The following is a 144,179-nucleotide window of genomic DNA, read 5'->3' as shown; positions in this document are numbered from 1 at the left end:
AAGCAGAAAACAAACACCTCCATAACATGGGTATAAAAAAGAACTCGAGAGGTTTTATTTCACCAAAAAAAAAAACTCACAGCCTTCCAGCTAACAAAAAGCCAATGTAAAATATCCTACAGCTCTACACAAGAATGAGTCTGTCGTACAAAGCAGATTACTGTGCAATACTTAAATACTCAAAGTCGACAAGATGTAATATTCTGGTACTCCCATTTTCTGCTGGAATGTTTCACGCTGTATGCAATAATCATAACGAAACAAGTATATGGAATCTGAGATCCCTCACTAAGCCATATACAATGAAAATATCCCAGGATCATAATCCCAATTACTGCACCAACAAATCATTTGGGCGCCATCTTATCTTTCCGTGACTTCTCAAGCAAATATATGTTGAAAGAATAATACATGTATTATTATTTATCCATAGACCATATCAATTTGAATTTCAAAACTACAGGGTGCTTACAAAAGTACAGGACTCGAAAGTGAGAAACAAGCTCAACTGAACACCAGTACCAAAATATCAATTACTAAATTAAAGAACTAAATACTAGGGGCTAAAATTCACATCTCAATCTCCCTCTCTCAAATAAAATCCAATTCATCAGTTTACATAACATCTTCGTGATTACAGAGTCTAGCTTCCATTCCAGTACATACATAAATTAAAAAAATAACAACTTAAAGGCCTGCAAGTTACTTATGTTCCCACAACGATGGCAACAATTGGACTGCTTTAGAAGATTGTAAATAAATGATAATGCAAATAGATTGGTAATTCAATCTTCTGTTACATCAAAGAAGAACTTCAAGACCAGATAACTGAACAATATAATATAAGTGGGAAGCACAATTATAAAGGGAACAACTAAAAAAAGATGTGGGATAAAGGTACCTCATTAATGTTGGTCTGCCACTTGAGTTGCAAAGCACGCCACCTTTCCTGTTGCCAATGATGCCCAATAATTACAATGCCCATAACAGCTGCTGCAACAAAAATGGACCAAAATGTATTTGTCTCCTTGGCATGACTATACAACGAAGCTGCCCTTCTCTTCCACCAAGCTTCACATGGAAGGTCGGACTCATCATTGTCAGCAGCCTTTGGGGTTTGAGATATCTCTGTAGAGAACTCTGATCCCTGTTCTGACGGTTCAATCACATCAGGAATACCCAGGTTGTCCCCATATGTGTCTGAGCCACCAAGCGCAGTTTCACTGTGGAGAGAATCAAAAGGATCTGCACTATACATACTCTGGCCCTTTTCATTTAGAACTAAATCTTGCAAAGTTGTGCTTTCCTCAAACTTCGATCCAGAGATGGCCTTTCCATCAGGAAACTGTAACCCAGGAATCTCTTCAGATTCATCCAACCCCTTAAGAGGCCAGTTCTCTTCATCCTTTCTGCCAGATTTATCACTTTCTTCAAGACCAAGTTCAGCGACAGCATTCTTGCCAACTTGTTCATCAAGAGCCTTAGAGTTATCCGTCTCCAAAGGTAAGTTCTCATGCTGGTTTGGAGGAAAGATAAAGCTTGATGGAAAATTGAAGTGTCCGTGCACAAGTAAAGGGCGAGAAGATTCTGCTTCACCCTCTCCATATGCACTACCCCTGTTTTCATCCTGCAGTTCAACTTCTTTAGGACCAGGAGCAGCAGCATAAGTTGATGCTGTCAGTGAGACAACTTCCCATTCATTTCCACGAGAATTGTTTTCTTCTCCTTCCTCATGAATAGTATTGTCTTCTCCTCCTTCCTCGCGAGTAGTATTGTCTTCTCCTCCTTCCTGACGAGTAGTATTGTCTTCTCCTCCTTCCTCACGAGTAGTATTGTCTACTTCTCCTTCCCCTTTATCTGCCATCAGGTCCTACGACTTGCTAAGTTAACATTTAGTCTCATCAGTAAGCAAACTCAGAGTAAGTATGAATAAAATAAAGCCATCATTAATATATTCTAACATATTTCAAACTGCTTCTCAACTACGAAAAACAAGATAACAAACAAAATTTACACCTATAAAAAAAATTACAAATCTACTCTCTCAAGTCTCAAGTCTCATTCAAAACTTCCTTAACTATAAACACACAGAAAATACAAATAGAGACATACAACTAAAATCACACATGTTTTTTCTGTTCATTTCTTTGAAACGAATATTAATAATCAAGAAAATAAAATAAATAGCAGTGATTTTGAAAATTAAGATCTTCTAGTTATCATTCTACAAATAACTGTCAAGTAAACATAGATAATCATGTTCACCACACAATTTAATAGCCTTAAGACATAAAACCCTAATCAAACTATCAAGTTGAAAAAAACGATAAATAATCAAATTCAACTAATATTAAACATCTACAGAATCAAAAAACTAAACATATTATTATGATCCAAACCAAGATCAAAGGAAAATAACAAGGGAGATCTTTCAAAAAGAATATAAAACATAAATAATAAAAATAATACTGACAGAATTACAATCCAGAGAGATCTAGGTATGAAGTGAAGATGATGACGACGACGAGAACAACCACGATGAGATTAATTAAGAATGAAACCGTCTTGAGAAGCGTATAGAGCAGTTTTTATACTTTATACCGGGAATTCTTTCTTGAGTGACCTGTTTAACCGGTTACTTTACTTGATTGATTGAATGGATAACGATAAGACCGGCTATTGCGGGTAATACGCGTCGTTTTATGACTTGTGAGATATTAATACTCTATTGCATATTAATGGGACGAAGTGGCCATCGTGGTTACCGGTTATATTGGTTAAGAAGTAAGGTGCAATTGCGTGTGGGAGAAATTCTTAGGTAGACTCAGTCCACTACGTCACTCGTAGACTAAACCTATCACATTATGACACGTTATTAAAATAATGGCACTATCGTAATATTACTATCCAAAAGTGTAAATAAGTAATAAACAAAATTACGATAGTGCCACTATTTTAATGATGTGTCATAAAATGATAGGTTAGTCTACGGATGACGTGGTAGACTGAGTCTACCTAAGAATCTCTCTTGCGTGTGGTAGTTTTTGCGGTTGGTAAATGTTAGTATTATATTGCTCTGGAAAAAAAAATGTTAGTACTCCCTCCATTCTGAAATAGTTGTCGCTTTAGCCATTTTCACACAAATTAAGAAATCAATAAATATGTCTAAAATTATAAGTATTTTTACTAAATTAACCCTTTTTGAAACTTGTTAACATTAATTTTTTTTTTTTTTGAGAGAAAAAAGTAATCAGTTATTATTCAAATCAGACTGAATTACATCAACAAGAAACAAGGGAGAACAGTTCCACTCCCTACACACAGACATAGAATTGACCGCTTTAGCCAAACAATGAGCGGCCATATTCGCTGAGCGTTTTACAAAAGCAACGGATATAGAATCCATAGAGCTTAACAAACTTAAACAATCAAACACTATATCAGAGAAATAAGATAAATCTCTAACTGGGTTCTGAAGAGCCAAAATCAACTCTTGACAGTCGCTTTCCATCCGAACATTACATAAACCATTCTGTTTCAGCCAACTCAGGGCTTCTCTGAAGCCAATTGCCTCAGCAATTCTCGGGTCCAGGCTCCCCATAAGACCGGCATGCTTGGCAGCCAAGCAGAGACCAGCATGGTCACGAATCAAGAAACCAAAGCTGCTATAATTACAACTCCGGGGGATTGCTGCATCAACATTACAGGTAAAACCTCCAGGACCCGGTTAACCCAGTTTACACTAGCAGCACGGTTACTAGACAGATTAGGACTATTCTTCAAAAGTCTAGCCGATAACCATTGCGACAAGGACAAGCTCGCCTCTTGAACCACAGCACTGACCGAGGAAATTTTTTTATTCCAAAGAACATCATTTCTATGTTTCCACAAACACCAAAAAAGAACACAAAGCTTTGCAAATCTATCCGGAGGCATACCAAGCAGCAAATGGTTGAACCAAACAGGGAAAGAGTTAGTAGAACCTGGATAGTGAAGATTGAAGAACAAACTAAGGCAATCTTGAGCGAAAGGGCAGTCCCGAAACACATGCTCCTCAGATTCCCCTTCTAAATTGCAGATGGGGCAATAATTCATCACAGCTGCATGCCGATTAAGAAGATTATTTACCGTAGGGAGGTTGCCCGACAAAGCTCTCCATAAGCAATTTTTGACTTTAGGAGGAACAGAGAGTTTCCAAAATCTGGGCCAGTTCATGAGCTGATTCCCTGAAGTATTGAGATGCCTGGTCTTGAAAGCATTATGGTAAGCACTTTTCACAGAGAAAATGCCTCGCTTGTCCTTGTTCCAAAACCAACTATCTGCTTCCGATATGAGATTTAAGGGAATTGAAAAAATGAGGCTTCTATCCCTTTCATTAAAGATTTCAGAGATAAGAGGAATATCCCATCTTCTATCTGCAGTTATAATTTCAGAGACCAGCGCCTGCTCCATCCCTTCTTTGACATCAGAAGTAATACGGGGATTATCACTAGAAGGCAGCCACGGATCTAACCAAATTCTAGTACCAGTTCCATCCCCTATTTTCCGACTAAGACCTTGCAAAGCTATCTCACGTCCGGCAAGGATACTTCTCCACACATAAGAAGGGTTACTGCCAATTCCAGCATGAAAGAAATCGTCATTTGTATAATACTTAGCTTTAAGAATCACAGAGGTAAGCGAATTCGGATTCTGGATAATACGCCAACTCTGCTTTGCTAAAAGAGCCAAATTAAACTCATGAAAGCTACGAAATCCCATTCCCCCTTGATTCTTTGGAATACACAATCTTTCCCATCTTTGCCAAATAAGCCCCGTGTCCTTTGAGCTCGAACTCCTCCACCAAAACCGGGAGATGATCTTCTGGATTTCTTCACACAACTGATTCGGAAGCAAAAAAATACCCATCGCATAAGTAGGAACAGCCTGAAGAACGGATTTAATTAGGATCTCTTTGCCTGCTTTGGACAATAACTTCTCTTTCCAATCCTGGAGTCTATTCTGAATACGGTCTTTTATGTACCCAAAAGTATGAGACTTACTTCTACCAACCGTTATAGGCAGCCCCAAGTAGAGACCCATATCAGCTGTCTCTTTTACTAGTAAAGAGTCACAGATGAATCTTCTATTCTCTGATTTTGTATTCCTGCTAAAGGTTATAGAAGATTTCTGAAAGTTGACTTTTTGGCCTGAGGCTGATTCATAGGCAGCCAGAATCTCTCTAACACAGATAGCATCTTCCCTAGTAGCCTCAAGGAAAAGATAACTGTCATCGGCAAACAACAAATGCGTGACAGTAGGAGCTGAGATGGCAATTCTGAAGCCATGAAGAGCTCCCTGGCTGGCTTTAAACTGGAGAAGCTTCGACAATCCTTCGGAACAAATTATGAACAGATAGGGGGATAAAGGGTCCCCCTGTCTGAGGCCACGACTCGGAATGACAGGACCCAACTCATGACCATCATGAAGAATAGTGTATTTTACCGACTCCACACAAAGCATAATCCAATCCACCCAAGAAGAGGCAAATCCCAGAGCCAAAAGCATAGCACGGATGAACCCCCACTCAACGCGCTCATAGGCCTTGCTCATATCCAGCTTGAGAGCGGCAAGACCTTTTTTTCCTTGTCTCTTGCATTTCAGATGGTGAAGGATTTCATAGGCCACTATAACATTGTCTGAAATCAGTCTACCTGGTAAGAAAGCACTTTGGGACGGAGAAATAACATTAGGCAGCACAAGTTTAAGCCTATTCGCTAGCATTTTCGAAACTATCTTATAAATCACGTTACAAAGAGCTATAGGTCTCATATCAGTAATAACATCAACATTAGTTTTCTTTGGGATAAGAATAATAAGAGTATCATTCATACCACTAGGAAAGCGACAAAGATTAAGAAAACTAATGCAGGACTTTGTTACCTCCGTGCCTACAATATGCCAAAATCTTTGATAGAACGCTGGATTAAGACCATCCGGGCCAGGGCTCTTGTCAGGATGCATTGAGAATAAAGCAGATTTAACTTCATCTCCTGTAAACTGCTTTGTGAGGGCTGCATTGAGTTCTTCCGAAATAGAGGAATGGATGTGAGGAAGAATCCCATCCATACTGCCAGGGATGGAAGTATAGATAGACTCAAAATAATCAACAATGATTTTATCCAAACCAGACTCCCAAGAATGCCAAGCACCAGAGTCATCCTTCATTTTGCTGACTGCATTTTTCTTCTTACGCGCTGAAGCAAAAGAGTGAAAATATTTTGAATTGCAATCGCCTTCTTGGAACCAGAACAGCTTGGCTCGTTGACGCCAATAATCCTCCTGCTGAAAAAGAACTGACTCATATTCTTTAGAGGCTTCCTTAAAAAGGGCAATCGAAGTATCATCCGTAAAACCTCTGTATCTACTTATCATATCCCTGCAAATATCCAAACGCTTCTTAAAGTCTTTCCCCATTCTATTACCCCATTGATGAAGGCCAAACTACAGTTTTAAATACGGACTGAGATGCTGCCGGTGGTAACTTCATGCCAGGACTTATTGACAACTTCAGAGCAATCATTCTCTCTTAACCACGAGTTCTCAAACCGAAAACGTCTGGGGTGTTGGGTCTTTTGCCAAATTTTGAGCTTCAAAATTAACGCAGAGTGGTCTGAAACAGTAGTAGCTACATTCTTCAGGTGAGACTGACTAAAAGCAAGTTGCCATTGAGGATTAACCAGAAACCTGTCTAGCCGTTCCTTAATCCAATGATTTGTTCCTCGACCTCTTTCCCAGGTGAAAAGGTGACCCTCCATGTCAATATCTGTCAAGTTGCAGTCTGAAACCGCTGAATTGAACCCATCAAGAAGCCAACTTGGTTGAAAGGCACCTCCTTTCTTCTCATTAGACCGAAGAATGTCGTTGAAGTCTCCTCCACAACACCATGGAATTGTCATCGGTCTGTGAAGCGAGCGAAGGAGGTCCCAAGACGCTTGACGGCGGTTGCGTTCCGGGAAGCCATAGAACCCGGTGAATCTCCAAGGAGGTAAGAGAGGGATTTCAATGCTAGCATCGATGAAATTCCTATTTGAATCAAGAATAGTGACCCAATTTTTGTGTTTCCAGAAAAGAGCTAACCCGCCTCCATGACCCGACCCACTCACTATACACGAACCCTCAAACCCTATCTTTTGACAAACTTTGTAAACTTTAGCTTCGTTGATCATAGTTTCCATCAGGAAAACTAAAACGGGCTTATGGACTTGAACCAAATCCATGAGAACCCTAACTGTGCGTGGGTTGCCCAGCCCACGACAGTTCCAGCTGAGTATACTCATTTCTGCAGGTGGGCCTGCGTCCCAGGGCCCACCAATGGCAAGTTTTTTGACCCAAAAGAAATAGGATGGCTTCCCAAATTTTCAGATCCAAAAAGATTCTCCCCTTGTCCAGGAAAATCTTCGATAACGCGTTGCCTTTTAGGATCGAGGATCAGTCCTTCTGATTCTTCAGCTCTTTCCTTATCATTTCTTCCGCCTGTGTTACCACAAATGCCTGATCTTTCCTTTTGTAAATTAAGCTGATTTCCGGGTCTTGAGCTCCCAGAATCTTGCTTTCCTACCTTATTTTGTCCCCCTGATTTCTCTATTTCCATATAGGCTTCATCTCTCTCAACGGTCACCGGTGCCGGATCTCTCAACCAAGGATTGTCTTCAATGATGTTCTGTTTACCAGGAAGAGCTCTGATGGTACTATCATACTTCTTTTCTTCCTCCGCCGAAGGATAATCATACAGCTCCTCACAGAACTTATCCTGATGCCCAATTATACCACAGTTAAAACAGAAAGATGGAAGTCTCTCATATTTGAAAGATATCAACAGCCACTCTCCACCACTACGTTTAAGTTGCATATCTTTCTTTAACGGTACATTAACTTCCATAGAGACCCGTATTCGCATGAATGTCCTCCAACCTCCCTCGAAATTCCTATGATCAGTTTCGACATGTCTCCCAACATAATTACCTATGGCCTTACAGGTTGCTTCAGTTCTGAAACCTATTGGAAGGTCATAAACTTGTAGCCACATTTCAATGCAGTTTAAGGCAATCATTGACGCTTGTTCATATTCTCCAAGACGTCTTAAAAGCAAAACGTTTTGATTGAACGTCCATGGGCCATCGTTCAAAACACGTTGGACATCTCTTTCATGGTAGAACTGGAACGTATAGTACCCTACTTTTTCTGTTTGTTTTATACACACTCCTTTTACTGGTTTCCACAACATAGAGAGAGTATTACGCATAGAATCAAAGTGAATCTGCTTTCTGTGCAGGAAACGTCCCACAACAAAGAACTGATTCGTGCTTTGTTCAACGTTCAGAAAGTCATCATCAAGAATCAGCCCCTCCTCATGAGAATCATTAAGAGACAATTTAGAACACATATCCGTCACTTCCTTTCCTCTGGTTATGGCAGACATGGTGGCCGGATTTGAGATCCCTTGTTAAAAAACAAGACAGTAACACTCCAGAAGGAGAGACAAAAAAGCACTCCAGAGGGAGAGAGAAAAAATAAAATATGGATAACTTGTTAACATTAATTAATATGACTCTTTATTTGTATTTTTGTTTCTTTCAATGAATTAATGAGGGATATATGTGGAAAAATAGCAATAAATGCTTTCTTGGTATTCTAAAGTGACAAGTATTATGGAACAAAAAAATCTTCCAAAAGCGACAACTAATTCAGAATGGAGGGAGTATTAGTTACCGTGTTACTGTGTTCCTGATACGGTGCCGTAGTTGGTTGCCATTATAATCAAAAATAATGAAAAATGAAAAGCAAACACGACGTCGTAGCAAGAGCCGAAACAGGAGTAATGAGTGGCGGGTACTGGAGAGCATTTTTTTTTTTCAGAGCTCCTCCAATAACTTAACAGATAGCTAGAAAGAGCAAAAAAAAATCAGAAAAATGGGGGATCTGTACGCTTTGGACTTCGACGGAGTTCTATGTGATAGCTGTGGAGAAAGCTCTTTGTCTGCTGTTAAGGTAAATGTTCCTTAATGTTTTTGAAATTATAATGATGATGATGATGCTGATTGTTCTATGTTAGTATATAATTAGTTTTTGTTGCTTTAATTTGATGCATTTATGAGTTAAATGATAATTATAGGCTGCCAAAGTGAGATGGCCCAGTTTGTTCAACGGTGTGGATTCTGCTTTGGAGAAGTGGATTGTTGACCAAATGTTCATTGTAATCCCTTGTTCTTTGTATTCCCTGAATTTTAGCTCTTCATTAGAATTATTTGTTTGAAGGAAATTAAATATTAATAGTCTCACAATTGTTGCAGGTTCGGCCTGTTGTCGAAACTGGATATGAAAATTTGTTGCTTGTAAGGTTGCTTCTGGAGATGAGAATGCCTTCCATTCGAAAGTCCTCGGTGTGTAATTATTTAAAATTATATGTTTGATATGGAATACTGAGATGATTTTTGATTATTTTTTTGCTTATCATTTGTTCTTGATATGGATAGATAGCACAATTCAAGACCTTAATCTTGTGGTTCAATTTTCAAGGTTGCAGAAGGATTAACTGTAGATGGGATACTCGAAAACTGGTCAAAGATAAAACCTGTCATTATGGAAGCATGGGGAGAGGATAGGGATGCTCTAGTTGACCTCTTTGGCAAGGTTAGGGATGAATGGATGGGTAACGACTTGACAACATGGATCGGAGCCAACAGGTATTTCATTTTGATTCTTTGAGAAATTAAACCAGGCATGTGATGATTTGAACTTAATTAGGGATCAGAAAGATTTGGATTTACTGTTACTGTTCTTGCACATATGGAGTTCCACAACTTTGCGATTAGGAGATTTTGGATATTAATGTTTTGTGGGATATATTTTAGTAGCGGGCATAATGTCCATTAATTAACCATTGCCTTTAATTGTTCAAAACAAGCATTCCTTAAGAATTGTGCTCGATTTTTCCTGTTTTGGCAACATTTATTAATTGGAAACCAACTGTTGATGTTCTTAGAGCTCAGTGAGTGGCATATTCCATTTAGGGTAGTACTCAATTTTTCCCACTTTGGCAACAAGTTTAACATAAAAATCAACTGCTGGTGTTTTTAGAGCTCAGTGAGCTCTTAAAATTGGCATATTCTTTTAAGGTTTGTCCTCAATTCCATTTTGGGAACATTTTAAACTTGGAAATAAACTGCTGATATTTTAGAGCTCGGTAAGCTCTTAAAACTGGTATATTCAAAACTGTTATGTGATATTACATTTTGTTTACTGAACTGGCCTGTGGACTTAATAATCAGCCTCAAACATCTGACCAGAGGGTTCTTGGTGCTTCCCCTGCAGATTCTACCCAGATGTTCCTGATGCTTTAAAATTTGCCAGCTCAAGCATATATATTGTCACCACAAAACAGGTGTGGCTGATTATATCTTGTGAATTTTTAGTTCCCCCTAATAAAAGTTTGAATTGGCTATGATGTCAGGAGTAACATGTTCTAACTCAACAGTTTTGAAATTGAAGGAAGATTACTGTTTGAGCAAATAAAAATGTATATTATTTTGCCAGTTCTTTATGGTCTATGTCATTCCCCCTTTTGTCTTTTCCCTTGTTTCAGAGCCGGTTCGCCGATGCTTTATTGCGAGAGCTTGGTGGAGTGACAATTCCACCAGAAAGAATATATGGTCTGGGAACTGGGTTAGTATATGCTCTGATCAATTTGTATTGAAAATGTTAAAATGATTTGCTATGTTTTTTAAGGTTATTTTGTCCAATATTTCGTTCTAACAGAATGTATTTTCCACTTATCTTATGCAATCCTCGACTTGATTACTGTTTTCAGACCCAAGGTGAAAGTGCTGAAACAACTTCAAGAGAAACCAGAAAACCAGGGGCTGACTCTGCAGTAAGAGACATTGATACTTGCTTACAGAAATTTTTAACAAATTTGTAATCTCTGCCAGTCTTCTGCCTTGTCATTTACCTTATTTATCTGGCAAAAGCAAACTGAAATTGATTCTGTTATCTTTTCAGTTTTGTTGAAGATCGACTTGCAACTCTAAAGAATGTCATTAAAGAACCTGAATTGGATGGATGGAACTTGTACTTGGGTATTATCTTCTCTCTTTGAGCTTTACGTTTTTCTTTTTTAGTTATGAGGGAAGAAATGCATGTAGGGCTGTGCCAAAAACCAAACCGACAAATTTGGTTCCGTTCAATTTGATATTATATTTAAATTGGTTTGCGGTTCTGTTTAGACAAAAGAATCAGTTAAGTTTTAGTACAAATCAAACGGAATGGAATAGAAAAAATCGACCAAACCGAATGCACACCCTAAATGCGTGTATTCAATCTGTTTGCTAAGCGAGATTTGTTGGAACAGGGGATTGGGGTTACAACACTCAGAAAGAGAGAGAAGAAGCTGCTAGCATTCCCAGGATTCGCATTCTTCAGCTCTCTGACTTTAGCAAGAAGCTAAAATAGAGAGTTCATTCGCTTTATATGTAAGAGTAGCCAATTCATTAATACATACAAGTGGCTCTTTTTTCATATGTACATCTACTGAAAGTTGGGTAACACATATTTAACCCATAAATTTCTTTTAAAATAGAATGCATCTCAGTTATACTGTAAGTGGCATGATGCAAATGGTTAGCATTTTAAGTTGAACAACAAAAGTAACAAAATAAGAGGTCAATTAAGTTCAAAGTCTACAAAGTTAAATGAGTGATTGAAGCACTACGAAGTTACGACTTCGAAGTTTATTGTACAGTCAAGTAATGTTATGATTTTATGTAGCATGGACACTTCATTCAACCAACGTTTTCGTGTTCAAGGGCCCCATTTTCCGTATCCTACAATTCTTCTTTCGGATGCTCCTCACCCTTCGAGGAAGGAGTCGTTGCATCAGCTTCTCTCTCCTTACTCCGAAGCTTCTCGATAACTTCTTCCAAGGGAGGATCTCCAGGCCGACGGTAAATTTGATCCCCTATCTTGATCTCATAAGCCTCTGGCTGATTTAAAATGAACTCCTTCAACTAGATAAGAAAAGATTGGGAAAGTTCAAAAATTAGCCGCTCGGTTCCAATAATACACTAAACAGAAAAATCATGAAAATTTTATTTTTTCTTGCAAAGCTTCATGAAAATGAGAGTTAACCAGCATGGCCTCACCTCCATTGCTTGGCGACCCTTTTCCATGGTGAACATGATAGTACTGGTATCAACACCATTGAATTTAACCTCGAGTGCCCCAGTTCGTAGAACCTTTGTCCATTTTAAAGCAATCCCAGTCACCATATCCTGAACATTACATAAAATCAGGAAAAAATCTCAACTACAAAACTAATGAATATCATTTTCACATTTTAGCCAAAGTTATTTGCATTTGCATTGACATTAATTCAACAGAAAATTGCAATACCGGAGTCCTGCGCACACCCAAACGAAGCTTAACAAATCCAAACACCGGGCCGGAGTGATGTTGCTTGGTCATCAGCTCCTGGATCTGAGCAATGTCCATATTGGATAAATCAGAAGGCGGTGGATCATCATTATCAGAAGAAGCCGTTGATTTTTTTCCCCACTCCTTCCATGCCTCGTCCTCCTCATCGTCGATAACATCATCCACATCGTCAGTGATGTGGATTCTTCGCTTGCCTCCCTCGGCGAGTCGGAAAAAATGTCCGTCATAAGAGACAAATATTAAGTGAAGAAGAAGAAGAAGGGAAATGAGAATGTTATGGTTTGCCATTGTTAATGTGTCAAATTTTTGCTGACTGATTTTTCAGGTCTGTGTGTGTATGTGCAGTTTTGCTTAGCTTAATTAGAGATAGCGTTGAGCGTTCATTTTTGCTTCAAGTGAGTTGGGCCTTGAGCATTATAATGGGCTTCTTTGTGTTAGATGCATGCAGGTGTTAGTTTCTCGCACATTTAGGGGATAATGGATTGAGCTACTTGAATTTTCTCGAAGATCAATTTGAGTTTGAAATCGATTCAAAAAAATCTAATCGAGCTTCAGTGTCGATTGAAAGGCTCGTGAAAGGCTAAATGAGTCTCTTATATTTTTAAAATAACAATTTATTTTATAATATATTGATTTATCATTTTAATTTATTAAATTTTATATTTTATAGGTAACAACATTCTAATGTATAAAATATAATTAATTTTCAGTTGTAATTTCTATTTTTTTGTTGAATTTAAGCTGAGTTCAATTTAGTAGCTTGGATGTCGTTTAAACTCGAATTTGACTTGAAAGTGTAAGCTCATTCGAGCACAAGTTTGATCTTGAACTTGTATACCACACCCAAATTTGAATTTGCCATAATTTAGGCTCGATTAGACCTATCTACACCATTACTCACACTTTCATTTTTTTGTTTCCTTGCGCATGCACAATTTACTTTATTTTAAGAAAAAATAATATATTTCAGTTTTTTCTTTTTTTTCAAAATTCAGTTAGAAAAACATTAATTAATAGCACCCTGATTTTATAGTTTTGTCCATTTTATCCTTTTTCGTATTTTTGATTTTCAATAGCACCCTAAATTGGAAAGAATAGATAATTTTATTACAATAAGGATGAAAATATTTAAAGCAACTAAATTTAAGGGGCGTATCATACTTTTCTCTATTTGGACAAATTCAAACAAGTCCTTTAACCTAAAAAAATTCAAATAAATCCTAAAAATTAATAAAATAGATATATAATTATTTTTAAAATTATATTAAAATTAGATAAAATAAAAACCGAAATTTTAATGATTCTGACTCCGCCGCCCTCCGACCTGCCACCGCCTTCGGAACCATTAAACTGAGCTTGCGTCTTTCAGCCATTGAAGACGAGATCCAGCTCGTCTCCCATGGCTGGAAAACGAGCCTTCATCTTCCACCATGGAAGACGAGTTAGATCTGGTTCGTCTTCCTCACGACGAGCTCAAATCGGGTTCGTATTGAGGAAGATAAATTGTTGGCCGAAGTCAGAATAGGCCGACAGAGTTGGAGGCGTGAAAATGTCGGAAGCGTTAAAATATCGAGTTGAATATAAAAATTAATTTTATTAATTTTTATTTAAAAAAATAGTATTATCCATTGTTGTTTTAAAAAAAAATGAGAATATGGTTTATTTGTAGTATTTATAACATTAAATGCTATTTAAAATATATGTTAAATATAAATAATTTATTTTGAATGTTATTCAAATAAAAAGGAGTTTAACTTGATGTTTTATGGTGCTATTGAAGGTCAAAAGTACGAAAAAGAGTAAAATTGACAAAATTATAAGATGAGAATGCTATTAGAAAAATCAAAGGTAGGTAGTTTTTTTAAACTATTGATCTTTTTTAATTTTATCATTTTTTTGAATTGCTATTTTATTAATTATTGATGAATTTTGATTTTGTGAATTTATATTAATATTTTAAATTACTAAATTGATAATTTTATTAAAGCGAATCTATTAATTTTTGTGTGTGAATCTATTAAGTTAATTGCAAATTTAATACTACTTGATGGATTTAATTTAAGTGAATTGACTAGTTTTCGTTTTATGGTCTTTCTTATGAATTTTTTATATAAACAAATAACATTTTGTTGGGTATTTTTTTCAAAATATGCCTGAAAATTTTCATTCTATTATTTCATCATCTTGGCAAGCAACTTATATATTTCACAAAAGCATATTGATATGGAGGACGGCTGCAGTTTTAAAGGATTACTCATTTTTCTCCGTTAAGCTAGAGTTTTAAAGAAAACGTTAAAGATTCTACTAAAAGTTTGATTTTGAACAATAAAAGATTCCATGAAAAACAACAAGTAAATAAAGATTCCATTAATGCCGGCAAAATTGATTGCATCTTTTTTAACTGAATCATACTTTTCTCAAATCAATAAGAGTATAAAATTATTAAGAGAATGGACCCATTTGCATGGCTAATGGTCCAACCGCCGGTTCTTCCAATCCAATATGGTTGGACTGAATTTTAGATTAGTTCGATCAGATAACAGGTCGGTTTAGTTGAACTGGTTGAACCAATTGATTAATTCGGTCTGATTTTTTAATCATTACATTTAAGATGTCGTGGAAATAAGAACTAAATTATTCTAATTTTACAAAAATCGAATAAGACTACAAAAAAATTAGTTCTATACAAACACACGCAAAAAAATTGGAGTTAACTCAACACTTTGCCAATGTGGACCTAATTTAAATGGATAAAACAACTCTAAATGTATTGAGAGGTTGTGGGTTCAAATCACGCCTCCATCGATAACCATCTTTTACAAAAAAAAACTCACCACCTCATAAATTACATTACTTCCGCTAGACAAGGATCAAACACACCTTCAAACACCCCACGCACAATACAATAGATCATCTAATAATTAATATTTAATAAACTAATAATTCTAATAATTAATAATATTTTAGGAAACCGACCTCAATATTATGTCTTATGTAATATTCAATAAATTAATAATTCTAATAATTAATAAAATTTTAATCCACCATGTATATTAATTATTAGAGAGTTAATTGTAGTCATTGTGCTTCTCCTTTATGAAGTTATAAGAAAATTAAACTTGTTTTAATTTTGTATTATTTTAATGGGTTTATAGCATAAAATCTCAACTTTTCGCCTTTATAAAGATTTAAATACGACGTTTAAAACTTGAGATAAAAAGCACAGATTTTTATTTTTTGGTCTTACAGTCCAAATTCATTTGTCAATGTTGTCTTAGTCATCAAAAAATGTCAAAACGAGTCGTTCGCAAGAAAAAGAAACATTTATACTAGAAAATGCTAAAAAATAAAAAGTTGAAATCTTTTTTCTTCCAATTTTTAAAAATTGTTTAAATCGTTACAAGCATGAAATGTTATGATTTTATGTACAAACAATTCAATTCTATAAGTTTGATTTAATTTTTAAATATACATAAACTACTGATGCTTCACCTAATTACGAGCCAGGCTAAAACTTATGAGGTGAAGGATTAGCAAAACAGACAGAAAAATGTGACCCACCTTTTGATGAGTGTGATTTGAATTGTATCTGATGATGCCTCCGATGAGAGGACCAATCAGGGATTAACCCTCCCAAACAGAACCCGACGGACATATATATTCATATGGTCCCATTACAAAGATTTGGACCGAATATAAAATTAACTTTTTAAAAAATATCACTGTCAGTTTTTTTTAATAATCGGGAAGAAAAATATTTATAGGAAGAACTAAATTCATAATTTAGCAGATTTTTACCTAGCGCTTATGTTACTGTCATTTTTAAAACACCAATTTTAATTAGATCCCCATATATTTAGCAAATATTTTTTTTAATTTTTTATGTTGTTACTTTTTATTTAAAATTAATGAATGCTTTGTCTCTGGGTCACAGTCAGTGATGATTCCATTAGTGACCATGGAATATAATTTGGACGAATGATTAACAACAGTGCGATTCCAATAGTGATGGAATATAGCAGTTGTAATATTTTATCCCTTAATTATTTGAATAAACACATTATTTTTCTATGCAATTGAAGACTTGGTGACGAGAAAAGCACATAATATGAAAATTATAATTTTTTTTATTGCCTGAAAAGGAACTCGACGAGAAATTCTATTTCTTTTTAAAACAAAAAACTCGACAAGGAGTTGGGACATGTGTATGTTATTTTTTCTTTTCTCTAAATAGGTGTTTGATTCTGTTTACACCATAGTTTTGATAAATATATCAATGAATTACAGTTTGAATGATATGTGCACTTAGCCACTTAGGGCTGTACATGGGTCTTGGCAATCTCTAAGCTGGGATTGAAAACCGAATTAAAAGTATCAAGAGCTGAAAAATATCTGTTGATTATTGATTTTTTTCGAATGGAGCCGAAAATTTAATTGTATGGTTTTGAATCTCAAGTAAATCTCCAAATCAACAACCGTACCGAATTGTACCACACCGAAAAACCAAAACTAGACTAACATTATTTTGGTAACTTTTAATTTTTTTTTCTTTAAAATATAATTAAATAAAATATTTAATCAATTTTCATTCATATTACATTAATTATATTAGTATAAATTAATTTATAATTATAAAAAGTATTTACCAACAATTCTCATGATTTTATATTTATTGAATATTAGTGTCGTTTTACGTATTTCATATGTGACTCGTCAAATAATTATATATATTACAGATTAAAAAATTATATTTATATTTAATTAATAAATATTTCTATTCATAAAAAATTATATAATTATGGATTGTATTTAAATATACAATATCAAATAATTAAGGCCTATGCTTAGGGCCACAAATAAGACGGCCCCATATTTATATGGGATCCATTAAAAATGAATATTATATTAAGTGTTTTAAAATATTTTTTAAAATAGTTCACAATCAATATAATAAGAGTTTACAAAGAATCTATTTTCATTTTACTAAAAATTTAGTTTCAAATTATTTTTAATAAGCGTTCGTTAGTCGATTTCAAAATTTTTGTTCAGTTTATTTTCAATAAAATATTAGTTATTTTACTTTCAAATTATTATTAGTTTATATTTACTTTATAATCTTTTAATTTTATAAAAATAATAATTGATATACTAAAAGTTTACTTTATGTTTATTTTTAGTGCTAATTTCCCTAAATACATGTTTCGCCAAAATAATTACAATTTTACATTGCAAGTTTTGAGTTTTATTTTTTGACTTTTTGCCCTAATTTTATTTACCTGTTTTGTTTTTTTATTGACCAAAATACCTTTTTCGATTTTTCAATTTCGGTTTTTTCGGTTCGGTCAACCAAACTGATCGAACCGACTGGCAGTTTTTTTATATAGTGTAAGATTAATGTATATATAGTGTTAATTTTTATTTTTTATAGATTTTTTTCCTGAAATTTTTTATTTTATTTTTTATAGTGTAACAGTAGTGTATATATAGTGTTTTTATGGTGTTTATATAGTGTAAGATTAGTGTATAAGTAGTGTATAAGTAGTGTATTTATGGCATTTTGTAGTGTTTTTCGTGGTTTAACCATGAAACACTGCAAATACACCATAAACACTGCATATACACCATAAACACTGTAAATGCACCATAAATATACTAAAAAACGGTAGACATACACCATTAATACACCAAAAATACACTAAAACGTAAAGATATTATAAAATTATTACAAATACACCATAAATCAATATTTTCTTTACAAAATCAGTAGCAATAAACAAATCTATGAATAAGAGAAGACAAAATAAATAATTTTATGAATAATAAAATAATTTTATAAATAAAAAATTATAGATCTACAATAATTTATTTACAAAATTTTCAAATCATTAAAAAAACATAAAAAATTACACAAATCTAAAAACGAGTCGAGAAATCCATAGCGTGGACGGAAAAGACGAACGGACTAGCGCGAACGGAAAAGACGAACGGAAAATGACCGGAAACGGCGAGAAATCTATCGGAAGTAGACGAACGGAAGCGCGACCGGAAAGACGAACGGAAAAGACGAACGAAAAAGTAATCGGTGGAGATAAACTGAAAATCGAATGAAAAAGAAGAAGAAAAGAAGAGAGAAGAAGAGAGAGAAGAGAAAAAAAAAGGTGGCTATGTAAAATTTTAACCTAAAATGAGATAACGCTTCTTTATATAGTGAGTATTTTTTGTAAATAAGTTAGCTTATTAGGTAATGTAGGATAAGAGAAAAACATGTGCCAAAATGGTGTAAATACTTTACCCAAAACATGTATTTGGAAAATAATCCTTATTTTTACTAATACAATCCTCTAATAAATTACTTTTCTTAAATTAAATTTACTTTGCATTTATCATTATTTTACTTTATACTTTATAAATTTTTCATTTTTTTAAAATAATTTATAATAAATTTATAAAAGGTTTATTTTAAATTTATTTTTGATATTATAAATCTTTACTAAATTAAATCTATTTTTAATTTATTAAAAATTTATCTTTCTGAGTACTTTCGGGTCAATTTAATCCCTTTAGATCATTTAAAATTAAAAGAGAAAATTACACAAATGGGCTAAACAAGGGCCTTTCTTACAAAAATGCTAAGAATTCTTAAATCTTACCCCTATGCTAACTTTTTCTTTACTTTTTTAAGCTAATAAAGGGAAAAAGTTACACTCTATACATAAATGATTTCAGCCTTCCATTTGTTATATTTGCTTTATTTTTTCATAGATCTAACGACATATTGTTTTTCTTCTTCTTTTTTTCTTTCTATTTTCTTATTTCCTCCATTAATGGTCATTGTTAACCTTTTCTTCTCCCTTCTTCTTCTCACCCATTTAAAATTATAAACCTAACACATATTGCCCTTTTTCTTTTTTCTTTTTTTTATTTTTTCCATTAATGGTCATGGTTAACCTTTTTTTCTCTTTTCTTCCTCTCATCCATTTAAAATTATATTGTCTTTCTCATTTTCTCTATATACCACATCTCTGCTCCTATACCTTTAATTACCATATAATCCTCCCGATAGCTGAGACTTATTCAACGAACTAAATTTATATATGAATTTGAGTTTTGGACTTATACTACATTTTTGCTTCATTTTAGATGCTGCCACCCAATTAGGTTATGCTTTTTATTGTACCTAACAAAACGCAGTACAACATTGGATGCTTTCTAGTTCAGATGGGTCCCAATTTTTTTTATTTTTTTCAAAATTAACCCTTAATGTAATAAAAGTTAAGAGTTTGATCCAATTTGACTGATATTTGACGTAATTAGGCCTAAAAAACAAGGTGTGTCCTATATTTGATTGATACTTAAATTAAATGATTACTGCTATCACATTGTACTGTACAACATGTTAGGTGTCATGTCGTTGTTATACCCTAAATGGCTTTGGTAATAATCATATTATTTTTTGCTAAATCTAGTCTATAAAAAATCTAAAGACACTAATTTCCAAGAACAATTTTACACAAGTATGCAAATAATAAAATAGATTGAACAAATAAAATTAATTTATATTAAAAAAATTAAAAAAATTATAATATGGTGAATTTAATTTATGTACAAAAAATAAAAAAATAATCAAACATACATAAAGTCACTTGAAAGATAAATTTAAATAAAATATTGTTAAATTTTATATAACGAATACATCGTTGATACATTTTCAATTCATCTCTAATACATTTTCCACGCATCTAAGATATATATGATAATTATATATTTATTATTTAAGAAAAATAGTTAATCAACGCATAGATGAGCTAATTTTTTTTAATCTTGGGTCGAAAAGTGAACTAGATGTATTAAATTGAAGTTTAATTTGTGAACTAGATCGAAAAGTGAACTAAATGTATTTAATTGAATTAATTAAACTTTTAATTTGTTATTTTTTATTTTTATCGATTTAATTAAATCAACCGATGAATATTAGATACATACAAAAGATATTTGAAAAAAATATTTGATGCATCTACGATACATATATGATACACCTCGAATACATATCCAATACATTCGCAATATATATTTGATACATATTCGTTGTTCGGAACCTTTTCCGTATTGTCCTTTTTTTAGTTTTATTGCTAATATTTTTATACATCTCAAAACTTATCAAAATTTTTATCACATATATTACATATATATTTTGTATACATATTTGATATATCTCTGATAAATAATTTATATATATGATAAATATATTTTTAAAATGTATTAAATAGATACATCGTTGATATATAATTTATACATGCCATATACATCCTTATATATTTTTTAGATGTATTTGTTAGATACATCTCTCATATACAATTAAAACATGATAAATATATCCTTAATGTGTATCATTGATAAATATTTTATACAATTTACAGAGCATGTGGAATATTTTTATTTTAATATATATTATAGATACATTTCAACTACCCATAAATTATATATTAAATGCGTTAAATATACAACTTAAATACAAACACTATACATATACGATACATCTCTTATATATATCAGAAATACTTTAGACGCATAATGAGAAATTGTTGTAAATAATAAAGAAAAAAATATTTTTTAATGCTAATAAAGTGGATAATATTGTTATTAGTTTGGTGTGTGTGTGTATATATATCATGTATACTAAATATATTTATATCGAGTAACATATAAAGATGTTATTGATGCGTGAATTTTAATTAAAGTATGTGATACATGTATCTTTAATTTAAAATATATTATATATACACCTCAAAGACAATAATATATCAAATAATATTAAATATTATTGATATTATTTGATGCGTGAATTTTAATTAAAGTATGTGATACATGTATCTTTAATTTCGTAACTTATTATTTTTATGCTTCAATTTATAGTGAATAATAACATATCAAATATTATTGATATTATTTGATGCGTGAATTTTAATTAAAGCACGTGATACATATATCTTTTAATTTAAAATATATTATACATACATCTTAGAGACACATAAATAATACTAATAAAGTGGATAATATTGTTATTAGTTTTGTGTGTGTGTATATATATCATGTATACTAAATATATTTATATCGAGTAACATATAAAGATGTTATTGATGCGTGAATTTTAATTAAAGTATGTGATACATGTATCTTTAATTTCGTAACTTATTATTTTTATGCTTCAATTTATAGTGAAGAAAAAAATATTTTAATGCTAATAAAGTGGATAATATTTTTATGCTTCAATTTATAATAAAGAAAAAAATATTTTTTAATGCTAATAAAGTGGATAATATTGTTATTAGTTTTGTGTGCGTGTGTATATATATCATGTATACTAAATATATTTATATCGAGTAACATATAAAGATGTTATTGATGCGTGAATTTTAATTAAAGTATGTGATACATGTATCTTTAATTTCGTAACTTATTATTTTTATGCTTCAATTTATAGTGAATAATAACATATCAAATATTATTGATATTATTTGATGCGTGAATTTTAATTAAAGCACGTGATACATATATCTTTTAATTTAAAATATATTATACATACATCTTAGAGACACATAAATAATACATATTAATAACACACACACACACACACACATATATATATATATATATATATATATATATTTATATATATATATTTATTTATTTTTGTTTTAGAAATATGAAAAAATGATAATCAGATATGTCCTTGATACATATCCGATACATAACAGATACATAAATGATACATGTGTGAATAGTTTGGCAAATTGACGCGTGACTGACGCGCGTGTCAAACGCAAGTCAGACGCGTTTCTGACGCGTTTTTGAACTATTCTGACGCGTTTTTGACTTTTTTTTATTTGTCTTGTGTGTGCCATGTGTTGCATTTTTATTGGGAGGGTATTCAATGTAAAGTTTTATTTTTTTGAGGTGCTCATATAATATTTCAGCAAATTTAGCATTGTTGTTATTTTCTTCCTTATTTTGTATAAATTTGTTATTTTCTCAAATTAAAAATCAGTTGTAAATCTATTAAGATCAATTCTCTGGCATTGCCAACAACACTTATACAACACAATAGAGATGTGGTATTAGACAAAACTCCAGCTCTCTTCAGCGCCGCACAAGCTATTTGGGAGGTGATTTTGGCCAAACCACCCTTCAAATACTTTCAAAATTTTCATTTAATGCTAAATAAACAATTTATATTATATGATTTTTATCATATATCATTAGTTTTTTTATTCTCTGTTTTTCAATTTCTTTTATCCTATGTGAGTTGGGTCTTCTTCAATTATAGAGTTTTTATAAGATATCTTTCGGAAGTCGTCTATTGCCGTGTCTTCAGAGTTTTCAGCGTCTTTACTGGTAATTTTTCTGACGTTTCCAGCGACTTTTCCAATAACTTCGGTTTCCTCCTCGACTTCTCCGCCATTCCGGCGTGTTGGAAGATTATTTCTATGGATTTAAATATTTACAATTAATTATAGATTTTAGATTTTATAGATCTATATTTTTTATGTTGGAAGTTTTTAGATTTATAATTTTTATACTATTTGTAATTGTATTTACGTAACCAGCTTTCATGGTTAGTATAGCCCTATTCGATGGCGGTTTTTACCCCTCTCATCATCTCTTTTAAAATAGTTTACTTAATGTGTCGAGAAACCTTTCATATTTATAATTTTCATTGTTATTAATAAAAAAGTTAGCCTTGAGAAAAAATAATAATGAAAGTCTTATTAACTTCCGAATGATCCCTAACAGAAAGCACCAATGGCTAGAATATGAGATATTTTAAGAAGGCAAAAAGGTGTAAGATTGAAGAATTGGCCGAAGCCACAGAAATGAAAAATGTCTCTTTTTACTAAGGGCCACCACCGTCCTCCCATTGGCAAATGAGTTACCTTATCAACTTCCTTTTGAGCCATTGCCATAAATGTGTGGTTTACCTTATCGCAATGTTTATGCGTCACAGCAAGTTTTATTGTGTTGATGCAGATGTACTACTTGACGAAGACAGATCATGATCATATCATTCCCAATATTAAAAAAAAGTTTCGATTGGAGAAATGTCTCTTAATTTCTATGAAAAGCCAGTGTTAGAATTTAACGGAGAATCTAATGTAATTAGCTAGTAGCTACAAAATCAAGCGATTTGTTAGGCTTCTTAATGGAAAAGTTTATCGCATGCGCATGCGCATGTGCTCGATTTATTCACTGAATTATACTATTTTTGTTTATGAGATCGTTACAGACATTTATAATACCAGAATTAGAGAGACCGTAAAAATCAAAAGTGAATAATATTATCAGCTAAAATATATAATATCTAGATGAGTTTGGGTAATCATTATAAAATCAAAAGGATGCAATAAATTATATTCCATTCAAATACTTTTCTTTTTGTATTCAATAATCACATTAATTTCACCAATTTGTAATTAAAATAAAATAGTGTTATTTAATGTTATATACTATAGTTGAACTGTTGAAGTACTATATACAGGAGGCAGAAAAATGTTGAATTTAGACCCTATTGGATCTTGATATATAATTATACCCTTGGAGGAGTAAATTTTGAAACACATGGAATGCAAATAAAAACGTGCAATTCTCTTTAATCATTATCAACTTTGATCTTTTGCTTATTATATTTTGATATTAGAACGGCCACAATACTTTGTAAAAAATACATAAGAAGTGCACATGCGTTGAGCGTATCCCTCCATTGTTGCTTTAATCATTGCTTTTCTTTTCTAGATTTATTAATAAATAATACTACTACATTATTGCAAAAAGAAAGATTCTTTTCTAACCTTATGAAATGACTAATTAAGGTAATAATACAAATAATAATACTAATTGTTTTATTTATGGAAAGCATACCACAATTTTTTTTCCTTACTTTTTAAATTTTTAAATTATTGATTTGATTGTATCATTATAAATTAGAGAAAAGAAAAATAAATAAGCTAAATTTAAGATTAAAAAGATAAAAATTACTAAATCGACAGAAAAAATAAAGTAAAATTTAAAAAATCAAATTAAATTAAATCAAACAAAAAATGAGTATTGATGGATACCGAATCCTATCGTAAATATAATGGAGCCGAGACACAGGAGATCCACTCTCAGGTGATACCGGACTCCCCCTGAAGATCCGAAGATATGAAGGAGACGCCGAATCCCTTAAGATTCGGTGATATGCTAATAAAGACCGAATCCTTAGAGATTCGGAGATATGCCAACAAAGACCGAATCCCACATGATCCGCCCAAAGCGCGTCAGGTCCGGGATTCGGGTAATCGACTAAGAATGGAAGTATTGTCCTATTCGGACACAAGCACTATATATGGAAGGATAAGCTCTACTTTAGGAAGATAAGACTATTTAGGAAGACGTTCCTAAATAGGACTCTTATCATATTAAGGTAGATCACGACAAATCAGGAGAATCCCTACGATATTGCCGAATCCCTACAAAGTAGGATTCACCTGCCTAATACAACTCTACTAGGTATATTCGACTACTATAAAAGGAGCACGAGGTATGCCTAGAGTCACAATTACATTCATATACACAAAACGCTGCTCAAAGCTCTAAACTGACTTTAGCATCGGAGAGTTAATCGGACAACCACCGTCCGGTTAGCTTCTACCTTGTTTTGCAGGTCTTACTCACCGGTTCAGAAGGCAGACTCCATCAATTGGCGCCGTCTGTGGGAAAAGCTTAACTAAACTTCAAAAAGAAGGAGCTTTTCTGAACTCAAAAACAAATCTCATTGAAGAAGATGACTTCTGAAAGAGTAAACCTGAAGAATCAAACGTCACAGAGAAAACGAAAAGCAACAGAACTCTCAACTCCTCCTCCAGTAACTTTTGACGGGGAAGGCTTCGGGAGAATAGCTGAAGAGCATAACGAAGCTCTGGTGGTAGCCATGATCATCGAACACTGGAACGTTGAGAGAATCCTGATCGATGAAGGAAGCGCAATAAACCTAATAACAAGAAAGGCTTACGAAAGCCTAGGAAGAGAACTAGCAGAACTAAAAAGAAATGTCACACCTGTGGTAGGATTTGGGGGCTTGCCAATTAAGCCCAACGGAACAATTACACTCGATGTCAAGCTAGGAAGGACAAGGAAAAGCGAGGAATTACCTACACGGTTTAGTGTCGTAGAAATCGACTTGCCATACAACGCGATACTGGGGAGACCTTTCCTCCACGACTCAACCGCCGTGACGAGCATAAAGGCACTGACCATGAAGATACCAACGAAACAAGGAATTATCACGATACAAGGAAACCGAGCCGAGGCGAAAAAGTGCTACGAACGAGCAATAAAAGAATCAGGCAAAACAATGGCAATAGAAGAAATCCTTAATCACGACATCGAAGAAAAAGAAACAGCACCCGAAGGTGAAACAAAGAAACTCCAACTCGACAAGGAGAAAAGAGTAAATCTCGGCGCAAACATGAACCCAAAGATCGAAAACGAAATCACGGCCATGCTGAAAAACAACGTCAAAACCTTTGCTGCTAACGCGTCAGAAATAGTCGGGATAGACCCCCAAGTCATTACTCATGATCTAAATGTAGCAGAAGCGGCGAACCCTGTGAAGCAAAAGAAAAGGAAGTTCTCGGAAGAAAAACAGAAAATAATCGCTGAAGAAGTAGAAAAATTGGAGAAAGCGGGATTCATACGAGAAATCCACTACCCCGAGTGGGTAGCTAACGTAGTTATCGTAAAGAAAGCCAACGGAAAAAATAGAATGTGTGTAGATTACACCGATCTAAACAAAGCGTGTCCTAAAGATAGCTACCCTCTCCCAGACATCGATCAACTCGTGGACTCTACGGCTGGACACGCGATGTATAGCCTAGCCGACGCAGCTCAAGGCTACCACCAAATTCAGATGAAGGAGTAAGACCAGGAAAAAACTTCATTCATCACGGAGGGAGGAACTTACTGCTACACGGCGATGCCTTTCGGTTTGAAAAACGCCGGAGAGACATACCAAAGGCTTATGAATTTCATGTTCAAAGACGAGATAGGAAAACGAGTCCAGGTGTATGTAGACGACCTAATCATCAAGAGCGAGAATGAGGAAACCCATGCAAAAGATCTTAAAGAAACATTCAACATACTGAATAAGTTCGGAATGAAGCTGAACCCTGACAAATGCACGTTCGGTGTACAAGGCGGGAAATTCCTGGGATTTATGATATCTCAAAGAGGAATAGAGGCGAACCCCGAGAAGATCAAAGCAATTGTGGACATGAAGGCACCAAGAAACATAAACGAAGTTCAAAAACTCAACGGGCGAATCACAACACTCGGTAGATTCATGTCTTGCTCAGCAAAAAGATGTGTGCCTTTCTTCAAAGCCCTCAAAGGAACACAAAAATTTGAATGGAATGAAGACTGTGAGAACGCTTTTGAAGAAATAAAGAAGTTCCTCGTCACCCCTCCATTGCTCAGCAGACCACTGAAAGGGGAGACGCTATATCTATACATCAGCACCACATACGAGACTATCGGAACAGTACTGGTGAGGGAAGAAGACAACGAGATGAAGCCAATCTACTACATTAGTCGAGTCCTGAAAGGCGCGGAGACACGATACCCCGAGATCGAAAAAATGGCACTGACCGTATTGACCACAGCTAAAAAGCTGAGATACTACTTCCAAAGTCACAACGTTGTGGTGAGAACAAATCAACCATTGCGAAAGGCGATCTAACGACCAGAAACGTCCGGAAGATTAGTCCACTGGTCCATCCAACTCAGCGAACACGACATAAGATACGAACCTCGCCCGACTCTAAAAGCACAAGCTTTGGCAGACTTTGTAGTAGAAATAACTCCAACCGAGACTGGCCAACCCAAACCAGCCTTGGTATGGGAACTTCACGTAGATGGAGCGTCTAATGAAAAAGGAGCTGGAGCAGGAGCCATCCTCAAAGGACCCGAAAAAATCAGAATCGAATATGGAGTAAACATCCAATTCACCGCCAGCAACAATGTAGCTGAGTACGAAGCCCTAATCGCAGGCCTCGGCCTCGCATTAGAAATAAGAACGGAAATCCTAAAGATCTATAGCGACTCCCAGCTGGTGGTAAATCAGGTCAAGGGAGAGTATCAAGCCAAAGAAACAGGGATGATCGAATATCTGGGACAAGTCAGGACACAGCTCCAACAGCTGGAAGCACAAGGAGGACAATGGGAAATCATTCAAATCCCGAGAGAGGAAAACACCGAAGCCGACGCCATCGCCAAATCAGCATCAGAACTCGGAGATCTATTCACTAAAATGCAGTTAAAGGAAATTCTCGAATCACCAAGCACCAGAAAAACAGAAGTCATGGAAATCGAGGAGGCCGACTCCTGGATGACCCCATTGATCAAATATCTAGACCACGTCGAGTTACCAACAGACAAAGTCGAAGCCATCCGCACCATCAGAAAATCTGCCAACTACTCATTTCACAACGGAGTTCTTTACCGAACCTCCTTGACTCATCCATGGTCTAGGTGCGTCTCGCCCCAGACAGGAGAATTCATCTTAAAAGAAATCCACGAAGGAATATGCGGAGCACACGAAGGAGCAGTCACCATAGCAATAAAAACAATACTCCAAGGATACTACTGGCCGACCATCAAAGAAGACGCGAAAACATTAGTCAAGAAATGTGATAAGTGCCAAAGACACGACAACATCAGTCGTGTACCAGCAGTACCTCAAGGATCAATGGAGAGCCCTTGGCCGTTCTCCACATGGGGGATTGACATAGTTGGACCGTTTGAAACGGGAAAACATCAATTGAAATTCCTAATCGTCGCAATAGAGCACTTCACAAAATGGGTAGAGGTAGCGCCAGTCGCAACCATCACTGCAACCAAAGTAGAGGAATTCTTCAAGAACGAAGTAATGTGCCGATTTGGCATACCCCACACTGTAATAGCAGACAACGGCAAACAATTCAATTGCAAGCGGTTCAAGGCATTTTGCAAAGGACTGATGATCAATTTGAAATTTACTTCGGTGGCGCACCCCCAAACAAACGGAATGACAGAAGTCACCAACCGAACCATAGCACAAGGAATAAAAAAGAGACTTTCTCAGTATAAGGAGAACTGGGCAGAAGAATTATACAGCGTTTTGTGGGCATACAGAACAACTTCTAGAAAAGGAACTGGCGAAACACCCTTCAGGCTCGCCTACGGTACTGAAGCTGTAATTCCGGTAGAAATTGGCATACCCAGTATCAGAGTGAACTATCTAGAAGAAGAAACTAACGAGGCTAGAACAAGGCTATGTCTAGACCTACTAGAGGAAAGGAGGGATGAAGCGGCAGTCCGAGCCGCCACATACAAGAAGCAAGCTGCAAGATACCATAACAAGAGAATGAATTCAAGAGAATTTCAAAAAGGCGATATGGTCTTACGAAACGCGGAAGTTGGCAGAGGAAACATAGGAGTAAAGAAAATGCAGGCTAATTGGGAAGGCCCCTACATTGTAGAAGAAGCTACTGGTAAGGGCGCATATAAACTAAAGACAATAACTGGGTCCATGGTACCCAGATATTGGAATATAGAGCACCTGAGAAAGTATTATCAATAGATTAATTCTTGGCATGTACTTATTTCCATTTTTAAAATAAAAGGGCGATTTGGCGATAAGAAGCAAATTTTATAGGCTCGCTCGAGACCTAATATATACAATTTAACAAGAATCGTTCGAATCTTAGTTAAAAACAATTTAGACTCGTCCGAGTCAAATAAATAAAAGGATCCATTCGGACCTACAAATAAATCACACCAACAGAAGTTTAGATTAACTTCTCAAAATAACAAACGAGTTTCAATTAACTCTGCAACTAAAGAAAAGCAATGGTCAAAAGATCATTATATTCACAAAGGAAAATTACAAAGGATCCGCCTACGATCCAATACAAAAGCAAAAAATAATACAAAAAGAAGAAAATAAAAACTAAGCCTTCTTCAAGGCATCTTGCTTCTGCTTATCAAGCTTCGCCTTCACCTCCTTCGCCAAAGAAGCAGGATCCAACTAATTGACTCCAGAAAGATCGACGCCAGGATTCTGCTCCCGCAGCTTTGCCCCGATCGCCAACCGGTATTGAGTCATGACTTGGGAATAAAAGCTCCCAGAGTCACCCAAGCGCCGGCGGAGACGACCCTCTTCTTTCTTCAGATCATCCTTTTCCTTAGAGAGAGCATCTGAAGAAGACTTTAGAGACTCGACCTCATCGGATAAAGTTCGAACCCGAGCCTCTAAGGCGGAAATCTCCCGAGTCTTGGCAGATACGGAGGACCTCAGCTGTTGGATCAGACCAGTCGCCTCGCCAGCTTCCTCCTCCATCTTTTGCTTTTCGGAGAGCCAGGATTCAGAATCCTTCTGAAGCTTTTTTAGTTGATCCACCGCATCCCTTCGGCGGCGCTCCAAAACAGCGATGGACTGAACCACCTGCGAAAGAAAGCAACAAATAAGAAAAATATAGAAGCAAATCATAATATAAAATAAAAGAAGAAAAACATACCGAAAAACCGCCGAGACAGGCGAACTCAGCCAAACTATCGCCATGTTCGCGATCAATGGACTCGATGTCCTCTTTTATCATAATATTCTCCATGCAAGCATGAAGAATGGCGACGTTTGAAAGTCGAGGCGGATTTTGTGCGTCCGCCCAAGCTGCAAACCGAGGTGCCTCATCGACAGACACCCCAGAAGATTTTTTCTTCTTGGGACGCTTGGAAGAAGCTCCAGCTTGGTCCTCAGCGGGACGTTTCTTGCCGGCGGTAGGCAACTCCTTCAGAGAAGGAACTGAATCCTTCGAAGGATGCAGAGGCGACTCAGGAGTCGCTGCAGGAACCTGATCGCCAGAAGCAGGATCAAGACCCACCGAATCAGGCGACGGATTCGGCACGGCAATCGTAGAAGGGTTAGGAACGCCGCTAGTGACCTCGCCCATATCTACAGTCATATCGACATGAAAATTATCAAGCAAATGTTCAAGAGAAGTCGACATCCTACAAAACAAAAACATAACAGCAAAAGTTAGAAAAATACCTTCTAAGGGAAGACCCGCCAAAAGTATTTCACGGCAACTTAAATATCGTTCTAAAAGAACGCTGTACTTGGGCTTATCAAAGCGACAATCGGACAACAAGGACACGGCGAAGTCCCTTTCCCCATCAGTCAGATCAGGTACATCAGTAAGCGAAACCTTACTAGAAGTAAAACTCCGCGAAAAAGAAGAAAAAGAGGAATGTTGAACCAAGAAAAACTTAGGGGTCCAACCCTTCAAAGAAGACGGAAGACTAAAAAGAGACCGATTCGGTCGACCACCCGCAAAAATAAATTCCTCACCCTTTCGGCGGAAGAAAACATAAAAATAATTAAAAAGAGCAAGCGAAGGCTCCTGCATCCGAACCCTACACGATTCCATAAAAGAACAAAGAAGGCGAATCGCGTTCGGATGAAGTTGACCCAAAGGAATACCTAAATTATGACAGACCTCTACGATTAAAGATTCTAAGGGAAACCTAAGACCCGCTAAAAGCTGCTCATGGAAAATTACTATCTTGGAAGACGAATCGGTGCTATGATTCGCCCGATACAGTTTTCCAGGCCTTAGAATAACATATGACCCAGGAAAACTAAATTCCTCGGCATAGCCAAGTATCTGTTCTCTTGACAAGGAGCTCCAGGTATATTCCAGCTCGTCACGAGCACCCTTCGCCCCCTCGGTTACTTCTGACATTTTAAAAAAAAAATTAAAATGGGGGGGAAACACGGAACGATAGTGAAATTAAAATTCTAAAAGATCAAAAGAGAGAAAAAGACGAAGAACAAGAAGAACAAAATCAAAACTGCAAAGAACTACCAAGAAATCAAATTAGCGAAAAGGTAAAATACCTTGCAAGTAAATACGCAGGATCGAAAGAAAGATAAGGAGCAATTTGAAAACGAGGAATCTTGAAAGCAGAAGAAGAAAACCCACAGAAAGCTTGAAGAAATTTGCTTTACCAGTTGCAGAAAGAGCAAAGAATGGAAGAAGAAGGAAAATGAGCAATTATATAACCTAAAAACCGAAGAAACTGAATAGACGAGATCCCATAATTACAAATAAGGACCAACTAATAGCGCACGAAGACACTTGTCCTTCATCCAGTCACAACCCTCTACTGATAGACGACGCGTGGCAAACGCGGAATCTTACTAAAGAAGAAACGTCGCCCACAGACATATGAAACGACTCGCCCGGAATACAAAACGACTCGCCCGTATAAGGGGACTCGGCTCCAAAAGAGCTAAAATCCACTAAGGTATAAATGCCAAACTACTTCAGCTCACTTGCGGGGGGGCTAATGATGGATACCGAATCCTATCGTAAATATAATGGAGCCGAGTCACAGGAGATCCACTCTCAGGTGATACCGGACTCCCCCTGAAGATCCGAAGATATGAAGGAGACGCCGAATCCCTTAAGATTCGGTGATATGCTAATAAAGACCGAATCCTTAGAGATTCGGAGATATGCCAACAAAGACCGAATCCCACAAGATCCGCCCAAAGCGCGTCAGGTCCGGGATTCGGGTAATCGACTAAGAATGGAAGTATTGTCCTATTCGGACACAATCACTATATATGGAAGGATAAACTCTACTTTAGGAAGATAAGACTATTTAGGAAGACGTTCCTAAATAGGACTCTTATCAGATTAAGGTAGATCACGACAAATCAGAAGAATCCCTACGATATTGCCGAATCCCTAAAAAGTAGGATTCACCTGCCTAATACAACTCTACTAGGTATATTCGACTACTATAAAAGGAGCACGAGGTATGCCTAGAGTCACAATTACATTCATATACACAAAACGCTGCTCAAAGCTCTAACTGACTTTAGCATCGGAGAGTTAATCGGACAACCACCGTCCGGTTAGCTTCTACCTTGTTTTGCAGGTCTTACTCACCGGTTCAGAAAGCAGACTCCATCAAGTATCATTTTTCATTTTTTTCAATTGTGGGTATGCAATAAAAGCTACGTGGCAATTTTTTTAATCCACTTATGGTGTGCCATTTACTTTATTTTCTTTAAGTAACAAAGTATTTTTAGTATGAAATGTTAGATCCCCTATTAATTAGACATTCCCACGAGCAATGGCGAATTCATAAACTAATCTAAAAGGGAATAAGTTTTATAATTTAATATCAAATAAAAAAAATAAACTAATCAATATACTATGTACAATTTAGACTAATTAAAAAAATAATATTAATATAATATTTTTAAAAACATGGTCAACTAGTCATCTTTTGTTATGATGTGGTTAGTATAAATTCCGATATTAGAAAAGAATTATAAAGTGCTAGATTATTATAAACTGGGCTAATGATCAACCGTGTAACTTCATTTTAGAGACCTCTATTACAATCCCTCACGGAAAGTTCTTATCTAGACCCAGTTTATAAAAAATTTATGGACCCATCTAATAAGGTGTTAGAAAAATGAGAAAAAAGAGAAAATAATGAAAAGACAGAAAAAATTGTGTTTGATTTTCTAACACATTAGTGGATAAGTGCATGGAAAATTCATGGATCAGATTTAGGTTAGAATTTTCCATCCCTCATAAGAATAAAAATGTTACTAAATCTCTAAATTTTACTTAATGCGCCAGTAAATCTCTTTTGTCCTAAAATCGCCCTAAAAACCGCTCTAAACCCAAAAATGACCAAAATACACTTTAAAATAATAAAAAATAAACCAATTCAATCTAATCAAACTTAAAGTCATCCATATAACCAAATTAAATCTATTTAATCCAAATTAAACCTAAACCACCAATTCATCCAACTAAATCAAACCACTCAATCGAAAACCTTCACCTACCGCCACCACCTTTTTTCGGCCACCGCTACCATTTATCGCTGGCACAAAAATTTCGACCAAAAGTTAAATAAATAATTAAAATTAACTTTTTTTAATCTTTGTTGTGCTTTGCAGGGAATCAATAATTAACCTAAACTTTTGATATTATACTTAAGATTTAGGTCTCACTTGATTCACAAATATATATTTTTCAGGAAGTTAATTGTTGAGGAAGTTAGTGTGAATGAAATGAATACTGCTTTTGTTTGGTTTACTTGCTAACTTCCCGGGAAGTTGTATTTTAATTTTAGTTAATTAAAATTGAATGACGATATTAACCTCAATAACTAACTAGACTAATAAAAATATAAGGAGATAATTGTATATTCCATTAAATTAACTAGGAAAGTTCTATTTACCTAAATTTAATTAGGGAAGTCACTTCCCTAATTAAAAGGAAGTCAAATTGTTAACTTTTCGGGAAGTGAACATAAAAATTGTCCGTTAAAAAAACACATAAATTGAACTAGATAAGAATATTTTGTTACTTTCCGAGAAGTAAATTTTTTTTTGTTTACTTACCCCGACTAAGCGAGACGTTAGACTAATCGCAAAGATCCAGAGTATCTTTTATTTTAACAATAGATCGATAATGACTCTGGCGTTTGTGCACTTCAATGAAAACTTTATCCGGAGTGGAATCTTTCTAAATCCATTGTTTATATAACTACGCAATTTCACAATAATGCAAAATATAGGTATCTGCAGTTCATAAATCTTAGCTGCAAATAAAAAAATCTTACCTAATAAACGTGATTATTAGTCTAAATACTTACTAATTTATTTATTAATAAGGGTGGAACAACCTTTAGGCTAGGTAGACTCTAGTCCCTACTAAGACCAATTTTTCTTTAAAATATAAAGATAAACTTTTTATAAAAATAAATAAATTTGTAACAAATTCAAGTTAGATTGAGGTTAAACTTAAAATGTCGAAAAATTATAAATGAATTAAAAATTAAAATTCTGAAAAATAATCATACTTCCGCTAATAATCTCGTTCATGTAGGGAAGGGCGAAACCAAGAATTAATATAAAGAAGGGCAAAAAAAATTAATCTTAAATGTATATATAATTACAAATATAAAATTAAATATTAAAATGGTTAATAATCATTGAATGTATCTTTTATTTGTGTGTTTCTAATAGAAAATAAAAAACTTACACATATATATTTTTCAATTTTTTTTATAAAGGTGGTCAATCGACCACCTCGGCACAAGGGTGACTTTACCCCTACATGTAGGAGTTATTTATATAGACTAAATATGTTATAAGTTTTTTTTCCAAGTTAGGTAGTAGATAAATAGCGTAAAGTTACAAGATGATTAAAATCATACAATAAACTTTAACCATATGATCTTTCAAAATTAAATCTAAAAAAATTAAAAAACAAATAAAATATAAGCTTAAAATAATCGAAAAGCTAGAAGACAACTCTAAGACGTACGTGAAGCTCGCCAACTCTTAACACAATTATTAATGTATTTAAAAAAATAAAGTGAAAATCTATATAGATGTATTGGTATTTTTATTTTAAAATTAATTTAATTAATATTGTTGGGCAATTCATCATTCTAAGGTTTGTTTGATTTGTTTAATTAATGCTTACATTATTTTCACTTTATTTCTTTTTTAAAAGTCAATTTGTTTTTTTATAAAAAGATAAATACAAATATACAATTGAACATATTTTCTATTTTTTTTCTCACTCAAAATAAAAAGAACAGAAGGTCAACGCTTTTCCTAAACTTGTGATACAGGGTCATCTAATCCAATTTATACTTTTTTGAGCAACTAACTCCAAAACTCTTCAATTATGGGTCAAATAACCCATAATTATATTTTTAAAATGTATAAAATATGAATCGGAGGCGAGGAATGCAAAAAAGTAATTAGATATTTCCCTAATTGTTGCGATATAACTATTCTAAATCTAGTTTTTAAAATAAAAATATAAATTATGGGGTTATTTGTCCAAAAATGAAGAGTTTTGGGGTTAGTTGCTTAAAAAAGTATAAATTGGATTAGATGACCTTGTGTCACAAGTTCAGAGGGCGCGTTGAGTCTTTGTTCAAAATAAAAATAACATGTTTTCTTTTTAATTTTCGGTGCATTAAAAATAGGCCTAATTACTTAAAAAAACCCCACCTTAAAACAATTTTTCGTTTATACCCTGCCCTAGGAAAAAGTTCATTTGTACCCTTTTTTTGATTTTTCGTTTTCAACTGTACCCCAAAATTTTATTTTTTGACAATTTAATTAATTAAAGGATGAAAACATTAAAAACAATTAAATAAATGGGTTATATTATCCTTTTTCTATTTGAAAAAATATAAATAAATTAAAAAATGAAAGATTATTTTAAGCTTTTTCTAGATAAAAAAAGTTCAATTTAGTGCTTTTAGGTAGAGTTGAAAATGAAAAATTAAAAAAAAGGTACAAATGAAATTTTACTAAGTCATGGTATAAACGAACAAATATTACAAGGAGATGGTTTTTTAAGTAATTAGACCTTAAAAATACTATAGAAACCATAATTTCTTCAATTATTGCACTCAATATTACAGACATAGCATTATTTAAAGGATGTCCTAGCGTTACCATTTGACACACTTTCTTCTATTATCCACTGAGAGTGGTTCTTGTATAGTGTGCCACTGTCACTGAGTCACTCCATTCAAGTTCTCCATTAATGGCTGCTTTAAGAAGCTTGTTGAGGAAAAAAGCTTTCTCATGCAGCAATGTCTCCCTTTTTTCCACTGAGGCTGCTGTTGATTCCTCATTTGCTCAAAGAATCAGAGATCTGCCCAAAACATTTCCCAACACTAAAATCAAACCAGAAGTTGCTCAAGTAACTTCACTTTTCTTGAATTTTTTGAGTTTCTTGTTAAGGTTTTGGTTGAGATGAATGTATTTTTTTTGTTATAGATTTTCTTGAATCTTATGTTGTTGTAATGTTTTTTTATGTTGCAGCTTATTGGAAAAACTCCCATGGTCTATCTTAGTAAGGTTACTGAAGGATGTGGAGCTTATGTTGCTGTGAAACAAGAAATGTTTCAACCAACTTCCAGTATCAAAGACAGGTACCAATTTGTTTGTAGATCACCTTCTTGGTTAAATGCAAATTAAATCACGAGCTTTAGCGGAATTTGTAAGTAGAACGTAAACTTTAAAATTTGGTAAAATCAGTTACCACCTTTTACGTTTCGGCAAATCGGAACGCCAATTCTGTTAAAAGATGCTGATATGAACACCAGAATATACTGTTTCGAACAGCCATATCAAATAAAATTCATCAATAGATCGGTGTTCCAATTTGTGAAGAAATGAAAGTTGATGATTGATTTTGCTAAATTTTAAAGTTCGTGTTGCAACTGCAAAATATGTTAAAGTTCATGATTTTTTTGCAATTAATCCTTTATATAATCATAACTTTTTCCATAGCTAAAATCAAATTTAACTAAATAAAGAAACTAAATTTTTGGTGCAGACCAGCTTTGTCTATGATGAATGATGCAGAACAGAAGAAATTAATTACTCCTGGGAAGGTTGGTTCAAGAATCTTTAATCAAATTCTTTAAATATGTCTTTAGGAAATCTCTGTTTGTTTCTCTTAGTTTGTTTTTTGTGTTTTTTGTGTGTGTTTTCAGACAACCTTGATAGAGCCAACATCTGGTAATATGGGGATCAGCATGGCATTTATGGCAGCCATGAAAGGATATAAGATGGTTCTAACTATGCCTTCATACACAAGCTTGGAGAGAAGGGTGTGTATGAGAGCATTTGGAGCTGATTTAATTCTCACTGATCCCCTCAAAGGAATGGGTGGAACTGTTAAGAAAGCTTATGACCTCTTGGAGAACACTCCTGATGCTTTCATGTTACAGCAATTTGCAAATCCTGCCAACACTAAGGTACACACCGAAACTTCTCGACTTTTACATTTCGGAATTTGGTTTCCATTTCCAGACACTCTTATGAACTTACAAAACTCTATATTTATAACATATTCTTATAAAAGATATAGTTTCCAGTATCGGCGCACTTCCTATTTAAATGTTTTCGTTTCCGAGCTACATAGATTTTGGTTTATCTTAATTATTAAAGAATTGCCTGGTTGGGAAGATGTTAAACTAATATCTGACCTTTAAATATGGGAACAAACAGATCCATTTTGAGACGACAGGTCCTGAAATATGGGAGGATACACTCGGTCAAGTCGACATCTTTGTGATGGGAATAGGCAGTGGAGGAACTGTCACTGGAGTTGGGCAGTACCTTAAATCCAAAAATCCTAATGTTAAGGTATGTAATGCATATGTCCTGTTAGAATTCTTGTTTTTGATTTTTACTTAAAATGGTTAAAAGTGGTTTTCTGTTATGATAGATATATGGAGTGGAGCCTGCTGAAAGTAATGTCCTCAACGGTGGGAAACCAGGTAAAAAAATTTTCCGTATAAAGAAGAAAAAAGAAGGAAAGTTTCTTTATTTGCAGTCTTTAATGTTCTGTTGGTTGAAATAGGTCCTCATCATATTACTGGAAATGGAGTTGGTTTCAAGCCAGACATATTGGACATGGATCTAATGGAAAAAGTTCTTGAGGTAAGTATCAACGGACAAGCTTATTGGCTCTTGTTAGTCATCGAAATCTATTAAATTGACAATTAAACTGTTCGTTACTCGGCAGGTTAGTAGTGAAGATTCAGTAAATATGGCTCGGAGGTTGGCGTTGGAGGAGGGGCTTATGGTAATGACTTGAACAGATATTTACTTATGTTCTGTTACATGTGATTGTTCTTAAATTTTGGTTTTATTTCTCTGTTACATACTCTATTTGAACATGAATGGATTTAAAACAAGATTTTTGAGATGTGATCTAAAGTTTGTTCTTTGAGATTCAACTTAACTTTTGACTCATCGACCTCACGGTTATTGGTGTCTGCATCCGGTCCAAAGAAATGAGCATCGGAATATAATCTTGTTTAAATTTTGTGGTTGTAGGTGGGAATATCATCAGGAGCCAACACTGTTGCTGCACTTAGACTTGCTAAAATGCCTGAAAACAAAGGCAAACTCATTGTGGTAAGAACAATTTCTCTTATTCATATCCACTGAATTGAGAATCTAACTAGTCAGTGCTTTGCTAAAGTTCATACAGCCCACTGATTTCAATCAAAAAATAATCTTGCAAATTGATGCTTCTTTAAAGTATCATATAAATATATAATACTGGAAGTGGGTATAAACAAGAAAAATTACAAAGATTAACCTAAAACAGGTCAACATTTTCAAAAACGTTTTTGTACGCTCTATGTTTTCACTTCATAGTTTATACCTAAAAGTTTTCATTCCATATGCTCCATATCAGAAATGCATCGAAAATGTGTATATCTTTAAGGTATTTTATATGTTAATGTGATGCATCTTCTGTAGCAAAACAAGGAGCATACAATGAAAATATTTTTGTTTTTTAGGCGGAGATGAAATTTTCGGGTTTGAAGTGTGTTTTTGAAAAAATTAAGTGGATTTTCTGTAGTTTTGTGGTTTTCCCTATTAACTATGCTCTTGAGTCTTGACAACTTTCTTCAAGTCTTTAACTTATGGTTTCATCACTCTTAGCAAAGTTTGTTAGTGTTATATCATATGTGGATTTCTGTGATTATAAATTTTCGGCATTAATCATTTGGTGTTTTGAATTTCAGACTATCCATGCAAGTTTCGGGGAGCGATATTTGTCATCTGTTCTGTTCCAAGAACTGAGGAAAGAAGCTGAAAATATGCAGCCAGTTTCAGTTGACTAGTGTTGTAGAATGGATTGTTTGTGTTCAATAAAATGTTGAATTGTTGCTTGTTTGACATAACTTTCTTAGGTGAAATTACTTCTCCAGAACACTTCATGGTTGTTATTAAATGGTTGTTTTTCTCCTAATAAGAAGTTATGTAATATGGCAGCATCAATTATTTCTCTCATGAAATTCATCACCCATAATGTTTGAATTCTTTGAATCATTTTTGAAATGATTTTATATGTTCATCTTTAAGATAATCTTGAGCCCTTTGGTTTCAGCTGCCCATAACACATCATTCTGATGAAAAAAAAAATCATGAACTTTCATGTTTTTCATTTTAATCACGTAGTTTAAATTTTGTCATTTTCATAACGGATTACTATTTTTTACAAATTCATACAGGGCGTTGAAGTGACACTCTTTCATTGGTATAAAATGATCTCCATCTCAGCAAATTATACCAATGAAGCCGTGACACCTCAGCACCGTGTATGAATTTGATAAAAAGTGGTAGTTTGTGCATGAAAATGACAAAATTTAAACTACGTGATTAAAATGAAAAAATATGTAAAGTTCGTGATTTTCTGTGACATTATTCCTTCTAATTAATAATCATTTAAATTTAATTTCAAATTCAATAAATGATGTGCTATAAAATGATTGAATTATTTATAATAATTAATGTCACGTGACGTGACACATCATTTATAGATAGTTCATGATCTACGTGTGGTGTACTAAATTTATCTAATAATTTTTCAATAAGAGGACTATAAAAATATATATTTTTCTCATATTATTTTGTTAGAATTTATAGTTGAGAGTTCAAATTTTTAGCTTGACAAATTAGAAAACATTATTTTTTTTATACAATATTTAAGTTCAATACTACCGACAAATTTTGTTTATATTGATTTGCAAACAAATGATCATTTCATCCCCTCAACTGTACACAAAAGAATAAAAAGGTCTTTCTCAAGCGAATCATATCAAAACAATCCATAACTTGGCCAAATCGTTCATAATTAATTCTAATTAATTATAATTTAAACTATAATTAATCCTAATTATGATCCTAGTTAAAATACTAATTAATACTAATTAAACCTAAACATAATCCACCAGCATCTACCGAGCTCTCCATCTCCTACCAAGCAGCAATCGGCGTCATCCATCATTATTCATTAGCAGTTTGTGTGTTCGAACTCAGTTGGGTTCGAATAAACGTTTGTTTGTCTATTGTAGACGACAGGCTGGTTGCTACGTTGATGCATTCGTGTGGTTCGTTGCTACATCGTTTCATCGATGATGGATCGATGATGATGGCAGTGATGAGTTGTTGATTAAAGGGTTAAAGTGAGAAAATGAAAAAAAAAGTAAAAAAAAAGACTCAATTTAAATAAAAATTGTAGTGATCTTTGAAGTTGTCAAATATAATGATCATAATTGATTTTTAAAAATCATTAAATGTCAATTTGAAAAATAAGATAAAATTAAGGAGCATTTCAAACTTTTTTTCATTTTGCAATCACGCAACATAGTGAGGTTGATAGAGGGACTTCTTGATCCGATTCTGTTAAATTCAGACTAGATTTGATACGGTTCGCTTGAAAATGATTTTTTTGTTTTTTACGCTAAATTGAGAGGGTAAATTGATAGTTTGTTCATTGATTTTATGATGTCTTGTATAAGTAAGAATGATTTCTTTTGGTAAAACAATAATCACATGGCCTCATTTAGCTATAAATTTTTTTATTTTTTTTGCCAAAGATAATAATATATAAATATGTAAGAAGAATGACCATCTTCTGAAGATAATGAACCATTCTTAAGCAAAGAAAATACAATAAAACTTATATTGGAAAGACAATTATGTTAAGAATTGTGTTTTCCCACATTGGAAGATTTTTTTGTTACAAGTGGAGAATAAAATACTCATAATGAAAATCATATGAAATGAATGAACACATTTAGAGATCACAATAATTCAATTTAAGAGTTAATTAATATAAAATTTTTTAATTGATTAAAATGGCTAAATATGAGTTAATGGATCCTAACATATAAATGTAAGGATCTTGGTGACTCTTTATTTTAATATCTTTTATTAAAAACGGATCAGATTACACTTTGCACCGTTTTCGGCTCAAATAGATTCAACCGTATTTTTTATTTGGCCTAATGTCTTAAAAAACCCCGACCTTTTAGCCCCTTTTCAATCATACCCTGACGTTGAAAATTTGTCAATTTTACCCTATTTTGCATTTTTGTGTTTCAATTGTACCCTGAAAAATTAAATTAACGTCTTTTGCGTTTGGAAATTTGTTTAAAACATTCTCCATGTCTCGCATATATTGATTGTATATTTTTAAAATTTATTTAAATTTAGTTAAATTAATTAAGAATTTAAACTAGTGTTTATTTGATTATGGTTTTTAGTTAGTTTTTAAAAATAAAGGACTTATTTGTACTTTTTTGAATAAAAAAGAATTTAATTTCATGTTTAGACTTAATTAATTGAATGATTTCATCATTTAAGTAAAAAAATTAACAAAAATTAAAATATTGGGGTACAATTGAAAACGGAAAATTCAAAAGTGGGTAAAATTGACAAATTTTCAACGTCGGGGTGGAATTGAAAAAAAGTTTAAAGGTGAGGGGTTTTTGAGTGATTAGGCCTTTTTATTTTGAAAAGAATTGAATTGAACTAATTTTTGAATTCGTCTGAACACAAAATTCGTTTTGATTATTGAACCCACCCTGATCCTACTAAGATTACAAAATTCGCATGAAGATTACTTTTTTTTTTGTGGCACTAGATATAATTTATTGTTCACGTGATCATTCAAGGAATAAAGCTATTTCAATGGATGAAAAAATAGCATAAAATAGCAAAACTTAGGATTAAAGTAATCTTAATTTGAGTGTCATTTGTTTTAATGATTTGAGGCTGAAAATTTTAACATTAATAAAAAAAATTGAACACATAATTTTAATAAAAAATATTAAAAGCACGAACTACAACTTATAGATATTTTTTCGGTCCATAATATTTGTCATATTTGTCAATTTTTATAAATTAAGAAAATAATAAATATATTTTGTTTTATAGAGATTTTTACTAAATTGTCTATAATAATTATTATTATTTTATATTTGACTATCCTTTAACCTTATTAAGTTATTTTTTATTAGGGATAAATTTGAAAAAATAGCATCTTTAAACTTTAAAATGACAAATATTATAGACAAAATATTTATCAAATGCGATAAATATTATGGACCGGAAGGAGGGAGTATATTCTTAAAAGAGTAATGATATATAATCCTCTTTTTAATCCACTATTTTTAACCCACATGACGTGGCAATAAAGACTGTAAGAATAAAAAATTGGTTATTGCGATATATATTTTCGGATAAATAAAATATTACCACGTAAAAAATGATATTCAAGGTGATACAAAATGGTGGATTAAATAATATTTTTATTTTTAAAAAGTTGAATTGAGTGACATTCTCGATGTTACATTGCTATGTTAGTAAAATATATGAAAACTTAATTGGTAATGTAACTACACAAAAATATATATTTTAAATTTAATAATTACCTCTTTTGTTTTAATATAATTATTCATTTCCTCTTTTTTTTTTCAAATACTTGTTCATTTTTAATATATTATAATTTTATTGCTCTTATTTAAAGTCCGCTATTTATTGTCGTTATTTCAAAAAAAATGAATTAATCATTGTATTAATAAAGATATAATAAAAATATTATAAAATTTAAAATGCTAATTAAATTTTTTTAAACAATATGAAAATGGTAAAATCAACAATTATTTTGGATGGATGAAGTATATATTAGTATGTTTTTGGTACTAACTCAATTCAGTATTTTTGTTACATCCGCTATGTTGTTATTTATGGAAATGTACTTTTAAAGTTTTAATGAAATATTTTTTACAAAAAGTATCAACCATTATTAATATCATATAGTAATAATTTAAAAGAATACTGTAATTGCAAAAACACGATTTAATTTGAATTCAATCATTTTTTTAAATTTCACATGATATTAATGATCGGAGACGGAAGCTGCCATATCTTGGAGTTAAGGGTTAGATCAGAAATTAAAAGAAACTACAAGGCTAAAAGTCTAAAACACTCGCTTCCTTATGAAATTTCAAACCGTGGACCCCACCACCAGCTGCAAAAATAAAAGAAAAAACGCCATAAAGATTGTTCATGACCAAACCTCCACTTGAAAGACAGAGAAAGGTAATAATTTCCCAAAAAAAAAAAAAAAAAACTAGGGTTTGACTGTAAAAAAAAGAGAGGGATTAAATTTCACATCCTCCAATTGCGTGACAGCAAGAGCAAAAAGCGACTCGTACTGAGTGAGTGAGTGAGTCACTCTAACAAGAATCGCCGATCTGACTCTCTCTCTCTCTCTTTATTTCTTCAGATCCAATTTTTATTTTCACTCCGAAATTATCGTTTTTTATTTTTATATAATTAATTAATTACTATTATTTTTAAGAGAGAGAATTATTATGTAACAAAGAGAGCAAGAGGTAGAGGGAAGCCACTGTTGAACGTTGGGATCGGAGGGTAAAATCGGGTTTTGTAAAAAGTATAATTAGAGGGATTTTGGCTTTTTCCTTTTTCTTCTATTTCTTTATTTTACTCTCAGCTAGCTTCCTGAATTTTCGTGTTTTATAATTTTATTGCGGGAAATTTGAATTACAAAAATTGGTCAGGGGTTTTAATTTTGTATGCAATCTGGGGGCGGTGGTGGTGGGCCCAGCCGGGTGGGACCGGCTGGGCGTACGGCTTCCACGTCATCAGCTGCATCACCTTCTTCTTCCTCCTCTGCTGTATCGACACCACAGCTAGGGTTTGATCAGCAACAGCAACAGCAACACCAGCAGCAGCAGCAAAACCGGCAGCAATTAGGTTCTAGACAGGTTAGGGTTTTAACTAGTTAGTTAGTTTTTGAATTTAATTAGTTACTGTATAAGTATATTCGATGATGTAATTATTACAATAGTTTAGTAATAAATGCGAGTGATCAGTTGGATTTTAATAGGCTGGTTAAATTTCTAGCTGTAGTTATGGATCAATTAGGCTTCTATTTTGGGTTGGGTAAGCTTAAGTCTGCTTGGTATTTGCTTTAAGTTCTGTTTAGCAATTCTTGTTTTGGGGGTTTCATTATTATGATTCAGAAATTTTATTATTAGTTTTTTACTTGGGGTTTAATTGGATAGTTTATTTATGATAATGACTGGTGAAATTGACTATTGCTTTAACTTTTGTTTGTTTCATGCAGACATTGCAACATCAATTACTAAGGAAACCTGAAGGAAATGAGGCCCTTCTAGCTTATCAAGCTGGCGGTTTTCAAGGAGTTTTAGGAGGAGGAAACAATTTTGCTCAATCTCCGGGTTCAATGCAAATGCCTCAACAATCCAGGAAATTCTTTGATATGGCTCAGCAGCATAATTCTTTACAGGATGGCCAGAATAGGAATTCAGCTGCCGATCAACAGGTTCTTAATCCGGTTCATCAGGCTTATCTTCAGTTTGCTTTTCAACAGCAAAAGTCGGCTATGGCCATGCAGTCGCAACAACAAGCTAAAATGGGAATGTTGGGCCCTGCCACTAATAAGGATCAAGAAATGCGGATGCGGAATTTGAAAATGCAGGAACATATGTCCATGCAGTCGGCTAATCAATCTCAGGCATCATCCTCCAAAAACTCATCCGAGAACTTTTCTCCTACTGAAAAGCAGGTGGAACAAGGGCATCAGCTAGCCTTTGATCAGAGGAATGAGCAAAATCCTCTGACACAACCCCCTATCATCGGACAACTAATGCCTGGTAATGCTGTGAGGCCTATGCAAGCACCACAAGCTCAACAAAGCATTCAAAACACGGCGAACAATCAGCTCGTGATGGCTGCTCAAATGCAAGCAATGCAGACATGGGCACTTGAACGCAATATTGATCTGTCATTACCTGCAAATGCGAACTTGATGGCCCAGCTCATTCCGCTTATGCAATCAAGGATGGCTGCTCAGCAAAAGGCCAATGAAAGCAGTGCAGGTCCCCAGGCTTCACTGCGTCCTGTATCAGTGCCAAAGCATCAGGTTTCTTCTCCGCCTGTTGCTAGTGAGAGTTCTCCACATGCTAATTCCTCTAGTGATGTCTCTGGGCAGTCTGGGCCTCCTAAGGCAAGGCAGAGTGTTCCGACTGGGCATTTCGTCCCAAGTCCCAATGCAGGAATGGGCAGCATCAGCAATGTTCTTGCAGCGCAGCAGCTTGCTTATCACAACAGAGAGAACCAAGTGGCTCCTAGAACAGGGGCTGTACTTGGAAATGGAATGCATCCTATGCATCCTCCTCAGTCCTCAGCCAACATGAGCCAAGGCGCGGATCAAAATTTGCCTGCTAAAAGTACTATGAGTAGCCCAGATACATTACAAGTTCAGAATCTCAAGCATCCGAGTCGATCTTCTTCTCAATCTGCTGGTCCTTCTAATGAGGGAAGCTCAAGCAATCCCATCACGTCACAAGGGGTGTCTTCTGTCCAGATAGCCCAACAGCGTGCTGGATTCACCAAGCAGCAATTACATGTTCTAAAAGCACAAATACTAGCCTTTAGACGACTGAAGGTAGGAATCTCTAACTTTCAAGTTCTCTGTTTTCTTTCTGTCAAATTTGTTTACGCATATTGTAAAGCTTTAATTGGCTAAATGAATACTATGTTGATAAATTTAATGTTGATAATTTTAATGCTGTCTTCATATTGTGACAGAAAGGAGAAGGTACACTTCCCCAGGAGCTTCTTCGAGCTATTGCTCCTCCACCCCTTGAGTTGCAATTGCAGCAGCAGATTCTTCCTGCTGGAGGAAATAATCAGGATAGATCTGGCGGAAAAAATTCTGAGGACCATGCAAGGAATTTGGAGTCCAATGAGAAGAACTCTCAGGTTATTCCATCTAATAAAGGGCAGAATATCGCAAAAGAGGAAGCTGTGTCTGAAGAAGAGAACGCAACTGTCTCAGAAAATATCATGCAAGGTGCAGCAGCTGTGATGAAGGAGCCTACAACCTCAGTGGCTCCTGGAAAAGAAGAGCAACAAACTGCTATATTTTCTGTTAAGTCAGACCAGGATTTGGAACGAAGTCTTCATAAAACTCCTGTTAGAAGTGATGTTACAGTTGATAGGGGAAAAGCTATTGCGCCACAGTTTCCTGTGTCTGATACATTGCAAGCTAAGAAACCTGCACAGACAAGCACCGCACCCCAGCCAAAAGATGTTGGCTCTGCACGAAAGTATCATGGACCATTATTTGATTTTCCCTTTTTTACTAGAAAGCATGATTCTATTGGATCTTCAGGGATGATTAACACTAATAATAATCTGACATTGGCATATGATGTCAAAGATCTTCTTTTTGAGGAAGGGGCGGAAGTCCTTAACAAAAAGAGGTCAGAAAATTTGAAAAAAATCAATGGTTTACTGGCTGTGAATTTAGAGAGAAAAAGGATTAGGCCAGATCTTGTTTTGCGATTGCAAATTGAAGAGAAAAAACTCCGGCTTCTAGATCTACAGGCACGTTTAAGAGATGAAGTTGATCAGCAGCAGCAGGAGATAATGGCAATGCCTGACAGGCCATATCGGAAGTTTGTTCGCTTATGTGAGCGGCAGCGGATGGAGCAGGCAAGGCAAGTACAAGCCTCTCAAAAATCCATGAGAGATAAGCAATTGAAATCCATCTTCCACTGGCGTAAGAAGCTTCTTGAGGCTCATTGGGCTATTCGTGATGCACGTACTGCCCGCAACAGAGGAGTTGCAAAATACCATGAGAGAATGTTGAGAGAGTTTTCAAAGAGAAAGGATGATGACCGGAATAAAAGAATGGAGGCTTTGAAGAATAACGATGTTGAAAGGTACAGGGAAATGTTGCTGGAGCAGCAGACTAGCATTGACGGTGCTGCTTCTGAAAGATATACTGTTTTATCGTCATTTTTAACCCAGACAGAAGATTATCTTCATAAACTGGGAAGTAAAATAACTGCTGCCAAGAATCAGCAGGAAGTGGAGGAGGCAGCAAATGCTGCAGCTGCTGCTGCACGATTGCAGGCATGATTTATCAACTCCCTCTCCCACCTGCTCACTGTCTCATGTCTCTCTTTTATTATATAAATTGATTTTGCACTGTCTGCATTCTTTTTACTCATCTCTGAATTAGAACTATTTTTTTTCTCCATTTCTTACTCGCCATGCGTTGAATAGTTTCAGATTTACTTATCCATTAAGTTTTCTATTTGTCGATAAAGGGTCTGTCAGAAGAAGAAGTACGGGCAGCTGCAGCATGTGCTGGAGAGGAAGTAATGATTAGAAATAGATTTATGGAAATGAATGCACCCAAGGACAGTTCATCTGTTAGCAAGTAAGTTATCGATCTTATGCATGCTTCATATTTTCTGCTATTGGGAGACTTTACAGTCTATTTCTATCATTGAGCTAACATAGGGTGGTTACTTAATGTGTTTACTGTGCTATCTATGGTTAGCACCAAGTATTCTATATAGAAATTTATTCCTTCTCATTTTCCTCCTAACAAAGTCTATGCATTATTCAAAATGGGTTTAGCTTTTTTAATTGGTTTGTACTTGCTGGATTTAACAGATACTATACTCTTGCTCATGCTGTCAATGAGAGGGTCATAAGGCAGCCGTCCATGTTACGAACTGGAACGTTAAGAGATTATCAGCTTGTGGGTTGCTCATTTCTTTTTTCAATATTTTTCTGATGCAAATTACTTTCTGAGCTGCTGATTTTGTTATCAATGTTTATCTCATACAGGTTGGGTTACAATGGATGCTTTCTTTGTATAATAACAAATTGAATGGAATCCTAGCAGATGAGATGGGTCTTGGAAAGACTGTACAGGTAATTTCCCGCTGTCTTACTTTTTGCTTCGATGAATTCCGGTTGCATCACTTGGGCGGATAGACATCTTTTTCAAAATACATCTTTTTCTTGTACAGGTGATGGCTTTGATTGCTTACCTGATGGAATTTAAAGGAAACTATGGCCCACATCTTATAATTGTTCCTAATGCTGTTTTGGTAAATTGGAAGGTATGTTTCTTTCTGGTTGTATTTTGAGACTTTTTGTTTATTCTGTTGCTGTCTACCGTATCTATTTGAATTTATGTTGCAGAGTGAGCTACATACCTGGCTACCATCTGTGTCATGCATTTACTATGTTGGCAACAAAGATCAACGGTCAAAATTATTTTCTCAAGTAAGAAAATCTTGTGTGCTCTTTTCTATCTTTTTGAGTTTTGAAAGCACTTCTGAACTTTATATCTTACTCCTACTCTTACTCTGCAGGAAGTTTCTGCCATGAAATTTAACATTCTTGTGACAACTTATGAATTTATAATGTATGATCGATCAAAACTTTCTAAAGTGGATTGGAAGTATATCGTAATTGATGAAGCACAGAGAATGAAGGACAGGGAATCAGTTTTAGCCCGTGATCTTGACAGATATCGGTGCCAGAGGCGCTTACTTCTCACAGGAACACCATTACAGGTCTGTTAAAAACATCTTCTTAGTTGACAGTATGTGTGTAACATGTTTAGGGCTTTGTAAAGATTTTGAGGCATTACATATTTCAGTATAAGGCTGAGTGTGCCAGGTGGGACAGTTGTTGCCATCCCAACAACTATTCATGGCTGGTAGTTTGTGCACCAAAAAGCTGATCTCCCGAGCTGATTTATGTGTTCCACTGAGCTTAATTTTTTATCGAATATATGGGATCTGTTGGGCTTTATAAAGGACATCTATTATTCATTGTTGATGCGCTTGGCTTGTGCTTTTTATCTTTAAGTTTAAAGATTGAGTAGTATTGGCCCGCTTGAGAGAAAGACCTTAAATAAATCTTCTGTACTAATAAAGTACTATATGTTACATTTGAAATATGGTAGGAGAGATTAAAAGATTTTTTATCTGTCTTGTCTCACATAATGGTCCTGATACTGAGATTTTTAATAGAACCTGAGTAAGCTTTGTCAATTTTTTCTGAGTGTTGGGATGGATGATTCAGCTATAGGATTGTGATATTCTTGCATTCTTAAATTGGAACAAAAAGCCCAATTGACAGATAGATTTAATAGACCAAATTTTCTCTGCAGAATGATTTGAAGGAGCTTTGGTCTCTACTGAATCTACTTCTGCCAGAAGTTTTTGACAATCGGAAAGCATTTCATGATTGGTTCTCAAAACCCTTCCAAAAGGAAGCTCCTACACATGATGCGGAGGATGACTGGCTGGAAACTGAGAAGAAGGTCATCATCATTCACCGACTTCATCAGATTCTGGAACCTTTCATGCTCAGGCGTCGTGTTGAAGATGTGGAAGGTTCACTTCCACCTAAGGTATGATATTACACAGTTACAATTGATCATCTGTTTTTTTTTTTTTTGGGTAAATGATCACCTCTTTCTATCTGGTTGATTCTACATTATATCAATATTGCAGGTTTCCATCATTTTGAGGTGTAGAATGTCTGCTATTCAGAGTGCCGTATATGATTGGATCAAATCTACTGGTACTATCCGAGTTGATCCTGAAGATGAGAAGCGCAGGGCTCAAAAAAATCCAATTTACCAGCCTAAGGTGTACAAAACTTTAAATAACAGATGTATGGAGCTTCGGAAAAGTTGCAATCATCCGTTGCTTAATTATCCATATTTTAATGACTTTTCCAAGGAATTTCTTGTTAGATCTTGTGGGAAATTATGGATTTTGGATAGGATCCTTATAAAACTTGAAAGAACAGGGCATCGGGTACTACTTTTTAGTACTATGACAAAGCTCCTTGATATAGTGGAGGAGTACTTGCAATGGAGACGGCTTGTTTACAGAAGGATTGATGGAACAACTAGCCTAGAAGATCGTGAATCAGCTATAGTAGACTTTAACAGTCCTGGTTCAGACTGCTTTATTTTCTTGCTCAGTATTCGTGCTGCCGGGAGGGGTCTTAATCTACAGTCTGCTGACACAGTTATCATATATGACCCTGATCCTAACCCAAAAAATGAGGAGCAGGCAGTAGCTAGGGCCCATCGAATTGGACAGAAAAGGGAAGTGAAAGTCATTTATATGGAAGCAGTTGTTGATAAAATTTCTAGCCATCAAAAAGAAGATGAACTAAGAAGTGGGGGTTCCGTTGATCTGGAAGATGACCTTGCTGGGAAGGATCGATACGTGGGATCTATTGAGAGCCTCATAAGGAATAATATTCAACAATATAAGATTGATATGGCTGATGAGGTTATTAATGCTGGACGCTTTGACCAAAGAACAACACATGAAGAGAGACGAATGACTTTGGAGACATTATTACATGATGAAGAGCGATATCAAGAAACTGTCCATAATGTTCCATCACTTCTGGAGGTTAATCGCATGATAGCTAGAAGTGAAGAAGAAGTTGAATTATTTGATCAAATGGATGAAGACCTGGACTGGACTGAGGAGATGAGAAGCTATGACCAGGTACCTAAATGGCTTCGAGCCAGTACAAAGGATGTAGAAGCTGTGGCTAATTTATCGAAAAAACCATCAAAAAATATCTTGTCTACTACTAGTGGTGTGGGTATTGAATCCAGCGGAGTGGAAACTGAAAGGAAAAGGGGCAGGCCCAAGGGGAAAAAAACTCCTAATTACAAGGAAATTGATGATGACATTGGGGAATACTCAGAGGCCAGTTCTAATGAGAGAAATGGATATTCCGCGCATGATGAAGAGGGAGAAATTCGAGAATTTGAAGATGATGAATCTAGTGGTGCTGTTGGGGCTCCTCCCATCAATAAGGACCAATCAGAAGATGATGGTCCTGCATGTGATGGTGGGTATGAGTATCCCCTGTCTACTGCAAGTGCTAGAAATAATGATATGCTAGAAGAAGCTGGTTCTTCTGGATCGTCTTCTGATAATCGAAGAATGACAAGAATAGTGTCTCCCGTTTCTTCGCAGAAATTTGGGTCCCTGTCTGCATTAGATGCTAGACCAGGTTCTGTTTCTAAAAAGCTGGTATGTTTCTTTTCTCTGTTCTATTTCCATGTTAGCAAATTTGTTGGATTATGTGCTGTCTGTTCACTGTGTTTATTTATTTTTCCTTTTCAGTCAGATGAATTGGAGGAAGGGGAAATTGCAGTGTCAGGAGATTCTCACATGGATCACCAGCAATCTGGAAGTTGGATACATGATCGTGAAGAGGGAGAAGATGAACAAGTTCTGCAACCTAAGATAAAACGAAAACGTAGTATTCGGCTTCGACCTCGTCACACAATGGAAAGACCAGATGAGAAGTCTGGAATCGAGGTGCAACGTGGAGATGCATGCTTGTTACCGTTCCAAGGCGACCATAAATATCAAGCACAGTTGAGGACTGATGCCAAGATGAAAACATTTGGAGAGCCTAATCCTTCCCGGAATGATCAGAGTGATTCCACCAAAAGCAGGAGAAACTTACCATCCAGGAGAATAGCTAACACTTCAAAATTGCATGCTTCGCCTAAATCTAGTAGACTAAATTTGCAGACCGCTCCTCCTGAAGATGCTACTGAACATTCCAGAGAGAGTTGGGATGGGAAAGCTACAAATGCAAGTGGGAGTTCAGTAATAGGCTCTAAGATGTCAGATGTCATCCAGAGAAGGGTATGTGTAAATATCTTGGCTACATTTCATAGTTGTTCATGTCATTTATATGCTTACATTATCACGGGTGGTTTAAAAGTGGTGTTGATTTTGTGGAGAATTTTGTTGCTTGCTTCACACTGGATCTCGGACTTGCACCACCAGTCTCCCTCCATCCATACGTTTTGTACTTCTATATCTATCTTCTCTTATTTTGCTTTTACAGTTAATGTATAGCTTGTGTTTGAATTACTATTATGCATTACACCTCAATAATTAGATGGTGTCATTAAGAATGATAAGAGTGTACCAACTTAGGGATGGTTTTCTGATGAGCATTCTATGGTGATCAAGCTTTTTTCTTTCTTTTTCTTTTGGTTAATTTACCTGGAAGTTCTCATTTTTGTAGTGTAAGAATGTCATCAGCAAGCTCCAAAGAAGAATGGACAAGGAAGGTCAACAAATTGTGCCTCTTCTAACTAATTTGTGGAAGAGGATTGAAAATTCTGCTGGTTTTGGAAATAATCTCTTGGATTTGCGGAAGATTGAAATGCGTGTTGACAGATTAGCGTACAATGGAGTAATGGAGCTTGTGCTTGATGTGCAATTCATGTTAAAGGGTGCAATGCAATTTTATGGGTTCTCACATGAGGTATGATTCCTTAGTTATCTCATTATCTCGATCGCATACATCGACAAATTTTGTTTATTATCATTGGTTTATTATTTGGAGAGTTCTATTCGGAGTGCTGCTGGAAGTAATGATTTTGAAGCATGGTTAATCTTTTCTAATAGCCTGGTTTATAATTCTGGATTGTCCTCTCTGAATTTCTACCCGCTAGTAGTGATGGCAATTTTTCTGTTGCGTTGAGCACTTGGCTATGTTTTGTTGGGCATAACCAGTGATTGTTATTTCAGATTTTTACTATTATTGTCGTTAGCTAATTGCCAAACATGGCCATCTATAACTACTGCTCCACCCCTTTTCCTGCTGTCACCGTCATAACACCCGGTTTACATCCTCCGTGTTTCCTGTCATTATCTTTTGTCAGTTGTCACTGCTACTCCATCAAATAAGCCATGATATTGGAATAATAGATAGGTCAAATGCATTTTTTTTTTTTTGCTACCAAGCAAAATAATGGAATTTTAAATCACATTATATTGCACATCCGATTTCAATACATTACATTGCTAATTAACTTCTTGTGCAAAAGCCCTTTTGAAATTTCTCTCTTGCATTACGTGATTTACATCAATTAACACATCTCCAGTAGTCACCATTAGATTTTTCTAATTTTGCATCTATTGCATACTTGAATTTTATGTGTGGTGTGCATCCAATTAGTAACTCCTAACAATTGTTGGAATCTCAAGGTACCGTTGCATGATGCAGGTTAGATCTGAAGTAAGGAAAGTACACGATCTTTTCTTTGACATCTTGAAGATTGCGTTTCCGGACACAGATTTCAGAGAAGCTAGAAATGCACTCTCTTTTAATCCTCCACTCTCTACCTCCTGTTCCACTCCATCCCCAAGACAGGCAGCTATGAGTCAAAGCAAGAGAAACAGGCTAATTAATGAGGTAGAACCAGACAGTAGTACTACTCCTAAGGCTATTCAACGAGGATCGATTCCCATTGGCGATGACATAAGGGTCAAAGTCCATTTGCCAAAGGAATCGAGGCACGGGACTGGAAGTGGTAGTAACAATCGAGAACAACATCCGCTGGATGATTCTCCGGTGCATCCAGGGGAGTTGGTTATTTGCAAGAAGAAGAGGAAAGATAGGGACAAGTCGGTGGCAAAGTCGAGGACTGGAACAAGTGGTCCAGTTTCTCCCCCTAGCATGGCTCGTAATTCAGTCCCGAGTTCAGTTACTAGGGAAACAAGAATGGGCCAGCAGAATTCCCATCAGCAAGGATGGGGCAACCAACCTCAACCAGCAAATAATGGTGGTGGTAGTGGTGGGAATGTCGGTTGGGCGAATCCTGTAAAGAGGTTGAGGACAGATGCCGGTAAAAGGAGGCCGAGCCATTCATAATCGTCTTCTAAAGGTAGTGTATAATGAAAAAGAAAATGAAAGAAAAGAATTGTCGGATGCTCAGTTTAGCAGAAGAGTGTATTAGGGGCTCTTTGTAGCCTGTAACAAATGCGGTTAGCCAGCGATGATGTTGTTAATATAGCGTAGGTCATTGATAATCCATTGTATACTTGCTTCTTCCATATGATTTCAGAAATCCCATAGTTTTCAGGTCTGCATCCTGCAGTAATTCTCGACTTAATAAAGGTAAATATACTATGGCTTTCACCTATTTATGTAAGGTGGTGAAATAGTACAATCAAGTTGACTTTATAAAAATGTAAGAAATTTTAGATGAAACTGAAATTGACTCTACAAAGATGTAAGAAATTTCAAATGAAATTGAACAGAGAACATAATTTTACAAAATTTAACTGAAATTTTGTATATCCAAATTGAATTGAAAAGCTAAAATTTTGTGTCAAACCAAGGTGAATTTGATTTAATGGTTTGATTTTAGGCTTAATCTTCCAATTTTTTTTTAACTTGTTGAGTTTTTTTGTTTACTATTAATCATCTAAAACTATTTTGAACATATTCATCTTTTTATTTATTTTATAAATTTTTAAAATTGTCAATTTTTAGTTAATATTTTAATTTTCAATTTCAATTACAGCTATTTTTTTAAATTAGAGTGAAATATTTTTAAATATACTCTCCATATTGTCCAATTTAACTTTTAACTATAAACAATTCCAAACACAGTAATATAAAGAGTACATTTGAATTTTTCTCCATTTCAATTGAAATATTATTAAAAATTACTTTCTCCGTCCCATTTGCTTTTATATGCAGATTAAGAAATTTTTTATTGTCTATATTTTTTTTCTTCATGTTTTGCCCCTATTAATAATAGTAGAATTTTTCATATAGTTCTTTTTGAAATGACTAAATGAAGGATAAAAAGAGAAATTCAATGAAAAAGATTTTCAAACATAGAAATGATACTTTCTAAATAGGACATCTCAAAATAAAATATGAGACTTCTTAAATGGGACGGAGGGAGCACTATTTTAAAAAATTTACACTATAGACGAAAAACCAAAAAAAATGAAATATTTTTAATGATCAAGTCTTTTGATTTTATTATTTGGATTGATCAAATTTTTGCACAACTCTACCTGCAATACCCCAAAAGAACAATAAATAAAAATATCATCCAGACATCCAGATATACTTGTTGGTATTATAAGAAGGGTTGCCAAGCTAAAAATAAATAAATACCATACAGAGAATTATACAAGTTAGCATCAGATCAATGCTAAACCCCAATACACAGATTAATGTCAAATAACACAAAGCAATGATACATTTATTTACAGAGGAAACTACAAGCAAGCTAGGAAATTTTTTCCTTTGCTTGCAGTGAAAGAACATAATTTACTGAACATTTTCGGAAGATAAGGTATGGACCGTTACGGATCTGCCTGGCCTGCCATTTCCTCGTCTTGAGAGGCATACTCGTCGTCACTCACCTCCTCGTCACTGGACTTTTCTTCAGGGCCAGCTCCTATGTCCTGTGGCTTTGCATATTTCTCACAGTATTCTGGTTAAGCCAATTAAATCAGGACCATTAATAACATTTGGAAATAAAATTACTTTAAAATGTTAGTTAATGACAACGGAAAATGAGTTTCATATCCCAGTGAAGCCTTATTGATATCAATACTTCTTCTGCCATATAATTGTATCGTTAACAAGATTACCAACGGCTAAGCATTGAATGGGATAGCACCACGTCTGATATCAATACCTAATAATATTATTATAAGTTCACTAGTGCACATTTATAATATAAAGCTGCTTCATGGAAGAAAAAACATGCAGCCTATAAGATAGCATGAAACATGATCGTAATATCAACTGTTTTTTTTTTATCTTATAGTTACCGGGAACATTAGGCACTTGGAGATGTAAATACCTTTTTATTTAGTAGAGCACTCAAGACAAGAGTTTGGGAATGCAACCTAGTTATAAGCTTAACCTGATCGCCAAACAAGCAATGGTTACTAAATCTAGCTGCTAAACATTAGATTCATTTCTTCTAATTATGCTTAAGGAGGATGCTCCTTGAGAATGATGAAGAGGATCATTGAAAACTCGTGCATACATTACAGGTACTGAATCAGTTAAAATGAAACTGAAAAATTTGCATAAGGTGGAATTCCTAATCTAAAATCGATAACTCAGAAAAAGGAATACTACCTTTAACTCGTTTTTCATAAGCAGGGCGGTCACGCATCATCAGAGCTGCAGCCTCCCCATTTAATGGGTCTGATGGGTTAGGATACAGAAGAAGCTGTGGTAGAAATACTTCAAACACATTCACCAAATCTGCACAAGCATGTGCATCAAATAGTAAGGCATTGTACACTTTGCAACTTCAATGGTCATCTCGAAAAAGCATAACGGAAAAATATTTACCGAACATAGGACTCCATGTCTGATTGATAACATCTAAACAAACTGAGCCAGACCTGAAAATAATTTTTACATCAAAGAAGAAGTCATTACTCCTTAAACACCAAAAATTAAAAACATGTTAACACAATACATAATTTAAAGGGTTAATTGCAAATGTTATGCAACTACAACACGAATTTTTTATAGTTCGGGACACCGAATAATTTTTCGATTAAAAAATGCTGATGTAGACGTCGGAACAATGCATATTGTAGTGTCAACATTAGCATTTTTTCCATCAGAAAATAGCTCTCCGAATTATAAAAGAATGGTAGTTCCTGTCTGACATTGGTAACAAGATTTGAAATATGTGTTGTAATCGCAGAAGACGCTAAAGTTCATTATTTAATTTGCATTTAACCGTTTATGAAATACATAATTTGAAAATCAACTAGTAGTGTTTCAACATTAAATTACTCACATTTCATCAACATTTGGGTGGTAGATCCTGTTAAGAAAGCCAATTGAGGGAGATTTATAAGGATAAGCATCTGGCAGCTCAACTCTTATCCTCCACACACCTCCCTGATAAGGACCTACCACAATTCATCACAACAAGGATGATCATAAAACTACAAAAAAAAAACACTCATTTCTGCATATATATCCAATAATAATGTGCTAGCAAAGTTGTTAAGTTAGGTAGCACGGATACTCCATTCAATCAACTTGTCCCGTTTCGGAAACTTTCAGACACTCGACGTTTCGGACACGAATTTTTTATATCGAAAAACCTAAAAAATAACACCGTTTGGCCGAGTCTGTGTCCGAGAGGCCCGTTTCCTCGTGTCCGTATCCATGCTACCAAAAGCCAACAATAAATTCAAAAGAAAAACACAGTAAATTCAACAGAAAAACAACAGCTTATTGAAGATGAACTTCTTTAACTAGAAATTGCATAAATAAATAAGAATCAAAATTAAAATTCAAACTAACTAGAAAATTAAGCTATTTGACATTAATGATAACTAAATCCTGTTAATTAAAGCCTCAAAGAATATGAAATCAAGTGGAAAAAATCCAGAAAAAAAAAACAGAAATTAAGAGTTGATTCAATTTAAAAGAAACTAAAATTGATTAAGAAAATTAAACAAAAATCTGCAGAAAAATTTAAAAAAAAATGAAGGAAGATAATGATTAATACTCTCATTAGGCCCATGGAAATGAACATAGAACTCTTGCATGCCATCGTTGATCATCTCAACTTTGTAGTCACTCATCATCCTGAAACAAAATATTTATATCTTGAAAATAAAACAAAAAACAAGATAAACAGAAACAAAAAAAAAAGTTAAAAAAAATAGGAATAAGAAGATTAACAGCTTCATCAAGTCCATCTCTCTGCGTTTGCTTGGGGAAGACATGATTAAATTGATTAATTTTCCTTGTTCAAAGTTTTTTTTCTTTTTTTTCACAGAATTAAAGAGAGACTGAAAAAAAGGACAATTTTTTTAGTTTTCTTGTGCAACTGAGAGAAGCAACTGTTAGTGTATGGACATAAACTAGTAATAAGGTGCATTATGGAAATATGAATACCGACATTTTTATTTATGAGCAAATTACTACCAAGTTCCTATATATATCATAATTTATAGTTTGGTCCCTCTAGTTTGAAATCAAACGATTTTATCCCTCACTTTTATTTCCATCAGCGATTTAGTCTTTGCATTCATTTTTATTGTTAGTCAACTGAGTCAAATAACGTAAAAAAAATTGATTAAAAAAAACACAATTTGTCCTTCCACTTTTATTTTTGTCTATAATTTTGTCACTCAATTTTGAAATTAATCTACCACCAAGTCTTTTAACTTGGTTGACTAATACTAAAAATAAATGGATGGACTAAATTGTTGATAAAATAAAAAATAAAAAATTAAATCGTTTGATTTTTAAATTACATAAATCAAAGTGTAAATTATGATAGATTTGAGGAGTTTTAAAAATTTATTTATTTTAATTTTAATAACACATCTATATTAGAAAATAGTTGCATTATCCTTAATGATGACTTCTGTCTTTAATTTTGTTATCTTATGCACTCAATATTATAAAATTGTTTCCTGAAAGCTATACAATAATTTAATCCAAGATTGATTGCCTGCAGTGTATTTTAATAATGATTTTGTTATTTGTATTAGATTTTTCTAATATATAATTTGCAATTTATATTTTTTAAGCATCAAAGATTCTTCCTCCTTGGACATACTGACATTTCTTAATCAACTCCCCAAAATTTCAAGCATTATCAATGTTCCTACCATTAAGTGGACCCCGCTTCCAATAAATAGCCACATTTTATTAATTAATTTCACCATTGGTAATTCCTGCAAAATAACATTTCTTTTACTTAATTGTCACGATCCGATTTCCGCCTCGAAACTCGAGCCGAGACCGGCGCTAGGAAATGGAAATGGTTGTTACGAAACCCGTAGCAAGCCTAAAACCTCTATAAATTTTTCGCCTCCTAAATATAAATATATATAAATCTAGATCGTACCTCGCGTACGACCCGTTTTCAGAAAACACCGTTAAAACATTTTTCCGTTTAACGTGGAAAACACATTCTGAAAAATATTCATATAGGCGAAATCGCGTTTTCAGAAATGCTGGTTGAATAACCCTAGTTATTCTGCCCCACACGCATTTCTGAAAACCGGTGCGGTGGTACAGGGACTTGACTCACGTGCCTTGCCTCGCAGGCAGCCCTGTTTCAAACCGCGCACCCGAACAATATGTTTAATGAAATATATCGAACACTTTTCTTTTCAAAGCGTTGTATCAAACATATTTAAAAACATGCACAGCAAGCACACAAACGTAAGGCCAGCTAGAACTACACACAGTGTCTTTGCAGACCAAAGACACGAAACTTGACCCACCCGTAGGGGACACCATGAAACACCATATGCCTATTAAGTAGCCACTTATTAGAGCTAGACAAAGTCAGGTTCCTATCAGAGTATATAGACAGAGGAACCATGACGTGGCCACAGGCATATCAAACATATATACACTATTGCAGCATCTAAGAGTTTAAAGTGTTAATTAATAACAACAAGATAAGCTTCCCTGATGGAAAAGGGTGGAAGCTCGACCAGACCCGGTAGCTAGGTACCTGAAAAGTGATAAACAACAACGGGGTCAGAAATATAAATATTTCTGAGTGAGTAGATAGGTTTACAGTTAAATACCAAAATCACGTATAGACAGAATATCGGTATATAAAAATATTACCAGTTCTCGATCCAAATGAAACCCTAATCCTGTTACGTTATAGTGCTATCATATATAATGCATATGCACAACTCTTGTTTAATACAGGATGTGCTGTATACATATGTATCACAGCCATCTTGACTCTGTATAGGGTTGCTGGGCCGGAACTTAAATCACTGCCACCTCAGGACTACCCATTAGGTTTAAGCCGCTTAGCAAGCATCTGGCTTAAAACCTAATCTCAATATGTATGCTTATAATATTTACCTCTCATCTAGTTCATTAACACCGGTGATCACACAGTCCTATTGTTGCCCAATAGATAGCTCGTTTCAGTGGATCTTCCTTGGCTAAGTTTCATACTTAGTGCGATTTATGGAGTTAAAACAATTGAATACTAATATTCAAAAGTAAACAAATGAACTCACAAACACCGCTAGGTCTGGAACTTAATCCTGTGGTTGTGGTCAGACTGCTCGCTAGCTGGTCGGACTAAACACACAAAGTAAACAGGATAAAATACATCAATATATGTTTCCTATAAAATTTCTAGGTCCTTAAACCCAGATCTAGGTCAAACATATAATCATATAACACGTAACACTTATGGTCTCTTTTCTTTTTAAAACCATATTATAAATTCTCGTTTTGAGAAAACGTTCTAACTTCTCTCTAGAAGTTATTTTAGGTATCACAATACCTAAAAAAACCATTTATAGTATAGACCTAATTGTCAAAATAATTCTCGGTCATATACCAAATATTTAGCAACTCAATTGCTAAATCTTTAAAACCGTTTAAACGTTGACTTTAACTCTTTTAAAGTCCGTTATAAACGTTTTATTTTACTTTTAAAATCTCCTTTTAAAAGTCTTTAGGTTTAGTATATAAAACCTTTTCACTTTCTTCTATCACAAGTTATCATTTTAAAATATCTAACTTTGGTTTAAAAACATTTATTAAAAATGTTTTAGGTTCGGTTGGAAAACAACTCGGGTTATTAGGCGAAAGCACGTCGGAATCGCCTCCGGAAAGTCCCCCGAAAAGCCTGAAAGAAACGAACCCCGACAACCCGTCGGGGTTGCTGTGCGCCCGCACAGCAGTACTGTGCGGTCGCACAGTACAAACTGTGCGGTCGCACAGCCCCGGAAACAAATTTCCGGGACCTCCCGTCCTGCTTAAAACGTCCAAATAACATCCAAAATCACGTATACACAATCCAAAATCAATACGGACGTTTAAAACGATAATTCGATACGGTAACCGTTTATAAACGAGTTTATATTCGAAATAAATCGAAATAAACGTTTAATACGGGTATAATACCTCGATTACGTGAGTAATCTTTGAAGAAATTGAGTTAGAATCGAGAAATCGTCGGAGCGGCGCGAAACCCTAGCTTCGGTTTCGTTTCAGAGAGCAAAAGCTCTTTTTCCTTTTGAAAAGGAAAAGAAATGAGGTGCTGTGCCTCATTTGATTCATTTGAATCAAATTTATACTAAATGGCTAAATGTCCATTTTAATACTAGCTTTCTAATTAGTCGTCCATAGTCTAAACGAAAACGATTTCCAAATTTCATGAAAATTTTACCAAAAATCAAATAAAATATAAAAAGAATAAAAATATTATTTTTATTCCCATCCGACTTATATTTTGTTCTTAATAAATCATTTTCGATTTATTAAGTCCGCATTGACTGCACTTGATAAAATTTCTGCTTCCAAATTTTATCAAATTTTCACGATAACCTTTTTAAAATATTTCGCGAATATTGGCACCAAAAATATTCGCTAAGGACTTATGAATTATTCTGCACCCAATTCATAAATCCATATTATCACCGTTAACTATATAACTATTCAAATTTAAATTCTAAAAATTTAAATTCTTAATCCTATAGCCATATTAAAATTTAGGGACGCTTGTAAATTAAATTTATCTTTAAATTTAATTTACCTACTCCCGCCTAATAAAATATTAGACACGTGGCTATATTTTAACTCTTAAATTTCTGGGTTATTACATTCAATTATGCTTTTAAAATCATTTAAATGATTTTAAAAGCATAATTGTGCATATATATATATATATATATATATATATATATATATGGGTGTGTGTGTCTTAAACGGTCTCATCTATGAAACGACACATTTAAATTTTTATATTCAAATTAGTTTTCACTCGAGCTGTATAAGCGTTTTGTAGGAGGTCAACTCTATTATATTTAACTGATCGTATATAAATACAATTCGCATTTGCGATTACTGAAGTCAAATGAGTATTTTACTAGTTCACATTTCACATGCGCCTCGATTTAACATAACCTTTTTGTTATAGCAAATTTTGTTATAAGCTTACAAATATAATTCCTGATGTACTTGCAATTAGCTTTTTATGGGGGAGGCAGGCTATGATTTGTTTCTGAAAAATTTTCATTAATAGGACATGAATTTTTTGCTTTCTCCTATTACGGTATTTAAACTTTAATTTTATAACTAGAATATAACTAATTTTCAATTTTTTTTAATAATTAGAGAGACAATAGCGTTTGTGAAAAAGACTTCATTTTTAACTTTATAAAAAAATAAATTATCCCTTGTTAACAAAATTTTACTTTTGTCGACTTCCATAATAGTGATGTATACCTGATTATTATTTTTTAATCCTACTAAACACACATCATATGAAATTCAAGAGAGAAAAACAATTTTAGAGAAAAAAAAGTTATTGTTTTTAAATCTAAACTTTTATATTTTTTTTTATCAATTTCGACCAAATCTTTTAATTTTTATAAATATATCCAATTAATTTTTTTTTATAATTATAACTAAAACTTTGAATTTCACTTTTCAAATCCAAATTTTTGTGTTTTTTATCAATTACGACCAATTTCTAACATCTAAAAATAGTTAATATAAACGTTTGGTTTCAAATGATAAAAAAATATAAATTGGATTAAAGAAACTTTTAAATTTGACATACCTGTAAAAAATTAAAATTTTTGATGATATACAAAAATTTGAATTAAAAAAATACATAAGCCTTTTTTTTAACAAAAATATAAGATATGTTAGCATGAAAAAGGATATAAGAGCTCAAAAAAGCTAATATCAGAATCCTTTGACATTGCTAAATTTCATAGCTTGAGCTAAATCTATGAGCTTTTTTATTAAAGATTTTGTCAACATGTTAGAAAGAACATTCTTGAAAGTAATTTTAGTTGTCAAATGTCTTCATAAATACCTCATGAGATTTTAGTCGTACAATTCATTAACTATCGAAAAATTAGAATTTAAAATGCACGAATTCTAAATAAATATCAATAAAGCTGAAAATTCCTATAATCAATTCATGGTAATTTTTTGCAATTTAGTATAAGTTTGGTTAAAAAATGCCTTCAATAAAAAGTTCCCTTTATTTTTAGATAGATATAGAGAGAAAAATTGATATTAATTATAAATCACTTGTTATGATATTCTGTACGCCAAAAGGTAAGGAAGGCAAGGGTTAAATTGTAAAAAGATGTGATACATTTGGACCAATTTGTTAAATGTATTATTATAAGAAAGCAGCACGCAATCTTTAGCATCTAACTTAAACTTTAATTTTTGGACATATCACATGCCTAACGCCAATGTGGGCCTAGCTTGAATGGCTAAGGCACCTCTAAGTGCATCAAGAGGTTGTGGGTTCGAACCACGCCTCGGTAACTAACAACTAACAAATGAGACTCGAAAGAGTCGATTCCCACCTTTGATAAAAAAAATAATAAAAAAAAAAAACATGCCTAACAGTTTTGCTACCAAATTATTAAATCTCATCGATCATCCCACCTCATTATTTCTCCTATCTTTCATAAAAATTTACTAACTTTACACGTTTTATCAATTTAATCACAATTTTTTACAATTTTCATAAAATACACAAACTTTCAGTTTTTTCTAAATCCATACATAGTACTGAGATGACACTCATTTATTGATGTAATTTATTGAGGTGGAGGTCAGTTTTAACCAATTAATATCACGTCAACGTATGGAATTAAAAAAAAAAAATTGATGACAAATTAAATTGAAAAAACGTGTAAAATCGGTGAATTTTTATAACATTTAACATTCTTTATATCATATTTGCTTGTGTTTATGTATAAGTTAGAATTTATAAAATAGTAAAATGTATATACAAAGATTTAAATATGTGGTATTTTAAATGGTAGTCTAACAAATAATGAGAAACAACTAAAGATATAAATAACAATTAATCAAAAAAAAGTAGTTTTAGATCCGATTAAAGGTGTCGTCTTGACTCGTACCGGTAAATAAAGTTTTGTTGGGGTTGAATATTTGATTTAACACACTTCTAATTAGATCATCGAAATACTTAGTATGTCGACGGTCTATGAAAAAAGGTCCATTTGACAAAAAATTCCATGTTTGAGAACTCAGAATCTCAAACGAGAAAAAAAATACCAATTAATTAAAATACGTAGAGTATATAGCCATAATATGAATTTTGCCTTAATCCATTTATTTGCTTGTATTTGATTTCTATTGCAACTTGATAATAATTTATTAGCTAAACTTGTTAAAAGTCTCGTATTATTAGTTTTTTCTATTATTATTTTTATCAATTTTTTATTTTAAAAAATCTCTATAGTTATTTTATAAATCCGTAGATTTTTTTTATCAGCTGAATTTGAGTATGATATCAAATGATTATTATTTAAAACTAATATTAAATAAATTATTTAAACATGATCATGTATGCCTCTATCAAGTAAAAAATCGTATTATAAAAGGATCAATGAATATATAAAATAAAAAATTCATGGAGTTATCAAAATAAACAATTAATAAGGATTGCTAAAAGAAAAGTTAATACTTAATAGTACGAGTTTAGCCTAATTCATGGCCTTATATATCACCATCAAACACATACATGATACATACCAATCAAATTAATCCTCTAATTATTAGGTTCCCTGTAAGAAATCTTTTAGTGTAGTGGCTATGTCGACATGATGATTGATTAGAATTTAGAATTAAGAATAGACAGGCCATGGATATTTAATTTATTCTACCAAAACAATAATATTGATGTGATTGATTAATCTATTGGTAGATGTTATTACCATTTTGCCAAGGGTAAAAGGCTCAAAGGTGACCCATTTGCTAGGCTAATACTCATCCATGATCCTTAACTTTTAGGGTCGATCATTAAACCACATAATTTTTAAAAACGATAACTAAACCCTCTTATTTTTGTGGCGGCATGGCACTCACTAAACCCTCTGAGAGTGAAAATCGGCAACTTTTTTTTAAAAAGGTGATGTGGCAGCAATTTATTAATTAAAGAGCCAACAAAAATCTGACCCCTTATCAGGTGTCAGCTGACACCTCATCACTAATCTACAAAACCAAAAATACCATAAACAATCAATTAAAAAAATATATTAAAACACCCAACCTAATCAAATTCAACCTAATTAAATCTAAACCAACCATTCCACACCTAACCGCCGCCGCCGGCCTCTGTCCACCACCGCCTCCACGGTCGAGATTTTTTTCCTGCCATCTTTTTAAATATGTTCTTCAGATCCATCTAGGTCTGTACTTGATGAAGAACATATCTGGATTTGTACTTCATCAAAAAAAACAGACCCATCTGAATTTGTTTTTCTTGATGGAGAACTGATCGTATGTTCTTTGTCAAGAAGAACATATCGTCTTTTCTTCGTCAAGAAGAACATATCGTATGTTCTTCATCAAGAATAACAAACCCGTTTCTGTGTCTGTTCTTCTTTATGAAGAACAGATCCATATATGTTCTTCATCAAGAACAGATTTAAATGGGTATGCTCTCTATGACGAACAGACATTAACGAAGAAGACGGTCAGAAAAAAATTTCGGCCGTTGAGACGGCGATGGGCTAATGGTGGTGGCCGAAAAGTGGCGGTGGTGGTGGCTGTAAAATGGTGTCGGCGGTGGCCGGCGGTTAGGGGTTGAGTGGTTGGGTTAAATTTAATTGGGTTGGTTTTGATTGGGTTAGGTATTTTTTGATTTTTTTTAATTGAATTTTGGAGTATTTTGAGGTTTGTGGTGAAGTGCCAACTGACCTGACACGAGGACAAATTTTTGTTAGGTCTGACATTAAAATGTCGCTGCCACGTCATCGTTTTTCAAAAATATCGGCAATTTTTAGGCTTAGGGGGTTTAGTGAGCGCCGCCACAAAAATTAGAGAGTTTAATGATCGTTTTTAAATATCATGGAATTTGGTGATCGGACCCCTAAAAATCAGGGGTCATGGGTGATTATTAGAGCATTTGATGGTATCAGCTAGGGCTGGAAATTTCCTACACGATCCGTTAACACGACACGGAGTTAAGCAAATTATGGTTGAGTTTGGATCATGAACGGGTCAACCCGTTTATGACACGGTTAAATAACGATTTAAACAGGTTAAACCTGCCTAACCCATCTAAGACACGCTTAAATCTATTTATTAATTTATTTAATTAATTAGATTATATATTTGACAAAATATATTCACATAATGCATATAATTTATTATTCTTTGTTTATTATATTAAGATTTGTAGTTATTTAGAGATTTGTTGTTTATTTATACTCATTTAATTAAAAAATATGTTAAATGGGTTAAATAAATTATTAGTAAACATGTTAAACAGGCTAACCATGTGATATATTATGACCTATTTTGATAAACGGGTTAAACAGTTCAACACGTGTTAACCCATTTTATAAACGGGTCAGGTTCAGGTGGGTCAGATTCGGGTTGAGATAATTTATCTATCTCTAAATGGGTACACGACACGTTTATGACATGGTGACACGAATTGCCAGCTCTCGTATCAGCCTATCAGGGATGCAAATGGACTGGTTAATATTACACCTTTAAAATTAAAAACTAAAAATAATTAATTATTTAACCATATTATTTAATTATAATGATTTTTTTATTAATTTTTTAATTTTAATTATATAATCATGAAAAATAAAAATAAAAAAAATTATAGAATTAAATTTTAAGCGGTCTAATAGAGAACTATAGTTCTTTTCTATTTTCTAATAAATAATATAAATTAGAAAACATTTCACTTTAAACATATTATATATATGTATAACATCTAAAAAACATATAAATTATCTAGAGTTAATTACATATAAAATCATGACCTTTGCGCCAAGTTTCAAAAATAACATAACCTTTAAAACATGTCAATTATAGACACCACCTTTCATTTTTTTTTCAAAAATAACATCGGCGATTTTTAGTGGCATTTTTGCTGACGTGGCATGACACGTGGCACACCCATCGGCTGTCCAAGTCAGTAAAATTTCACCAAAAAATATGTTCATGATGAAATTGAAAAAAAATGAAAGGTGTGTCTATAATTGACACGTTTTAAAGGTAATGTTATTTTTGAAACTTGGTGCAAAGGTCATGATTTTATATGTAATTAACCCAATTATCTATAAACCAATTATCTAGTTAACCGCAGTTTTTAAAATTTCTAATTCTAAACATTAACCATTCAAACCTAAACTTAAATTCTTAAACTGATTAACTATAATAGATTCACCCAGTTTGTAATTAAATCTAATATATGAATTTAGTTTGATTTGATTGTATACGTAAAAAAATCAATTCAATTTTAGTACAAATAGAACCTATTAATTTGATTTGATTTGGAAAAAAAATTACATCATTGAAAATTTATTTTGATTCGATTTAAAGAGAAAATAATAATATTTCCATTCGATCCAAATTGCATTTGTACCCACCCGTAAGATGACATTCAAATACATAGTACCTCCGTTCTTTTTTAGTTGTCCATTTAGCCAATATTGCACATACCAAGATAGTGCTTATTTTGTCTTAACTTATAAAGAAAAATACTAATATAACCCTATTAGTTAATAAATGCTTTTTAAATTAAAACATAGAGTCATTTATTAGGGATGGGTAAATTTGGAACATAAGTAGTTAATATCATATGGGATTTCTAAATGGACAACTATTTGTAGACAAATAAAATTGGCTAAATGGACAACTAAAAAAACGGAGGGAGTATTAAATAAATGATACATGTGTCTCGGACCATATTCACCTTTGGTTCGCGATCAAATTGGTTCAATTGTCTAGCTCAATTCGAATCTTAAAACACCTATTTAATAAGGGTAATATATTCCGGTCCATAATATTCATCGTAACTTACCATTACACATAGATCAAGAAAGTAATAAATATGTCTTATTTTATATTTTATATACAATTTTATTAAATAATTTTATATTAATTACTATTATTTTTATGTTTAAATAGTCTTTTTAGTCTTATTAAGTAATTTAATAATAGGGATAAATTAAAAAAATTAATGTTTTCTTAAAATTCTAATGTGACAAATATTATGGACAAAAACAATTCTTAAATGCGATAAATATTATGAACCGTAAAGAGAGTAATGTTAATTAAAATAACTATATTTCTTAAAATGTGAATAAAATCAAATCAGCCTATCAATTGCGGACGAAGAGAGTAATAACATATGACATTATGATAGAAAAATGATGGATTCTATTGTTAAAATCTAACATTTCAAAAAGTTAAGATATAAAAATTCAATCGTTACACAGCGTAAAACAAAGGTTATGCTTGGTCATGAAAATAATTATTTCATAAAAAGTGAAATAGTTAATTTCTCCATAAAATTGTGAATTAACAATTTTATATAATTACATAAGAAATAGTTATTCTACAAGAAATACTATTTTATATCGGACATATTTCAAACATAGTCAAAGATGTAAATGCTAATCATTGTTATTCCGCAGTTAAAATCATCATCTCCTAAAGAAAATTACATTCTATAAATCGTTTTGGTCTATTTTAGAGAAAATAAAATAATTTTTACATTTAGTTCAAATTGAATAAACACCCCTGAGATGGCATGCGGACAGCCGGACAGGGGTGAAACCAGAACTCCAATTCAAAAGGATCAAAATTTCCGCATTCTACAATTTATAAAATCAAACACAACAACTAGCTTACGTAGGGTGACTACCTATTCTTACTTGTAGGGGGCGATTATAAGAAAAACCGCCTCCATTCTTATGGGCAGTTATAACCGTCCCTTAAAAAAAAAACTACCCCTAGTATTGCTAGACCTTATTTTTTTCCGATGAGGAGGGTTGGCTGACCCTCCTCGACTCCCCTGGATCCGCCTCTACATGCGGATATCCTAACATGTGTAATTTACATCGACTGTTTGTCCTTCCCAACTGCCTTAACTCTACTTCGTATCTCAATTGTTCATTAATTTTTGTTCAATTACTTAATTGTCTCTGTTTAAGCCGTTTTTATCATTTTCAATGACATGACGTGCCAACTAGAATCCTATATAGAGGCTTGGACTTTAACGTCGCGTTGTAAAAATTAAAGTCTAAGCCCCTATATAGCAAGACGTGTAACAATAGAAAATCTTGCCTCATATGTGCATAAGAGCATCTCCAAGGGACTCTTTAAACATTTAAAACTCTTTATTTTAAAGAATATAATCACAAAATATCACTCCAACAAACTCTTTATTTTTAAAAATAAAAATAAAGAGTGAGTTTGGCTCTCCACACGTAGAGAGCCAAACCAACTCTCTATTTTTAAAAATACACGTGTTTTATCAATTTCACAATTTCCTGATTATTCAAGTTCCAGTTCTTTATTGCCGATAATTGTACAATTTCAGTTTCAAGGATACAACTGCTATTGATTATTTAAGTTTCAGTTTCATTCCTGATAATTGTGTAGCCAATATGAAAATGTAAATTTGCTGAGAATTCTTTTACAAAAATTAAGGTGTTTTGGTAGATAAATGTGAATCAAATACAAATTCTGAAAACATAGAATTGAGGTTCTTTGAAGATCTATGGATCATTAAAAAAACATAAACTTGCCGAGAATTTTTTTACAATGGTTAAATTATTAGCAGTACTGTGTGTTAGTCGTTTGCTGCAAAAATGGAGAAGATAATGTACCGTTATTATCAAATATTCAGATTGAAGAATACAATTTTGGAAGCAAATTAATTCAAATAAAGGAGATTTTAGTTTTACACACATCTAAATGGAAAATGATTTGCGTTACTCCTTTTTCTTTTCTTCGTTATTTTATTATTAAATTCAATAACAAACCTTGATCATGGCCGTCGTAGTCATGGCTGGCTTTTGGTATCAAGAACTGTAGGATTCATTTTGACTATAATCAAAGATATATTTTATAATCAATGAATTTGCTATTTTTTTTTATGATTTTGCTATATTGATACAAGTTTTTATAAGTGGATCAATTCGATGGAGCAGAGACCATCTGTTATAGCAACTGCTGTAATTTGATGGCATCGGATCATAATCTAGCAAGAAAAAGCTTTAGATTGCAAAATATATACAATTTCATTAGTTCAGAAGCTTTCATATTATATTATACATGTTTCTTTATTTCTATTGTATTCATGAAGAATTTAAGTTTTCAGTGTGATAATTTGAAGTTCACTTGCAAATATATATGGATATGAACAGTTAAACAATTATTTTTGACGCAATTTCATTGTTGCTTTGCTTCTGACTACAAATTTTTTTTTAATCCGTGTTAGATTTATGTTTTGTTATGGAAGAAGAAAATGGTGATATAAAGAAAATGAACAATATATGTAAATAAATTTAAAGAGTCCATTGGGGATTATTTAAATTTACACTCTCTATTCTTAAAGATGCTCTTTATTTAAAGAAAGATGCTCTTTAAAATAAAGAGTATTGTTGGAGATGCTCTAACCATTACACTCTAAGCACTATATATGTCTTTTCCATAATTTAAGCTTCCTTGACTAGGTAATGCTACCTAACCGAACTTAGATTATTTGAGATTCTTGTCTCTAGAGTCCAGTATGATTCTACGGTCCTAAACTGCTCTGTAATCCTCCTACATTACACTTATACAGTTGATATGAACCGTCTCCCTTGCCAAACACCTATTGTTTGCTTATCCTTATGTTTATTTTCTTTCTCTACGGGGAGATCATATTCACGCTGGTACCGTAGTAGGTAAACTTGAGGAGGAAGAAAGGAAAGATCCCAAAGAATCGATCTTTCTTTTAGTTGTTGAAATTATCTCCTCATAATCTCTTTTTCCAATTGCCTTTTCAACACAACGTATGAAATGTTGTCTTTCATACAATAAAGACTCATTTTTCAACACCGTCAAACGCTCTTTGTATTTGCGACACTTATATGCCTCTGAAAGATATTTCAAGCAATATAGCAAAATACTTCCCTGCCAGCTTCTCTCTTAGACTGAACTCTCTTTCCTCTAGGTTCCGAATTTGTTTTGGATGGGATGGTCTAATTTTTCTTCACCACTAGTACCAACAAAATTCTTGAAAAATTTCAAGGTACTATTTTACTACCTTGTTGGAGAGCAATTAACTCATTCTCTTGTAGGCTTTTGTCAAATATTCCCTATCTTGAATTGATTTCTTGTAATCATGTAATAACCTCACTCTAGTAAACCATAATACAGTAGTATCATGTTTTTTTTTTCCTTATACAGTAGTATCATGTAACAGGCTATAAAAGTTGCTAACCATTTTATGAAGCCTATAGCCATATGTTTGCTTCTCTAGAATTAATAGTACCAAAAAAAATCAATTCATCCACACTTTTTACATGCTCAATTATATTCCTAATCGATATTAAACTCTGTAGGTCACTAGGATTTTCTCAAATTACACAAAAGTCACTAAAATTTTTTTTGTTATAAAATGGTCATTGAACTTTACCTTTTATTACAAAAGTTGTTCACTCATAAAAACGTTGCGTTTTACGCAAAAATGCAACATTTTTGCTTACGTGGCAAGCCAAAATTACAAAAAGGAACATAGTTTAGTGATCTTTTTGTAATAAAAGGTATTATCCAATAATTTTTTTGTAATTCACGAATAGCTCGGTGTTCATTTTGTAACAACATAAACATTTTTATAATAAAAGGTATAGTTCAATGACGATTTTGTAACAAAAATTTTTTTAATGATCTTTCTATAATTTAAGAAAACTCAAGTAATCTATAGAGTTTAATATCCTATTCTTAATCCTATGTTCCTAAGCAATTAAGGTGGCTAGTGCTGGGACAATAATATCCAACTACAATATAGTAATTGGGGGTACATAAGGTGCTGGTTGATTATCTACAGGAGTCCTAGTATTACAATCTACATACGACTCTAATTGATGAAAAGGAAGCATGAGTAATGGCTGAGACAACCGAGTTATTAAATAAAGAGTTGCAGAATGAACTAATGTTTAAAGACGGATCAAGAAGAGATACGATGACTAATACCTGCGTCAAGGAAAGATGTCCGGCAACATTTGTCAGATTAACCAACTAAAATCTACCCATCCATCAAAATATAAGACTGGACTCCATTTGTTAAAATCTAACCTTACTAAAAAAATTGAGAGATATAAAACAATCATTGAACAGCACAAAACAAAGATATAAATGCTATATGAGAATCATTCCCATTCCACAGTTAAGCGCCATCATCCCCTAAAATGTATGAATTCACCCTAACCATGAGAGTCTGCAAATTGAATCATAGAATGCTACTTTTCTTATATTCATATTAATCTAATGATTCTTCACTCTATTCCTAAGGCTTTCAGTTCATTTCCGCCGTGTCGTAAAAAAAAGACCCAAATAACACAAACTTTCTAGTGCAATTTACCTGAATGTGACCTGACGTTGATGAAATGAACAAGAAGCATCGATCTCCAAAACTGAAAGCAAATTAACCAAAACTCATGTCAAGAGCTATATAGCTGCTTGCAGCTTACTGCTCCCACCACAATATCTGCTATCTGGGCATCTATCAATAACTGCAAAACTTCCCATCACAAAACTTCTGCTTTTCAGAGGCACCAAAAAATCATTACCCAAAGATCATAATTGAATGAGGACAAAAACAACCATAAATTTTTATCACCGAGGCAATTCACTTTCTCTGAGAACCAGAGAGATCATCTACCAACTTTACGAGACTTCTTTGCAGAATTTAATAGTGAACCCGGTGACTTTGGAGCTTCTCGCCCAGAACTATTACGTGCTACTCCACTTTCTGATTCACCGCCATCGTCGTCGTCATCATCGTCACTATGAATGTTGTTTGGACTATGCCTATTCTGGTGTGCTCTGCGCTTCAAAACGAATACATTAAAGTAGTAGCTCACCAGATCCACACTTCTCTTTTTAGAAAAATATTTGACAATCTCCTTCCAAAAGTCTTTCTCAAGAGATGGAGGATTTGACTGCACTATTGCTTCAAACTTTTTCTCTTCTTCCGTTTTCCATGAAAGATTAACATCTTCGCCCATCCTGTCAAAATTCCAATGGTAGAAAGCTAACCCCAACTCACGCCTTACTCTCATCCTTCTCTCACTGATATGAAATCTCACACATTTTATAGATTTGGGCGCTTCACATCCACATGAATCTTGCCTTCCCTTACCAATAGGTTCCCTTTCAACAACAAACCTGTTATTTACTACTTGCAATGGCCAAATCCGTTCGCCTACCCACTTTGAATCACTTTCACAAGTCACACCTGTCCATTCTGGCACTTCAGCCTGAAAATCTGGACCCAGAGGAACCGGGTTGTCAGCTGGACGGTCAAGCACTGAACCTTTAGTCGAACAATCAACATTGGAGTCTATGTTAGATTCATTGGCTGAGGAAGATAACTGTGGACGAGCCTGTGCAGGAGAAATTTTTTCCTCAGATAACAGCTTCCTGCTGCACTTTAACCTCTCTCTGAAATTATATATGGATCCGACATGATCATCATACATGCATGGGTGCATCTTCCGATTTTTCTGCAAAGCAAATAAACAACACAGCTTAAACATGTAGCAAATTGGACAGCTCCAAACGTGTTCATTCAGTCACCATGGTGTGAACTAGAAAGAAATTGGCATGGGATAGATATATTTAGTCCATTACATAACTTATATTTTCACTACGTCTAAATGTTTCTTGCAAAACTTCGTTCTTCAATTATTCCACTAATTACTTTAAATGTTTTACTTATTTATCGCTCTTTTTTTTAAGTGAGATGGATTCCGATAGAAGTTGAGAGTGGCAACTGAGTTATTTTCTAAAAGTACAAGAGCGGATTTATATTCTAAGACCTTCCCTCTTTAAAAGAAGGCTAACAAAAGGTTAAAAAAATAATGTAGGGACAAACATCTTGCCTGAATGTAGATGACGGAACATCATCTAAACCAGTCACTAAAGTAATCTTTTACCACATCGCATCAAGTGCCAAATAAGAAGTTCTGATGGCCAATACATCATTCAGATAAAAGTTCTGTTTTCAAATGAGCACGCCACATAATAGAAATTCTAGCTCATAAAGAAGTAAACAAGTGCTAGAAAAAAAACCATGACCATATCCATAAAAGCTTAAGCTGTCACAATTACAAGCTGATAATGCTTTTAATAGTAATCAAAGGAAAAGAGTTTAAACCAAATGTTTAGGCATTCTAGGGTGCAATAATATATGTACATTAACTCTAAATGAGAGAAATCTTAGAAACTAACTTGCTACATAACCTCTTTTTATATACGAGGAAGAAATAGAATTTCAAAAAGATAAACAAGAATAAACAAATCTGTCTGTGTATGCTCATCTTTGGCTCATAAAGACAATGCATGTTAAATCATAAATACATCTTCAAATAAAGAGAGATAAAAACAAGCACAGATCCACAGGAAGTACACGTTCCATACAAAATAAGTATCATAAGTTCAATCAAGTTCACCGATAATGCTGGCAAACTTTTAGTAACTGAAAGTACCTGTCCACTAGATTGTTCAGCACCTATATCAGCGTTTCCTTTCCGAAACAATGACTCGCGAACCAATAAAACCTGCTTCCATAACTCCTCCTTCCCATAAGATTCCCACTTTGACAATTCGGGTAATGAAGCAACCACATCATCACAAGGATTCCTCGCAATCCCTGTAATCCATTTCACCATTTTGCTCAAGGACTCCCTTTTCCTTTTACGGCTAGAATTAGATGCATCAATAGTAACTGAATCTACCATCACGACATCATGTTCATTACCATTATCACGCTTCTCACTGCCATCCAAATCTACTATATCACTCTTCACTTCATCCTCCTCAGAGGCTTTCATATTCGCTGAATTTGATTCTAGATTTTCCCGAACATCTTTACTTTTGTTATCATCATTAAAGAAAGAATCAACAACAGAACTCTTAGCCATATCACTGCCAGAATTCCCAACTTCCACACAATCGACAATGCTCCTTCTTTTACTACCTACATGAACAGAAGATTCTTCATCAGCAGCAATACATTTCTCACCTGAACCCAACTCAGCACAAACATTTAACACAGATTTCCAATTCGAAAACCCCTTTAACTCCGACCCAGAAACCTCAAGCTCTACGAGGTTAGAAGCACTACCACTAGATTTAGTACTCGAATTCTTATCCTCGACAGCTCTCTCTAACCTCTTCTCTAAAGCATCCAAATACTTAACATACACCAATTTAACAGAAGATGCCAGATTTACACCAAACCCGGACTCATCCGCCACAACGCCCCACAACCCATTCTTAGAAACGGTATCATATCCGCCTTTCTCTTTCACAACCAAATAAAGTTTAAACAAATCCACAGGCTGTCCATTTCCAAGCATTGGAGGAAAATCAACATCTAGGGCAAAGATTTCTTGTCGGAATATTTTCAAAGCATTATCAAAACGACACCGAATATCATCATTATCATCATAAGACTCAGTTGAGTTATCACCAGCAGTAATCATCGACCACCCTGCCATTAATTTTATTTTCCAAGTTCAAAACCCTAAAAAAACCAGTCATTACCTTGCAAAAAAAATTATACAACGACATAAAATTAACACGAAACCAAAACGAAAACAATGCAACGATTCACATTTAGGTTTAGATTCACCGATGAAAAAAATAAATCCAGGAGTTCATGCCAAAAATATTTGGCGGGAAAATGATTGATCTAGGGTTTTGAAGCAGACCCACGAATTATTTTTGATGTCGCAATTGCTCCTCGCTTCCTTGTTTAATTGCAGAATTGAAGTTTTAAAAGAGAAAAAAGTGAAAAAAGAGGGGCCAAAATTCAAGTTTTGAACAGATGCAGACCCTAATCTTTAATATCTAAAAGTATTTCGATTTTCTTTTTCTTGGAAATTTTGTTTGGGTTAAAAGAAAAATAAAAGAAAAGGAAGAGAAACGTACCAGAAAACTTGTGCGTATTTAGGGTGGGGTTTCAATTTCAAAGACTCTTCTTGACCCCTAAACTTTGCCTTTGCCCTTCTTGTTTTGCTTCTAAACTTTTTTAAGGGCTTTTATTTTCATTGGGGATTTTGGGGTGTTAAAACAAAAGTTTTTTTTTTCTTTTCTATTTGGGATGGAACTTTCAATAGAGGGTAATAGGTTTTGTGAATGAGCACAATGCCTCTTATTTATAGTGGGTGTGATTGTGTTAACCTTGGTTAATTTTTAACTCTAGGGTTGGGTTTAGGGCTTTTTAAGTTTGGTTAGTATTTTTTAATTGAGGGAGTTTTTGGGAAAGGAAAAAAATTTGAAATATATAGCAATGGAACCCATTTGAAATTTTCAAATTTTTAACACTTGGATTCTACTTGTATTCAATTTTAGATGTTTCATCTTCATTATTTGATGAAAATCACAAAGAAAACACAAAATTCTTCAACAAAATAAAAAGTTCAAACCAAATAGAAGCACTCTCTCTCTATCTTCTCTCTAAAACATCAAAAGAACCAAACCCTTGCTATTTATGTTTGTTTTTCTATCAAATAAGTGGTTTCTTTTACCAAATTTGTTAAATATATAGTTGTTTTCTGATGATTTATAGTCTATATGTAATTATTTTTTCAGATCTATAATTTTTACAAGCTCGTTCTTGCTTGATTATTTGAATTTGGAGTTTCTATGCTGATATTTTGTAATCTTTGACATGATTTGAAGCTGCAATTTTTAGATTTGTTGGAAAATGTTAAATAAGAGTGTAAAAGTGATATGTTTATTTGTCATTTTAGCGTGTAATTTTGAATGAGACTTATTATTTGAAGTGTCAGATCTTGATGGTTTTGCATTCTCTACCATGAGTAGATCAAAACCGTATATTTATATGCTCAAAATGGTCAAAGGATAATTGAGAATTGATGTATAAAAGATCATACCTTAAAGAAAGAATTTGAAAAGAAAATTGTTTATTCTCATATTGGATGAGAAACTTGACTTGACGCGGTATTATATTGAATTGTCATTTGGTTAGTTACAAGCCAATGAGCCTAAGAACTCACAAACTAATCGACCGACTGAATGGACAATGAATGTACACTTGACTTGCGTATATAAATATAGCGAGTTTAAGGCTTAAAACTCACAAATATAAGCTTCAAGAGACAGTGTATGCGCTCAACCTGCGCACGCGAATGCAACAACCAAATAGCTAGTCTCAGCGCAAGTTTTAATTTACGGTTTTTAGTTGTCTTTTCAAAGTTCATAATGTTTAATCAAAATTTTAATAGCAACCTTGCCTCCAAGGGATATGAAATTATATGACTATATAGAGAAATTTTTAAGTAGACTCAGTCCACCACGTCATCTGTGGACTAAGCCTATAATAAAATGACACGTCATTAAAATGATGGCAAACTTGTAATATTACTATTCAAATGTGTAAATAAGTAAAAAAACAAAGTTACAAGATTGTCATTATTTTAACGACGCACTATTTTGTAATAGGCTTAGTCGGATGACGTGATAGACTGAGTCTACCTAAGAACTTCTCTGACTATATATACCCATCATTTACAACAAACATACACATAAGCAAATTCCAAAATATTTCCTTTCCAAAATTATTTTTTTGTGATAAAATTTGGACGATAATTATAGTTCGTTGAGAGCAATGCTATAGTTGTAATTTTTTGTATACTGAGAGATATTTATTATTCACACACGATGAGGTAAATCTGATTTAAGGAGATCGTATGACACACGCGTCTCAACGCAATTTATAATTTTTATTTTTAATTTAATAATAAGTAATTATTTATGTCTATGTATTATTTATTTTTTGATATATTATACTTTATTTGTTTCATCATTGGATAAAAATGTGTATTATAAAATATATGACCATAATTCTTCTTCTTTTCTGTATCCTTTTTATAAATTGGCTTTGTGAGACTTAATCTCTACTTGAACCAATATTTTTCATTGTTATTGTACCAATGGGCAATGGTTAACTATTATCACCGTAACTATAGTTATGACTATTATCATTGCAATCAAGTGATAGCCTAATTGGGTTCACTTGCATTGCAATTCTTAGAGGGTGTGAATGTAATTAATTCAGGTGTGTCTAGTTAAATTTCTTGACTTGAAATATTATAAGTAGTATGGATATGAAATTTAAAATCTGGAAATTAAAATTATATCTTTCTTTGTTAGTGCAATCCTTTGTTATTAAAATTAATGCTTGTGATTACTTGATCAATAATCGCATAAACTTAAAATAAATTGTGAGGAATGGACTTAAACAATTTAATCGGAAGAGGTAATCAAGGCATATTTACAAAGCATGGTCCGACCACCATATTTGCGTTACGTGTTCTATGTGGATAACTGATCGATAATGCATTAATTATGATTGTAATTATTTTCTATCGTTCTATAATCGTGATATAAGGATAATTCAGAATAATTGATGCATAGTTAATAGGCTATCAATAAGATATGAATATTTCAATCTATCCTCAATTACATGTAACAATTAAAATTGATTGATATAAGTTAAATTTGTAAGGTATCGATAATCCAAACAAAAGCAATATTCTAAGTTATTTGTCGTTATTGTTTATTTCTTAATTTATTATGTTTTATTTTTATTAGTTTAATCAAAAACATTTCAAAACTTAATTTATTGGTTCGAATAATAGTTGATTACTATTTTGGTATTAAATTCAATTTTCTGTGAATTCGACCTTTACTTATCATTATATTACTTGATTTATCGATATCGTACACTTGCGATTTTATGTATCATTAATGTAAATTCTTAATTTGGTGATTTTGATTTCTATTTTTACATAATTCATTATTCGTTTCCAATTTTAATTATCTTTAAAATAAGAGCAAATTATGCCGAGGTTCTAAGATATATCATAATTAACAGTTTGGTACCCTTTATTTTAAAAGTCTATTTAATGGCCCCTAACTTTAATTCCATTAACTGAGAGGCCCTTTTGTTAATTTGGGAGACCCAATCGTTTAACAAAATTGAAACTGAGGTACCAAATTGTTTAAAAGTACTGAGGAACCAAATCGTTTAACAAAACTAAAAGTTAGAGACCAAATTGTTCAAAAAATTAAAAGCGGGGTACGAAATCGTTTGAAAGTAAGTTGCAAAATTAATGGAGCGGCCTAATAGTTAATAAAATTAAAAACAAAGAACCATTAAAGAAACTTTTAAAACAAATAGTATCAAACTGTTAATTATGGTATTACCTCAGCGATCTCAGCGTAATTTTCTCTTAAAATAAACATCAAAAGCTTCATGGTAACAACGTGAATTAACAAAATAAAGGGGTTATGTCATAAAAATTCATCAACTTTACATGTTTTCTCATTTTAATCACGCTGTTTAAAAATCGTCATTTTCATACACCAACTACCAATTTTTCTCAAATTCATACACCGTGCAAAAATCCGGCAAAAATTGATGACGTGTCACTATCTGCTTCGTTATGACATGTCACCATCCGGTTGACAATTCAACAATTTTCACCGGATTTTTGAACGGTGTATGAATTTGAGAAAAATTGATAGTTCGTATATGAAAATTATGATTTTTAAACGGCGTGATTAAAATGAGAAAATGTGTAAAGTTGGTAATTTTTTTTATGACATTAACCTTAAAATAAATAAAACTAAATGCTATATGAAAAATATGTCTTACGATGCTTCTCAAGTAGCGCTTTAATTAGACCTCATAACTAGCTTGTTCGTATATATTCATCAAGATATAATCTAACATGAGGGAGAGTCATTGACAACATATTTGTGATCTTTTTTCTTATTAGTTTCCTTTTAATTCGGTAGTAGAAAGTTTATTTCACTTTTGGATTAATAACAATTTTAAGAATATAAGATTTGTCATATATATTTTTAGAAAATATATTATCTTTCACATTATTTTTTTATGAGTGATACTTTTTATATGGGTTCTTTATACTCTAAATCGTTCACACTCACATTTGAAGATGTAAGATGAATTTGCAAACAACACAATATCTTCATAGGACCTTCCAATAATTCAACATTTACACTATGAAGTGGTTGGACTTCATTTTAATTTTTAACTTCATTTTCACTTGCAAATTGTGTTAACAAGTGTTGTCCAATCATGAGATGTGTGTTGATTTTTTTTTTCTAAAATAGAAAGATCATTTTCCTTTAAACATAAATTACTATGACGTCAAAGATTATTGTTACAAGCTCACTTTAACGCTTGTTCATATATCAATTATCCTTTAAAACATTAATTACATGTAAATTAGTGCGCCTTAACTTAAAAATGAGTTAGATATGAGCATAATCATATTAAGGTGAAGGTGGTGATGATGGTGTATATGTGGTGGTGTATATGTGGTGATGAAAGTGGGACATACGATTTTAAGCTCGAGGTAGCCTCTAGCTCGACGAGCTGAGAATTCCAACGCGACCATCAATTTCGAAACTTTATAACTTTTTATAATATGATTTGATTTTAATTCACTAGAAGGCTTGAGACGCCGTCTTTACTATTATAAAGAATAAAAATTCAATATAGTATTTGAGGATTCACCATATTCACTTTATAAAAGATGGTCAAATATACAAGTAAGCAATGTGTTGTATGCTTTGTCAATTTTAAAAACATCATAAAGTTGAGATAGACATCTCCAAGTGATATGATTCTTGATGCATTAGGAAGATGAGCATGTTTATCGTATTTCAAAAAAAAAACACTTACTCGTTTGGGGTCTTTAAAAATCAATTTTGGAACAAGCATCATATTTAACTTTTCTTTTTCTTTTTTTAAACCTTGATTCATATCTTTTTTGCATAAATAATCTAGAAAAAAATAATCTTTTCCTATTATATTATCCCAATAAAATATTAATGTAAGTCGCAAATTATATCTCAAAAATATATACAAATATCGATACCTTACAAATTTAATTTATATCAATCAATTTAATTGTTACATGCAATTAAGGATAGATCGAAATATTCATATCTTATTGCTAGCCTATTAACTATGAATCAATTATTCCGAATTATCCTTATATCCCGATTACAGAATGATAGAAAATAATTACAATCATAATTAATACATTATTGATCAGTTATCCACATAAATCATATAACGCAAACATGGTGGTCGGACCATGCTTTGTAAATATGCCTTGGTTACCTCTTCCGATTAAATTGCTTAAGTCCCCTCCCCACAATTTATTCTAAGTTTATGCGATTGTTGATCAAGTAATCACAAGCATTAATCTTAATAATAAAGGATTGCACTAACAAAAAAATTTAGTTTTCAGATTTTAAATTTCATATCCATACTACTCACAATATTTCAAGTCAAGAAATTTAGCTACACATACTTGAATTAATGAAGCAATTACTGATAATAAACATATTTAACCAGATTAAAACGACGCCGTTTTAGATATAAAATGACACTATTTTTCAAAGGAAACACACACGTGTTCTTAATTGCAAAATATTGAAAAGTTCATGTTAAATAATGCCAAAATTAAAAAATTATGTTAAATACCAAAAACACGTGAAAGTTTATGATTTTTGATGCATTTAAGCCTAAATTATATTTGTAATTTGAAAATAATTATGATTTTATCTATAAAGAAATTTATTATTATTTTTAAATTTAATAACAATGTACAAAGTGTTTTGTTAAGATAAAATATAAGAATACGAATTTCAATCTTTAAATTAATTTTGAATTATGACTTGGGTAGTTTAAACTAGTTTTGCAATATAATGAGTAAAACTACTAGAGAAGTAATTAAATCAAACATGCTATTAAATTGTGAGATATTGAGCTTTAATTTTTCGTCAGACTGTGCCAACAACTTGCATTGTCATATAATTTGAGACTAAATTGAAAAATAATTGCATGAATATAGGGTATTTAAGATAAATTATTTTCCTTTCCTCTTAAAAAACATATCTTAATTTTCTATTAACTAATTGTTTTATAGTAATTATTTACATCCTGAAGTAGAATATATTTTTATAATTAAATCAATTTGAATAGGAATTCTATTAGTCTAATTATTAATTTAACAATGCAATACCATCAAAATCTCAATAATAATTAACAATATAAATAATTATAGCTATAATAAAGTGGTGGAAAACGTCTTGTATACAATGTATAGTATGGCATCAGTAATGTCCAGGAGGACCATTTTGTAGTACAATTTGGTTATGTAATTCTCGGGACATCCGGTGTCATCGAAGTTGTCAAAATTCGGTATTTTGAACCTTTCAGGTAATTTGTCTGATGGGATGCTTGCAATTAGTGGTAAGTTCCTTCGTGTTAGACTTTTGTATTGATGTGTTCTCTTGCTTTACTTTTCGTTGCTGATTGTATTGCCTCAGCTACTAACCTTTGTACTTATATGAGGTCGACTCCTTTCGTTGCTATCTCTGACTGTCTTCTTTCTTTTGGTCTTGGCGGAGTCTCAACTTGTTCCTTCTCTCCGTTTCCGTGGTTGACTGATGCGCCCTCCGCTCCTTGTCCGTTTGTATCCTTGTCTTATCCCGCTGGTCTAATATTTTCGTCACTAGCAGTGCTTTCTTCTTCTTCTCTTTTTTCCTCTTCTTGGTTTCCTTTTGTTCTTCTTGCAAGAGATCTGGATCTTAGTGCGTCGATGGCTTCCTCGATTACTGTGGCTATGTCTGTTCAAAATTGCCTTAGCTCACCATTGCTAGTTTGGTTGATAACTTCCTGAAAGGTTGAGTCGGAGTTCTCTCCCTGATAAGATTAGGCATTCTGAATCCTTGGAAGTGGATATGTGAGGATCTCACCGTTAGTGGTGGTAACGGCATAAAAGGACTATCATCGGACGTTTCTCGGACATCCTGGGCCATCTTTCTTAGATCCCGTCATTCTAGGATCCAGTCACTAATTTTTTTTATCGAATACAATGTTCCCACAAACAACGCCAAAGGATGAATATGAAAAGACGGTCTGGTATGGTTTTTGGTGGATCTTAGATAGACTACGGAAGACAAATATATGAAATGGCTAAAGGGAAACTTTAAGCCTCGAGTTTACTCGGATGCTTAAGCCAGTAAGGTATTTATAAGTGTAATTAATGTACGTTAGAAGGGCAACTATAGGCAAGGGAACGAGACCATTACCTTTTTATAGGCTTATCTGCATAGTCTCTTTTTTCTTGGCGGTGTGGGACTTTAGAATTTATAGTGTTCCATCATTTACTAAATTAACCTTTTATTAAAATTTGTTAGCATTTACGGTCAGTTTTTTGTTTGGTTATTGTATCCTTACAATAAATTAATAAGTGATAATCAAAGATAGCAATAAACGCTTTTTTAATATTTAAAAATAACAAATATTATGGACAAAAGAATTCTTTTAAATCAATAAATATTCTAAACCGGAGAAAGTACATTTTTTTTTGGGATGAGGACTCATTCTACTGAGCCGAAATTCAATATCATTGTCAAACTCCGGAATGTGGACCGCAAGCCCACATACCTGGTAATTCCATGCTATAATGGCCAGCAATCCAACCTCAACCACTCCATATTAAGAAAGGGTGTAGCCGGGGATCGAACCCGCGACCTTTGGCGTCCAGATGGCTGAGGTTTAGACCGCTAAACCAAACCCGTGCGGACAAAGTAATATATTTTAATTGGTTAAGATCATAAATTCATCTTATTTTTAATTTATTAAAATAATCATTTAATTTTTTGTTGAGATAAAATAAGAATATTATCTTTTACTCTCCTTATTTCCTTTTAGATGTCTATTATTTTAATTTTTTTATTAAAGTAATTATTGGTTTAGTTCTTTTAATTATAAGACTATCAGGCTTACACTTAAATAATTTGCATGTATGAAGGTTTTTTACACTGAGTTAATTATATATCAATCAAATCCTATTTTTTTAAAAATAATTTACAGTAAACTAACTTATACTATAAGAAAAGAAATACTGGCTGGAATTTACTTTGCACTAATAGGAGGCAGAGGGCTCTTCATATGCGCCCCACTTTTTCATCCTTTCTGAGGCTTCTTTGACCTAAATTATAGATTTTATTAATTAAAAAGAATAAATTAAACTATAAATATTATTTTACTTATTACTTAATTAAATAAATAGTAGCCTTGTTAAAGAGCACTCACTTCTTTGTTCCAATTAGTTCTAAAAATAATGTAAATGAGAATTAGTGTCTGCAAAAAAGTTCCAATAATCATGCCCATCCAAATTCCCTACAACAAACTTTCAGTCAGTATATGACCATAAAAAGATAAATTACAAATATAATCACAAATTTTACAATTTTAATAGTAACTTTTAATTTTTGGCCATTCGAAAATACATACTGAGTTTTATGGTATATTTTTGTTGATACAGACACTTGAAGTATTTCATAATTTTCTATCTCCCGATACTTCCTTATCAGTAAAAATATTATAAATTTAATTTGTATTTTGAAGTGTTAAAAATTGAAAGTTGATGTTTACAAGGTTTTTATATTATAAATTCACAAACTATATACATATTTTCATAATTTAATCACGTTTTATAAAATTTGGTGAATATATATACCAAATATCGTTTTTTTGACAAATCAATACAACGATTGAAAATCCAGAAAAAATTGGCGATGTGAAAGCAGATTCTTCAAAAGAGTGCATTTTAATGCATGTGTAAATGATGTGGCGAATTCAGACATTCACATCGCCCATTTTCACTGAATTTTTAATCGGGACATCAATTTAGCAAGAAATGATAGTTGGCGTATACATTTATCAACTTTTATAAAACGTGATTAAATTATATATAAAAATATACTTCGTTAATTTAAAAATACAAAACTATTTAAATTAAAATTGATATTGCAATTGCAAACACGCTAAAGCTCACGAATCAAGTTAATTTTACCTGAACATGTAAACGTGTTTTGTAACCAAGAAGAAAGCCAAGAGGAAGGCCAACTGCATAATAACAAAACAGGTTTATGTAAGCTACCGAAGCTTGCCATCCTCCTCCTACTGCAACACCTGAAATTAAATAACACATGATTAGTTAATTTCTATATATAATTTAAATTTTTGGGATAATTAATTATATGGGTACTCAAACTATCACTTTCATTCAATTTAGTTACACAATTTTGATTTTTCCTCAAAAAAGTTACACAATTTTGATTCATTTTATTGGTTGCTTAGCTTTAAATTCATTATAATATGAAAATTTTTGGCCAAAAATGCATATACGACAGTCAATTTTTGCTTATTTTCATCAGAAAACTTGTCATATGTACAATTTTATATTGGCATAAAATGTTAGCCGAATTATACATGGACAAGTTTTTATGCAAAAATATTCAAAAATAGATTGTCACATATGCATTTTTAGCCGAAAAACTTTTCATTGAAATAAAATTGAAGTTTAATAGCAAAAATAAAAATGATCAAAGTTTATTCAACAAAATAAAATAAAACGATATTTTGAATACGTACCCTCATAATCAATTATCTTAAATTCTTGAATTAATGTTTTTGGTTAATGTGCATAAACAATTACCTGATATAATTGGTTGAATACTATTAAGAATCATTGTAATACCAAGAAGATATGCCAATTTAGAAACCGCTGTTCTCATAACTAAGCTATCAGTAAAAATAATGGAAAATTCATTCCTGGTTATCATAATAATGCATGCGAACGTGATCCCTATACACAGAGATTGAACGCACGTTATTATGACCGAGTACTTTGCTGCTCTCGGATGCGACGATCCAAGCTCGTTCGCAACTCGAACGCTGCAGTACAAATAAAGCACAGCAATAGTGAGTATGCAGTAGAAACGAAGGGGAATTCTACAGTTATTTCATACTTGATCTATTTTATTGAGTTAAAATCTCTAATTAAAAACATTTATCATGTTTTACCTGCATGACAATGAGAACTCGAGAAATGATGTAGAGATTTTAACTCAAGTACGGAACATTATGATATTAAAAGTAAAAGTTTATAATTCTAAGTGGTGAACTGTAAACCTAATTCATTAAGAATTTGTAGTGCATGAACATTTCAATATTTATAGAATGACAACATTTTCACCTTATAGCAGCATTAAGTCCGATAAATAACATGCCTTCCCAGCCATTTATGTTCATGCTGTAACGAAAATTAAACTTATTAGAATATATTTAGAAACATAATACTATAATAAAAACATAAGTTAATGTAGAGAAATTATCGAATACAACAGATATGTCACATCAATATACAATACCTCTCTCACAAATATATGGATCGTGTCGCACATTAAATTAATACATCTGTTGCATGAAATAAATACTCGTTAATGAATCCTTACCAAATAGAGAGAGAGCCAACAGCAATTATAGGATCTTCAAGATGACCAGTAAGAACAATTATAGTCATAAAATACCAAATCTCCAAACAAATCATCACAGCTGAAGCAATAGAAAGTTTAGTAAACTCCCATAAATCCCTAAAAGCTAACCACGACAACCCGGTCCAACCATCCTTGCACCAACCAACCACATAAGCCAGCTGAGCCAAAGCAGTACCCCAACCGGACACGTCATACGCCGCTGCTGCACCGTCCAAACCCCATTTGAATACACCCAGAAACAAATAAAGCATTCCGACATGTACTGTTAAAGCTCCGAATCCGATCCAGGCCAATGCTCCGACCTTGCTCTGTGCTTGTAAGAATTTCTGAGTCGGAAAATTGACTGCTAACGAAAACATATGTGGAATTACTCGAATTGTGAACCGACCGGCTAGTTCTGCTATATCGTTTTCTTGTCCTAGAAGTTTTAAGATTGGTGTAGCGGATAAATAGAGCGGTAATAAGCAGAGACAGGCGACGAACAAGATGATCCATGATCGTTGCATGTATACTCCGAGTAAATCTATTTGTCCTGCTCCAAATGCTTGTCCACATAATGTCTCTAATGCACTTCCCATTCCAAGCTTCGCTTTCATGAAAATTGAAGACCAAAATTAGCATGGATACAAAAATAACTAAATAAAATACGATACATGCGGAGTATATTTTACAATTTCAACACGAATTTTAAATTTTTATAATTAGTATCACCAGAATCAATAAATTGATGCTGATATGGAACGTCAGGATCCAAAAATAAAAAGTATGGTAAGATGCGTTCCGGCTTCACTCAATTGCAATAAACACAATACTACAGTTCACCAATTACAGCGTGTTTTGCCATTTCTTTGCGACAAAAAACTCAATAAATTGATGTTGATGTAGAAAGTCGATATCCAGAAATGGAAAATATGATAAGATGTGCTGATGAACCCGCATTAGCACGTATTAATAGGAGTTTATGTCGCTAAGAAATGGCAAAAACACGCTATAATTGATTATTTCATTTACATACAATAGTAAAACAAAGATTATATTCACATAAATCTACGAACTATATACGTTTTTCTATAATTTATTTACGCCTTGTATAAGTTGGCAAATAAATACACCAACCATTGTTTTTTCGAAAATCAATATATCATTATCAATTAAAAATCAAATGAAAATGGATGATGTAGAAGCTGGATTTTCAAACTGCATCATTTTTTATGCGTAAATGATGTAGCTAACTCCAGCTTCCACATCATTAATTTTCACAGGATTCTTTATCGGTGTATCAATTTATCAAGAAACAATAGTTGATATATATATATATATATATATATATATATATATATATATCAATTTTTATAAACCGTAATTGTAAAAAGTGTATAGTTCGATAACTTGTAAATTCACGTGTTAGTAACGGGAACGAACCAAGAATCCGAACGAGAAGTTTGCAATGACAGAAAGAGAGATAGCAACCGCAGATAATTCAATATCTCCAATATGACCAACATAAATATTCGTCGTCGAGTTAACTCCATAATTACACAGGATTGTAAACATTATCGGGGCTGCAATAGCCCATAATTTCGACGTTTCCAGCAAACAAATACATTTCGCATCTTCAAAGCTTTGAATCGGAGGATAATCCCCACCGCCCGTGTCAACAAAACCTGAAGGTGCAGAGTGAAGATCAGTCGTTTCAAACACCGCTATCCGATTATGAGCAGCCGAATCACCCCGTATATCTCCCTCGATCAACTCCGCTTTCGCAGCGATATTCGGGTTTGATTCAGGTTCGGTATCAGGAGAGGATGAACTACTACTGCTCTCCTCTGCATTGAGAGGTTCATTTTCTCTAGTATTCGCAATTTTCGCTGCTTCTGAATATAACTTTTTTGATTATTTTGGGAAAAGAATTTTTTTGATTTTGTATTTGTTTGTTTAATTATGATTTTGAGAAAGTTTACGTATTGTTTGGCTAAAAATGAGGATAGCCATGCAAAGATGTAAATAAAGCAGAGAATTGAGAGAAGAGAATGGAAGTCCATTGATAGAGATACTTTCAGTTACGCAGCCAAATTGAAACCCAAATGACATCTCTTTTTCCGTTTTAATAATGAGAAAGGCATGATAAGAAAAGAATTCTAACAAAATAAACATCCAAGAATTAGTGTTTTGTGTCACCTATTCAGAATTTAATGGGTTTAATTTTAACCACTAATTTAAAATTTAAATCGGTTTAAATATAAGTACTAGTTTACGGTTTAATCGATTTAACCCATTACATAAAAATAAACATGTTTATGTAATATATATTGGTAAATCATCGAACTTTCGAGGTTTTCCGGTGACGAATAGTAGAGATTTAGTTATAAATTTTATGGAAAATAGAAAGAAATTAATATTTATTTTTGAAAAATTATTTTAAAGTTCTTCATTATGTCTTTTAAATGTGTAACTTATTTTTTTTAATATTGCTACTTGAATTTTATATTTGTATTTTTACTAGTGTTTTTATATTTGATTTTATTTTTATTTTATAATTTTAACATGCTTTTATTATATATGTGTGTGTATATATATATACATATATATAGATACACACACGAGGCCAACTAATTAATTTTTTTTCAATTTTAAATAGTAAAATAATTTTTTTGCTAAATTTTTAAATTGCACGATATGTAACAAAATTTAACAAACAACATATCGTCCTTTACATAAAATTCCGCCCCTCTTGTGTAAAAGTTCTGCCGCCACTGCGAATAGTGACCTAAAGCCAGGGCCGGCCTTACATAAAAATATTATTTTTTGTGAAATTGTTTGTAAAAATAAGTTTGTCACAATAATACGGCTAATAATCACCGACGGTCCTCGACCTTTGCTCTAAACTTCCGTAAACCCCCAACCTTTCAAAAGCTTCCCTAAACCCCCAACCTTTATGGCGGCGCTCATTCACGGTCCTTATGGACGAAAATACCCCTAAGCGCCGTCTTTTTTTGGCGGCTACAATTCTAAAAAAAAAAGACGGCGCCACGTGTCATCTGACATGTGGCAAAATATCTAAAAAAAATTGAAAAACCCAAAACACCCTTACAACTATTAAAATTTAATTAAAACAAAAATAAAAAATCAAAACAAATCAACTCATTCAAACCACTGAATTATCGAAACCGAACCGCCACAACCGAACCCGCCTCCGGTCATCTTCTCAGGTGAGAAAACGACCAAGCTCGTCGTCTTCTCACCTGAGAAGACGACCGTCTTCTCAGATCTGAGAAGACGAGCATCAGCTCGTCTTCTCAGGGGAAGACGAGCTGCTGCTCGTCTTCTCCGGTTGTGAGAAGACGAGCAGCGGCTCGTCTTCTCCGGTTGTGAGAAGACGAGCTGTTGCTCGTCTTTCCTGAGAAGACGAGCTGCTGCTCGTCTTCTCCGGTTGGGAAGACGAGCTGCTGCTCGTCTTTCCTGAAAAGACGAGCTGCTGCTCGTCTTCTCCATTTTTGAGAAGACGAGCTGCAGCTCGTCTTCTCCGTTTTTCAGAAGACGAGCAGCAGCTCGTCTTCTCTGAGAAGACGAGCTGCTGCTCGTCTTCTGCACATCTGTTCTTGGAGAACAGATGTGCTTCTGTTCTCCAAGAACAGATGTGCATCTGTTCTCCAAGAACAGATTTCAGATCTGTTCTTTGAGAGCAGATTCAGATATGCTCTCCAAGAGCAGATTCCGATGGGTCGGCGGCGGGCAGCGGGCGGCGGGTGGTGGTCGGCAGCGGGTGCGGTGAGTGGTTCGGGTTGGCGGGCGGATTGACCGTGGGTTGGGTTTGATTAAGTAAATTTTATTTGGTTTAATTTTTTAGGGGGTATTTTGGGTGTTTCAATTTTGTTTTGACATTAAATGACGTGTCAATTAACATGTGGCGCCACTATTTGTTTTTTTCCAAAAAAAAAGGACAGCCGCCAAAACCAAAAGGGTAGTTTCGTCTATAAGGGCCGTGAATGGCGCCGTCACAAACGTTGGGGGGTTTAGGGAAGCTTTTGAAAGGTTGGGGGGTTTACGGAAGGTTAGGGTAAAAGTCGAGGACCGTCGGTGATTATTAGCCCAATAATACATTGTTTGTCACTTTATTTTTACAAATGAACATTCTCGAAAATATATATAAAGAATTTAACCACTTTAGTTTATAGATTTTTGCAAAACGTTCTATAGAATTTAACCACTTTAGTTTACAATGGTGACGAAATTGTTTCAAAACGTTCTATAGATTTTCAGTAGATTTTTATAATATTTCTCTATAAAAAATATATATTTATAAATAAAATAAAGTAAAAATATACATAGAGTAATTTACTCTTTTTTTCTATTAGATAGATTAATAGATAGAAAAAAAAGATAGATTAGGCCCTAATATTATGTAAACTATATATTATTTTTATTTGTATTACTAGTTATTATTAAAGAGTCTAATTAATTTTTTTTATTTAAATTACAACACTCATCACAATAAAAGCCTTCTAAAAGTTATTCCTAATTATTAAAAATCTGATTAAATTTTAAAAGAAAAATTACATCTATTATAATGAAAATTAATAAAACATTTAAAAAATTTAATATAACATTAATTTTTCTAAAGTACCCCATATGGGACCCTCTAATATTTGTGGCCCTAGGCATAGGCCTCGGGCATGCCTAAAGCCTAAGAACATGGGGTCATAATGAACGTGGGGAAGATTTTTCAGCCATTAAGTCTTACGCCCAAGTTGATATAAGTAAGAGAAAAAAATAATAATAATATATATTGCGAGAAAAAAGAGAAGTAGTTACTTTTTTATAATTCTTAAAATCTATTTGTATTTGGACTCTATTATTGAAGTATTTTGCGGAAGGACAATTTTATTGTCAATGGACAATTAAAAAATAATTCAATTAGAAATAGTACTCCTAATGGGGTAATTGATTCTGAAGATCACTGAGTTTTTGAATTTTTTCATTTCAGTTACTAAACTATTTTTCTTCTTTTTGATCACTAAACTTTTATTTATTTTTTTCACTTTGGTATTTCCGGCCGAAAATGCTTAAATGGCAGCCGAAATCAATTTTATATTACCTGAAAACTTGCCATATATGCATAATTTGATTTAAAAAATCATTTTTAAAGTGAAATTATGCATGTGCAATAAATTTTTAATATAAAACTAGTAAAATTGGTTGCCACATGTCAACTTTCGGCTGCTAGTTAAGCATTTTTGGCTGGAAATATCAAAATGAAAGTTCAATAATCAAAAAGAAAAAAAATAGTTTAGTGACTGAAATGAAAAAACTCGAAAGTTTAGTGATGGTCAGAATTAATTACTCACTCCTAGTGCTATAAATTGAATTTGTTCTCTATATATACCCTATTTTATTCATATTTTAGAATAATACCTAAAGAACCGAATTACACTATATAGATAATACATTGATGTGAACAAGAAAAAAAAAGTGTGTGATGTAAGAACTATCAATTAATCCTTACCCTTATGGGTTATTTCTTGTAAAGAGTTAAGCATTTAATTGTGAGTTTTTTTTTTCTTGAGAATATATATATTAAATTCTCTATTGGGAAAAGGGTCATTCATATCCCTAAGATTTGGGGTCTGAATCAAGTAAGCCCTCAACGTCCGGAAAGATTCACCCATGCCCCAAACGTTTGTAAAAATGGACAATTACACCCCTCGGTTTAACGCCGTTTCACTGCTCCTAAGACTCTGTCATTGTGATCTTATATGACAAAGATAAAAGGATCATACGAGCCCTCAATGTTTAAAAAAGGTTCACTTATGCCTCCAATAATTGAAAAGGTTCACTTATGCCCCAACGTTTAAAAAATGAACAGTCAGGCCCCTAGTTTAACACCGTCTCATTGCTTCCCAAACTCTGTTAGTGTGATCCTACGTGGCTAATTTTTACTGCCAAAATTTTCTCTACGGTGACAGTCTTTCTCTCAGCAACAATAGTCTGTTGTTGCAAAGTCATTTTATTACAAGATCGAGCTAAATCGATAGATTGTCCTTCTCCAACAATCGAGTAAAAAATTCTCTTCATTAATCGGTATCTTTATTTGATGAAACTTGCAATGACAAAGACGAAGAAAAAGAAGTATTTGGTGAGGTAAGAGGCGGTAGTGCATGATATGGTACGCCAAATGAAAAGAAATACAATCTTTATCCTTTTAGTTTTTTTTTTTATATAATTGTTGGGTTTCTAATGTTTTGAGGAATGTAATTGTCGAATCGAAACACATGAAGAAGATGAATAAACTATATTTTTTATATAATTTACGTTTCATTATTAATCACGTTTAATCATTTTCAATGATAGCGGACAATTATTACCGATTAGTTTTTCGACGCCGGTCAGCCACGTAGGATCACACTGACGAAGTCTAGGGAGCAATGATACAGTGTTAAACTGGGGGTCTAACTGTTCATTTGTTGTTGGGGGCATAAGTGAACTTTTTCAAACGTTGAGGGCTCATTTAATCCCGTACTCAAATCTTAGGGGCATAAATGATCTTTTTATCTCTGCCAAGTAGGATAACACTAACTGAGTCTTAGGAGCAATGAAACAGCGTTAAATCAAGGGGTTTGATTGTTCATTTTTACAAATGCAGGGGGTATGAGTGAACCTTTACGGACGTTGAGGGCTTACTTGATCCAGACCCCAAACCTTAAGGGCATGAATGACCCTTTTTCCTTCTATATTTGGTAATTTCATTTGTATATAACCGTTGAACTTTTTTTTTTCTTTTGTATAAAAATAATTACAGCTAGGAATTTTTTTAAATATACTTTACTAGGTTTAGAGTTTTATAGATAAGGTGAAATTCCAACTTTGCTACTATATTTTGTTATTTTTTGATGTTACGGGTGGCCTCCTTGTACGCAGCCAGAAACTAGAATGAAACCCAAATGGCATCTCATTTTCCTTTTCAATGATGAAAAAGGCATGAAAAAAGTACAATTATGAGAAAATAAACATCCAAGAACTAAGTGTTTTAAAAACGTGTGGCCGAATTGGTGTGGTGACCGATTTATAATTTAATTGGTTCAGCCACTAATTGAAAATTTAATCGGTTTAAATTTAATTATTCATTTACGGTTTAAACGATCTAACCAGTTAAATAGAAAATAAACATGTTCATATAGTAATATTTATATAAAATAATCTACATGTTTACAAAGATCAAATGCTTTACGAATTACTAATGCTCGTGTTATTTCAAAAGGGATAATGTGATTTTTTTTTCAATTTCATATATTTAATACGAATTTCTTTCTTTAAAATCGGTAATTTGCATTTATAATTTTAAAAAGTATTTCTAATCCGATTTTATTGATGTGACGGTCTAAGTTAAGCCGTTCTACACATCAGCAATCCAATCATATTTTCATGTGGTTTGTATTTCATAAAATATCATTGTTTAAAAGGTAACTCATTTTATATATACTATTTAAATTTACATATAAATTCTAAAAGATCCCTAAATTGTATATGTTTTATTTCAAAATGAATACTAGTTTAGATTGTATGATAGAATTGCTAATGTGGCAAATAATTTTTAAATATTCAGATGAACTACGCCATCAAAATTAGATTGAATAAATCTATTTCAGACTGTTTGAAACAAAATTTTAATTTTAGAAAAATAAAATAAAATAATATATAACATCTTTTAAAATAACTTAAAAATTCAGTGACCCACAACGGAGTACATAGATTATACCCGAATGGTAAATGACAAACCAAACAATTTTTATGCAGTAACCGGTTTAATAATTTTCAACTTTTTACATTTTCGACCAAATCGCCAATCCGATTCGGTTCTTAAAACAATGACAAAGAACATTGAAGTTTCTAACTAAAGGATTGGGCATTTTGTATTTTACACAACACAACACAACATGATGAAAGATTTGAAATTTTGGCAAAATTTCTCAACATCGGCAATTCACTTTACATACCATTTTCTACATTAAAAAGGAAGAAAGCAAATCCCAAACTAATGAAAGACAACAAATCCTACTACCTAAAGAGTGAAGTGAATTATAATTATGTATTTGTTAGCAGTTGGCAAAATAATTCGGATTGGAATTCCCTCAATTTCATTTTGAACATGAAGGGGTCATATTTACAATGTACACCGTTCGTTTTAAAATAAAAGGTGTAGATAAAAAAAATACAATTTTAATCAAATTAATTTATACCGTTTATTTTAAAATGAGTGGTGTAGATCGTGAACATCAGGGGCGGAACTAGCTTTTGTGAAATGGGGGGACGAAATCATACAAATTTTATTTTGAGGAGGCGAAATACATAAAAATTACTATATTGTTTCAAAAAAAAAAGTTTAAGGGTGTTTTTGTTAAAAAAAAAATTTGCAGGCGCGGTCGCTACCTCGGTTCCACCTCTAGTGAACATGACCTCTTCAAGTTCAAATAAACTTAAAGAAATCCCAATCTCAATCCCAATAATTCAGTTCTCTCTAAACAAATACAAGAAATAGTCACGCCCTTGGCGTCTCATATTAGTTTAATCGAGCATAGAAATGCACGGCTTACATGCTCTATAATTTTAAAACGTGTCAAAAGGCAATTGGTTGCATGAGCTTAGAAGTCAATGTTGCAATCTCTACTTTGACTTTTGTAGTCCATCTATAAGGCTAACTAAAGCAGTTGTATAAATATTATTTTATGTTTTCATATCTTAAATGCTATAAAAATATAAATAAATAATGAGATAGAGAATTATAATACTAAAATCAAGACCCTATGTAGCAGACACCGACACATACGGATACAGAAAATGAAACAATTGAACACAAATACGGCGAAACATTGTTATTTCAAGGTTTGATATATTAAAAATTGAAGTTTTATGTCCGCAGCACCAAATTCCAAATTCCCAACACGTTTCAAAGACGGAAAGTGTTGATCGAATGACATGTCCATACCAGTCCAAACAGATGGTCTCAAATAATGGCTAACCTCTGTTGACAGTATTGGCAACTAGTAAGGCATACAAATAATTCTGACTCTTTTAACTTCAAACAGAACACATCAAATCAAGTCCAAAAATAAAACAAAAAATTGAACACATTATATTTTTTCATTGATCATTCTATAACACTAACACAAACAAAGCCTAACGTATTCTATTTACAAAATAATCTCCATAAGTAAGAGAGGGGGCCCGATTGAATGCAGCATACAAGTAAATACATGAGCAAAGGTATGTAATTAACTGACCATTTGTTAGCAGAAAATTTCTCACAGGTTCCTTTTCCTGAGATCCCTTGATGAACATGTGTCTATCTGCAATTTCACTTGAAAACTAACAGCTAAAGTATTAACAATGAGCTGCCAATTTGTTTTTGTGCAGCAATAAAAGTCCATTTTTCTACTTTTGACCTTCCCACAGGCAATCGCTATTTCGAACCTTCAAACTAATCAAGACCAATATTAAAAAGTGTCTGTGAGAACACTCGACTGAGCAGTTGCGAGACGAAGCTTACATGCAACTGCAGCCCACTAAGTTGACGAGCTTTCAGTGGATGTTCGCATTTCGTCAGAAATCTTGGATTTTGAGAGTCGTATTCTGTGAGGTAGAAAGAAACACAGACATCAATTACTTTTAACTGCTTAATAAAAAAAAACAGAAATAATTTAACTTGTGCTCCCTAATCAGATGTATTACTGATTCGTGATTCACGAAAGGGTTCATCTAAGATAGTGAAATAGTAGCACCTTCAGGACAAATGGGACAAGCGTCCTCTTCTTCAGATGCTGAAACAGCATTTTCACTTGCTTCTGATATTTCTGGCTTTTTTGGCGACAGGGGTAAAGAACTTGGTAGAGCTTTGCAATCTGGATCCTCAAGATCCTCATATGTAGCCAAAGTTTCAAAACTGCCGCTGCTAATTGTTTCTCTAAAGGATTCAGAATTTGATGATCTTTGACATCCCAAAACCACATCATATGGCAACGGAGCAGGAGGGGCCCGAAAAGCATCCGGTGTTGATGTATTCAGATTCAATTCAGCCAGGAGACCTGCAGTGAATGCAGAGGCTACACCACTGTGGGATGTCAAGGTTTCGTGCTCTTCCACAACTGGTGGACACTGCAATAGAAGTGTTCCAAGAGTTTCCAGAGCAGTATTTTTCATAAAATCATTGCACATTGATTAACATTTAAAGATATCAGATACATTACATATCCAATTTATGGAGACCGATAAAAAATCGAAGCTGGAAGCAGTTCCCACTACTCCCAACGAGTGATCTCCACTCATTCCGAGAGCCCAGGTACACTTCCATTGGAGCAAGTGATCTTGATCTCACAGCATAAACAATAGCTAATAAATCTACCATATATAATGCAGAAAAAGCAACTACTCGAGCATTTCAAGATCAAAGACCTATATAATTCCACAACACAAAGAAGGATGTTATCTTACTCACATAATAATATACAGGCGTGCCATGCAGATGAGATTTTCTGGTAGAACAGCAACAACCTCCCATCCCTTGCAATTTTGTTTCTGTTATTTAGTCAATGCTACAAGTTTAGTGCATATCTTCCTTCTGCGTGGCGTTAACAGACAGTCAAAATGCTAGATTTAATAGATAGAACAAGTAAGTTAAGCATTATCACGGAAATAAACATCGAGATCAATGAACTAAATCCGTTACAACCAACAAAACAAGGGAAGTAAGTTTAAACTCAATTAAGCATTTACAAGAAGCATTTTCCTTCTATTCAAATCCAAGGATTGGAACCTGTACTACATCTGAGACATCTGAATCACAGTGCTCGGAAATTCTACAAATGCACGACGAATTCAATTCAATCAAAACTATATTTAGCCAAATTTTATGTCTGCATAGGTCATTGCAGCTAGAATTCAATTCTATCAATCAAGCCGTACGTGACATGATCTTCGAAAAACGCAACTGAAATAACTTCTCGAAAATGATTTCAACTCCCCCAAAAATCATATGCATGCGCTATAAAGAACCAACTAACCAACTCAGACAAAATTATCTAAATTAACGAATAAAAATGAATTTAACTACACAAAATACAAAAGCTGAGCACAATATTACATATAGACAGAAAATTCTACAAAAAACAATGAGTAATGGATACAGTTTACATACAATTTTCTACATTAAAAAGAAAATAAATCCCAAAAGAACGAAAGACAACAATTCCTACAACCTAAAGAGTGAATTAATTAGGTTTGGTCAGTGATACAGTTATGTCCAGTAACAACTTGTTAGTTATACAATGGCATTCTCCTTTACAGGGGAGGCATTGGTGACAGATGACATAGATACTCCTATATTCTCACCGGAACAATCACTGCTGACCGGCATTATACCAGTACCGGAATCTATTTGAATCCCGTGGTACGAGTCTCCAGAAATGAGAGCCTGTAATAATTTTGGAGCTGGAGGAATGGCTACTTCAACCACCCCCTCTAACATTTTCACTACCATTCCCATCGTAGGTCGCTCGTCCTCGCTATCCTGTATGCACCAAATCGCCACCAACCCAACACGCTCAGCCTCGTCGGTTTTATATGACCTGCCTAGTCTATAATCTACCACCGCTGCTACATTGCCATCAATGATTTGTTGTGCAGCGTATGGCGGAAAGAACCATTTCTCACCATGCTCGCCTTTTTTGCCGCCACCTGCAGAGGGTGGCGCCTCAACGTTTCTTCGTCCGCTAAGCAATTCCAACAATGTCATTCCGTAACTATAAACATCGGCCTTTGTAGTAATGGCCACTCCGGATATCCATTCCGGAGCTACATAGCCCCAGGTACCCCTCATGGTGGCTAACACGCGACTAAAATCACGACCAACGAGCTTTGCTAGGCCGAAATCTGAGACCTTGGCCGTGTAATCACCGTCCAAAAGGATGTTTTCTGGTTTGATATCACAATGGATAATGCAATCTCGACATCCCTCGTGTAAATACGCTATGCCTCTAGCGGTTCCAACGGCTATACGAAATCTAACATCCCAACTCAAATTGGGTCCGTCTTGGCGTAAATAAACACTTATAGGACCATTCGACATGTAATCGTACACCAAAAGCCTATGAGAATTCTCTGAGCAAAACCCTATAAGCCTAACAAGATTAACATGTTGTATGTTGCCAATGGTACATACCTCTGCCCTGAACTCTTTCTCGCCACCGCCTGGCCTTTCGAGGCGTTTGACAGCAATACGAGTAGAATCCAACAACTCGCCTTGAAACACAGCACCGAATCCACCGTGTCCGAGTTTATCAGCAAAACCCTTAGTAGCCGCATGCAAATCTTTATAAGAAAACACCTTTAAATTCAACATCGGAACGCCACCGTCTTCTCCGTTACTATTACCTTTACCCTTACAAATACCTTTGATCTTCTTCCTCCTCATCTGCAAAATCAGCAAAATCCCTACCATTAACCCACAAATGGCAATAGATGCAAGAATACCACCAATCAAAAGCACAGATTTTGAATCATTCTTCTTTATCGTGCCTTCTTTAGGAACCCTAATAGATAACACATCTTGATAATTAACTTCAGAGCTCAGATTTCTCAAATTCAATAAAGAACCATACAAATTCTTACATAAATTACTCCTCTGGTCATGAATTAAACCTACACAAGAACAATTTCCCAAACAAAACCTCTCACAATCACTCCTACTTCCCCTATACGACACCGAATTACCCCCCTCAAACGCCACCATACCCGCCTCCACAAACCCGTCACTCTCATTACACCGATCACCGCTCTCCCTCACACACCCACCGGAATAATCCTCGTACTCCCAGTCATAATCACTAGCCGTAAACCCGGAAAGACAAAAACAAGGCTTAGAAGATTCACTATCACTACTACAAAACCCTAACTCCCCACATAATCCATACACTTTACACTGATTCTCCGGCTGCGACCAAAACATGTTCCAACTCGCCACCTGTGAAGCCCAAGTAAACTGCTTCAACTGCCCATTAACATCGACCCGAAACCGAGTCAACGGCGGCTTCAAAGCCGCATCTGAAGCCGCCACTTCAGTGTACCAAAACGACGCTGTGGGACTAAACGGATCAGCAAAGTGAAAATTATAAATGTACGGCACTGTCATTTCAGGAACACCGGTGAATAACTTACCGTTCCAGTTACCGGTGCTCCAGTATCTAACACTCTTATTAAACACCAGCTCAAATTCATTAAACCCTTTTAAACTTAGCCGGAGAGAATATAAACCCGGCGACGGGTCCGCTAAGCTTCTCCACGAGGTTAAAGATTGTACCTTAGTGATGTTCATACCCGGTAGCCACGTGTCAGTTGGGTAATCAAAGCTCTGCCATAAAACTGACCCGGTGGCTGATAATAAAATTAGATTTCCGTTGTCAAGAAACCGAAACTCCGTGGCTTTCTCTGAGTTTGAGCTCTGCCAAATTACGGAGTTTTTGGACTCCGTTAACGACAGCTGTCCCAGTTCTGTTAATTCTAACGTGGAAGATGCAAGATTTGTGACGGGCGTTTCACGATTTGCTACCCAGACGTACGTTGGGGTTGGGGTTGAAGCGTACCAAATGCCAAGATACCATTTTGAACCGCCGTTCGGAGTGAAAAAACCCATCTGAAAAGTGTAGTTTTCACTCGGAATTGTGAAATTTCCGGTGATGATAACCATTTTAGACTCCGGTTTTTCACTTTTTCTAGCCCCATTGTAGTCTTCAAGTACTGGGTATTCAAAATTTGAGGAGTTTGGTGATATTATTCGAAGATCTTGGGCAATTAACGGCTCAGATTTAACGAGAAGTGAAGAATTAGAAGCTGCGACCAGAAAAATTAGGAGAAAACAGAGAGTTGGCGACATTTCATGGGTTGGCGAGAAGAGAAAAATGGCATGTTTTATGAGCGGAAGGACATGACTGAATCTGATAAATATGGATACAGTGAAGTCCCACCGCCACCGTCGCCGCCGCTTGCCGGAGTCTAGTTTTTAGACATGTTTTTTTGGGGGGGGGGGGGAGATTGTGTGGGATTTTGTTTGTATAGATATTAGTGAAAGCGGTGCAAAAGCTGCCTTTTCGAGAGACAGAAAACAAAATGACAAAAAGACTGTAAGAATATCCGGTTGATGTTACGAGATTAACCTCCTAGTTAAACAATGTCTTTGCTTTGATACTATTAATTAGACTTAAATGCTTTGGACTTTTAATCATCATTTAAGATTTTAATGGGGTTCTCGATAAATTTTACTTAGACTATACAAGTTTATGTTGGAATAGTATTTCCAAATTTAGTCCCATCTAAAAATGATTCATATTCTATTAATAATTTTATAAAATAAATGGTGTAAATTAATTTAATATAGTTTAAAGTTTAAATTCTTTTTAATATTAAAGATTTATTTTATAATAAAAAATATAAATTTATTAAATAGCACTTTAATCAATGTGAAATTTAAATTTATAACTTAAAAATCATATAGTCTAACCTTAGCCATTAATAATTAGGCCATTTTACTGAAAGTTTATTTGCACAACTAACAACTAATTAGTCTTATCAACAAATTGTAATTCAAAGAGTATAAACGATGGATATTTAAGATTATGGATTCAATTTCTCTCCCAAACTCTCCCCTGCCACAAATTATTAAAAAAAAACAACTAATTAGTCTTGGCATATACAGAATCACGCTCATAAATAGTTACATGAGAACACTAAAGTAAAATAATAGGATGAGGGGTATTTGAGTAAAATGCTAAGATGAACTAAAAAGCTGAAAAAGGACAACTGCAGAGAGTGATGTTGTGGCAGACAAATGCACTGAAGTCCACTCACGGGGTTTATCTACTTTCGATAAAGTATAGTCATTCTCATCATTTTAAAAGATATTTCCATCTCTTTAAAAGAAATCTATAAGAATTTTAAAAGTTGCTAATCAATTAAAATATTAGAGTAATGTCATAAAAAGTACACCAATTTTACGTTTTCTCGATTTAATCATATTTTTTTAAAAAATTCATAAACATACACTAATTTTTATTTGTCCCAAATTCATCCACAGTATTAACGTGAGACTCATTTATTGGTGTTTTGCTGAAGTGTAAGTCATTATTAACTAATAAATAAATAACATGTAAGCACCGTGTATGAATTTAAAAAAAATGAAAACTAGTGTATTGTTATGAGAAGTTTTAAAAAAACGTGACTAAATTAAGAAAATATGTAAAATTGGTGAATTTTTATAACATTAACCCTAAATGAATTCTAGCGGTTCCTAAATGAATTTCGGCCAAATTTTTTTTATATGGCAGCCGGAATCCGAGTCATCCTCCCTCTCTCACCATGTCATTCCGCAAGTCATTAGAAATCACTGGATTTCGGCTTTTATGGCCGAAATTCATTAAGGAATTGACTGAAATTGGCCAGAATTCATTTAAAAATCGTCGAAAGTTGATTTTTTTTATAGTACAGTAACCATTTTATAACGAATTAAAGTTGAGTTACCAAATTGTAATTCGGATAAAGTTCAGTAATCTCCAGAATCTATTATCCTAACAATAAGTATCACTAACTTAAAAAAATATTTTGTGTTTTCTTTTATAAAGAATTAGCCTTTTATAGTTTTTTTAACTGTCGTCAATTTATTTTTACCATATACAGTAGTCAATTTCTTTTTACTTAAATTTTTAAAAATATAATATCTGGTCGATTTTGTTCATTTTTGTACTTGATGAACTAAAGTTTAAAATTATAAATAGATTGAAAATCTTTAAGCAATAAAGATGAAATTGTTTATGAATTATAGTAACTTATTTTAATATTATATTTGTTTTTTTGGAATATTTATACTCTATTAAATAATAAAATAAAATATTTACAAACATAGTATCTTATCTTTTTCTTTACAAGAGTGTTTTCCATATTTCTAAATATACCACTTTATCTCTTTTATTAGCAAAAATATATTTTTTTCTCTTTTTCTTCATCTTCTCCACTCAAATTCTAATTTTATTTTCTCTCTAATTCCTCCATTAACATCCACTACCACTAACATCAATTTTCATCTTATAAAATCACACCACAATCTACTTTCCTTCTCCTCCACTCCCCGCCGCACCCTCTCTACGCTGCCCCCGCTGCTCCGCTTGCCGCCGCCGCTGATACAATCACCGCTGCCGCTGCTACGATCGCCGCCGCCGTGCCCTCCCTCACGATCTCGTCGTTGTTCCCCTGCACACTGTCACCGCCGCCGTACGCCGCCATCTAAATTTATTTTCAAAATCAAATCTACAATGTTATGAAATCATATTTGTATGTATATATCTATGATTTATATGTGTAGATCTATGTTTTTTTTGTATGTGTAGATCTATGTTTTTTTTTGTATGTGTAGATTTGTAATTTGAATTTTCAAATCTTAACGCTTGATTATCAATTGTATTTTTTGTTTGTTTTTGGATTTTCAGTTTGTCTTCATCCTCATTTTCTTTATTTTTAAGATCTGATGACCTGCATTTATTTTTTATTTTTCAAACATTGTATACAATCTGTATTATATACGGATTATATACAAAATTAATGAATTATATACAGACTATATACCAAACAAATATAAAAACTGGAAAAATTGATTTTTATATAAAAACTGTATTTTTGTAATTATTTTTTAAAAAATTGTATTGTAATTATTTTTTGTAATTCTGTTAAAAAAATGCATGTTGTATTTTTATAAATATTTTTATTTTTCCCGATATTTGTAAAAAATCTCTTGTTTTTTTCTCTTTATGAAATGTTTATTATCTCTTTTAATAAAAAAAATTGTGGTTAAATCGTATGTCATAACTACAGTTTTGATACCATTAATTTATTCACCGAGTGTTAGAGACTGTATTTTATTAGTAATATAATTGATAATTTATTTTTATAAATAAATCTACAAATCAAACAATGTATGTTGGAATAAATATTTGTTCCATGCCAAAATATCAAATTTAGTATAAAAATATCCAATTTTTTTTCAGAATTATGATTGTTTCATATTTGATTTGATGAAATTTGATAAATTAAAAAAAAATCAGTAGCTTTAATTTTATAACTAGATACCAACCAATACATAAAATAAAATAAAACTACTATTGTCTTTTTCGTCTTCCAAATGCTTAAAGATAAAGAGAGAAGTAATTTAGAAGAGTGAGCCACCGAAAGCCAAAAACATTTTTATGTAGTGATATAGCAATTTAATAAGCATCCGGATCACTTTCATATAAGTTTATATGGATGAAAATAAATTTTATTATAATAAATTTAAAACTATCTTATAATTATGAATTAGATGATAAAAAAAGTTATGAATTAAATTTAGTTATATCGCGTGTAAAAGGTACTCTCCCTGAAAATTTCCTCAATAAGGGAGAGGATTTGTTAGCAGTTAGCACAATAATTCAGTTCTCTCTAAACAACAAATACATGAAATAGCCACGCCCTTGGCGTTTCACGATCAACAATAGTTTAATCGAGCGTTAGAAAAGCACGGCTCACATGCTCTATGATTTTAAAACGTGTCAAAAGGCACCCAATCTCTACTTTGACTTTTGTAGTCCACCTATAGTAGTATAAATATTACTTTATTTTATTTCATATCTTAAATTTTATAAATATATAAAGAAATAATGAGATAAAGTAATGTAATACTCCCTTCGTCCCATTCTAATTGAACATATTTTCTATTTTGGATGTCCCATTCTAATTGACAATTACTATTTATAAAATACTTTTCACACTACTTTTCTCTTTTTACCCTCTTCAATTAATACATTTAGAAAGTATATTTTTTAAAAATTATGATGCATTTAATGTAATGTGAGGATATAAAAGTAATGTTACTAAAATTTCTTAAATAATGTGCAATTGAAATTTTCTCAATTGGAATGAGACAGAGGGAGTATTAAAATCGAACTGACACAGGCACGGCACGGACACAGATACGGAAAATCGGAACACTTGAACATGAGAATGGCGAAACATTGTAAATTTAAGGTTGTATATATCAAAAATGAAGTTTCATGTCTGAAACGCCAAATTTCCAACACGTTTGTGAAACGGAAAATATTGATTGAACCGGAGTCCAGGAAAAAAAAAAATAGAACACACCATATCTTTTCACTGATCATTCTATAACACTAACACAAACAAAACCTAACATATTCTATTTACAATATAATCTCCAGAAGCAAGAGACCGGACCCAGTTGAATGCAGCAAACAAGTAAATACAGGAGCAAAGGGATGTAATTAACTGACCATTTGTTTGCAGAAAATTTCTTATAGGTTGCTCCTTTTTTTTTTCCTTTTCCTGAGATCCCTTGATGAACATGTGTCTATCTGCAATTTCACTTGAAAACTAACAACTAAAGTATTAACAATGAGCTGCCAATTTGTTTTTGTTCTGCATTAAAAATCCATTTTCCTACTTTTGACCTTCCCACAGGCAATCACTATTTCCAACCTTCAAACCAATCAAGACCAACATTAAAAAGTGTCTGTGAGTACACTCGACTGAGCAGTTGCAAGACGAAACTTACATGCAACTGCGGCCCACTAAGTTGGCGAGCTCTCAGTTGAGGTGACTAATAAAATCTTCATCTTGGAAAAGCATTAAACAGCTACTAGTTGAAGGCGTGATCAAATACCATTTCCTGTTATATTTAAGAAGCAGAAAGTAAATTCAAAGAAATAAAATGGTGCTAGCTACTCGTAAATGATGTATTTTCATTATTAGTAAGATAGTCTTGCCCACTACAATCACCAACCACAAGTACTAACATCATTTCATGAAAAGTAAGAGCAACATATACACTTTTAAGAAATAAGCAACCTAAAATAACACTAATTTAACAAAAAAAGTCATTTTCTAGAAACAAACCTGATCACATATTGGGCAGGTGTCACTCCTTTCCATCCATTCCAGAATGCAAGAGAGGTGAAAATGATGTTCGCATTTCGTCAGAAATCTTGGATTTTGAGAGTCATATTCTGTGAGGTAGATAGAAACACGGACATCAATTACTTTTAACTGCTTAATTAAATAAAAACAGAAATAAATTTGACTTGTGCCCCCTAATCAGATGTGTTACTGATTCATGATTCATGAAAGGGTTCATCTAAGATAGTGAAATAGTAGCACCTTCAAGACAAATGGGACAAGCGTCCTCTTCTTCAGATGCTGAAACAGCATTATCACTTGCTTCTGATATTTCTGGCTTTTTTGGCGAGGGAGGTAAGGAACTTGGTAGAGCTTTGCAATCTGGATCCTCAAGATCCTCATACGTAGCCAAAGTTTCAAAACTGCCGCCGCTAATTGTTTCTCTAATCGATTCAGAATCTGATGATCTTTGACATCCCAAAACCACATCATATGGCAATGGAGCAGGAGGGGCTCGAAAAGTATCTGGTGTTGATGTATTCAGATTCAATTCAGCCAGGAGACCTGCAGTGAATGTAGAGGCTACACCACTGTGAGATGTCAAGGTTTCGTGCTCTTCCATAACTGGTGGACACTGCAATAAAAGTGTTCCAAGAGTTTTCAGAGCAGTATTTTTCATAAAATCAGTGCACATTGGTTAACATTTATAGAGTTGTACTTAAACTTTAGTATTCTTGCATAAAACTGTCAAAGAAGTTTCATCTTGTATCCTTTCATAAAGATGTTTCTCTACATCCAATTATTAGGATTTCAACTTATATACATCAACAAAGTAACATACACAGAACACACAAATATAGAATTAAATAAAAAGCAAATAATACGAGACAACAAAGGCTCTAAATTTTCATCGGTTACAATGATATACTATCCTATCCCCTATATTAACTGAGCACATAGTATTATCATGCAAAAAAAGACTTATTCAATTGACTTCTCCATTTTTGCAGGCCAAATAAAGTGATAATCATTTGCTTGGTATAAAACACGGTTTGATAGTTGCTTCACCAGATTGTGGTATGCCTTCGCAATCCAAAGAAGTTTCAATGCTAAAGTTTAACGTTTACTCGGCCCAACATCATGGCTGCCGGTTTTTAGGAAACCGAAGGAAATTGATAAACTCTTAAAAAACTAGAGGTAAATGAAGGAGATCAAATCTGGCTCATATCAGGAATAATTAGGAGCCAAAGAGGTAAGTGAAACACTCTCTATGGGAAGAATATAGCATCCGCATGGAACAGTGAGTAAGTGAATGCTAGTAACTTATAAATGTAGGAGTGTCTGTAAAAGAACTATATCAGCTTGTGAATTTTTTTACTGTGCACCAACAAGTCATGATAATGATCTTAATACCTTCAATTAGCACAAGAAAAATTTGAACTTTTTAAGACATTTTGAACAAAAAAATATCAGATACATTACATATCTAATTTATGGAGACCGATAAAAGATCGAAGCCGGAAGCAATTCCCACTACTCCCAACGAGTGATCTCCACTCATTCCGAGAGCCCAGATTTCAATTGGAGCAAGGGATCTTGATCACACAGCATAAACAATAGCTAATAAATCTACTATATATATGCAGAAATAGCAACTACTCGAGCATTTCAAGATCAAAGACATATATAATACCACAACACAAAGAAGGATGTTATCTTACTCACATAATAATATACAGGCGTTCCATGCAGATGAGATTTTCCGGAAGAACAGCAACAACCTCCCATCCCTTGCAATTTTGTTTCTGTTATTTAGTCAATGCTACAAGTTTATGTGCATATCTTCCTTCTGTGTGACGTTAACAGACAGTCAAAATGCTAGATTTAATAGATAGACCAAGTAAGTTTAAGCATTATCACGCAAACAAACATCGAGATCAACGAACTAAATCCATTACAACCAACAGAACAAGGGAAGAAAGTTTAAACTCAATTAAGCATTAACAAGAAGCATTTTTCTTCTGTTCAAATTCAAGGATTGGAACCTGTACTACATCTGAGACATCTGAATCACATCGCTCGAAAATTCTACAAACGCACAACAAATTCAATTCAATCAAAACTATATTTAGCCAAATTTTATGCCTGCATAGGTCATTGCAACTAGAATTCAATTCTATCAATCAAGCCATACATGACACGATCTTCAAAAAACGCAACTGAAATAACTTCTCGAAAATGATTTCAACTCCCCCAAAAAGCATATGCATGCGCTATAAAGAACCAACTCAACCAACTCAGACAAAATTATCTAAATTAACAAATAAAAATGAATTTAACTGCACAAAATACAAAAGCTGAGCACAATATTACATATAGACAGAATATTCTACAAAAAACAATGAGTAATGGATACAGTTTAGCCAAGAATAACTAGAAGATAAATCGTGACAGGTACTACTCACTACTACAAAATACACCATATAAATCTAGCTAACTGTACAGTGAAACTTCAAGCACAAAACAAAAACAAGCTAAATATTAAAATTTCAATTCAAATTAAAGCAAAGAAAAGTAAGAATTACCAGTTAGCAGCACAAGAATCAATGGAATATTTATATATAGAGATAAATAGATTGAGTTTACAAATTTGCGATACAAAACGGAGCAGAAAAAGGAAGGCTAAAAACCCTAATTTGAGACAAGGAAAGCAAAAAATAGTTGGAGAAGAAGAGGAGGAGGAAGAAATTCCATTCGCTGAAAAATAAAAGAGAGGGCTTTTGGAAATTTGTCGTTGTTGTCTCTTTATACTCTTTGTAAATTGCATCATTATATTCACTCATTTCCCCCCACACTACTGTATTTCCTCTATTTTAGTGTGTGTATTTCCATTTTCAATCTTAATTTTACTACGAGACTACGGTCAAATAATCAATCCGCCTTTCGAACTTATATTTTTTTTTGTATGACGAGGAAAATCTAGATAAATCCTCGAGAAGGTTAGTTTTGACATTTCACCGTCTGTACCTTCTATTTAATAAGGGCGTTTTTAATAACTCACCTATAAAATTTTTTGATAAGTTTTATTTGGTGGGAAATGGAATTCGAATCTAAAATCTTTAAATCTCATGCTTACTTTTCACACCTTTAACTAATTGAGTCAATCTGTGGTGGATTCTGAGCTTATATTTTAAAATCAAATAATTACTTTATTTTTTTAGTCAAACTGAAGTTAAGTAACACCTGATATGTGTAGTTCAAATGTATGTCTTATTTGGTCCCGAGATATAAATTTTAAAATTTAATTGATTAAAAAAATTATAAATATCTAGGCATATAAAATTTAGTTAGCTAAAAAGTGATTTATTTTATTATGAGACATATTCGAGATTCTTTTCTCATTTTAACATTTAATTGGATAAATTGTCAATGGAAAGGAATTAGGGGGATCAAAGTATAAAAATAGGATAATATGAAATTGGTTAAAAGTGACCGATTGAATCAACCAGTGATGAGTTCTGAACTTATGTTTTAAAATCAAATTTTAATATTTTTTAGTCAAATTGAAGTCAAGTAACATTTATGTGTAGCTCAAATGTATGTTTTACTTGATTCCGAGATATAAATTTTTAAATTTAATTAATTAAAAAAATTAAAAGAGATTATTTAATATTTAGGCACATAAAATTTAGTTAACTTAAAAAAGTTAAAAGCGATTTATTTTGTTGTGAGACATATTCGAGAGCCTAGTAGATTTTTTATCATTTTAATATTTAATTGGATAAATTGTAATTAGAAAGGAATTACGGGATCGAAGTATAAAAGTAGGATAATATGAAATTGGAAATTTGGAAGAATCTTAGTATTATTTTTGTCATTCATATGTATTTTGGACCGACGTCCGTACTTGCTCTTAAATAAAACAAAAATTGCGCGGAAAAATAAATAATAATTTCAATATACACCTTCTAAATGCTGATTTGTAGTGGCCGACTCTTTTAAATATTGCTTTTGTAGTGACTCCCTAATGATTATTGTGAGGTTAGCAAGTCGCACAATTGGGATAATTATTGGTGTGTTTCTATTGGCTAATGCTAACCAAATCAAAATAGATTATCAAATACTACTACAAGTTAAAATGACTCCTGTATTAATATAAATTTGTAATTTGTACATTGTCCATGCTTGAACTTTCTTCATTCTCCCCAGGTGCTATTCAAGTTTTAATTTTCAAAAAAATTCAGAAAATTATATCTAACAGACCACCACCGCCGTGGTGGTCTGGTCTGTTCTCCTTAGAACAGACCAACCCGTGGTGGTCTGTCTTCAACAGACCACCACTCTCTAGCACCACCACCGGTGGTAAAAAAATTAAAAGATTTTTTTAAGGTAACTTATATTATTTATAAAATATAATAAATTAATTAGTTATTAGGACTTGTTTAAACATTTTTAAAGATGAAAAATTTGTTTGTATTTTTTCAATTAGAAAAAAGATTGATATAACCCTTCTGTTTAGTTGATTTTAACATTTTTATCCTTCAATTATTTAAATTGTCAGTTTTTTAAATTTTGGGATAGAGTCGAAAACTGAAAACTCCAAATAGGATGCAATTGACAATTCTCCTAGGTAGTGGTGGAATTGAAAAAAAGTTCAAAGGTGGAAGGATTTTCAGTGTTTCTAAAGTTCTAAAACACACCTAACTTTAACAAACTAGAGAAAATGTGCCCTTTTAAATAACGGTGTGAAGATAAAAATTGTACTCCAATCCATTAGGCAACGTGGAATAACTTTTACCAATTTTAATCTTCTTATGTTTCGGCAAGAAACTGAAATTCAAAAAGACACCAGCCAAATAATTTGCAAAGTCTAATCCCTTAAACAGTCATCAAAACTATACTCATTATTGCTTTAATGATCAATTTTAACTATTATTCAAATTTCTCTCTTTTGGAATCTTGAATTACTGTCAAGTGGGTATTTTTTACTCTTTTATAGTACTTTCAGATTTTGGTAATACAGTTGTAGTTCTCATATATGAAAAAAGAAATGTTTTTCTTAATATAAACATGAGGGGCAGATTTGCACCTTTTCCCTGTATTATATTATTACATGTTTACAATGGAAGCATCAATTAAGAGTTATACTATAACATTATGAGACCAACAAATATAAAAGTTAGGGTAGTTTGCATTAAGGCTAGTTAAAGTTTATTCATTTTAAAAATAAATTCTGTAATATCAAACCATCGGCTTACAAAATTCAGAAACAATTACTGAGTTGGAGTCTCGTATAGTAGTTACCTTTAGAATTAATTATTATTATCTCCATGAGTTACAATCAAATTACTGTTTTCTTTATAAATTTTAAATTATAGCTTTTTTTCCTCACATTTTGGTTTTTCTTCAACTAATATCTCCTCCTTATATAAGGAGATTTTAGTTATATAAAAATATAAAAATTAAGAAGTATATAGTGATTATCGTCAAAAAAAAAAGTATATGGTGATTTCTCAAACTTGGAGAGGGAAAACAGTAGTTCTAATGTAACCTCATGGGGGATAATAGTAATTGCTCTTTACCTTTACTACTATCAAACTTTCTACGCTCTGAAAATGCCCTGCCCTGTCAACCTAAATCCCCACCGTCCATTTCAAATATCAGGTACAATTCCCGCCAATTCCTTCTCCAGGGCAATAACTAACCAACCCCAGTCTAAACAATGCCGTTGCCTCCCGAAACGACGAAAATTCTCCTCGCAACTCTTTCAAAATCCCTCAAACTCACCGCAACAAGGAAATTTCTTCAAGGTGGAAAACAAGTATATACACATTTAATAAAATTAGGGTTTCACAACGAGTTGTCTTTCCAAAATCAGATTCTGAATGTCTATGTTAAATGCAAAAAATTCCACGATGCATATAAACTGTTTGATGAAATGACTGTGAGAAATTTGGTCACTTGGAATACTGTAATTTGTGGACTTGTTGACTGTGGTAGTGATTACCAACCAAGTCTCTACATGGGTTTTACATTTTTTAAGAGAATGATGCTTGATAAGGTAGGTTTCGATCCTATAACGTTGAACGGTTTGTTCCGCGCTTGTCTTGAGTTAAATCGAGTCGACATTGGGAGACAAATGCATTGTTTAGTATTGAAAAATGGATATGAGTTGAGCTGTTTTATCAGTAGTGCTCTTGTTGATTTGTATGGAAAATGTGGACTGATAATCGAGGCCAGGTGTGTTTTTGATAGAGTATTGTACAAGGATTTGGTGCTGTGGAATGTGATGTTGTCTTGCTATGCATTTAATTCATTGGCAGTAGAGGCTTTGGGAGTCTTTCAATTGATGCAGCTGGAAAATTTGACAGGGGATGGTTTTACTTTTTCTAGTTTGCTCAATTCGTGTGCAATTTTGGGTTCTTGGGGACTAGGCGAGCAAATTCACTGTTTAGTTTTCAAATTATCTTTTGATTTAGATGTTTTAGTTGCTAGTGGACTTGTTCATATGTATGCAAAGAACGAAAACGTAGACGATGCTCGCATGGTTTTTGATGCCATGGCTGTTAAAAATGTAGTTTCTTGGAATACTATGGTAGTGGCTTATGGGCATCAGGGAGATGATAAGGAGGCTATTAAACTTCTAAAAGAAATGCTGCGGGAGGATTTTGCTCCAGATGAACTTACTCTAGCTAGCGTCCTTAGCTCATGCGGCAATGCGTCAGCTGATTTTGAAATTATGCAAGTTCACATTTATGTAGTGAAATTTGGGTTTCAGTCCTTTCTATCAATTGGAAATGCCATGATAAATGCATATTTTAAATGTGGTAGAACTGCTAGTGCACTTGCATCCTTTGGCTCAGTTTCAGAGCCTAATCTTGTTACATGGACTTCCCTTATCAGTGGTTATGCATTCAGTAGTTTTCCAGAAGATAGTATCGCGATGTTCGAGAAGATGTTATCTGCCGGTATAAGCCCAGACTCAATTGCTTTTCTAGGTGTTCTTTCTGCCTGTAGTCATGCAGGGTTAATAAAGAAAGGGCTCCATTATTTTGGTTTAATGGTTAAACATTATCATATTTTTCCAAACGTAGAACACTATGCTTGTCTCATCGACCTTCTTGGTCGCGCTGGACTTTTGGACGAGGCTTTTAATCTTTTAACCTCAATGCCAATTGACCACAGAGCAGACACCTTTGGAGCCTTCATTGGGGCTTGTAAAATACATAGAAATGTGGAATTAGCTGAATTGGCTTCAAAAAAGCTTCTAGAGTTGGAGCCAAATAATACTGTGAATTATGTTATGTTGTCCAATATATATGCTTATGAGGCTCGTTGGCATGATGCGGCAAGCATGCGCAAACGAATAAAGAACAAATGTGATTACAAAGTACCAGGCTGCAGCTGGACGGAACTTCATGGCGCGGTACACATGTTTGTGTCCGGTGATAAATGCCACCCTCCAGCTTCAGAGATGTACTGCATGCTAAGGATATTGTGGTGGCAAATGGATGTGAGCATAGAGTGCTGATTTTACTGTGATCCGAACTCAAAGCTTGCTTTTCATCATTTTGAGGTATTTGTATACTTTCTCTGTTCTTACCGTGGCTGTTTTTTCAACTAGAATTAAGCATATTATCCTGTAGGGTTTTCTATGCTCTGAACTTTTTGTACATGTCAGGTACAGAAAATTTTCGATAAGAAAGGTACAGAAAATAGAATAACAAATAGCTTTTAGCATTTCATTAAAAATCAGGGAAATACATATCAATGATCATACATCCCGACAGTCAAAGCCAGGGGCGGAACCAGAACTCCAATTTAGAAGGGTCAATTTTTTTGTGTTCGGCTACTTAGAAAAGTAAAACGACAGTAAATATGAAAAATTGCTCTTGTACTGACCCTACGAGAAAAAACGGCATGTACATATAAAAAACTGTATCATTTTTACTAACATAATAGCCGGTTGAATCTGTCGAAATAGTTTGCAAGAATTTTTGCTCAACTAACAGTTATTTTCATGCAGATTTCGGGTGAGCAAACAACCAGGATTTTGACAGGGCTTTGAATCAGAATGCTACTGAAAATAAAGAAACATAAAGAATATATGTTTGAAATTGGAACAAAAGGAATTCTCCAACTTAATCAATTGAGTGGAAACTAATCCAACACTGTCTGAGTGGTAGTTAGTCCTTAGCCCTTAATAAGCATCATGCGTATAACTTCAATATGCATAATTTGTATCATCTAATTGAACACTAATTGCTTAAAGCAAATCATATTTAATTTTAGCCATATTTAAAATATCAACTCGAGTCGAAATAACAAATTAAAGCAACTGCGGAGTTCCGAGAATAAATTCAAAAGACGAGTGGAGAAGGTGAATAGCCAAACTGATGCACACCTAATAAGGAGCAAAGATACAAACAAACGACAAAATGTAGAAATGCGCATCGACTGTCATAGATACAAATAGATCCTCCCAGAACCGATAGCAGCGCCTAGAGCAAATCGAACAGACGACAAATAATATTTTGTAGTGCTTTGTATCCACGAAGTTAAGGATGAAATCAAATAAATGGTAAGAGTAAGAAATTGGTTTTGATACCATAATAATATTAAAGGGAGATTGAATATACCATGAATTAAAAGAAATAATAAGATACAAACGAAGGTGGAAGTTAATATTAAAATAGAAAACGTTAAACTTTAAAATAATATAAAAAGAATTTATACAGGCTAAAATAAAAAGTAAAAGATTAACTATTTAACATTTATAACTCTGATAATCTCCTCCCTAATGCAGATGGTTGTTGATTAGCTTCTAATCTAAGTATTCATCAGGAAATAGGATAATTTAACTTTCAATTTTGGATGTTTAGCTAGTGGGACCACTGTTATAAGAACTGGATCGGTACCAATGGGAGTTGGTCCAAGTGGTAAGCGGCTTGATATCGCTTAAGCAAGGTCTCGGGTTCGAGTCCTTGTGAATGCAGAAAATTCCCACTGGCAGACTCATCCACCATGCCAGGTGCGCGACGCGGGTCGGATCCGGATTAGTCAGGGCGAAGCCTTGGAAACCGGATGGGCTTACCAAAAAAAAAAAAAAAAAAAGAAGAGGAAATTAGGCTCACCACCATCAAAACCCATTTTATTCTCACAAATACGATGCGGCTGTCATCCTTCTAAGACTACGACCTAAACTGATTTCCTTTCATTTTTGATTTTTTGTTTTTTGTTTTTACCGTAAATCGCCCGAGTATGTCCACTTGGGTTCGATTCTAATCTTTATCACTTCAACTACTCATTTTACATCGATGCTATCTTCATATCCAAATCTAACAAATGGCCCCGACAACTACTGTTTTCTCCGCCAATGATGATAAATCCGTCGTCGGAATAAAAATTCGCTGAGACTTTTCCGGCCATGATGCAAAATTTTCGTTGAATTGGCTAAGGATTACGATGTTGGGTTGATTCAGTTGTAGTTAAATTGAAATCAACATATCTACTCCTAAAAAAAACTATATAATCTTCCCTAATTCCCGATAACGAGTTGCTACTGTTGTGCTTTATTTATAATTTCATGTAATTTATAATTTTGATTTGATTGTTGAAACTTGTTTTTATAAAATGGGTACTGTATAAAAAGAATGAATTCAATGGAAGAGTTAAAAAACTTGCACATAAAGTGTTTGATGAAAAGTCTGAGAGAGATTTTTATACAGTTAATGTACTCAATGAAATGGGAAAGTCCTTGATTCACTTAATGAAATGGAGAAAAAAGTAATAATATTAGAGTCATTAATATTGGATGCTACTTAATTTAATATGAAATTATACATGTAGCAAGTGTAACAAGGAAATTTCAAAATATATTACTGTGTTTCAAATTATGATTAATATTCACTTTCAAAATATATTAAAGTGTTTACTATATAACTTTGAAGTTGTGGTTAATACACTGCAAGAAACATATTTATGTGAAATAATTATGTCTAGAGTTACTCAAAGGTTCAATTAGTTTTCATATTTATTGAGCTCTAACCATATTTTTATTATTTGCCTATTCTTTGCACACTTTTACCTAATTTTTACATTTTAACGTAAACATTATAACCCTTTTTTGTCTTTGCCTTTGGTGATCTGATAGTCAACTGTTGGTAAACTTATATTTAGTTAACCGATATAAATCATAAGTTTAATATTTAATAATTAAAAAAAAAACAATAATAAATTATTTTTTAAGTAAACTGATAGTCAACCGTTGGTAAACGGATAGCCAACCATTTGTAAATTTATAAAATAGATACATTTTAAGTTGTGATGCTAATCATATGTGTGTTAGTATGAGTGTTAGTGCAAGTGTTATTTATGGTGAAAAATTGCTTTTTCTAGTTCCTTTTACTAATTTCATTTTTGATTTTATGCCTGATTGGGAAAAAAATTAAGTAGAGGGATAAAAAAAAACTAAATAAAAAGACCTTAAAAATCAAAAATTGAATAACTAGAGGGACTAGAATATATAATTAAAAAAATAGTACAAGGATTTTCGGAAAAAAATGTTTTAGTATAGGACCTCCGTATTGGAAGAAAGATGGAGTCTATGCCTGAATTAGAAAAACTAAATCATTATGTTTTGTGATTTTATTTTGTAATTAATGATTGTAATTATATCGTTGTTGGTTTACCAATGATTTACTAATAGTATACCTAAAGTTTAATTTTAGTAATACCATTAGTAAATCTTAAGTTAACCGTTGTTAATTTTATAATTATTATTTTATGATGAAATTGATTTTTTATATAATATTTTTATTCACTTGTGTATGTGTTTTTTTGTTAGTTAACCAATGGTTTACTAATCATACACCAAAAATTTTAGTAAATTATGTAATGATTTCGTTGTTGGTTTACCAATAGTATACCAATAAATTTAATTTTAGTAATACTATTAGTAAACCTTAAGTTAACCGTTGGTAAATTTTATAGTTATTGTTTTTATGATGCTCTCAATTTTTTTATATAATTTTTTTTTTCATTTGTGTATTTGTAATATTTTTGTTGTTTGGTTAACCAATGATTTACTAATAGCACACCAATAATTTTAGTAAATTAAGTAATAATTCATTTTAGCATTCTATAATTTAAAAATAAAAAATAGTAATTTGATTTTTAAATAAACTGATAGTAGACCATTAGTAAACTGTTAGTGAACTTATAGCAGACTGTTAGTAAACTGTTAGTGAATTTATAGTGAATAGATTTTTGGTAAACCGTTAGTAAACCGTTAGTAAATTGAAATCGTATTTTTGCAAATAAAAAAAGTATTTTTATAAAAATATTTGGTCAAACCGTAAATTTTAACTAATTTTGGTCAAAATGTATTTTTGAGAATATTTAGGTGTTTTATAGGTATTTGTCTAAAAAACCCTAAAAAGAACTGGATTGGTTAGTTCAACCGGTTCGACCATAAATTGAAAATCACTTCGGTTTGTTTTTTCACTAATTGATCTGCCATACAACTTAAGCTTCGCCCAGCTGCCGGCAGCTAGTTAGCATCAGCTCGACTACCTTGGCTTTTGAATAACAAATCATCTTCATGTGCATAAACGTACGGTATGTCTAAGGGACGGATAAGTATCCATTAATGTTATTCGTCTAACAAATTAATAATTAAATCAGCACTATATATTTAATAATATAAATATTTTATTAATTTATTAAACAAATGTGTGACCACAATATTATTTTTCAGTAATCGATCCTAAGGAGCACTAAGCCCCCTAAAATGTAGAAAAAATTGTATATATTAATAATTTTATAGATTATTAAATGATATGGCAGTTATATAAACTAGGCCGAAGTCCGCACGTTGTGCGGGTGATATTTAGCAGGTTTAATTTTTGTTTAATAATTAATTTTCTTATTTAATGTTTAAAAAAAGCATTAATAATTAATAAGTAGTGATAATATATTTTCTAATTTTTTATTTAATGTAATAGTTGAATTAATTAATATACAGTATTATGTAATGCATAGATATAGTATCTTAATTAGTGTTCACACATCAAATATAAATTAACAAATATAAAGATAATATAAATTTAAGTGAAACACAAATACTAAATATGATATAGGAGGAAAAATCTTTAAGTTATAAATGAAAATTATTGTATGTATAATCATACTGAGGAAACAAAAATTACACATAACCAGTAAAAATTACACAGTACTGCATAGTCTTTAAACTATTTGTAACAATTTATACAGGCAAGAGTTGATTATGGATGACATTCAAGAGGCATTGTGATATGTTTAATAACTACAAGAAAAATTGTAGGAGTTTAAGAACATGAAAGACGAACTGAAGCTTAACAACATATTTAAAGATTGACATTTCAATTTTATAATTAACAAAACCAATCCATTTTTCCTGTCATATAATTAAAAAGTAATTGATAAATAAAATTGAGTTAGAATTAGACTTTAAGCTGAAGCCCATGTTGAAAGACATAAAGAGAAATGTGAAAAGGTAAGAAAGGGTGCAAGTTTATTGGAGATGAACAAAAAAGGTATAAGTTTAATGTTACTTTGGCATGAATAGGTAGAAGTTGTAAGGTTCCACCTAAAAAATATATATAGCTGGATTTTAGAAATACACTTGGCACAACCATGTTAAAAGCTATTTTATAGCTCAGCTTTATATAATAGTATGAAGATATGATTCTAAAATATTAATATGAATGGAAAACACTTACAATCTGAAAAACAACATGTTTCTACTATTAAATTTAGAATATATGATAATTATTCAGGTTTAGTTATAATCTAAAAATTAAAACCAAATGGTAAGATTAATCAAATCTTTACAAGTTGTTATAATTTAATCCAGAACTTTCAGTTTTGTAATAATATTTTTAACATTTCATTGTAATCTTAGCAAAAAAAATAAATTCAATTAATTTAATAGTTTCAATTTTTAGTTATATTTATAAATTAACTCTGTTATTAGCAAAACTCAGTTTTTAAAAATTTCAAAATTTAACTTTAAACAATAAAATAAAAAGTTAAAATTTAATTATAATTTCTCTAACTTTTTGGATGATTGAAACAAAAAAATTGAAGCTAAAGATGGCCGGAAAAACAAACGAAACTAATAGGTATTGTATTGAGGTGAAAAACGGAAAAATAAAATTAATGGAAAAAAGTGGCTAAATTTGCATGAATGCAGGTGATGGAGAAGTTTGATCGAGAATTGATTGATGACTACACTTAATTAGCGAAACAGTTGATAATTTATTTTTATTTTCGTAAGTAAGATCTGTAAAACATGCATCATGTTATATGTTCCATATTATGTCATCGTGTTTAGTTTTCGAACGTGTTCCGAATTTCTGACAGATATAACTATTTCATATTCGATTTAATAAGATCTGGTGAATTCAAAAAATATATACCCTTTTGACTAAAATATTATTTTATTAAAATTATTTAAACTATTTTCACAATAACTTTTCATACATCTCTCCATATTTTTCATAGTCAATATAAATTAAAATATTTTAAAAATTAGAATAAAACTATAATTTCGGTAATTTAATTTAATTATTGTTTTATTAAAATAAATTAATCCCATTTCCACAATAAATTTTCATACTTCTCTCCATATTTTTCGGTCAATATAAATTATACCATTATTTGTATATCATTTAAAAGAAAACTTTAATATTATAGTTTAGACTGTTTATAAAGTTGTGCATAACTTGACAATTACAATTAACAAATTTTATAGTTGTGCTATAATTTAATAATATTTAAGGGGGGGGGGATTAGTACATCATAATTAGACTATTCTTGGATTTTTTTAAATGCAATAAATAAGTTAAAACCAGAAAATTGATCTAAATTGTTTGAAAATATATATGATTTGAAAAGAGTAATGATAATTTCTTTTATAATTATCATGAAAGTGAACAATCAAACTTAAAAGACTTAATATTTTTTAAATTCAAATCTTTACACTTTTTATCAATTATGACCAAATCTTATAATTATGTCCAATTTGCAAGCTTTTTTTACAATTATAACCAAAATTTTGAGTTTTATTTTCTTTAATCCAAATCTTTGCATCTTCTATCAATTACAACCAAATTCTAAAAAATTGTCTAAATTTTAAAAATAGTTTATATTAATTTTTGGTCACAATTGATAAAAATTGAAAAGTTTAGATTTTAAAAAATGAAATTTAATATTTTAATTGGTCACAAAAAAAAAAAAACTTTCAAACTAGACATAATTAAAAAAATTGATCGTAATTGATAAAAATATAAATTTTAAATTTTAAAAATGGTTATGCCAATTTGAAACTCATAGATCAAAGTATAATATTTCTATTCCTAGAAAAGTATAATATAATTTCTACCATTTAATCTATAAACGTAATTACACAATAGAGAAAATTACATAATAATTACATAAACAGTAAATATTTTCTAAAATGCCAGCCCTTTTTTTGATTGTTTCTCTTATAGTAATTTTTTTACATAATATAGCTGAACCCGTAAATTTATTATATTTTATAATTTATACTTATTTACTAAATTCGTCCTTCTCTCTTCTTTACTCCTATTACCATCTGTAGAAACGGTGTCCGCCATTAACGAACCATATCATTTTTCTTTTACATCCATATTAAAAATAAAACAATTAATTAACCTTCTCAAACCCTAAGACTTTTGCTTTTACCAACTTTAATTCTGTTTTTTTTTTCCTTTCTAAAAGCACATATTAAAGGTAACGTGTTTGACAAAATGCTTGAACTATTACTATTACTACTGTTATTTACATTATTCATTTTAGTCTACATTTTCAGTGTGAAAAATGAGGCAGAGACATGGTGCCTCAAAACCCACATCTCAAAAGCCAAACTCAAATCTTGATAAACAAGAAGGAGAATGTATATGAATTGTATAGTCTTATTTTTAGAGAATGTATATAAATTGTTTCTAGATGTATTTGAAATATTTTGAAGATATATATGAATTATTTTAAAGATTTCATTTCTTACGTAATATGTATTATTTATATATATATAAGATGTATGATGGTTATGAGTAAGGGTGAGCATCGGTTATTCGGTTCGGTTCGATTTATGCTAAAATCGAAGGAACCAAATTTTCTATTTATTAAAACTAAATTATCAGTTTATATTATGAAAACCAATTAGTTCATAACCGAACTATTCTGGTTCGGTTCGGTTTGGCATTTCGGTTTAGGTCTTTCATTTAGGCCTTTCAATTGAGCCTTAAATAACATAACCAAATTTAAAAGGTCAAATAATTAAAAAGGCCAAATATTTCATGAAAATTTCACAAAAGTTCAAATCTTTCAATTTTATCCAATTTGTCCTGAAACGCATGATTTCGTTTCAGTAATGTCCAATTACGTTATTTTTTCTCATGTGGCGCCTACGTGGCGCTTATGTGGCATATGCCACACATCAACACCACTAAGGAAAATTGTGTAGTTGTACATAATTGAAACAAATCATGCGTCTCAGTACAAATTGGATAAAATTGAAAATTCTGAACTTTTGTGAAATTTTCATGAAAGGTTTGGCATTTTTAGTCATTTGGCCATTTTAAAATCCAATCAAAAACATAAAAGTTCCAAAGAACAAAAAATTACTTAATATGAATATATCATTAAAACGTACAAATCTGAATATATTTAACCCCTTCAATACAAATGCCAAATGATTAAAAAAGGCCAAATCTTTCATCAAAATTTCACAAAATTCCAAACCTTTCATGAAAGTTTCACAAAAGTTCAAATCTTTCAAATTTATCCAATTTGTCCTGAAACGCAAGATTTCGTTTCAATTATGTCCAACTATCCAATTTTACTAATGTGGCGCTAATGTGTGGCATGCCACATAAGCGCCACGTAGGCGCCACATAAGCAAAATAGTATAATTAGATATAATTGAAATAAAATCTTGTGTTTTAAGACAAATTAGATAAAACTGAAAGTTTTGGACTTTTGTGAAATTTTCTTTAGAGGTTTGGCCTTTTTTAATCATTTGGCCTAATACAAATTCCCTATTCCCACAATATACAAACTCGAACAAAGGATCAAATCGCCCCCTCAACTTGGCACGAAATATCAAATGAGTCATTTTCGCTGCTTTTGGTACAAAAGGAACAAAAACTTGCGTTTTCGTATCAAAAAGGCCCTCCCCCACTCTCACTCACTTAAGTGTGATACACTCTCCATTTTAAAATGTAAAAAAGTTTGAAAAAATCCTTAATATTTAATCCATTTCTCAAATTGATACTTAATCATTTTCAAATTAAAATTATATCCCTACAATTTTAAAGATCAAAACTAAAATTAATTCTAAAATAAAAATTTAGGGACCTAATTTCTTCTTTTCCAAAAATAAATCTTAAATCTAATTTACCCTAATCCTATTTTTTTTCCTAAATCTAAACCTAACTGCCGCCCACTTGTTCTTCCTTGTCCCTTTGTTCTTTCCAGCTTCCACAGTGAAGCTTTTTCACTGATCTACAACACAATCAAATCATCTTCTTCAACAAACCGTCTAATACAGAGCTTCACACCGCAACGCCACCATCGCCACAGAGAACAAGAAGAGAACGGCTGAGGCGGGACGGTGACGAACATGTGTAATCAACGAACGATGAACGATTGCTGCTCTAGTCTCCTCGAATGGTTGTTGCGCGATTGATAGAGAATATTTGTTATAATGATTACTGCTAATAAATTAGATCCAAAGTTGATTTTTGCAACAATTTTGATTAGGAGTGTATTTTGTGATTTTTGCAACAATTTTGATGTGGTTTGTGAATGCTGCTGGTTGCTGAGATCGATGGAGCAATAGCGGCAGTTTGGTATGCCGGCAGGTGAAGAAAGAAGGCGGCAGCGGCATCGGCAGGTGCAGGAAGGAGATAGCTGCATTTGGTTCAATTTGAGTTTTTTTATTGTTGAATGTGTGTAAAATTAGGGGGATTTTAGGTTTAATTAGTCTGATTAGGGATTTATTAGAAAAAAAAGCAGAAAAAGTCCCTAATTTTTTATTTATTAGAATTTTAATTAATTTTAATTAATTAGAGTGTTAATTATGTTTAATTAGTATTAAATTAGGATTAATTAGGATTAAAATTTATAATTGGACAATCTCACTCTCCTTTTTGTGTTAGAGGGGTCCTTTTGATATGAAAACGTAAGTTGCGGGTTTTTTGATACGAAAACGCAAGTTTTGGGTCTGTTTGTACCAAAAGCGACGAAATTGACTTATTTGATATTTTGTGCCAAGTTGAGGGGATGAATTGATCCTTTGTTCATACAAACTCCCTATGACAAAAATATATAAACGAATTCACAAAAATTTAATTGTATAAGTATTACAAAAATGTGTAAATTTACAAATAATTTGCATATATCAATTGAAGTTGCAAAATATAGTTCAATTGATTTTAGAGGATTTCAGAATACATTGCATTGCATATCAATAGAAAAGACAAGCACTAAAAACTACAAATTAACAAACTGCACAAAAATTATAAACTAAAAAAAAACAGCTTGATAGGTTAAAAAAGGTCTTAGAATTAAGTTTGTCATTTCACTTGTAATGCGAACATGTCACAAACTGAAGACATTACAAATCTGACAGTGGTGTAAGTTTCATCATTGCCCAAGACTTTAAAAAAATGAAGTTTGAAAACAGATAAAATTGAAATAAGAATGAAGTTTGAAAACAAATAAAGTTGAAATAAGTATTAAAAGTTAGGTAAAATGTACTAGTATTAAAAATTTGAAAATAGTTTGAAACGAATTCATGTGCAAGTATTAAAAGTTAGGTAAAATATACAAGTATTAAAAGTTAGAAAATCATACTTTTAAGGGTTAATTACATATAAAATCACCACCTTTACACGAATTTTTAAAAATAACACGACATTTAAAACGTGTCAATTCAGGGCATCACCTTTTATTTCTTTTTAAAAATAACATGGGCATGTTTTTTGATAAAATTTTGCTGACCTGGACACCCGATGAGAGTGCCACGTGTCACGCCACGTCAGCAAAAATGCCACTAAAAATGTGCCCGTGTTATTTTTGAAAAGAAATGAAAGATGGTGTCCTGAATTGCCACGTTTTAAAGGTCGTGTTATTTTTGTAATTTCGTGTAAAGGTGGTGATTTTATATGTAATTAACCCTACTTTTAAACAAAGTCAGCCTTTAATGCTTCCACCGATATTGTTTATATTCAGGGGACGGAGACATTTCAGATTAGCTTTCAAGGGACAGGGACAAAGACATTTCAGATGTTTTGGCTTTCACTAGAAGTCCAAATTGAAACACATGTGTTTCCAAAAAATAAAAGCAGCATATTGCTTGTTTCAGTTTGTAGGAGGACCAGCAACTCTGAATGAAGAAAAGACAGAGCAAAAGATTAGGATAGGAGGCACAAAATATAAGTCAAATTTGAATTTAAAAAATAGACAAGAACAGAAAAGCATAACTTTGCTCAAACTTTTCCAGCTTATCAATGTATTCTTCAACCAAAAGTGGAGAATTTGATACCCTTAACCAATCTTGAGTACAAATGAGAGCTTTCATCAACTTAGGAGTTAAAGAACTCCTAAAACAATCAAGTAATCTCCCACCAGTACTGAATGCAGACTCAGACACCATAATGGAAATGGGAACATCTAGAATATCGCGGGCAAGTCTAGATAAGACTTAAAATCTTTGTGCATTTTGCTTCCACTATGTTAACACATCCAACTCATCTCCATCCGCCATTATATCCTTATTGAGATACAGTTCAAGCTCACTTTTTTGATAACTTAAAGTTCCTGTTTCTCTTCTATGTTGGTTGAATCTTGCTTTCATTACCAATGGAGGATTTCTAGTACCAACAACAGACATATGGAGAGGGATTGAGGCAGACTGAGTGCCTCCTTCAAGTTGAGTCAAGTGACTAACATTGCTTCTACTAGTTTCATACAAACACTTGTACTCATTATACAAAAGAGTTAGCTCATTGACGAAAGAATCAAACAAAGTCATTCCATTTACATCACCAAACATACTCGTCAAAGAATACTCCATACCCTGAAGGATCAAAGACATAAGCAAAAAACATAAGCTTATTGTATGATTATATAGTCAATCGAAGAGAAAATTAACATATGTTAAATATTGTCTAAAAACGGATTAAAATCAATTTAGAAACCTTAAGTTATTATCACATTAAGGGGGAGCATTTCCGCTAAGTATTTTGTATTTTATTTTAGACCAATTGTTTATCCATATCAAAAAAGGGGAAAATGTTGGACCATGTGTCTTTTAATCCTATATTTTAATATATTCAATATTGGCATTTATTTGTGTCTAGCTATTTTTCAAGTGTTTTTGTAGAATAGAGGCAGTTTTTTTTTATCACAAAACTGACTTTTCAGTTTTGCACGATCGTGCACTTTTTAATACGATCGTGTAAAAAGTAAACTAGCAAGGTTTAAAAGATAAACGACCGTTCAGGCAATTTATAAAGTTTCTGCACGGCGGACGGTCATGTAAACGATAACGTGGACGATCGTGCAAAACCTTTTAGATGATCGTCCATCCTTGTTTTCAAACAAATTTTTTGACCGTTTGAAGTAAACTATCGTGCATACCTTTTGGGCTATCGTGCATTGTGTTCTGAGAGCTCATTAATGAATAAAGAGAAGGAAAAATAAAGGAAATTTTTCCTTTTGAAACAAGGAGAGTTTGCCAAATCATCAAGGGGCCTTTAAAGACTTGTTCTAACCCCTTGAGTTTTGTTAGAACATTAATTGCAAAAAATCAAAACTCTCAACAACTCCCAATTTCTATTGTGCGTCGATTTCTTATTATCGATTGCTTGTTGTTCTAGTTTGTTAGAACATTTATAATTTTTTTATTGTAGGTCATTGATTAAATCTTGTAAAAATTAATTAGCTGTAAGTTAAGGTTTATCTTTGGAAAAACTTCAAGTTGGGTGTTGAGTTATAAAGCACCATTTATATTTTATAATCATCTAATTCTAGTGGAAAATCTCAATCTTTGATTGAGTAGTGGATGTAGGATTTGTATTTAATCTGAACTATTTTAAAAATATTTTTATGATCTTCCTAAACTCTAACTTCATCTCCTTCTTTTCTTAATTAATTTTTTTAATTAGCCACTAAACCCTAATTCACCTCCTCTTAGGGATTTTACATTGATATATTCAATTGTAAATAGAAATATCAGTAATTTTCATTTGAGCAATGCAAGTATAACAACGAGTTATTGTTGGGAATGCGCCTTTGATCAATTCAATTAACACGAATCAAATAATTTAGGTTAAATTATTTTTTAAATTCACACTACAAGGAATACTAGAATTCGCATCAAACATTTTTACTGTTAATAGTGCTAAAATTGTTACTATTATCATATAGCAACAAAAAAAATGTGGCATGTTGTTGCTGATAAAACATTGTCCTAAGTAATTGGTAATAAAATTTGCTGTAAAATGCTGCTATGACTTAACTAATGGAAACAACTTTTAAAATTATTGTTGCAAAATGTTTTTTAGCAGCAAAAAAAATTAACTGCAAAATTATTGTTCTCAAATACAGCATTTCTTGTAGTGTCAAATTTTTGCATTTTTTTTTATTAATTACGACTAATATTTTTTAATTTTTATAATTACATCAAATTTGAAAGTTCTTTTTACAATTGTTACCAAAATTTTGAATTTTATTTTTAAATACACACCTTTAAATCCTTTATTAATTACAACCAAATTATTTAATAAACATCTAACTTTAAAAATAAGTCAATATGAGCACTTGTTCGCAATTGATAAAAAACGTTAACATTAGAAAATGAAGTTTAAAATTTTGATCATAATTAAAGATTTTTTTTAATAAAATTGGACATAATTATAACGATTGAAAGGTTTGGTCATAATTGATACAAACCACAAAGGTTTGATTTAAAAATAATTAGGCCAATTATTTTTAACTAGAATACTAAAATTATTTTATCTTTTCGATCAAACCAAAACCGACTTATGATACACGTAAATGGTATAGCATCTTTCCGGGCATTTGGTTAGTAATTCTTTCTATTTTAGAAGGTTTTATGCTTGGAAAGTTGTTGATTTTTTAGGTTAATTGGGTTGGAACGGAGCGTTGCAGAGCAAGGATCGAAGATTGAAGTAAATTTAGGCCGTTGTTGAAGATCCTGCCGGCCATGTCTTCCTACCGGCCGACAGGACTTGGTGGCCGGAAGGATTGCTCTCTGAAGAGCAGTCCTGCCGGGTAATGAAGATCCTGCCGGCTGGCAGAAATGACATGTACTGCTCTATCTCATATTTTCTATTTACTTGGGAATTTGAATTCAAAACGACTTTCCGACTTGCATAAGAACTCCAATATTTTTTTCCTATTTAAAGACTACTTCAAGAGTATGTAATATATCTAATTTTTGTTGTCTCTTCTATGCTACAAACAATTTGTCTTAGGTTGATTTTGTTTTAGTCCCTAGAGTTATTTTTCAAGACTTAAACTTTCGAAACTTTGATTCGAAGGCTTGTGTTCCGAATAATTCCAGATTTTTATTCAAGTATATTTATTTTAATTGCTTGTTTTAATTATATTTATTATTATAATTTGCTTAATTAAAATAAGTATGTCTAGCTAAATTAGTTGACTTGAAATATTATGAGTAGTATGGATGTTAGATTTAAATTCTAGAAACTAATCCTCTATATCTTTTTTTGTTAATGCAATCTTTTGTTATTGAGAGTAATGCTTTTAATTGAATAGCTAACAATCACATGAACTTAAAATAAATTGTGAGGATGAGACTTAACCAATTTAATCGGAAGAAGTAATCAAGGCATAATTATAAAGCATGGCCAGACCGCCATGTTTACGTTATATGGTCTATGTGGATAGTTTGATCTTAATGCTTTGATTATAATTGTGAGTTATTTTCTATTGTCCTGTAAACCGTGACAGTAAGAACGATTTAGGGTACTTGAGTTATCTAGTTCGAGCCCGAAAGCGGAATTAATGATTTTCGATCTATCCTCCATTGCATGTAACAACTAAAATTACCTGAGGATCGACTTTTCTTATCACTTTATTACTTGTTTATTGACATCGCACACTTGCGATTTTAAGCATCAACGTAACTTTTCAAAATCTTAAAATTACAAACCCGAATTGACGCGAATTAATATGTCAATTTAGTTAAATCAATAAAAACATCAAAAAATAATTATTAAATGACATCATCAAAAAAATTATTAAATTAAAAATTAAAAATTATTCGGTCAATTCGGTTAACTCATCTAATTAAATTTTTAAAATTTTAACCACAACTGAATTGAAAAATTTCATTAACCAAACAGACCAAATTACAAAATTAATCTAAATTGATTCGGTTAGTTTTGTTCTCAACTTTAGTTATGGTAGTTAGATTGGCTAAATATATAGTTTGACTTTTGAATTTGAACTTTTTATCCATCTAACCTTTAAATTTAATATCTCACCTATCGAACATATGAACCATTTAAATAATCCAATTTTACCCCTAAACTTGATAAATACGAAAACATTGAACCCGTCTGTACAAAAATTCTTTTAAAATGTTTCAAATGGCAGGTAGACAAGAATGAGTTAAATGTTTACGTATTTATCAAGTTTAAGGGTCAAATCAGATTATTTAATAAAGAGTTTATGTCAAAACAAATCACGAACTTTACATGTTTTTTTTTTAGTCATAAAGTTTAAATTTTATCATTTTCATACACGAACTATCGTTTTTTTTAAATTCATACACGGTGCTGACGTGACACTCATTTATTGGTGTAAAATGACCTTCACCACAACGAATTACATCAATTGAGTCGTGACAGCTCAACACCGTGTATGAATTTGAAAAAAATGGTAGTTCGTGCATGAAAATGATAAAATTAAACTGCGTGATTAAAATAAAAAAACACGTAAAGTTGGTGAATTATTATGATATTAATCTTTTAATAAATTTGGAGGTTTGATAGGTGATCATACATTAAATTTAAGGGTTAGATAGTTAGATTTGTTGCAAGAAAATAAAAAAGCAAATTACGCTAAGCTCTCTGAAGTATATCATAATTAACAGTTTGGTACCCCTTATTTCAAAAGTCTATTTAATATTTTTACAGTTTTAATTCCGTTAACTGTTAGGTTCCTCCGTTAATTTTGACACTTACTTTCAAACGATTGGTACCAGACCTTTAATTTTGTGAACGATTTGGTCCCTCACTTTTAATTTTATTAAACGATTTGGTCTCTCATTTTTAAACGATTTAGTATCCGAGTTTTAATCCGTTAAACAATTTGATCCCTCAAATTAACAAAAGAATATCTTAATTAACAGAATTAAAACTGAAGAACTATTAAGTAGATTTTTAAAACAAAAGACACTAATTTATTAATTATAATATATATTAGGAGCCTTTAATTAATTTGCTCAAAATGAAAGTATGGTTGGGTTTCACTTTATCAGCAGAGATCACATGATGGCCTGTCTTGGCTTTTACTATTACATAAGGTTTGTCTTCTTCTCAGTAATTTATTCTTCATCATTAAAACACGTTTTTTCTACTTTAATTTGTTGTTCCAAATTAGTACTATTAATTATGTACGAGGCAAGAGGACCACATGAGATGACGTGGCATTATAATGATACTCCTCCTCAATAATTTGACTAATTTATGCAAACATTAAGCTGGCAAAGTTCAATAATACATGCAAACTCTGAACCCGACACTACAAAAAAAGTGATATTTTATGATTGTTAAAAAGTTTTAAAAACGACGTAGTTGTTCGTGTTGGCAAAATGTTATTTTTCCCACAATAATTTTTAGAGAAATACTAAATTACACGAACTTATATAACACTAATCACACGAATTTAACTTTTTCAACCAAAATGACTATCTTTTTTTACAAATATTTTAATTCTCTTCATTTTAGGAGGCTAGGAATAGTGTTTATTTTCTTATTCAATTCTTTACAAATATTAATATTACTATTTCTTATCAGATTCACTTAATTCACACATTTTTATATACTAGTTTCGCATTACATGTTATGCACGTGGCTCGTAATGTAACTCGTCAATGTACATATTAGTAAATTTATATCTATCCCCCTCTCCCCCCCATCCGTACTTTTATATATAGTATAGATATATTTTTTCAATTATATTATTTTTATTATGTCATATATAAATTTTAATAAAAAAATATAAAAATATACATTTTCCATTTATATAAATATTTATGTTATCTGCATTATTTATAATAAAAATTATCAAATATAAATATAATTTTAAAGATTTAAAATTTAGAAATTAAGATTTAAGATTTAGGATTTAAAATTTAAAATTTAGAATTTAGAATTTAATGTTTAGGGTTTAGATTTTATTTTATAGTTTAATATTTAAAGTATAGAATTTAAAATTTAAAATTTAGTGTTTAGAATTTTGATTTAAATAAAAAATAAAAAATAAACGTTTTATAGTTAAGGAGTAAAAGAAGAAGATGAAAGAGTATGTATTCATTAATAAAAGTATAACTATTATTATTCATCAAAAAAGATAGTCATTTATGATTTTGGTTGAAAAAGTCAAATTCGTGTGATTAGTTTTATATATATTCGTGTGATTTAGCATTTCTCTAATTTTTATTAAATTTATGGTTGTGATAAATCATAACTTGTAATAACGATCAAAATATAGTTGTGTAGAGTAGAAGTTGGCAAAAAATGACGTCGTTGTTAAAAGTAAACTTTTTGCAACGATATTAATTACAAAAAATTAAAATTTTTGTCGTTATAAAAAGTATTTGTTAGTTAGGACAAATAATGTTAGTAATAGTCTTATAAAAATTTTGGTTGTCAAAAGTAACTAACACAACCACTTACATCGTTATTAATGGTTTATAACAACCATGAAAAATATATACCGTTTGTTTTTACAACTAATTTTTTAGTTACAAAACATTTTAGCAACCATCATCAAATTATATTTAAATTCTTTAGTAACCACCAAAAGACTAGTTTTTAATAATCTTGTCACTATTAAAAATTTAATAATAAAAAATTACCTCTAATAAATAATAACAAACGGACAATATATTTAATATAAGTAATTATAACTTTGATAAATAAGATATAGAAACTACATCTTAAAATGAAATATTCAACAGGTAAGTTTCAAACTCAAAAAAATCGATAAACTATCTAACCACTTTTGATATAATTTTTGCAGTAACATAATAAAAAAAAGCAAAAAATTGTTCAAATAGAATGCTAATGAAAAATTAAACGGTTTAATATAGCTCTGTACCGCGCCATTTGTGATGCAAATGACATTATTCCTCCTGCATTTAAAACACAAATTTATTAATAACTAAGTATTAAAAATAAAATTATTACAGAAACTAATGAGTCGCTTAACTACTTTATATTATTAAAAAATAATATAAATGATACATACCTCTAGTAAAGTATCATCTAATATTAGTGCAGTGTAGCTTGAGAAATCAAACGATTCTGTTTTAAAATATCTTGCATCTTTTTTAAAATTTGATCTCAAATTTTTGTCTCAAATTCTTTCTCACGCTGTTTTTGTTCTTCATGTTCATTGTCAAATTGATCTTGAAATTCTTGCAACTGTTGCTCCAATTCTATAATTTTTTCTTGTTGCTTTTCAGTTTGGCATGCATTTTTTTTAAAACCTTTCTTTCCATATCCAAAATCTCTTCTATAACCTGACCATACTCGCATAACTTGATCATACAACCCTTCTTTAGTCGTTGAAGTTTATCCTTCAATTGAATTTTGATCAACTAATTGTTTTAGTTGTTCCTTAAAAAATAAAATAAAATAAAACAAGTCAAATTCATAATCTAAAATATTAATAGATACAATTTATTATTAGGTAAATGTAAATCCCCTAACTTATGTATTTCGTAAATTAAAATTGCTATCAAAGATCAATAATATTTTTTAGAAGTCATATTTTTATTAAGAAATGAGAATAGCCACTGCTTAAAAAAAACCAAAATTACAAAATGAAAAGTCTCGGTTCATCCAATTGTATCTAAATAGCATCAAATTCAAAAAAAAAAAATGAAAGCTCAAAGCATAACTTACAACATCACAGAAGACATGATTATAAAAATAAAAATTAAATTGAAGTAATGTTGAAAAATAAAAATTAGTGTAAAAAAATATTAAAAAAGTTTATTTATTATTTTAAATATATTTTTTAAAATAAATATTTAAAAATAGTTTTTTTTAATAACTATATATTTATTATTTATTATTAAAATATTTTGTAAAATTTTGGTTCTCATTTTCAAAAGTCCATTCCCATGGGGTAAGGGGAGAATGAGTAATTTCAATTGAGGGGTAATCACATTTCCATTCCCTAGTATAATTTGACAAAATAAACATAAACAATGGAAATTATTCCCATACACATTTCCATTCTCCTTTTTATGGCGAACCAAAAGGCCCCTAAGTTTCTATTTGTTCTCCATTATAAATAAAGAAACTTTCTTTAAACCTACTTTTATTAATGCTATGCTCCCCACTTATGCAACCAGACTATAATTCAATTTCTAATAACATATACTGCTCTACAATTGTGCACTTATAAAACAAAAGGAACAGACAACGTGGAAATTAAACTCCACTATGAAAACTAACATAAGGAAGTCGGATATAAATACGGATTATAGTTTCGTCGTCAATTAAATGGTTATATGACCAACGAAAAATTTAAAATAAAGTTTAATTTATAACTCGTAATTGAGAAAATCAAGCAAAATAGTAATATATGCATAAGGCACATATAAATAATGCTACTTGAAATTGAAGTTAGTTAATTTTTGAGAATTATAATAATATTTTAAATATTTTTTTTTGTCGGAAGATGGTTTCATCTAAAATTAGAAATCAACTACAAAAGTCTCATGTCTAGCCACAAAAATGGACTAGAAAATTACAACAGATTATGCTATTTGACAACTCTTAGGAACACATCCAAGATTCGTCACTACAAAAAGATAAGGCTCCATGCGGCATTGCTCCGTCAGGCTTTCACCCATTGCGGAAAATTCCCCACCGAACTGTCTCACGACGTTCTGAACCCAGCTCCTGAAATGGAAATCGCTCGATAGAACCTCATTTTTTGTCAGCCAAAAAACATCATAAATCTAGATTTTAAAAAATAAATCTATCTAAATGATATAAAACTTACAAATCTAAAAATTACAACAAGAAATCCTTAGATCAACAACAATCGTCCGGAGTAATTCGAGCTGTAAAAACTAAATATGTAAACAAATCTTACAAAAGAAACGTAAGAAAATTCAAACTTTGCTGCTATCACTTATTTTTATCGACTTCTAAACGAAGAATCACCAAGTGATTTGAAAGAATATTAAAATTCGAATTGTAAATCTTTAGATTTCATAGAAAAAACAAGAACCTTATAAAGTTTCCATTTAAAAAAGAGATAACTTATTTAGGGTGAATAAAAACACGTAAAGGATATATGAAATCATAAGAGGGAGAAAATAAAAATACTAAAAATATAACAAAAATTATTTATTTATAATAGAATTGAGAAATACAGAAGGTGGGAGAAGAGAGGAGGTGATTTTTGGCCAAAAAATAGCCAAAAATCACCTTCCATGGAGATGTCGGGGAAGAAGTGCTTCTGGGTTGTTAGGTTAAGTTTTGAGAATTCTCTATATTTTAAATACTAGTTTCGCATTACGTGCTATGCACGTGGCTCGTAACGTAACTCGTCAATGAACATATTAGTAAATTCATTATAATTATATCAATTTTTTTATTTATAATTAATATTAAATTAGTTAAGAATTTTTTTAAAAAATAAATATAATATATTCGGCTATTAAATTTTTTCCACACTGAATTTATTCTTTTTTTGGTTTATAATAAACTTAATTAAATCATTAATTTAATTTTATTAATAATATCTTTAAAAATAATAAGATAAAATTTTTAATAATATTACTAAAAGATAGATATTCCTACTAATTTGGAAACAATTTAGTTATTTTGTACATATTAAAAACTAAATTGGAGATAATTTAGCTACCTATTCTAATTAGGACTTTGATTACAACATGGAGATAATTTAGCTACCTATTCTAATTAGGACTTTAATTACAATAGTGATTAATTAAATAACCAATTAGTTAATGACTATAAAACCTTCATTTAGTAGTAAACTGAAAAGGATTATTCGGTAAATTTGTCTGTCCTCCCCCCCCATCCGTGCTTTTAGATATAGTATAGATATAGTAAAAATGAAAATAAGAATGAACATTGGAATCAAGTAATACAATTAAAGAATCAAAAAAAGAACTTAAGTAATATATACATAACTCGCAATTAAAATAATATTAGTTAGAATTTGAATTTAGTTAGTTATAAGTTATATAACAATAATTTGGCCATGGTAGTTTCAATTTCTTTTTCTAGCTTTAGTTGATTTTTTACATTATGATTTGGAATTTTGTGTATTTTGTAATAGTTTTGGTGTTCGGTAACCAATGACTTACTAATGGTATATTAAAAAATTTAATTTTAGTATATTGTTAGCAAACTTTTGGGTAACCTGTTTGTAAACTTGTAATAATTTTTGTTTGAATGTATCGTTAAAAAATCATTAGTATACCGGTGGTAAACGTTGAATTGTATATTTTAAACAAATTTTACTTTTAAAAAATTTGTTAAATTTAATTTTAGTATACCTTGAGTAAAATAAATTTATAGGTAATTAATTTGTAATATATCGTTAATAATTTTTTAATAAATCTGAATTTTGCATTTAAATTACAATTATTTGTTAGTAAACTGTTAATATACCTTTGGTAACCTAAACCGTATTTATGAGAATTAAAAAAATATTTTTGAGAAAAAAAAGATATTTTTATAAAAAAGGTCAAAATCGTAATTTAAAAAAAATTATAACAGATTATTTTTGAGAATATTTATTAAAAAAAAAGTGGGCTACTAAATACCGCCCCTTTTTATTATCCACTGCCCCTGTTTTTGCATAAATACCCTTAGCCCTATTTTTATTTAAAAAAATAAAGAACAAATTCATCTCAACTCATTCAAACCCTAATGAAAAAAAATTACAATTATTCAGTGAGAATGTCAGAAAAGAGTCAAGATATTTGACAGAAACCTAATTACACGTTCGATTTTACTTTTGTTTATGTCTTTCTAATTTTTTTAATTTCCTCGCCGGAGGCGTTTCCCGGCGAGGAAAAACGCCCCTGAAGGGAGTTTTCCAGCCGTAGAAAGCACCCTGCCAGGGTGTTTTATGCGGTGCGTCGCCGCCGCCTATAATTAGGGGTGGGCAAAAAAACCGGTCAAACCGCAAAACCGAACCGAAACCGTAACACCGAACCGGAATATATGGTTAACCGGTCCAAGAGTTTAGGTTTAGGTTTTGATTTTTAATTTTTTCGGTTAATGGTTTAGGTTTAGGTTTTTGAACTTTTAAAAACCGCGGTTAACCGGTTAACCGATTTATAAAGAATATATATTTTTATAAATTATATGTATATATATATATTTATATATAATGAAAGAACTTTATTTTTCTTAATAAAATATTTATATACCTAATTGAAATAGGAATAAATAAAATTTATATTTTAATAATTAAATAGAATGAAAATTAAATTTTAATTATTAGACTATATTTAGAATTTTATCTATAAATTTTATCTTTTTTTATATCTAATTTTTTTAACGGTTACATGGTTAAAAACCGCAAAACCGAAACACCGAACCGTTTTAAATGGTTAACCGATTTAATGGTTAACAGTTTAAAATTTTAGGTTTAAGTTTTTAATTTTAAAAACCGAACTACTATAAACCGATTTACATATTACCCTCGTGGACCGGTTAACCGGTCCATGCCCACCCCTACCTATAATTGTTTTTTTTTTAAATATAACTTATTAAAATTTACATAATTAATTAATTTTGTATAATATAAGTAAATTAATTTTTATTATAATTAAGAGTTTATATTTTAATTTTTAGAGAATTTAACTTATAATTTAGAATTTAGGGTTTATAACTTATAATTTAGGGTTTGTAACCTAGAAATTAGGGTTTTTAATTTAGTGTCTAAGTTTAGGGTTTAGGGTTTATAACTTAGAATTTAGGGGTTTTTAACTTAAAATTTAGGGTTTATAACTTAGAAATTAGGGTTTTTAATTTAGTGTCTAAGTTTAGGGTTTAGGGTTTATAATTAGAGTTTTTAACTTAGAATTTAGGGTTTTTAAGTTATAGTTTAGGGTTTATAACTTACAAATTAGGGTTTTTAATTTAATGTCTAAGTTTAGATTTTAGGGTTTTTAACTTAGGATTAGTTTTTTTTTGTGACGAGGACTCACTCTACTGAGCCGAAACTCAATATCATTGTCAAATCCCGGGATGTGGAGCGCCCGCAAGCCCACATACATGGTAATTTCAGGCTATAATAGCCAGCAATCCAACCTCAATCACTCCATATTAATTAAGAAAGGGCGTAGCCGGGGTTTGAACCCACGACCTTTGGCGCCCAGATGACTGAGGCTTAGACCATTAGATCAAACCCGTGCGGGAGGATTAGGGTTTTTAACTTATACTATAGGGTTTATAACTTATACTTTAGGGTTTATAATTAGAAAGTAAATTTTGTGCAGAGATCACATGCTTGTCTTAGCTTTGACTACTTTACCTGATAAGGTTTGTCTTCTTCCCAACTGAGGCAAAAGGACATGGAATAATTTGAGTAAGGTTCTTCAACTTTTACTTTTCCAAATTATGAGGCAAGAGGACCACATGGCATTATAATGATAATAATTTGAATAATTTATGGAAACATTGTGCTGGCGAAGCTCAATAATTTATGTAAACTCTGAATCAGCTGGTCCCTCAACATGGGCAAGAGATGACATGCATGAGTAGTTTTTTAAAATGATGGTGCATGCGTATATGAGTATAAATAGGGGTGTATAGGTTTGAGTTTGAAGCAGAGACAAAACATTAAGATGATGAAGAAAGAAAGTTTATGCGTTGGTTTGGCCTGTGCTTTAGTGTTGGTTTCCATTGCCATCTGTGCAAATGCAACGGCAGCCCCTCGTCTGCATACTTTGATGGCACAACCACAACCAGGTAAAACTCATGTTTAATAGTATTATTTACTAATGAATAATATTATAACTGATGGTTTGTTATTATTTGAAGATTGTTGGCTTCCATACTGCTGCGATCCCATCGGCTTCCCTGTGCCTATATGCAAGACGATATGCTGCGAGGAAGGTTGTTGCGCCAAAAAGATAGAATCAATGGAGTTTCAACTGCTCTCTGCATCTGCGAACTGACGATGATACTCTAAGTTTCTATACCTAAGTGAGACTTTCATCTCATGTATGATTGTTCTCCATTATTAATAAAGAAACTTTCTTTAAGACTGCAATTTATTAATGCCATGCTCCACTTATGCAACTCACAGCACCATCAACCAAACTAATTAAATTTCTAGTAATGTATGCTCTACTTGTGCACTTATAAAACAAAAGCAATAGACAACGTGGAAACTAAAGTTTCTTTCGCTCAAAATTAAGCTCCACGTGGTAATTATGGAGACTAAGATAAGTCGGAATTGAAGAATAATAGTAAATATATATATATATATATAAGGATTATGGCTTCATCGTCAATTAAATGGTTATAATAAAAAATTTAAAATAATCTTTTTTTAAGTCTAGATCTATATTTCAATTATACTCTAATATTATTAATAATATGAAAAATGAAAAAATTATTTTTAACTTTTTTATAAGTGAAAATTGAAATCGATTAATATTTTGGGGTACAACTGAAACATAAAAGGATAAATTAGAGTCTATGTCAGGGTATATTTATAAAAGAGGTTAAAGATGGAATTTTTTTAAGTGATTAAACCTTTAATTTATACCCCCTAAAATGTAAAAGAAACTGTAAATATTAATAATTTTACAGATTGTTGAATGATATGACAATTATATAAATTCTAAAATATTAATATGCATGGTAAACACTTACAATCTAAAAATAACATGTTTCTACTATTAAATTTAGAATGTGTGGTAATTATTCAGATTTAATTACAACCTAAAAAAATAAGGCCAAATGGGAAGACTAGTCCAAACCAGTGTTTTAAAAACCGGACCGGATCGGCCAGTCCAACTAAAAACCGGTCAATGGTTACTGACAAAAACCAGATTTTTTGGTTGAATCGGGTTGGATCAGATCGAGCCGTATCAAACTCGTAAAAACCCGGGTGTTGAAACGATGACTCGGAGGTTGAACCGATAAAAAAACCGGTGAGGCGGAATTTTTTTAAAATTTATTAAAACGGTTGAACCGAAAACTGGTGACCTTATCGGTTCAGCCACCGGTTCAGTTTTTAAAACACTGGTCCAAACCATAATAAGATGTTGCAACTTAATCTAAAACTTTAAATTTTTGTAATAATAGTATAATTTTAATATTTCGTTGTAATTTTAGCCAAAAAGATTCAATCAATTTAATAGTTTTGACTTTTTGTTGAATTTATAAATTAACTCCGTTATTAGCAAGAAAAAGTTTAACATTTAACTTCTAACATTAGAAAAATAAAAAATAATGTTAAAATCTAATATAATTTCTCTAACTTTTTCAATGATTGAAGCAAAAAAAATGAAGCTAAAAATGGTCGGAAAAGACAATCAAAATTAATAGATATTGAATTGAGGTGAAAAATAAAAAAATTAAATTGACTAAAAAATGGCTAAAATTCTGGAGTTGGAGCCAAATAGTACTGTGAATTATGTTCTTTTGTCGAATATATATGCTTATGAGGCTCGATGGCATGATGTGGCAAGCATGCGCAAACTAATAAAGAACAAATGCGATCACAAAGTACCAGGCTGCAGTTGGACGGAACTTCATGGCGCGGTATATATGTTTGTGTCCGGTGCTAAATGCCAACCTCAAGCTTCACAGATGTATTGCATGCTAAGGATATTGCGGTACTGGCAAATGGACGTAAGCATAGAGTGCTGATTTTACTGATCCAAACTCGAAGCTTGCTTTTCATCATTTTAAAATATCTGTCTACTTTCTGTGTTCTTACACTGGCCGGTCTTTTACACTAGAATTAACCAAATTTCCTTGTAGTGTTTTCTATGCTCTGGTCTTTTGTACATGTCAGGTCAGGTACAGAAAATAGAATAACAAATAGCTTTAAGCATTTTATTGAAAGGCCTAATGCCGGATAATTGATTCTGGAAGTCACTCAACTTATCCAATTTATCAAAATGATCACTCAACTAAAAAACGCTACAAAATGATCATCAAACTACGCATTTTGTAGCACAGGGAAGTCACTCACTACATTCCGACCTATTTTTACTTAGGTGGACATCTGAATCCTCAAACCTGCTCTCTCTCCTCCACCTCATTGCCGCCATGTCATCTTTTTTCAATTAAAACTAAAACTCCTCGTTTTTAATATCTCTAAATAATACTATATAAAATGTAAAAAACCTAAGGACCTTTCTTCCCTTTTACTATTTTCTTGTCTTTTACTCCTTCACCAACCTTCACCTACGCTGAATCACCGTCTCCACCTCGCCACTGCCGCCGACTCCATCATTTGCCAGTTTCTCTACCAATTACAGCAAGAGACGATGACGGGAGCAACAACAACGGGTTCCGACAACATCAGCGGTGCTGCTGAAACGTGTTGCGGTGCTTATTGGCACCGCCGCCGTTATCCTAGCCTCCCCATACACCACCATCGACAACCGCCAACAATTTGGATTTTTCATTTATGCTCTCTCCTAGTATTATCACTATCACAATCAGATTCAATGTTAACATTGAAATCATATTTCTTATGATTGACTTGGTTCTGCAGAATCTTTTGGTTTATCATTAGCAAACCTTATAAAGTTTGGTCTTTAGGTAAATATACTGTTAAATCCAATTAAAGTTCGCATTTACCCCTAGATTTAGCTAATTGAAACTTTGTAATTTGTAACTACAAAATGAGTGGTGTTTAATTTGAATTGAGGCTGTTCTTGAGTTCTAGTTCTTAAATTTAAGGGTTGTCATCTTAGTAATTCAGTTAGGAAAGATGATAATTTGTATACTGAAGCCAAAAGAAAAAGATTCACTAATGGAGAGGAGTTTGTTAAGGTGGCAAATGGGCCGTATTTTCAATCAAATGATATGATTATTGACCCATCTAGTAACTGTTCGGCGGGCTTTGTGAACAAGGCTGACCACAAGCAATGAGTTGCTTGGCGAGAATTGTCGTGATCTGGACAATTCACGAGCAATTCGGTTTTTAAGGAAGATGGTCAAGTTATGAATCCGACCATTATCGAGCATGATTTGTTGATTTTGGTTTGTGTGGAGTTAGCGAAGCAATTATTTAATTTATTTTTTTTGTTTTCGTAAGGCGATCTGCGAATCAGACTGCACATTTTATTGTGTATTACGCCCGTTTCTTGTCAGGTCATTAGGAGTGATTTTTTCATTTTCCTGAATTTCTTACAAATGTAATTGCTTCCGATTTGAATTAATAAAATCGCTCGATTTAATTTTCAAAAAAAAAAAAGCAAAATGGAGCAGGAAACAAACAGAGCTGGTACATTCATGGTGTTGTTGATGGTTCTCTTCTAAGATGCTGTAATGATGGTTGAGATGAAATGGAAAAAGGTATAAGAAGGTCCCTTAATTTTTAAAGAATTCATTAATCAAAGCCTACCGTTTTGAATTAGGGTGTGAAGGATGACGGGGCAGGTGATGTGGCTAATAGCTGGCAATGAGATGGAGGAGAGAGAGTGGGTTTGAAAATTCAGATGTCCACTTACTTAAAAAGAGGCCGGAATGCAGCGAGTGACTTCCCTGTAGTATAAATATATAGTTTGATGATTATTTTGTAGCGTTTTTTAGTTGAGTGATCATTTTGATAAATTGGATAAATTGAGTGATCTCCAGAATCAATTACCCGCTTAATGTCTTAACAAAAAAGAGAAAATTACACCCAATATTGTCAAATCCCTAAATATTCTCACTTATATGATCCCTACATATTCTCACTTATACGATATGCGCTGTTCCCTTGTAAAAATATGGTGCACTTTCAATTTCTTTCATTTGTGTGCTATTATTTTCTAATATTACTGTCAACAAAATTAAAAAACAATGTCTATACTTCTAATTGGGATTCTTGTCCTTCCTCGGCGGTGCCGCTTCCTCCACTGCTGTCGTGGCAGCTCATGATGTTTCTCTGTACGAAGAACATATCCAAAGAATCATAGAGATTTCGATGAAGACGACGAGTGCTGGTTGAGTCGTGAATCCTTTTGGACATAGATTCGAATCGCTGAGAGTGATGAATCGCCATGAACAGAGCTTTGTTTATTATATTTTATGTTGGTTTATTTGATCAAAGTTTTTGTAATTTGTAAAATAAATTGATTACATTAAAAAGCTTCATCAATTCAACATTGGATCACTTGCAAGTATAATATTTGTTTATAAATAATTTTTTTGCCATTTGAGTCTTATTTTAAAATTGATTTTTGTTTTTATGTTTGTTTGGTTTGAAATTCTTCATTTGTGGGTACAAATTTTATTTTTCCAGTAATGTTAAGTGTTTGATGAAATACCTCAATGAAAATTATATCTATTATGAAGCAATGGTTCTAGATTTTGTTAGTGAACTGGAGCTGCATTCTTTTTGTTAAAATATCAAAAACATTGAGCACAAAAGAGTGTTAATTCAAGATGAAATTAAATAAAAGTATAACAATGGAAGAAGATAGAAGATTGAAGCAAAAGCAGCAGAAGTGCAAGCATGGTGGAAATTCACAGAGGTTTAAGCTAACCAAGAAACCTTACACAAATAAGAGATGTCGTTTCATTACAAGGCAATCTCAAACAATCCTCCGCCTGAAACCGATAGTAAAATATTCGTAAACTAATTATATTTTTTTTAGTAAACCGTTAATAAATTAACTTATCTTTTAATATACTGATAGTCTACCGTTAGTAAACTAACTTATATTTTGGTAAACCGATAATAACCATTAATAAATTTATTTTTTAAGTAAATCGATAGTGAACTAATTGTAAATTTGTTTTTTAGTAATCTAAAAGTAACAAAAAAAATTAATGTAGTACATGTTTTATAATATTGCTAGTAAACCGATAGTGAGTTACGTAATAATTTACTTTAACATTATATAAGTTAAATATAAACAATACTAAATTGGATTTAAGTAATTTTTTGATGGCTAGTGACTTTGTTAAAATTTCTCTCTTCTTTTATTTTTTGGTATCCCTTAACTACCTTCTCTAATTACTTACCTTAATTCTAATTACTATCTCTTTTTTTTGTTCCTTCTCTCGCCTGAGAAGGAGCAGATCTGCTCCTTCTCGGAGAAGGAGCTATTGACAGTTGTTGTGGATCCGGCGAATACGAATGTAAGAAGAAGAGAGAAATTTTAACAAATGACATTCATGTCATTAGCCTTAAAAATAGCAAATTTAGAGCCCAATTATTAATATGAGTGCAAAAATCATTATCCAGTTACACCTTGTACTCTTTTTTATTTGGTCTTTACAAAAATACTCATACAAGTTCTAATTGCAAGCTATAAACATTTTTAATTTATCTTTTCAAAAATATCTCTTTCATCCATGTCATCTTCAACACCACAAGTGTTTGATAAAATGCCAACTCTGATTTTTAATTAAAATTTATTTACAGAGCTCAAAATCAGCATACGAAGTCGCGGTTACACAGCTCAACAATACCGGGAGAGCCTCGAATGAGCCCAAGAGGGACGCGAAAATCAAAAGTATAAATATGCATTGTGCATTTTTTTTATTGATTTCATCAGTTCAAATATAGTTTACTAATAAAATTCTTATTAATTTGGAAAAAGTTCGATTTAGCTAAAAATGATGCAATCAATTTTTCCGGCTTTAATGGAATCGTTAATTACATGTTGTTTTTCATGGAATCTTTTAATATTACCATTAATTTTTAATGTTTTCTATAAAACTCTAACTTGATGGAGAAAAATAAGAGGTAGTGATTTTCGCATTTCATATTTTAATAATTGGGCTCCAAATTTGCTGTTTTTGATGGCTAGTGATTTGAATGTCCTTTGTTAAAATTCCTCTCGTCTTTTATTTTTTGATTTCCCTTAACTACCCTCTCTAATTACATACCCTAATTCTAATTACTAATATTTTTTTTTCTCCTTCTCTCGCCTGGGAAGAAGCAGATCTGCTCCTCCTCGGAGAAGGAGTTGTTGCTGTGGGTCCGGTGGATACGAATATCAAAAGAAGAGAGAAATTTTAACAAATGACATCCAATTCATTAGCCATTAAAAATAGCAAATTTGGAGTCCAATTATCAATATAAGGAGTGCAAAAATCATTACCCAGTTACACTTTATACTCTTTTTTTATTTGGTCTTTATAAAAATACTTATACAAGTTTCAATTGCAAGCTATATACATATTTAATTTATATTTTTAAAAATATCTCTTTCATTCCATGTCACCTTCTAAACACCAAACAAAAAAGATACATATATAGTAATTTTAAAAGTTCTTTTATCTGGTCTTTACAATAATTTACTAATAATCTGCCAATAATTTATTAAAAGCGTACATTTAAAAAAAAAACATCACTCTAACAGAATTTACTTCCACAAAAATGATTCTTCTCCAATCTAATACATCATTTTCTCTTCTCCAATGGCTCATTGCAAATCTGTTAGGAAAAAGTCGCTCGCTACTTGAAAGCAGAACACAGTGACACATGTCAGGTATGGGTCAACATAACTACATTATACACATTTGATGGAAAAATATTCAACACTACAGGTGTTTAATAAAATGTCAACTCTAATTTTTAACTAAAATTTATTTACAAAACTCAAAATTAGCATACAAACTCGCGGTTACACAGCTCAACAATGCCGAGAGATCCCTGAATGAGCCCAAGAGAAACGTGCAAAATCAAAAGTACAAATATGCATTGTGCATTTTTTTATTGCTTTCATCAGTTCAAATATAATTTACTAATAAAATTCATATTAATTTGGAAAAAGTTCGATTTAGTTAAAACGGATGCAATCAATATTTCTGGCTTTAATGGGATCTTTAATCACATGTTGTTTTCCATGGAATCTTTTAATGTTACCATTAATTTTTCAGTTGATTTTTTAACCTTTTTTTTAAACTCTAACTTGATGGAGAAAAATAAGAAGTAGTGATTTTCGCACTTCATATTTTGATAATTGTGCTCCAAATACGCGATTTTTGATAGCTAGTGACTTAAACGTCATTTGTTAAAATTTCTCTCTTCTTTTATTTTTTGATATCCCTTAACTATCCTCTCTAAT

The 144,179-nt window shown here is 32.5% G+C and overlaps 13 protein-coding genes and 1 long non-coding RNA gene across 23 annotated transcripts in view; 5 read left to right on the top strand and 9 right to left on the bottom strand.

The window, feature by feature from the left end:
• The window catches only part of LOC126687146 (ATG8-interacting protein 2), a 3,165-nt gene extending 584 nt beyond the window's left edge, over positions 1-2,581 (bottom strand). Inside the window, exons 1-2 of one of the 3 annotated variants that reach the window (XM_050381558.2) lie at positions 2,474-2,581; positions 902-1,876 (exon numbers count right to left, since the gene is read on the bottom strand). In XM_050381558.2, coding sequence (XP_050237515.1) covers positions 902-1,864 — 963 coding nt within the window. In that variant the 5' untranslated portion in view covers positions 1,865-1,876; positions 2,474-2,581. Of the gene's footprint in view, positions 1-901; positions 1,881-2,473 lie in introns of all 3 variants that reach the window. The other 2 variants (XM_050381557.1, XM_050381559.2) reach the window with 2 other exon arrangements.
• A 3,910-nt stretch (positions 2,582-6,491) lies between these two features.
• Positions 6,492-7,319, bottom strand: LOC126687935 (uncharacterized). Its single transcript, XM_050382487.1, has one exon. It carries the CDS (start codon positions 7,317-7,319, stop codon positions 6,492-6,494), a length of 828 nt encoding a protein of 275 aa, XP_050238444.1.
• Positions 7,320-8,882: 1,563 nt separating this feature from the next.
• Positions 8,883-11,640, top strand: LOC126653655 (uncharacterized). Its single transcript, XM_050347593.2, has 9 exons — positions 8,883-9,030; positions 9,155-9,235; positions 9,333-9,422; positions 9,559-9,725; positions 10,354-10,423; positions 10,625-10,704; positions 10,850-10,912; positions 11,041-11,117; positions 11,390-11,640. Exons 1-9 carry the CDS (start codon positions 8,953-8,955, stop codon positions 11,488-11,490), a joined length of 807 nt encoding a protein of 268 aa, XP_050203550.1. The 5' UTR covers positions 8,883-8,952; the 3' UTR covers positions 11,491-11,640.
• Positions 11,641-11,685: 45 nt separating this feature from the next.
• On the bottom strand, positions 11,686-12,850 carry LOC126653656 (uncharacterized). The gene is made up of 3 exons (XM_050347594.2): positions 12,430-12,850; positions 12,180-12,308; positions 11,686-12,044 (listed from the first exon to the last, which is right to left on the bottom strand). The coding sequence occupies exons 1-3, from the start codon at positions 12,757-12,759 to the stop codon at positions 11,862-11,864; spliced, it is 642 nt and encodes a 213-aa protein (XP_050203551.1). The 5' UTR covers positions 12,760-12,850; the 3' UTR covers positions 11,686-11,861.
• Positions 12,851-36,052: 23,202 nt separating this feature from the next.
• Positions 36,053-39,415, top strand: LOC126686745 (bifunctional L-3-cyanoalanine synthase/cysteine synthase 1, mitochondrial). Its single transcript, XM_050380971.2, has 10 exons — positions 36,053-36,308; positions 36,431-36,540; positions 36,948-37,005; positions 37,108-37,371; positions 37,625-37,762; positions 37,845-37,896; positions 37,980-38,059; positions 38,145-38,204; positions 38,459-38,539; positions 39,160-39,415. The coding sequence occupies exons 1-10, from the start codon at positions 36,150-36,152 to the stop codon at positions 39,256-39,258; spliced, it is 1,101 nt and encodes a 366-aa protein (XP_050236928.1). The 5' UTR covers positions 36,053-36,149; the 3' UTR covers positions 39,259-39,415.
• Positions 39,416-43,527: 4,112 nt separating this feature from the next.
• Positions 43,528-54,242, top strand: LOC126687418 (ATP-dependent helicase BRM). The gene is made up of 14 exons (XM_050381979.2): positions 43,528-44,214; positions 44,577-45,920; positions 46,064-47,395; positions 47,593-47,705; positions 47,945-48,032; positions 48,122-48,208; positions 48,307-48,399; positions 48,482-48,565; positions 48,655-48,858; positions 49,461-49,703; positions 49,807-51,363; positions 51,457-51,990; positions 52,379-52,621; positions 53,366-54,242. The coding sequence occupies exons 1-14, from the start codon at positions 44,023-44,025 to the stop codon at positions 54,011-54,013; spliced, it is 6,762 nt and encodes a 2,253-aa protein (XP_050237936.1). The 5' UTR covers positions 43,528-44,022; the 3' UTR covers positions 54,014-54,242.
• Positions 54,243-55,259: 1,017 nt separating this feature from the next.
• LOC126688081 (ubiquitin-conjugating enzyme E2 4) lies at positions 55,260-58,032 on the bottom strand. The gene is made up of 6 exons (XM_050382654.2): positions 57,836-58,032; positions 57,660-57,739; positions 56,937-57,051; positions 56,477-56,529; positions 56,258-56,386; positions 55,260-55,598 (listed from the first exon to the last, which is right to left on the bottom strand). Exons 1-6 carry the CDS (start codon positions 57,877-57,879, stop codon positions 55,468-55,470), a joined length of 552 nt encoding a protein of 183 aa, XP_050238611.1. The 5' UTR covers positions 57,880-58,032; the 3' UTR covers positions 55,260-55,467.
• Positions 58,033-72,278: 14,246 nt separating this feature from the next.
• LOC126687407 (AT-rich interactive domain-containing protein 1) lies at positions 72,279-76,306 on the bottom strand. 3 transcript variants are annotated; one of them, XM_050381961.2, is made up of 3 exons: positions 76,106-76,306; positions 74,659-75,718; positions 72,279-73,674 (listed from the first exon to the last, which is right to left on the bottom strand). In XM_050381961.2, exons 2-3 carry the CDS (start codon positions 75,670-75,672, stop codon positions 72,823-72,825), a joined length of 1,866 nt encoding a protein of 621 aa, XP_050237918.1. In that variant the 5' UTR covers positions 75,673-75,718; positions 76,106-76,306; the 3' UTR covers positions 72,279-72,822. The 3 variants fall into 3 exon arrangements, with proteins under 3 accessions (XP_050237918.1, XP_050237920.1, XP_050237921.1); XM_050381963.2 differs by having other exon boundaries at positions 74,659-75,698; XM_050381964.2 differs by having other exon boundaries at positions 74,659-75,665.
• A 7,728-nt stretch (positions 76,307-84,034) lies between these two features.
• On the bottom strand, positions 84,035-92,599 carry LOC126687934 (protein DETOXIFICATION 34). Its single transcript, XM_050382486.1, has 8 exons — positions 92,519-92,599; positions 88,019-88,489; positions 86,555-87,180; positions 86,296-86,352; positions 85,756-85,994; positions 85,111-85,229; positions 84,348-84,434; positions 84,035-84,243 (listed from the first exon to the last, which is right to left on the bottom strand). The coding sequence occupies exons 1-8, from the start codon at positions 92,597-92,599 to the stop codon at positions 84,178-84,180; spliced, it is 1,746 nt and encodes a 581-aa protein (XP_050238443.1). The 3' UTR covers positions 84,035-84,177.
• Positions 92,600-95,347: 2,748 nt separating this feature from the next.
• On the bottom strand, positions 95,348-108,425 carry LOC126654046 (probable E3 ubiquitin-protein ligase RHB1A). Of its 5 annotated transcripts, none has more exons than XR_007632398.1 (6): positions 108,157-108,423; positions 107,297-107,420; positions 105,833-106,205; positions 105,572-105,681; positions 104,950-105,344; positions 95,348-95,612 (listed from the first exon to the last, which is right to left on the bottom strand). XR_007632398.1 is itself a non-coding variant. In XM_056106252.1 (6 exons), exons 3-6 carry the CDS (start codon positions 107,357-107,359, stop codon positions 105,315-105,317), a joined length of 576 nt encoding a protein of 191 aa, XP_055962227.1. In that variant the 5' UTR covers positions 107,360-107,420; positions 107,617-107,659; positions 108,157-108,425; the 3' UTR covers positions 104,664-105,314. The 5 variants fall into 5 exon arrangements, 3 of the variants coding, with proteins under 3 accessions (XP_055962227.1, XP_050204044.1, XP_055962228.1); XR_007632397.2 differs by lacking the exon at positions 95,348-95,612 and adding an exon at positions 102,644-102,913; XM_056106252.1 differs by lacking the exon at positions 95,348-95,612 and adding an exon at positions 107,617-107,659 and having other exon boundaries at positions 104,664-105,344; positions 108,157-108,425.
• LOC130014768 (probable E3 ubiquitin-protein ligase RHB1A) lies at positions 95,701-96,802 on the bottom strand. The gene is made up of 2 exons (XM_056106251.1): positions 96,370-96,802; positions 95,701-96,220 (listed from the first exon to the last, which is right to left on the bottom strand). Exons 1-2 carry the CDS (start codon positions 96,800-96,802, stop codon positions 96,069-96,071), a joined length of 585 nt encoding a protein of 194 aa, XP_055962226.1. The 3' UTR covers positions 95,701-96,068.
• Positions 96,658-100,681, bottom strand: LOC126654045 (G-type lectin S-receptor-like serine/threonine-protein kinase SD2-2). 2 transcript variants are annotated; one of them, XR_008790989.1, is made up of 3 exons: positions 97,976-100,681; positions 97,079-97,205; positions 96,658-96,742 (listed from the first exon to the last, which is right to left on the bottom strand). XR_008790989.1 is itself a non-coding variant. In XM_056106250.1 (2 exons), exons 1-2 carry the CDS (start codon positions 100,512-100,514, stop codon positions 97,180-97,182), a joined length of 2,565 nt encoding a protein of 854 aa, XP_055962225.1. In that variant the 5' UTR covers positions 100,515-100,681; the 3' UTR covers positions 97,049-97,179. The 2 variants fall into 2 exon arrangements, 1 of the variants encoding a protein (XP_055962225.1); XM_056106250.1 differs by lacking the exon at positions 96,658-96,742 and having other exon boundaries at positions 97,049-97,205.
• LOC126654047 (uncharacterized) lies at positions 96,836-97,130 on the top strand. The gene is made up of 2 exons (XR_007632399.2): positions 96,836-96,926; positions 97,004-97,130. It is a non-coding gene; the product is annotated as an uncharacterized LOC126654047 (long non-coding RNA).
• A 2,679-nt stretch (positions 108,426-111,104) lies between the features above and the next one.
• LOC126688127 (pentatricopeptide repeat-containing protein At2g46050, mitochondrial) lies at positions 111,105-113,862 on the top strand. Its single transcript, XM_050382720.2, has 2 exons — positions 111,105-113,147; positions 113,598-113,862. Exon 1 carries the CDS (start codon positions 111,294-111,296, stop codon positions 113,100-113,102), a length of 1,809 nt encoding a protein of 602 aa, XP_050238677.1. The 5' UTR covers positions 111,105-111,293; the 3' UTR covers positions 113,103-113,147; positions 113,598-113,862.
• Positions 113,863-144,179: the final 30,317 nt, after the last annotated feature.

Source organism: Mercurialis annua, linkage group LG6 (genome assembly GCF_937616625.2).
Source record: "Mercurialis annua linkage group LG6, ddMerAnnu1.2, whole genome shotgun sequence".
Taxonomy (NCBI): Eukaryota; Viridiplantae; Streptophyta; class Magnoliopsida; order Malpighiales; family Euphorbiaceae; genus Mercurialis; species Mercurialis annua.
Note: the sequence above shows the minus strand (reverse complement) of the source record. Positions and strands in the feature narration are given on the sequence as shown.

Coding starts and splice junctions, on each gene's coding strand:
- LOC126687935 (XM_050382487.1), bottom strand. CDS start 7,319: ATGAGTATACTCAGCTGGAACTGTCGTGGGCTGGGCAACCCACGCACA.
- LOC126653655 (XM_050347593.2), top strand. CDS start 8,953: ATGGGGGATCTGTACGCTTTGGACTTCGACGGAGTTCTATGTGATAGC. Junction 9,031..9,154: donor GCTCTTTGTCTGCTGTTAAG/GTAAATGTTCCT, acceptor TGATAATTATAG/GCTGCCAAAGTGAGATGGCC. Junction 10,705..10,849: donor ATATATGGTCTGGGAACTGG/GTTAGTATATGC, acceptor TACTGTTTTCAG/ACCCAAGGTGAAAGTGCTGA.
- LOC126653656 (XM_050347594.2), bottom strand. CDS start 12,759: ATGGCAAACCATAACATTCTCATTTCCCTTCTTCTTCTTCTTCACTTA. Junction 12,309..12,429: donor TGGGTGTGCGCAGGACTCCG/GTATTGCAATTT, acceptor TGTAATGTTCAG/GATATGGTGACTGGGATTGC. Junction 12,045..12,179: donor AGGGTCGCCAAGCAATGGAG/GTGAGGCCATGC, acceptor TTTCTTATCTAG/TTGAAGGAGTTCATTTTAAA.
- LOC126686745 (XM_050380971.2), top strand. CDS start 36,150: ATGGCTGCTTTAAGAAGCTTGTTGAGGAAAAAAGCTTTCTCATGCAGC. Junction 37,763..37,844: donor CCAAAAATCCTAATGTTAAG/GTATGTAATGCA, acceptor CTGTTATGATAG/ATATATGGAGTGGAGCCTGC. Junction 37,897..37,979: donor CCTCAACGGTGGGAAACCAG/GTAAAAAAATTT, acceptor TGGTTGAAATAG/GTCCTCATCATATTACTGGA.
- LOC126687418 (XM_050381979.2), top strand. CDS start 44,023: ATGCAATCTGGGGGCGGTGGTGGTGGGCCCAGCCGGGTGGGACCGGCT. Junction 47,706..47,944: donor GACAGTTCATCTGTTAGCAA/GTAAGTTATCGA, acceptor TGGATTTAACAG/ATACTATACTCTTGCTCATG. Junction 48,400..48,481: donor CTGTTTTGGTAAATTGGAAG/GTATGTTTCTTT, acceptor TTTATGTTGCAG/AGTGAGCTACATACCTGGCT.
- LOC126688081 (XM_050382654.2), bottom strand. CDS start 57,879: ATGTCTTCCCCAAGCAAACGCAGAGAGATGGACTTGATGAAGCT. Junction 57,740..57,835: donor GAGATGGACTTGATGAAGCT/GTTAATCTTCTT, acceptor ATTTTGTTTCAG/GATGATGAGTGACTACAAAG. Junction 55,599..56,257: donor TTATGAAAAACGAGTTAAAG/GTAGTATTCCTT, acceptor TGGCTTAACCAG/AATACTGTGAGAAATATGCA.
- LOC126687407 (XM_050381961.2), bottom strand. CDS start 75,672: ATGGCAGGGTGGTCGATGATTACTGCTGGTGATAACTCAACTGAGTCT. Junction 73,675..74,658: donor CTGAACAATCTAGTGGACAG/GTACTTTCAGTT, acceptor TTTGCTTTGCAG/AAAAATCGGAAGATGCACCC.
- LOC126687934 (XM_050382486.1), bottom strand. CDS start 92,599: ATGACTTTGCAACAACAGACTATTGTTGCTGAGAGAAAGACTGTCACC. Junction 86,353..86,554: donor GTTGGCTCTCTCTCTATTTG/GTAAGGATTCAT, acceptor TTTTCGTTACAG/CATGAACATAAATGGCTGGG. Junction 84,435..85,110: donor AAACACGTTTACATGTTCAG/GTAAAATTAACT, acceptor AGTTTGTTGTAG/GGAATTTGGATGGGCATGAT.
- LOC130014768 (XM_056106251.1), bottom strand. CDS start 96,802: ATGTGCAATGATTTTATGAAAAATACTGCTCTGGAAACTCTTGGAACA. Junction 96,221..96,369: donor TTGTCCCATTTGTCCTGAAG/GTGCTACTATTT, acceptor TCTACCTCACAG/AATACGACTCTCAAAATCCA.
- LOC126654045 (XM_056106250.1), bottom strand. CDS start 100,514: ATGTCGCCAACTCTCTGTTTTCTCCTAATTTTTCTGGTCGCAGCTTCT. Junction 97,206..97,975: donor GGTCAGCAGTGATTGTTCCG/GTGAGAATATAG, acceptor AACGCCACGCAG/AAGGAAGATATGCACTAAAC.
- LOC126654046 (XM_056106252.1), bottom strand. CDS start 107,359: ATGGGAGGTTGTTGCTGTTCTTCCGGAAAATCTCATCTGCATGGAACG. Junction 106,206..107,296: donor GAACGCCTGTATATTATTAT/GTGAGTAAGATA, acceptor CTTTTATTGCAG/TGTCCACCAGTTATGGAAGA. Junction 105,682..105,832: donor TTGTCCCATTTGTCTTGAAG/GTGCTACTATTT, acceptor TCTACCTCACAG/AATATGACTCTCAAAATCCA.
- LOC126688127 (XM_050382720.2), top strand. CDS start 111,294: ATGCCGTTGCCTCCCGAAACGACGAAAATTCTCCTCGCAACTCTTTCA.